Source organism: Solanum dulcamara, chromosome 11 (genome assembly GCF_947179165.1).
Source record: "Solanum dulcamara chromosome 11, daSolDulc1.2, whole genome shotgun sequence".
NCBI classification, from domain to species: Eukaryota; Viridiplantae; Streptophyta; class Magnoliopsida; order Solanales; family Solanaceae; genus Solanum; species Solanum dulcamara.
In genome coordinates this window covers 43,149,182-43,291,852 of record NC_077247.1, presented here as the reverse complement: position 1 = coordinate 43,291,852, position 142,671 = coordinate 43,149,182, and the positions used below count along the sequence as shown (strand labels likewise).

At 33.7% G+C, this 142,671-nt stretch overlaps 13 protein-coding genes and 1 long non-coding RNA gene across 18 annotated transcripts; 6 read left to right on the top strand and 8 right to left on the bottom strand.

Annotated features, from left to right (window-relative positions):
• Positions 1-1,273: 1,273 nt before the first annotated feature.
• On the top strand, positions 1,274-3,052 carry LOC129873506 (photosystem I reaction center subunit III, chloroplastic-like). Its single transcript, XM_055948616.1, has 2 exons — positions 1,274-1,761; positions 2,663-3,052. Exons 1-2 carry the CDS (start codon positions 1,385-1,387, stop codon positions 2,970-2,972), a joined length of 687 nt encoding a protein of 228 aa, XP_055804591.1. The 5' UTR covers positions 1,274-1,384; the 3' UTR covers positions 2,973-3,052.
• A 258-nt stretch (positions 3,053-3,310) lies between these two features.
• LOC129873508 (LOB domain-containing protein 4-like) lies at positions 3,311-7,002 on the bottom strand. The gene is made up of 2 exons (XM_055948618.1): positions 6,567-7,002; positions 3,311-3,939 (listed from the first exon to the last, which is right to left on the bottom strand). Exons 1-2 carry the CDS (start codon positions 6,735-6,737, stop codon positions 3,619-3,621), a joined length of 492 nt encoding a protein of 163 aa, XP_055804593.1. The 5' UTR covers positions 6,738-7,002; the 3' UTR covers positions 3,311-3,618.
• Positions 7,003-17,176: 10,174 nt separating this feature from the next.
• LOC129875244 (probable phospholipid-transporting ATPase 5) lies at positions 17,177-22,803 on the bottom strand. Its single transcript, XM_055950698.1, has 11 exons — positions 22,337-22,803; positions 20,790-22,246; positions 20,593-20,703; positions 20,220-20,496; positions 19,727-19,815; positions 19,508-19,592; positions 19,185-19,400; positions 18,832-18,957; positions 18,619-18,717; positions 18,325-18,516; positions 17,177-18,071 (listed from the first exon to the last, which is right to left on the bottom strand). Exons 1-11 carry the CDS (start codon positions 22,772-22,774, stop codon positions 17,424-17,426), a joined length of 3,738 nt encoding a protein of 1,245 aa, XP_055806673.1. The 5' UTR covers positions 22,775-22,803; the 3' UTR covers positions 17,177-17,423.
• A 6,050-nt stretch (positions 22,804-28,853) lies between these two features.
• Positions 28,854-38,576, top strand: LOC129872295 (CBBY-like protein). The gene is made up of 11 exons (XM_055947229.1): positions 28,854-29,146; positions 29,744-29,793; positions 30,013-30,076; positions 30,290-30,338; positions 30,439-30,507; positions 32,876-32,937; positions 35,364-35,444; positions 36,201-36,355; positions 36,492-36,576; positions 37,641-37,784; positions 38,320-38,576. The coding sequence occupies exons 1-11, from the start codon at positions 28,911-28,913 to the stop codon at positions 38,420-38,422; spliced, it is 1,098 nt and encodes a 365-aa protein (XP_055803204.1). The 5' UTR covers positions 28,854-28,910; the 3' UTR covers positions 38,423-38,576.
• A 9,462-nt stretch (positions 38,577-48,038) lies between these two features.
• On the bottom strand, positions 48,039-51,007 carry LOC129874741 (senescence-associated carboxylesterase 101-like). Its single transcript, XM_055950087.1, has 4 exons — positions 50,902-51,007; positions 50,458-50,824; positions 49,274-49,846; positions 48,039-48,933 (listed from the first exon to the last, which is right to left on the bottom strand). The coding sequence occupies exons 1-4, from the start codon at positions 50,910-50,912 to the stop codon at positions 48,139-48,141; spliced, it is 1,746 nt and encodes a 581-aa protein (XP_055806062.1). The 5' UTR covers positions 50,913-51,007; the 3' UTR covers positions 48,039-48,138.
• A 7,914-nt stretch (positions 51,008-58,921) lies between these two features.
• Positions 58,922-66,824, bottom strand: LOC129874203 (uncharacterized). Its single transcript, XR_008762847.1, has 3 exons — positions 66,564-66,824; positions 65,946-66,124; positions 58,922-60,034 (listed from the first exon to the last, which is right to left on the bottom strand). It is a non-coding gene; the product is annotated as an uncharacterized LOC129874203 (long non-coding RNA).
• A 444-nt stretch (positions 66,825-67,268) lies between these two features.
• Positions 67,269-70,161, top strand: LOC129873613 (trihelix transcription factor ASR3-like). Of its 2 annotated transcripts, none has more exons than XM_055948742.1 (2): positions 67,269-68,444; positions 69,583-70,161. In XM_055948742.1, the coding sequence occupies exons 1-2, from the start codon at positions 67,892-67,894 to the stop codon at positions 69,939-69,941; spliced, it is 912 nt and encodes a 303-aa protein (XP_055804717.1). In that variant the 5' UTR covers positions 67,269-67,891; the 3' UTR covers positions 69,942-70,161. The 2 variants fall into 2 exon arrangements, with proteins under 2 accessions (XP_055804717.1, XP_055804716.1); XM_055948741.1 differs by having other exon boundaries at positions 67,270-68,440; positions 69,567-70,161.
• Positions 70,162-71,911: 1,750 nt separating this feature from the next.
• Positions 71,912-81,097, top strand: LOC129872971 (uncharacterized). The gene is made up of 8 exons (XM_055947940.1): positions 71,912-72,246; positions 74,369-74,470; positions 76,139-76,206; positions 76,981-77,053; positions 77,443-77,552; positions 77,643-77,750; positions 80,228-80,327; positions 80,708-81,097. The coding sequence occupies exons 1-8, from the start codon at positions 72,235-72,237 to the stop codon at positions 80,882-80,884; spliced, it is 750 nt and encodes a 249-aa protein (XP_055803915.1). The 5' UTR covers positions 71,912-72,234; the 3' UTR covers positions 80,885-81,097.
• Positions 81,098-81,841: 744 nt separating this feature from the next.
• LOC129872239 (ras-related protein RABF2a) lies at positions 81,842-89,796 on the top strand. Its single transcript, XM_055947156.1, has 7 exons — positions 81,842-82,078; positions 82,800-82,877; positions 82,985-83,152; positions 83,265-83,313; positions 83,706-83,779; positions 88,725-88,818; positions 89,475-89,796. The coding sequence occupies exons 1-7, from the start codon at positions 82,040-82,042 to the stop codon at positions 89,573-89,575; spliced, it is 603 nt and encodes a 200-aa protein (XP_055803131.1). The 5' UTR covers positions 81,842-82,039; the 3' UTR covers positions 89,576-89,796.
• Positions 89,797-91,313: 1,517 nt separating this feature from the next.
• LOC129872601 (probable aspartyl protease At4g16563) lies at positions 91,314-92,774 on the bottom strand. Its single transcript, XM_055947545.1, has one exon. The coding sequence runs from the start codon at positions 92,772-92,774 to the stop codon at positions 91,314-91,316; it is 1,461 nt and encodes a 486-aa protein (XP_055803520.1).
• A 10,051-nt stretch (positions 92,775-102,825) lies between these two features.
• LOC129873567 (uncharacterized) lies at positions 102,826-112,811 on the bottom strand. 2 transcript variants are annotated; one of them, XM_055948685.1, is made up of 9 exons: positions 112,220-112,811; positions 110,927-111,171; positions 110,537-110,625; positions 110,317-110,455; positions 107,276-107,350; positions 107,070-107,191; positions 106,904-106,979; positions 106,407-106,466; positions 102,826-103,561 (listed from the first exon to the last, which is right to left on the bottom strand). In XM_055948685.1, the coding sequence occupies exons 2-9, from the start codon at positions 111,083-111,085 to the stop codon at positions 103,433-103,435; spliced, it is 849 nt and encodes a 282-aa protein (XP_055804660.1). In that variant the 5' UTR covers positions 111,086-111,171; positions 112,220-112,811; the 3' UTR covers positions 102,826-103,432. The 2 variants fall into 2 exon arrangements, with proteins under 2 accessions (XP_055804660.1, XP_055804659.1); XM_055948684.1 differs by having other exon boundaries at positions 112,232-112,810.
• Positions 112,812-113,729: 918 nt separating this feature from the next.
• On the bottom strand, positions 113,730-118,894 carry LOC129873825 (probable RNA 3'-terminal phosphate cyclase-like protein). Of its 3 annotated transcripts, none has more exons than XM_055949012.1 (8): positions 118,806-118,894; positions 117,464-117,503; positions 117,120-117,381; positions 116,837-116,986; positions 115,242-115,423; positions 114,962-115,137; positions 114,635-114,848; positions 113,730-114,338 (listed from the first exon to the last, which is right to left on the bottom strand). In XM_055949012.1, exons 3-8 carry the CDS (start codon positions 117,322-117,324, stop codon positions 114,129-114,131), a joined length of 1,137 nt encoding a protein of 378 aa, XP_055804987.1. In that variant the 5' UTR covers positions 117,325-117,381; positions 117,464-117,503; positions 118,806-118,894; the 3' UTR covers positions 113,730-114,128. The 3 variants fall into 3 exon arrangements, with proteins under 3 accessions (XP_055804987.1, XP_055804988.1, XP_055804989.1); XM_055949013.1 differs by having other exon boundaries at positions 117,120-117,351; XM_055949014.1 differs by having other exon boundaries at positions 117,120-117,345.
• A 6,724-nt stretch (positions 118,895-125,618) lies between these two features.
• LOC129874503 (transcription termination factor MTEF18, mitochondrial-like) lies at positions 125,619-127,838 on the top strand. The gene has a single exon (XM_055949795.1). The coding sequence runs from the start codon at positions 126,000-126,002 to the stop codon at positions 127,728-127,730; it is 1,731 nt and encodes a 576-aa protein (XP_055805770.1). The 5' UTR covers positions 125,619-125,999; the 3' UTR covers positions 127,731-127,838.
• Positions 127,839-130,355: 2,517 nt separating this feature from the next.
• LOC129872927 (BTB/POZ domain and ankyrin repeat-containing protein NPR1) lies at positions 130,356-136,005 on the bottom strand. The gene is made up of 4 exons (XM_055947883.1): positions 134,813-136,005; positions 133,255-134,005; positions 132,326-132,502; positions 130,356-130,890 (listed from the first exon to the last, which is right to left on the bottom strand). Exons 1-4 carry the CDS (start codon positions 135,365-135,367, stop codon positions 130,628-130,630), a joined length of 1,746 nt encoding a protein of 581 aa, XP_055803858.1. The 5' UTR covers positions 135,368-136,005; the 3' UTR covers positions 130,356-130,627.
• Between the last annotated feature and the right edge of the window lie 6,666 nt (positions 136,006-142,671).

The window sequence follows — 142,671 nt, the reverse complement described above, 5'->3', positions numbered from 1 at the left end:
GTGGCAGCACAACAACACAACACATTACGTTATTCCATGGATAGAGTAAATATGATCTGCTAACATCAATGGGCAAGTTCTCAGTAGCCTCATGAGCATGGGAGCTCATAACACGGAAAAAAGAAGATTCAAGTATGGATACAAAAAAGATATGGCATAAACAAGTATCATTCAAGATGATATTTGTTACATGGAGAGCTTTACATGACAAGGATATCAACTGATGAGAAAGGTCTCAAATTTTGGATGATAATCTTCTGTCAAGGTTCTTCTGTTCATTGCGCTCTAATGTAGTGGATTAGTAATGCTGACTAAGGATGGGAACAACTGGCAGACTATTATTATTGACCAAAATAAATAGGGCATAAGTTATGCTAGGTAGTCAATGACTTTTCAACATGTCATTACTTTAGATACTTAGAGAATGCTTGCAATAAAGGCATGAACATACTATAAAACTCCACTTGGAAGAATACTTGGAGTTGGGAGAAAGGGCTATTGTATGCAAAGAGGCTATTCTTAAAACACAAACCCTTATATATACTTAAGAAGACCTTGACCCTTGTTTCATAATTATTATAAATACTACGCTATGTTATTTATTAGGTATCTTGTTTTGAAATTGAAGATGAGTGAATCTCGAGAGAGAGTTAGGGCTAAGGCCTTTGTTGCTAGGCAAATATTTATTGGATTGTTTGCTTGAGAAAACAATTCTCTTGAGGGAATCATCATAAATTTGGTGCTTGTTTTGGTTTCTTAATAGAAGGTTTTAACTTTTTATACCTATAATTATCAATTAGTTCATTACTCGTATCTTTCTTCTATAGTTTATTTGTCCAGAAGAGTAAAAACAAAAAAATCAGCACAAAATAGGGATGTTGAAGGGGTCATTGCACTTTTGCTCTTATGTTGTATGTTCATTAATTTATGTCTTTGTATAATAATTTATATATTTATATCATAATATTTTATAAATTATGTCTGAATATAACTTTAATTTTTTTAAAAACTTAATATCGCTAAGCATAAGTTCGATCCATACAAAAATAAAAGATATAAATCAAAAAAGGTGTAATTTTATGTTGGTGAAGTGATGATATGGCTCCAAAATAGGTGTATCTATATCTGTTATATCCCTGGTTGTTGTAGATAAAATTTCAGAAAATCCCCAAAACTCAACAAATCCAACTCAATTATCCAATCAAATCCCTCCACCTAAGCTCCGTTTCAACTCCTTATCCTCTCTTTTCATCACCAATCCTTTCTTCCACAAATCCTAGAAAACCATCCTTTCATTCTCCACACTCCAATCTCCTCCTTCTTCCTCTCTTTTTTTCTTGAAAAAACCACCACTAAAAAAAAGAGAGGAAAAAAAAAAAAAACCATGTCTCTCACTATTCCTGCAAATCTTTCAAAACCCATTTCAACATCAAAGCTTAGCTCTCAATTAACCACAAAACCAAGAACTTCAACCATAGTCTGCTCTTCAAACCAAACCCCTGCTTCTACCAAAACAGAGGAAAGTTCTTCTTCTTTAAAGGCATTCTCTGCAGCACTTGCTTTGTCTTCTATTCTGCTGTCAGCACCAGTGCTTCCAGCTTCTGCTGACATCTCTGGCCTCACTCCTTGCAAGGAATCGAAACAGTTTGCTAAGAGGGAGAAACAACAGATCAAGAAGCTTGAGAGTTCTTTGAAGCTTTATGCACCTGATAGCGCCCCTGCACTTGCTATTAATGCCACCATTGAGAAAACCAAGCGCAGGTTTGTATTTGTTTCCTCTTTCTTCAAAATTTTCCGTCTTTCTTATTTGCTAAATTGTCCTTGCGTTATCCGTAGTAATCATTTTCTGTTTAATCCTTTTCTTACACTTATATGGACGTATTTGATTGTGTACAATTTTTCCTTTTTTTGGAAACAAAGAAAGATTAGTATTCTTAGAATTGTGATCGTAGACATATGTACATTTTTAGAGTTACAATGATAGCATGCAGTTAAGATAAGAAGCTTAGAATTAAAATAGGGACAGTGCGCTTTCCCGCATTCTAAGTCAAGTAATGGTGACCCACCGAAGAAATCTGTTGGACAGGCGGATTCACATCCCTTGCAACAAACACAGTCTTGTTTGTGGAACAGAAGCAATTTGTTTAGTCTTATAACTATCCCAAGGTATCATTTCTAATACATAGGTAGGGGAGGCTCGAAAAAGTTCTGAAATATAAAATTTTAGTATTCACTTTTCTTTAAACAAATGAAAAAAGAAAGTGTCAGATGATCACCCAGGGGTATGCGTCCTTGATAGACAGTACTCTAGAACCCGCCAATGCTCATACAAATAGGGGTCGGCTAATGCTTCTCCCTTGAGTCCCTATAGAAGCAGAGGAAGAGCTAAAGCATTCTTTACAAACGAAAGCACCAAGTACATTAACATTTGCTTATGAAAGGAGCAGTTATTCTGTAGCAGATTTTCAGTCTTTCCTTGGGTAAGTCATTGAGATTAGACTAGGAAACATCCAAAAATAGAACATACCCTTTGATACGAACCCCTTGATACTCGAGTACATGTTTGATTCATCAAAAAGTCACTCAACTTTATTTTATAACAGAAAAGGCATTCAACTTTTGTCATTTCACTTACAAAGCCACTCAACTATTATCATTTCAGGTTTGATAACTATGGGAAACAAGGATTGTTGTGTGGATCAGATGGACTGCCACACTTGATAGTGAGTGGAGACCAAAGGCACTGGGGTGAGTTCATCACACCAGGGATCCTCTTCTTATACATTGCTGGTTGGATTGGGTGGGTAGGAAGGAGCTACTTGATTGCAGTAAGAGATGAAAAGAAACCAACAATGAAGGAGATCATCATTGATGTTCCATTGGCTAATAGGCTCGTCTGGAGAGGCTTCATCTGGCCTGTTGCTGCATACAGAGAGTACTTGAATGGAGATCTCATTGACCCTAATGTCTAATTTGATATTCTCGTGTAATTGCGCTTTCACTTGTTTATATTATGAAACAATGAGAATTTTCTATATACTATGTTTAGATTCTTGTGGTGGATGATTGTTAATTAGTTCTATATGTTGGGGTTTTAAGATTAATTTGGATACTTGTTTTCGCTTGTAAGTGTCAATAGATATTGTCGTCTCATCATCAACCAATGTGGAGGGATAGATAAGATTACTGTCTTGATTTGAGTTCTGGAAATAAAGAAATTTTTGAAAGGGAGTTCTTCCCTTTAAATGTGTTTATATGCTACACAATTTCTGGTTAGTTACATTTACATGAATGAATTTCAGATATAAGATGAATAAATAAGAGCTTAAAGTTTTATGGACCATAAGTTGTAAATATATAGGGACTTTCTTCCAACAAGCTTGGAACAAAAGCCCAATGTCCCCTTAAGAAAATTTTCCTATTACATATTTACACAAGAACAAAGATGATAGTATAATCTTTTTGGCCGAAAGGCCTAACACCCCATGAAGGGTTTGATTTCATTTCTAACACACTCACAAACAACCACCTAGTCATCACCTTTGCTCTTATAAGAAAAAGATATAGAGGCAAAAGGACACAAGAAATCTTTTGAAGTTTTAAATAGACAAAACTCATCTAATATGGCCACATGGGCTCACTGAATCCATTGGACTGGTCTACATCCAAATCCATATGGAAATGAGCATATCCTTTGGGCTGGGAGCCCATAATGGGAGACCCACTATTTGGTGGACTATTAGTAATGCTTGTGGATTGTCTTAGCTTCAATTGGACCACCTCAGCTTGGGCCATAGCTAATTGGGTTCTTAGCATATCAATTTGTTGTTGAAGAGATGAAATGGCTCCAACACATCCATAAACTGGATCTCTAACTCTAGCATTAGCTTCATACACCATGCTACTCACTGCATCTCCTCTTTTTTGCTCTGGCAATTCCTGCAATTTTACACCATATAGAATATGATGTATATGAAAAAAATAACGATACAGAAGAAAACAATGCAGGGATTCTATATAAAACGCCGTTGTAGACCAATTGAAATGGGTAAAATTCAATAATAGTCATGTCTTGTACTTGTAATTGTTAAATCGTCATATGTTCAAAAGTCATTGAAAATAAATTAATTTTTCATGACAATATACATGATTTTCACTTATGTTCGAAATCCATGACACTGTCGTGTTTCTGCATATAAAATGGCTACTTTTTACGAATTTCCAAGCACTAATTATTTTTCAAAAATTGATCCAAAAAGTGGTTAGCCTCAGAGGTGGCAAAATCAAACTCAACCCGTCCAATTCAATCCAATACATTTAAGTTTGGGTTGGTTATTGACTAGTCCATTCATTTGCTCAACCCATTAAATTTGGGTTGATATGTAATCCGAATTGACTCATAAGAGATCTTATTAAAATATTTTTTAAAACTTTTTTTTTCAATTTGATGTGTTATATATAGTAGTAAGAAAGAAAGAAATAATTTTATTAGGTATTAAAATAGTTTAAAAGAACAAATAAAATAATAAAACTTAGTAAAAATTGAATTGAGTTGGGTCTTGATCGATTATATAACCCATTACATAACTCATTTTGACCCAAACTAATTTGAATTAGATTGAATTTTGACTCAATGATTGTTCTAATTCATTATGATCCGCCCAAACTTGATCCAACCCGTCCAATTATCACCCTAGTTAGCCTATACAACTTTTATCATACCCATAACGTGCTTTGCTCATTAATGGGCTTGGGTTGTACTTTGAGGACCTAAGAGAGTATTGACTATCAAGCATATGTCATATTGACATCATTTTTGTGTCATAAAAATTTCTGAAAATAACTAAAGGAGTGTTGGTTGAAAAAAAAAACGAAAGGAGAAAAAGGAAAAAGAGAGAGAAATCACCTTTTTTTTTAGGGTCAAATCAGAGATGTCTTTAATTATGGCTAAGAGGTGATATGTTACTATCAAAATGTGTTTTACGTATGTGGTCAAAAGAACAAATGTGTTCATTTTCTTGAAGTAAGTTGATTCTTTTGGCCTTTAATTTTTAAAATAGGAGACCAATTTAACAACTCCAGAATTTTTATGAGAAATGACGATAGAGAAAACATCACGTGTCCACTTGAAAATTCAGTTGTAAAAAGTATATATATTTTTTGTAATAGTGACTAAATTCATATGGAATGAAATAATAAATTGACTTTCAAATATTTGACAAATGAAACGGTTTTTTCTACAACTAACAAACATCTCTTTGTTTCCCTTCTAATGACCCCACAACTTGTGCCATAATAAAGCTCACATAGTTAAGAATTCTGAATAGATTATTTGTACGTGTTAAATAATTTTTTTTAACGTAAATATAGCATTTTGAGTCAAATTAATTATTGGTTAATGTTGAACCCGTAGTTAGTATTGTGGCTTCACTAATGAATCTAAGGTGGAAAAAAATTAACTTTAAAAGAAAGAAATTAGTATGTAGTACATTGTTACGTATGTGAATGTTTGGCACATTTGATTGGTAGCTAGAGGGACAAATATGGTTACAACATTATTTGGTGCCTTTTAAGAAGTTTGTTTTATCAAAGCATAATTGTCTGTTACTTATTTTTACTCCAACTTTTTGGATCGGTTCAACACATAGATAGACCCTTGAACTTGGTTGAATTTTCTTCTAAGGTATCTCAACTATGCTGTCTTCCTATTGAACTCCTTAACCATACATAACTTGTACCTTTTAAACATTTATTATTGACATTGCATAAAACGTTTTATCACGTTTGAAGAGCGCGTGAAAAGGATTTAAAGAGGCTGATGTGGAATTCATTTTGGGATGTAACGGTCTTCCTTTTTACGTGATCTTCAAACGTGATAACGCGTTTAATGGATTCCACATCAGCCCCTTACATCCCAAAATGAATTTCATATCAGCCCTTTAAATTCTTTTCACACGCTTTTCAAACGTGATAAAATATTTTATGCAATGTCAGGGATGAATGTTTAAAAGGTACAAATTATGTATGGTTCAGGTGTTCAATAGGAAGACAACATAGTTGAGGTGTCTGGAAGAAAAAACCCACCAAGTTCAAAGCTCTATCTATGTATTTGGCCTTTCGGATTTTATTGAATGTGACATGTTAAAATACATTATCTCTTCTCTATTATATTTATAGCATGTGCAGACCAAGTGCATGTATAACTTCCTGTCCAATATTTTTATTTAATTAAATAAGCTAATCTTTAGATCCATCTCATGTTGAAAACTTCATATTATTCAAAATTAAAAAAAAAATAGTTCAGTGCACGAAACATCTTAAGTTCATGTAGAGTCTAGGGACCTCAAGGGGGCTGATATAAGCAGTCTATTAGAGTGACGGATTCCACGGTTCGAACTCTATGTCATGAAACACAATTAAGGAAGGTGTTGAATTGAAGAAGATAGTAATATCCTAATTAGAAGTAGAGATGAATATTTGCCATATTTTCTTTTGAAAACAATATAATAATATATTAAAGAAAGTTGGAAAGTAAAATAAAAGAAGAGATATATAGAAAGTGGAACCTGTAACATCTTGCTGACATTACTAGCACCAAAGACCTTATGAACATTAGCAAACTTGTGGGGTTCATCAGCAGGAAAATAAGGTGCAAAGACACAGTCATGACCACATCTTCTTCTCAATAACTTGCAAGCTGCACATGGTGAGCTACTATTCTTCCCACACTCCTTCATTATCTAATTGGACTCCTAGCTAATTGTAGTGTTTATATATATAGTACACTTATTTGACACTTGTTGAAGGAGAGAGGTATGCACTAAGGTAAATTAAATTAAAGAAGTAAGTCAAGTCTTGGTGTGTATATATAGTAGAGAAAGAATAAAAGAGTATCTAACAAGGAAAATATTCCGAGGAGAAAAAAAGAGTCGAAATGGAAAAGGGGAGGCAGGTGGGATAGAAGGTGATGGATTTTTATGCATGCTAAAGGGAACATGCCTAATGGAAGGGATTGGGTTTGTATATATATATATAAATATCATATCATATAATATAATATATACATTGATAGCCATTGTTTAGCCTCATGTTTGATACTCATCTTATATTGTTCATGTTTCAGATGTCCAATTATAATCATATATGTGGTGGGATGTTGAGTTTTACACTAATGGGTTTAGGCTTTTAAGTTAATTTTTGAAGTTGAGTTAGACGCAATGTTCATGTGTTTATCAGATTAAGTCACCCATAACTTACGTGAGTCTTTATTTTCTTAAATTTTATATTAAATTAAAATCAAATTAATAAATTAAAATGGACGGAGGAGGCTGGGCCCCAAATTTGGAAGTGTACAGATTTTGGTCTAACAAATTAAAAGCAATTTCTCCTGATAAGACATCTTTTGGCGCCTTCTTTTTCTTTTTCAAAAATTATTTTACTTTTCATCGTCCCAATTTTAAAATTTCAATAACCTGAACTCATTGCCTTTTCTCATAATTTAAGTGAAAAGAAAAGAAGAAGAAGAAGAATTAAGATTTCTGGTGGGGTTGGGGCTCATCTAGGTGTTACTATGTCACTCTTTCTGCTTAAAAAGAATATTACTACTCCCGCATTTGAGTGATATCTTTTTTTTTTGTCCGTTTTAAAAAAATATCACTTTATTATAATTAAAAATAATTTAATTTTAAAATTCCTTTTTTATTCTTAATAAATTAAATCGCAGTCACAAAAATAGCTAAAGATTGTTTTACACTATAAGATTCAAAAATCTTTCTTTTTTTCTTAAATTAAATACGTACCAAGTCAAAGGATGTCACATAAAATAAAGCAAAGAGTAGTAAGTTTTATATTATTAGGGGTCAATTGAGGGTGAGGTGTCACATAAAATGAAACAAAGAATAGTAAGTTTTATATTATTAGGGGTCAATTGAGGGTGGGGTGGAGTTACGGATGTATATAGGTAGATTTGGTTTGGTGGGGTTAGGGTGTACATAGGTCGATTTGGTTTAGTTTTTCATTAAAAAATAACCAAACCAATTATGTCGGTTTACTAAACTTATAAAAAAATCAAACCAACCTAACGGCGGTTTTTTCGGTTTTGATTTTAATTGGTTCTTTCGGTTTTATCATTTTTTTGATTTTTTTAGTTTTTTTATAATTACATCATGTATAAAAAAAGAGATCAAATTGAAGAGGTATTTCCTTGATCGTGTGATTTAATACCGCATTTTAAATTCTCAAATGAAGGTTGTTCCCTTGATCATATGATTACATTACTTAATGGCATCTCAAAGACACTTGAATAAATAAAATTGAAAAAAAAAATTACAATTGCATCTTCAAGACATTATCTTAGAAAAACATACCAAAAACTCGCAAAAAGACACAACACATGTCAATATTTTTAGTTATATTACAAGCCCAAATATGAAATAATATATGCAAACATTGAAAGTTATCAACTAATTTTGATATATATATATATTATCGGTTTGGTTTGAATTCGCTTTGACTTCTTTTTTATTAATATCAAACTAAACCAATAATGATCAGTTTATTTTTTTCAAAATCAAACTAATCAAACCAAATCACAAATTAATTTTTTTATCAATTTGACTTGATTTATCAATGTGATTTCACTTGACGATTTAAATTGTAGACCGATGAGTTCCTTTGTTTGAGAACTATAGATACAAAGGAAAGAAAAAGGGAGGTTTCAGAAATTTTGCTTTTCTTGTTTGGTTTGCAAAAGAGAAAAGGCAAAGTAACTATAATGTACAAGAAAGTAAATGCTTGGGCCTACTTATTCTTTTGTTAAATGAGAAGAAAAATAACCTCCTTTCACACCTCACTTTCTTTTAAATTTTTCCTTTCTTTTTATTATTATAATAACAATTTATATTCATTAATTAGTCTAATTCAAACTCACATCACACAAGACCCTGTAAAGTTAGTGACAAATAATATCTATTATTATAGGCTTTTTATTTTCATAGCTCGAACATAAAACCTTTAATAAGAGGTTCCTCTGATTAAGAATTGAAGTAGAAGGGCAAAAAGATTTCATTTGATCCCTTTATCAAAAATCACACATTATATATATATAAAATTAAAATTAAATCTTGAAGATGGTGACTTTTCTATTTATAAAATAAAGCGCAAGGTAAAAAAGCGGTCAATTGACTGCCCCCTTCCACTCAACTTTTTTAATTTGTTGTGTGGATAAATTAAAGTCTTAGGTTGTATGAATATTCTGGATAGACCACAATAAGTTATTACTAGAAAGTTTAGATCAATCAAAATTTCTCTCTATCTTGCTCAGCTTTAATTGATGATGGATTGTTATATAAGTGTTGACCTAATTAACTTTAGAAGGGGGCTCAGCTAGAGAATGTCCCAAAATTATTTGTGAGTTGTCTTGTACGACTCTTTTTCTAAATTCATGCTATAAATATTATTATTATTATTTTAAAATTATATATATATATATAACAGATGTTGAACTTCGGTGATGAAATATTTTTGACTTTGCCATTGATCATGTTGATCACTTTAACTCTCTTTTCAATACTTCCTTTGGGCTAATTTACTTTCATTTCTTTCCCGACAAAGTGTGAGTTCAAATATGAAATTGACGTTTCCTTTGGGAAGAAAAATGACTCGAAGTATCATGCATATTTTAGAGGAAGCTGACAAATTAAAGTCAGATAAATACTGCCAAAGATTATTTATAATAATGTATGACGTACTATGTACTACTTATAATTTAGTTGACTCATCCTTCTTTGCATGCTTCTTGCAGATATAACAAGTAGTCCACACGTGTCCTAAATTTGAATTTTGGGTAATAGTAAGAGCATCTTTCTTGAACGTAAATTGGATGACTTTTGATAATAATTTTGGACTCTTTAGTTATAGATCCAATGCAAATGTTTAATAAGTACTCAAAAGAATCAATGCTCCTTTAATTTATGTTTCACGCTTTTATGGTAAGAATGAATAAATCAAAAGTCTATATCAGAAAACAAAATTCAAAAATTTCATATAGTACAAAGGAAAATCTAGTCATTTTCAATAATATTCTTTTGGATTTTTTTTTTATTTACTATTATGTTGATCAAAATTACAAATTGAATTATTCTTTTAAAAACCTACTCTACAATGTATCCTTCTTCTTTCTTTTTTTAAGGAGCAAACAAGTGACGAAGTACATTTTCCTTTATTGACAAGAAATAAAATAAAAATCGACAAAACAAAGAACAAGAGTAGATAAAAGTTGTTTGTTATATCCACTGTTAAAGGTGTTAATTAATAGTTCAATTTGGGTTGATTTTTCTCAAAGAAAAAAAATCAAATCAATTAAATTGATTTTGTAATATTGAAATGAAACTAAATCAATTAAGTAGTTTTTTAATCACTCCAATTTTTGTTAATTTTTTAAAAAAATATATGACAAATATATTTTAGACACGTGTTAGATTAACGACTTTTGGATAGTACGATACGGCCGAAATGCTTTATTGACCATTGAACAAAGATAAGAAGGCATCTTATTCGATCAGCAATTTAAGAACAAACCGAAAAGTGTACCATTTTTTCAAAATTGTAACAGAAAAATTTCTAAAAAAAAATTCAAAGCAGAATTAATGAACTTAATTTTGTGTGTTGTTTTTAGTATCCTATGCACATTTTCATGATGGCATATATATTTAGTATTCCAAGTCTTCCAATATTTATCTGTCCACTACCTAACATTGGGTATCGACTATTATAGTCTATATAATTAAAATACACTAATATGGATTTTGGTGTAGTGGTTAGATTATTTCATTCTTAACTAGAGGTTTCGATTTTGAACTCTGAATATGAAAAAAATTATGTTGAAAGCGTCACCCTCAAATGAGTCCTGCAATGTATTATTCAAATTTAATCGAGGCTTCAATGTGAATTGCAAACGTCGGATCGATAGAAAACCAAAAAAAAAAGTTAAAAGACAATATTTACCATTCATTATGCTAAGACAATTTCTTGAAATTTAGTTGTGTGTGTGTGCAGAAGGTTTACAAAAAGTATTACACACTTAGATTATTTATAAGGTAATTCCAAATAAATATTTATAATAAAACACTAGTAACTCATGACAACATGATAGAAATGGTATCTAACATATTATTACACGTTAAACTACACTATTAATATAAAACAATTTTTACATTGTAAGCCTGGAAGCCAAAAATACTTTTTTATTTATTTTATAAAAGTGTTTATTTTAGAGACTTGAGGTATCTATTCAAGCTTTTTATTAGAAAAAAAAATTGAGGATAGTAATCCAGAGAAGGTGAAATAAATAGATTTTTCCAAAAATATTTTTGAAAAATTGCCCAAATACAAATTAATGCTCTAATATTGACAGAACATGACTATCAAACTAATTTTTTTTAAAATACAAAATACTCTTCAAAAGTACTTTTCAAAAAATTTACTTACAAAAAAATATTTTTTTAAATAAAGAAATTTTGATTTTTTTTTTTTTAATCAAAGACATCGACTCTATTGATCATTTATGTGCAAAAAGTTACATATTTGAATTTAGTATACCGAAGTTTGTACATGATCATCGAAATGAGACTAATCCAGCCTATCCAATCATTTTATATAAAATTTAAGAAGGTTCATAAATTATTTGAGCATGGTATAATTGGCTCTAAAGGATGGTAAAATTCCATCTATCCATATTCATCAGCCCCCTAATGTGTTTTGGAAGCTCAGCAAAAGAGTTGAACACCTGGGTTCCTAAAATACTGTGACCCAAGTTTGCTAATTGATTGATTTCTCTGTAGCTATGATTGATCTCGAACCCATGTTCTTCAACTAAACTTAGAATTTCTTCTATGGAACTGAGAATTCTTTAAGGAATTTTTCATCATCTATTTATGCATTTAGCCAGCAGTAAAGAGTTTGTTTCGCCCAATACAACCCTGAAATCATTATTTGCACACCATTTTAAGTTCAAAAAGCATGCTGGATGCTTCTGCCATGTTACTTGTACCAGGTCCTAGGTGGATAGTATAGGCAAAAATAAATCTCCCATGTTCATTTTTGACTAATCCTCCTCCACCACACGAGCTCTGCTTACAACGGCCATCACTATTGATTTTTACTCTCTGCATAATTCGCCTTAAACATCTGACCATAATAGTAGTTTTTTGTTGTAGTGTTGCTTCACATGTTTGGCAAATTGTCCTCCAGTCATGTCCTATTATAGCATTTTTAAATCTTCTATTAATTATCTACAAAAAAAAAAAAGAAGATAGTATGTTAGTTTTTGCTCTGTAGATGAGGGGTTGATATTATCAAATTTCTTGTTGTATCTGGCCTTCCATAATTGCCAACATATAATCAGTGGTAATATCCTTGTAATGAGTTTACCAATGATGTTAGGGGTCTTATTGTTCCACCAATTTAGGAGGAGCATCTTCAGACTTCTATTCATGTGTTCAATTCCAAGAGGGTCCGCAAAATTTTTCCAGATTCTCCTAGCATGTTGTCCTTTGCTGAAGAGGTGGTCAATGTCTTTCAACTTAGTATTAGTATTGTTCGTATTACAGCAGTGGCATGAAGTATCCACTTGAATTCCAAACCTGGATATTCTCTCTTCAGTAGATAGTCTATCTTTTATCTCTCTCCAAGTCAAAAAGAAAATTTTGAAAGGAATGTCTCTGCGTCAAACAATGTAGTTGACAAAATTATTTGTGGTCCTTTTTTGTCTCAGCATGTTCCAGGAAGAACTGATTGAGAAGAGGCCTGCATTATCCAGGAACAAAATAGCTCTGTCATTCTTGTTTTCATCAATTTTGATATTAAGGTTGATGATCTTAGCCATGGTCTCCTCATTTAATTGAGCCTGCAGAATGTTCCAGTTCCAATTTCCATTAATAAGGACCTCTTTAATAGTAATATGGCTACAATATTGTTGTTAGGAGTTAGTTGACAGAGGTCCCAATCTAGACCAATTGTCAAACAACAAGGAAATGTCTCCATACCAACTTTCCAAATGACATTGCATTCAACCTCTTCCTTGATTTAGTATGTATTTTTCAACTTTGAGCTTGCCCCTTTTTTCATTGAGCAGTGGTTGGCTGATCAGAATTGAAGTACATAACTTTCATGAATTGCTTTCATTAGGAGTTAGTAGTCCTCAAGTTCTACCATTATTTTGCTTGAAAAGCTTGACAAGTGTCTAAAAGACTTTTAAAATTAGCCCCGCCCTCACTGTATGGGTAGCAAAGGTTTTTCCAATGGTACTTTCCTCTAGATTCTTGACCAGATCAAAAGAATGAAATTTGATCAAACAGAATATTAAATCTTATGTTCTCCAAAACAAAAATCAGGAAAGATAAATATCATATTATTTCATTATTTTTGTTGTAAATCGATCATACTCCCTCTGTCCACTTTAGTTGTTCATAGTAAAAAGACATGTTTATTTTTATTTGTCTAGTCTGAAAATTAAAAAAATAATTTATCACTTAATTTCTAGTTTACTCTTATTATTAAGTATAGTCATTTTTTAAAATATTAAATTTATTATATTTAAAAGGTAATATAATAAAATTGACATTTTATTTATTGTTCTTTAAGAAGTTAACAACAAATAAAAATGAATGGAGTGAAAAATATTTGCACACCATTAGGACTTTTGAAACTTTCTTCTTCACATCTTCCCTCTTTTTATTTTTACCATCACTTTATTTTTCTTTTCCCTTTACACGTTACCTAACTAATGGTTTTGAAGAAAAAAATTAAGGAGATGAAATTAAAAAATATTTTGAACTTATAATGGGGACAGAAAAAATTATAATCTTTCAATCATTTCCTTGGTCTTTGTAACATCTCGTGAAGTCCAAATTTTAATTTGTGCTCCAAATTTGGAAGTCAAAAAGTTTGAGGAATTATGTTTGACAATGGCATAATGACTTTGACTTTTGGGGGAAAACATTCTTTAGTTAGTGCTCTCCTCATTTTATCTCATCTTTTTTCTCGTGTTGATTTGTCCTTAAGCAAAGAATAACTAATAATGTGACTAACATTTGCTTTTCGAAGGACCTCATTAATTTAATTATTTTAAAAATATTTCAACTTATTGTATATCAATTATTCCAGATATAGGATTATTTTAAAAAAAAAACTATGCTCAAGTGTTTTTTTAAAAAAACAAATTTGGTGAAAAATTTAAAGTTATGAAACACACTACATCACTAATGATGGTGCAAAATGTCCACTTTAAATATGCGTTACAAATATTAATTAGATAATATTGACCATGGTTCTCTTCCAGAGGCAAAGTCAATGCCTCAAATTATTTGTCGCGTTTCTTTTATTAAGAAAATATTAATTAGAAGAATTTTGACCATTTTATTCTTTCATAATTGATGAGATGTTTGTAATTTTCAAGAACAATTACTATTAAGAATAACAAAAAATTAAAAAAATAATGGATTTTAGTTTTAAAATCTAAAATGATAAATAATTTGAAATTATTATTTTTTAGAAAAATCGAACGAAGAGAACAAATATTCCTATTACTGATACAAGCATATCTTTTGACTAAATTGTTTATATAAAAGAGGGGAGTTTTCAGATATGACAAACTTTTTAAGCATAATTATCTCATATGGTATAGTTTTCCTAATTACTTATAATGGCAAACATAAAATTTGTCATTATACAAATGTTATAGTGAATTATACAAACGTTATACCCACGAATTATTTGTATATCGAAATATACAAACACTAGTATACATATGTATTTGTATATCTGACAAGCAAAATTGAGAGAGAGGAGGAGAGAGGTGAGCGAGATCGAGAGAGTGAGGAGAGAGGCGAACGAGAGTCGAATTGTATATGTATATTTTTTCAAAAAATTATATATATGTGATTTGTATACATATGTATTTGTATATCTGGCAAACGAGATTGAGAGAGAGGAGTAGAGAGGCGAACGAGATCGATAGAGGGAGGAGAGAGGTGAGCGATATCGAGAAAGGGAGGAGAGAGGCGAATTGTATATGTATATTTGTCAGAAAAATTGTACAATGGTAACTGATATACATATATGTTTGTATATCTGGCAAGCGAAATTTGTCATACCGCGTAAATAAATAGCTATGTTTGGTGCGAGCTGTAATTATTTTTAAACTATACCCTAAATGCATAATATAGTAGCAAGTTTTGTAATATCGCGTAATTTTTCCTATAAAATAAGCTCTACCCATCCTCAGCCATTTTGAATCTAACAAATTTACTTTTTAGGATACCATAACTTCATATTTACACTTCAATAGTACAGTTTTTTTCGTTTTCTCAATCAAATGGCGTCATTATAATGTCTAACATGAATAACTAGCTAACCGTGGGTCATCCAGAGTAAGCTTTACATTTTAAATAAGAAGAAGAAGAAGATTTAATATATGGATGTATTGAAGAGATAAAGTAATAATTAATTAAGAAAATAAAAGTATGGTCTAGCTTGAATAACTTAAACTCTTAAATGAGATTGTCACAGGTACACTTCAACAAATGGTATCATATCAAAGTCCAAGATTTGAGTCTTACTACCATTTATTATATAATTATTTTTTTACGTATTTGACCCATGAAAAATAAGCAAGCCGCACATGACGGGCATGCTCATGAAAGACATAATTAAATAAATAAAAGTGTACTCTTTTTAACAATATTACATCATTAATAGTTTCATCTCATGAGCTAGAATATGAGCACTTGTACGTATAATATAATGTTGTCCCACATCATGCGACAATATTAATTGTCCCACATCATTTATGGGATAGACAATTGAACAATTTGTATCTCATGAACTAATATTTGGGGTCAAGTTAGATTGATATTCTTGGATGGTAGAAATCAAACAATTCTCTTGGCCTAACCCAAGTTAACAAGTGAACTATGTAAATGTAGACTTTTGCCTATCCACTTATTTTTCAAGCTAACCACCTCCTTATTTTTTCTATAGAAATAATTAAGAATGAATATTTAAAAGGACCAAAAAAGTGGGAGTATGTCGAACCAAATCTTTTGAGTCCATGAAGGGTCCGTAGTACTCTTTTTTATAAGTAATTTTGTAACAAAAGCAAACAAAAAGATGATTTTATTGTCAGCACTCTAAGAAAGTAGGCAATTGGTGTTGATAATGTTTGATCTTAATTTATTTAAAAACGTTGGGAGAGGATGGACAACCATTTGCTTTTTTGTCTCTTAGGTTGTGTACATTTTGTATGCAAAATTATTACGATAAGCCTGATGTACTCATTTTGTTTACAAGAATTACAAGTTATGACATTCTACACTTTACAAAGTCACTTAGTATGTTCCCGAAAATTTAGTACTTTTGATGAGACCATGTTTACATTTAAGGACAAGTAGCGATATGGTAAAGCTGTGTTGTCTTCTTTTTTGGGGGTGGGGGGGTGGGGGTGGGGGGTAGGGTGAGGGGGGAATTGAATTTGATCCCACACCACAATTAAGGGATATAGGATGCTCAACCATCTGATCAACCCTCACACTCCGCAAAGCCTTTTTCCACGTCTAACCTAAAACCAAAGCAAAAAATAGCACGTAACTTGCATGCACTATATATATTACCTTCTCTTTTCAAAATAGTTATGTTGTCAGGCTTTTTTATAATAATCATTTTCTATAACAACATTTCATTACATGAATTGATTGTTCATGTTACGTTATAATTATACATTCTCTATAACAACATTTTGCTTTAGCTTCAAATTATCCGACTAACGCCACGCGCCCACATACCCTTCCTAATTTAATGCCAATCAAATAGTCAACAAAATACAAATTTGGGGTTCAACCTAACTAGATAGTGGACTAATGTGAAGGGTGCTCTTGGGCTAACATTTTGGTGCTTGAGGCTTATCTTGTTTAGCCTGGCCCTGATTCAGTCCCATTTGTTCGACCATCCTGCAAAGGCTTATCTCAAGAAGTGGTAATAAGGCCCACAATGAATGTTGCTAAGCCCACCATTTCATTCATGTTCCATTTCCATAAACAAAATAAAGACCATTGGCCATCTAGTTTACCAATATGATTGAAATATACACTATTTAATACACTTCAGTTGTATATGTTGTGTATAGATATGTATATTTAGAATAAAGTTTATAACTTGTACTAGACTTTGGGCTATAATTTTCCCAACAAATATTTGGAGTACAAAATTACATGTATAGCAAATCAAACATCTCTAAATTATTGGTAACCACTAAACCCCCTTTCTATCAGTATAGAGCTAGCCAAATAATATGAAGTACTATATTTATGAGTATTCAAAGCTGATTTCTTTTTTACAGTGATTTATAGTTATGACTATTTGAAACAAACTTAAACATTGACTTTTTTCTTCCTGTGCAACTGTTCCTTCAACTGCCTAATCTTGGTATCAACTCTAGCAGAAAATCCAACTTTAGTCTTTTCCTTGGATTTCTGCTGCTCCTTCAACCACATCGGTCCATCGACGATATCCATTCTAAAATGTTCCATTTCTTGGATCAAATGATCATCCATAGGCAAGAATGATCTTTGAATAACAATGTGAATGAAGTATGGAAGTAGTGAAGCTACAACAGCTAGCAATGTAACAATCCAGAATATTGCTGCAGGCCCTATGGCTTCTGTTAAGAGGTGAAATCCTGTTTTCGAGTAGTTTGGTGGGATCATTCCATACAAGAACAAGAATATGTACCAGAAAATGATGCTACCCCAGATGAGTAAATGGCTTATCCAAGTGAAATGGTTTATTATTAGCGCGATTTGGCAGTTCACTGTCCAGATTATGCAAGTGTAAGTAACTGCACCAATGTGTCCAATGTCAGCCACTTCTCCACCTTGTGTGAAAGCAGCTGGGGAAAGTGCACTAATGCTGATTGTAAAGATTACTAGTGATGTAAACGATGCATTTAGTATCCATCCGATGATTCGTTTCCAGCTGAAGCAGATATTCTTAGGTCCTTGCTGATAAAGGGTTGGAAACTTCTCCAGTGACAAACATCAAAAGAGTGATTAGATTTTTTATGAGAAGTCATTGTAAGGAATTCTAGTCCCTACATTATGTGCAGCCTAAGTAGTACAAAAACAAACACATCATGTTGCATGTGAAGTCTTTATTTTGATCTTTATGTTTCCTAAGGGTGAGAACAATTCTAATATAAGATTTCACATTGCATAATGGTATACACTTAGGAGGGGGCTGGGGGTGGATTGGTTTAAGTTCTTGTTTTTTTACCTTAAGACAGACTTCATATGAAACATCCTGTTCTAGCACACCCAAGGAGATCACAGGCAAGGATGTCAAAAAGACATTGAAGATGACAATGTACCAATCATCAAATAGAACCTGCCCTGAGGAAGTTGTGAGGATGTCATAAAAGAATAACGTAAGGCCAAAAGCGACATTCTTGTAGACAAAATATAGAATCTGCAGCATCAGAATGAAGAGCCAAATTGTTATTAGTGCACTGAAATCTAAGGATAGAGAAAATTTACAGTCTTGGGAGGAAAAGAAGGATTTTTCTCTCACCAGCTTGGAGATCCTCTTGTAACACCAGTGACCGTGGACTATAAGTAAGCGCTCCAGGAAACGAAATTGAGGCATTGAGAAGTCACTTGCCATAACAGCCTGTAAATCTCAACAATCAACATCAGAAGTTAGTTTGAAGATTGGGCTTCAATAGCTGTAGAATTTACCAAAAAAGAGAATCCAATCACAAATTTAAGGATAGAAAGCATTTACCTGCATTCCTTCCATGCCACTGATTCCAACACCAATATCTGCTTCTTGGATCATACCTACATCATTTGCACCATCGCCTATAGCCAAGGTTGTTTTGCCAGTGTATTGCTTAACTAATCTCGTGATCTAGAAAAATCCAGTCAGAAATTTACTCACATTAACTTGTATATTGAAACATGAATATGAAACTGTATCAAGTTCTCTAGGAATTATTTATTTTTTTACAAAAATTTAAGTTTCTATGAATTTGAAAAGATCATTTCGTTTATCTGATATCAAGAAGATGAAAAAGGATTTTTCTTTGAATGTGAAACAACATTAGACCATCCTAAGCATAAAATATAATGACACACCAGAGCTTTTTGTTTGGGAGAAACTCTGCAGCAAATGACAGAATCACATCTAACGGCTAATCTCAGAAGCTGATCCTTCATGCCATACTCATTGCTCAAGGCGATTTCAAGAGCTCTTCCATCCACTATCAAGGCGAAAGGTCGATCCTTTGTGTATTCATGAATGACCATTTGATAGTATCTTTCAATCTGACCCAATATATCTTCTCTCATGACCTGAAAAACTAAACAAGAAGTTGACTACCTTAATTCCAATTTTATCTTACTCCTTATTCGATACATCATTCTTTTATCTATTTGAAGCAAATGATATTTGTTTTCACCTTCATGAGATTTTTTGACTCAGCTTCTTTGCTTAGAGTCAAATGAACTTGCTTCATGTCGTGCCGAAGTAAACTGCAAGCATATCTGCAAGATTTGCGAGGAAGTAGATTTAGCTTCTGAGTGACCTTTCTTTGTGCTGACTTTAGATTCTTTGAATAATATATAATATTTCAAAAGCTGCATACTTCTGCTATCTGAAGAAGAAAGCAAGTTCTCACCCAATGTTAACTGCTGTTTCTGTCTTATCTCCAGTTAGCAGCCAGATCTTCAATCCAGCTTGTGCTAGTTTATCTATGCACTCAGGAACCTGAAAGAAGTCGGGGAGAATCATTTCCAATCTAAATAAGTTTACTTTGCGCAAGGGATCCATAATGTCTTTTTGCTTTATAGTGCAGCATACTAGAGTTATGATTTGGCCAACACCTCCTCCTCGCCCCCTCTGTGACACTAGCTTTCTCATTTTTCCTTTTGCCAATATTACTTCCGATATGAGGCTGAAGAAAAATGTTGGTGGAAAATATAGCTTTTCAACTTTTCCCTCTAGACTATCATATGATGCTATATTAGCCTCTTTGTCCAAAATTCTGGACTCTGGTAGGCAAAAGGACAAATTGCACATTGGTGTTTCTTATCAAGAAAACACCAAGAATGATTTGCGAAATTAGCTCGGCAAGTTACTGTGGAAGATTAATAGAAGAACAGAAAGCTTACCCCTTTTTGTAGCTTATCTTCTATTGCTACTGCACCTAGCAGGATCAACTCTGTCTCAATCATTTCAGAGGCATTTTCTAGTAGGTCCTCTCTTTCTGGACCTATAGTGGCCTTGGCTTTTGTAAATTGTGAGTTCCACTTCTCATACTCATCTGCCTTGATTTTCTTGTATGCAAAAAGCATGGTTCTCAAGCCATCTTCTGCATAGTTTGAGAGATGTGTACTTGTCGCTTGCTGGTATGTCCTACCATTATCTGCAAGTCTATCAAGAATAACACTGCGGAACAACGGAGAGACTCAGAAATATACTAGAAAAATCAAATAATAGTTTGATCACTTTACAATTAAAGTAATGTAAGCAATTCCATCATACTTGTCAGCCCCTTTACACAGGAGAAAGATGTCTCCATTTTCATTTCTCACTATCACAGACATCCTCTTTCTAGAGCTGTTGAATTCTAAAAGATTCAGAAGCTTGTACTCCCTAGAAGCAATAGCAAAATGAGATAAGTAATGAGTATAAACGAAGAATTGAAAGAGTGAAATTGATTTAAATTAGTTGAAAATCACCTTTTAACATCCATTCCAGAAGAGGGGTCAAGTTCTTCAACAACCATCATAGATTGAGTTCTATGACAGAATTTGAATCCAAACTCTTGTGCAGCTATCAGAAAGGATACTTCCTCAGGTGACTCTGCCTCATATTTCAGTTTATCACTTTGTCCATCTTCAACAGGAATACCGGTGTGACATAGAGCCATGACACGAAAGAACATCATCATATCTGACACATTAGATCGATTAATCCACATTTTGTCCATTAGTCTATCATCCCTGAAATTGAATCCCTTAATAACTGAGTCTCTTCTTGTGATAGAATTTCTTGGATTTATTGTATTAGGAGCCTCCATTCCTTTCTCCAAACCAAGGGCCATCTTCTCTGTTGCTGGATCAGCCATTGAGAACTCAAACATCTCTAGGCTTCGACCAGTGGGATCATATCCACCTAGACTAAACCGATATCTCTCCACCTCAACATTCATTCTCCTCGATGCTGCAAGATCAATTTCGGTGATCTCACCCCCATATGAAATCCCTTCAATTGAACATTTCCTAAATTCCATTTGGTTACAAGTCAATGTGCCTGTTTTGTCAGTTAGAATCATTTCCACCTGTCCAAGCTCCTCATTTAGATTCGAAGTTCTTGCCTCAACTGATTTATCTGTTACATCATCATACATCTTCTGGTCCTTGTTGATGAGCATAGCTTGCAGAACTTTAACAACTTCAATCGAAACATATAAAGAAATTGGTATCAAGTATCCATACAACACTAAAGCCCTTATGAATTGCAACAACCATGATAAAACTGGCTTTGCTGGATTAAAAGATGAATCAGCACTCATTTTCACGTCAAGGTAATACCACTTTAAAGCATAAGATCTTGTGAGTACAGCTGAACCGATAGAGGATACCATCGATATCAAAATGAGCATGGCAAAAAGGACATAAATTACATGATCCATCTTCCTTTCTACTCGACTACGTTTAGATGGTGACCTTGTGGAGTTCCTCACAGCCTTTGTATCCGGTCCACTAAAGACCACAACCCCATAGATATAATCAGTGTTTCGGAGCTTTGAATCCCTTAGAAGAATTTGAGTTGGAGACAAAGGATGAGATTCATTTTCTAACTCCAAATTTCCTACAAATGTATAAAGGTTTGGATTTGGATCCTCACAACGAACCGTGGCTAAAAAATTACTGAACTGTTCATCCCCATCTAGACTAAGTGTGGCTTCCAAACTTCTCTTTACTTTCAGATTAGTCTCACCATCTAGATTCATAGTCTCAACATAACAAAGACCATCTTCATAGCTTGATGAAAGCAACAAAAGATCACTTGGAAAGTACTCATTCTTGTTAACTTTAATCACATCGCCCACATATACATCTTTCCAGGCTCTCTCTACAAATTCCCCATTTCCTATATGAACCTTAACCTTCCTTGCATTCACCTTCAAGTCCTATAATGTCAAAACAAAAAATGTTTAGTAAAAACAGAACACTCTGTTTAACACTAAAATATTGTCAATAAATCAAAGCATTTTAAGTACCTGCAAGAATCTATTCCAATCCTCCATAGCTTCCTTGAGCATACTAATCCCAACGACGAAAACAAGTGGTGAAATGACACTAACACGAGAAAATGGAGCCAAGGAAGTTACAGATAGCACAGCAGCTAACAAGAAATACAGATTGGCAACACGACGAAACTGCTCGAAAAGTGCTATAGGAAAGAAGGTGACAATGTTGTATTTTGTTGTGGATACATAGTTGTTAGGATACTTGTATTGTTTGTGCTTGTGGAAATGTGATTCATTGCAAAAAACCACCCTTGAATAACCTGGCTGACCAATGAAACTTTGAGGTGATGGTGCACCAGCAGCAAAAGAAAAAGAAGTAGGATCACCTTCATTAGTATGAGGATGCAAACATGAGAATGTGTACAGTTTGCTCCATTTTAGTTTCTGTTTATTTCTTCCTGCTTCCATTTCAGGAAATGGAGAAAAAATGTACTAAGAAATTTGTGTACTCCAATGTTTAATATTCCGCTACAACACATGAACTTTAACTAAAGATTTTAAGGGAAAATTGCCTTGTTGATCCTTCAATATATTTGGAAATTGCCTTATTGATCCTTGAAATATAACTTAATTTCAACTTCATAAAAAAATAATTACATTTAACCATAAGGGTCATTTGGTAGCTAGTTAAAGTTATGCGTGTATATTAGTAATGTAATAATTAGTTATGAGAGAATTTATGTATTATTTTATTCAATTATTAGTTATGTAGGTATTAATTATTCCAACTTCTGTCATTTATAAAATTATACAGAGATTCTCTCATAACTTATATATATTATTAGTTATGAGAGTTTTTAAATTACAAACCAAATACCGTATTAATTAATTTTATACATGAATAATTTATCTCATAACCAACTACCAAATATGATATTACTTATGCAGAATTTAATACATAAATAACTCGCCTCTAAATTAGCTATCAAACAACCCCTAGATGTTCTATGCAAGTAATGTTTTAGAGGATCACTGCCTTATTTTTCGAGTCATTAATCTCAATTGGACAGTTTGTGTTTATCTCAATGTAATCTGATAGTGTAAAAATTATCCGTTTTGGCACAATGCTCCAAGTACTATGCTTTGCGATTACTACAAAGTGCAGGATATGAAACAAAAAGAAAAACCCTAATGTTATGTTTCTTTATTATTAAGTTTTATTATCTATCTTTATTTAGGTTGTTTTTATTTTGTAGACGGCAATCTCAAGAAAGGAAGTTTCTTTAACTTGTCTGTTGCTTAAGGTATTTAGCAAAAGACCACGTTGTTACTTGAGCATTAACCGGCTTCTCACTTAGGAAAAGACATTTGGCAAATGCCAAATATTGACCATAAATTATACTACTAACACTTTATACTATACTTGGGATCAAGCAGAAGCAGGCCTTTTAATATACTACAATTTCCACTGTATATGCAACTTTGGACTCTGATTGATATTTCCTAAGCAAATTTTCTTCTTTTTCTATTCCTATGTATTCTGTTTTAATGCTAGTTTTACGAGGAATTCAGATTCCCATTTCAGGATTAAATTCTGTTAATATAATATTTGATGTTTCATTTTGCTCATCCATTTTAGTAAATCAAGATTAAAAAATTACCTACTACACTTAATATTAAATAACTGCACAAAGTAATATAACTGCACAAAGTAATAGTACTCAAATTTAGAGTTTCAAGTCATTATTAGTAAAGTTAGTTCAGTAAAATACACCTCTAATTAAAATTTTCTTAAAGTATGTGTCAGATTAATAAGGATCAAATAATATAAAACGGAGGGAGCAGCTCCACAATTTTTCCATTTGTAAAATGCTAACAATGTTTTGGTTAGAGGTATACTTCCTCTGGTTCAAAATAAATGAATTTTGGAACATTGTATATATTCGAAAATGAAGGAATTTTTCACAAGTTCAAAGATGTATTAATTATTTTTTTCAAAACTACCCTTCTCTTTAATGAATTTTTCAACTATCTCTAGTTTTAAGAAAAATTGGACAAATTACCTTTGATTATTGTTTTTAACTAACTTTCTTAAACGGTTTGTCACACCCTCAAAAATTTGTTTATTTTTAAATGAAGAGAGTAACAGTTAAATAGAATAAGACACTTTATTGTGGATAAAATAAATACATCCTCTCTCATAATTTAAGCTTTCAGATAAAATGATCTTACATATTAAAATGTTTACTTTGAACCGTCAGAGTATTAACCTCAAACGATAGCTTTTAAAAAAATTGAAACTTCTTATAAATAAAATTTAACTTGATCATATTTTTTCTTTTTCTTTTAAAAGAGATTTCAGTTCAAAATTTAGTACGTACCCCGTATCTATATTCAAGAAGTAGTGAAAGGAAAAAAGTGAATTAGATAATATTAGAGAAGTTGAACCATGATAGAGGGAGTTGCTTGGATGGTAAACACCCTTCACTTCTCATTCTAAGTTTGTGAGTTTGAATCAAAAGAAAAAAAAAGGTGGGAGAAAACTTTATATGCAATTCACTATTTGGATATCCAAATTCAAACAGCCACTTATGTCATTATGCAATATTGAAGTAGCCAGAATTCACGGATCTACAAATCAAACAAATGTTTAGTCTTTTAATCTCAACTGTCAAACTGTCGATGCATATGGATTTGAGAAGTGGATGATCCTTTTAATTACATAAGATTAATAATTCTAGGTTTTTAACTGACCATCTTTTAGAGTTTAAAAAAAAACTAGGCAAACAAAACATACAATTTCTTTGTTTTTTAAAAAAATAAAAATAAAAATCGGGGTTTGATACTCACTTTGAGGCTTGCCTATTCTAGAATTAGTATCACGGAAAAATTTCATTTTAGAGATAAAACGTTTTCTACTAAAGGCAAATTTATTCTCTAGAAAAAGTTTTATTTTAGAGATAAACCGTTTCCTACTAAAGGCAAATTTATTCTTTAGACACGAATATGTGAAACTTCTAACTAAATACGAGAGGATACTTACCACTTTACCACTATTTTACTTTTCAATCAAACCGATTTTTAGTGAAAAACTTACCTAAATATACGATATTTAGAAAATATTTACCATTATAGCTATATAATATGCAGAATTGGTTTACCAAAACAAACCTAATACATTTTAAAACATTTATATATTGCATGCAAAATTACTTTTATACATAGTGTAATACATTTATATTACATGCATAATTCATTTTTAATACATAATGCAGTTTTTTTAACCAAAATAAGTATAATACAGTTCAATACATTTGTAATGCATTATATTATATATATATAATTTTAATGCATAGTACAATTGCTATAGATGATAAATATTTTTTAAATATGATATATCTATATAATAAATTAAAAATAGAAAAAATTACCTAGATACATCTTATTTTACCATAATCTCTAAAATTTCCTACAATTTAAAAAAAATTCAAAACTCCCCCTTGGATATATCACTTCCTTCTCATTAATACATCCATATCCCCCCTCACGGATACATCCCTCCCCTATATACCCGGATGTCTCTATTCCCTCTCTAATACATCTCTCCCCTCTTGGATACATCTCTCCCCTATTTATCCAAAAGTCAAGTGATGTATCCTAAATTCATAAAATTTAAGAGATTTTTGTAATTTGAAAAAGGATAGGAAAATAATGTTATTAATTCTTAGTACTGTGATAATTATGTAAATTACACAAAAAAAATATATTTAAAAACAATAAATATTTTATAAAAGAAACTCAAAAAGATAATTATCTCTTTTATAATCATAAAGAAGACCTCTTTTTCTGGATCAGTCTCGTTCTAATTGGGCTTGAAAGAATTGGACTCTTGTTGTTGGTATATAGGGCCCACGTAGTCTAACAGCGCGAGCAGCCCAAGATTCATAGCTAAAAGGCCTGGATTATTACATACTCGAGAGGAAGTTTATGACAACAGCCAAATACAAAACGAACTTGGTCGTGGGGAGATTTAATTTTGTAACCCTTTATAAATGTGTATTTTAGTTTTATATGATAAATAGTTATTAAAATAAAAATGGAAAAACTATATAATAGAGAAAAAATTAATATATATTTAATTTAAATAACTATAGTTTATTTTTTTAATATTATATGGATACAATTAAATATTAAATAACAAAGTTAATTATACATAAATAATTATTTATTTATTTATATACTAATTATATAATTATTATATTCAAGACAATTAATGCACTCCTAATTGTCCATAAATCTATCTTTTTTCTTCTCTCTTTAAATTAGTGTATAACCCAAAAATTAGTACATTCTACATCTTTCATGGATGATTATTTTTCTTCTTCTTTTCTTTCATAGATGATTCTTTCAAAAAAAAAATAAAAAAAATTCAAACTTAATGACGTTGCGCTTCCTCTCTCTTTCTCCAATAAAGTGTCATTATCATTGGCTCGAGATGGTGTACGAAACTTTATATCTGCCATGAGAGAAAACTTTAAAGCTTAAGTTCAAATTACGAATTTATGAAATTGTTATTAAAATTAACGGGTGATATTTTGAAAGATTAAATATATTACGAGGAGTTCATATCTCGAATTTGAGGGATTTTCTATGCGATTTTGAAGACTTTTCAAGGAATCAAATGCACATATATATGCATTCTATTCATGCATCAATGTACTTATTTGTGCGAGGTATTCATGTATTTTAGTGTATTTATTTTACTATTATTGTATCAAATGTATTGGTTGTATCTGATATTGATTACACGTTTGTATCATTGTATCAAAATGTATATATTCCTTGTTATTCATTCTGTATCAAGGTATTGTGTATATCGCAACTTGTTATACATTTGTATCAATGTATTCAGGTCTATTAGTTCCTGGTTTTACATTTATATCATGTATTTTAGTGTATTATTGTTCACTATTATATATTTGTATCATTGTATTTGAGTATTTCTATAGTGTATTCACCAACAAAGTATATTTATATCAATGTTGTACCAATGTATTAAAACTTTAAAAAGTCTAACAACAAAATAATTATATATCAATGTCGTACACGTAATAGTTGGTGATGCAGCAAAATCAATGAAGAAGAAAATATTTTGTAGTGCAATTTCTTTATTTATTATGAAAAAAATATTGTGAGATTTCATAGTTTCATTGATTATGAAAGGTTGAGATATTATGTTAAGTTTCTTTATTAAAAAGATATTGCCGCACAATTTATGCACTGCTAATGGGAAGTTGAGAGTTTTAAGGACGTAAATATAGGGTTGTCCGTTACACTAACAAATTTATCTTATTTAGTGTGTTATAATTATAGTTGTATTAATGTATAATTTTTTTAAAAAAATAGAATTTATACACACATACAACGAATTATAGATAAAAACTGTAGTTATTTTCAGTAAATAACTATAACTATTCAAATTCAATAACTCTCTATTATAGCTATTTATATAAAAAAAATAAAATCACATACATATTTGTTTTCCCTATTTATTGTTCTCAAATAGTAATTACGACCTCAAAGTCAAATCGTTTTACCACTTGATGCGATAGAATTATAACATATAAAAAACTATTATAAGACTAACGCAAATACAATATAATTAAGTGAGCAAATTAAATCAAACCAAATCTAGGCTAATTTTATTTATTAGTATAATACAATATCTTGATACATGGCTCGAGTCTTAACAATTTATTATTATTTTTATTTCTTATCTTAATTTGACTAGATACAAAATTTTAAGAAATAAAGAAGATTTTTTATATTTGTAATCTTAAACTAAAGAGGTGTATAATGTATTAAAAGGCCTCCAAACTTAATAATTTTAAATATGTCATATAAGATTTTAAATTTAAATATACAAAAAATAAAAAAATATTCTTTTTTAGAAAAACCACACAAAATAGATCGAATTGTGAAACTATTTATTCAAATTGGACCTAACCCAAACTATTTACCCCTGTGGACCCATAACCCAAAATTATTTACTGTCTTACCCCGCTCTCTCTTTCTTATTTCGCGCATGATGTCCGCACGACATCATTATCACTGCTATGAATTAATCTTTTGTGATAATCTTTCGATATATTGATACTATATCGATATCATATAGGCCTAGACTTAATTCTCTTTGATAGTCCATCAATATCATATAAGATTGAACTCATTTTTTAAGAAATAAAAATTAAACAATTAATTTTTTTTATTAAAGTCACAATCTTATTTATTAAATAAAACTCTGAATTAGTAGAAAAAATTTTCTTTATGATATTCCGTCGGTATATTAATACCATATCGGTATGAATTGAACTTAATCTTCTGTGATACTCTATTGATATATTGATAACCTATTGATATCACATAGGAATATATATGTCATTTTAAAATAAAATAGGATATGAAGATAATAAAGTATTTGAAATACTTTTTCTTTTTAAGTATAAGTGTTCTTTTCCCTTTTTTTTCTCTCTCAATTTTCTCGACAGTAAGAAAGGAAAAATCTATTTGAACTGTTGGGTCGATTTTATTAGGAAAAAAAACAATGGCTATGGAAGCAGCTTCATCATGTCTCGTTTTCGACACTTTGCGTTTCTGCACCAAATATTCCAACTTTCCAAGAAAACACCTTCAATTCCCCTCTTTCTTCGCCAAAAACTTCAATTCTAGCATTGGGAAATTGTACAGTCATGGGTTGTTTGTGAATTCGTCAAGTTCATTCTCCAACAGTACCCAAGAAACCCCATCTCAACAGCTCGCTCTTCTTCTCGAAGTTGAAGGGTACAAATTTTTTGTCACACTGATAATCATGAGCTTTTAGTGTTCTGTCGTTTTTTTGCGGATTGCATCGTGTCTATTCATTTTGGTGCTATGTAATGTCCCCTGAATTTCTTGTTCCCTCAAATTGAACACATTTTCTTGTAAATTGAAGCAATCACTTTCATATTGTCAGTCTGTCGTGTGGAGTTGTGTAATTTAATCGTGAAAAGATTGATACTTTGACATTTGGAAGAGTGAAATGCGAGAAGAAAAAGTGAGTGTATGGAAAAGGTGAACTGGGTAGTTGAGTTTCCCAGCATAATTCAGTATTTGAATTAGATAAATTAGCTGAAATTAAACATATGCTTAAACCCCTCTCCTTTCACTCTCCTCCTTTCCCAAAGGGGAAATAGAAAGAACTCAAACTAATATTAAATTGAGATTATGTTAACCTGGAGGATTTTGTATATTATCTAATTTTATGTTCAAGTATGTTAACCTGGAGGTTTTTGTATATGATCTAATTTTATGTTCAAGCTTATTATCTTTGTATTATATTTCCTGCTTTACATTTTCCACTGGTATTTACTTCTTTTTTTACAACTTTTATTTGTTTAGGGTTTTAATGGATGTGGACCGATTGGGCAACCGCCAAGCATTCAATGCAGGTGAGATTTGCTTTTTTACTTTTATCAAGTAAATTTTATGCTTTAAGGGATTTTGTTTTCCTTTCTGAAATGATCTCTTTTTCGAGATGATTACCTAAATCATTCTTAACGACTGAATGCACCAATATGGTGCACAAGCTAATGTATAACAAAAACAAACAAAAGAAAACAAGTCTACCTGGGATAATCTAAATGTCTTTTTTCTTCTACTAATGTCAGCATTCCGGAAGCTTGGATTGGACTGTGCAAATTGGAGCCAACCTGTTTATCAGGATCTTGTAAAGTATGATGTTCATGAGGTCTTGTGATTTAGTTGAGGCATGCATATGATATCTGAATCAGAGAGTATTACATAGTTGGTTTTATTTCTCTTTAATAAATTCTATATTTTTCCTGATTTCATAACTTCCCTAGTTTCAATTTTTACCTCAGTTAACAGCATCTTATATTGTCTTTCTGACTAATTACATAAACATATAATACTTGCTTTCCTTAGGAAGAGCATGGGTGATGAAGAAAGGATGTTGGTCTTGTTTTTTAACAGAGTAAGTTCACATGGAAAAGTTCATAGATATATGTCTTGTATTCATTCTAAAAAGTCTTTTAAGTACCCTTCCAATTTGAATAAGCTTGTTTTTTATTCAGATTGGTTGGCCCACATCCCTGCCCACGAGCGAGAAGGAGACATTTATGAAAAGTGTTTTGCGAGAGAAGGTATGTATTCAAAAGTAAAGCTTAATAGGTTGAAATATGATGGTAAAAGTTCTTGCACTCTGATAGGTATATTTTAAATATCAGTAGAACAACCTTCTATAGCTGCTAATATGTTATCTGCGGAACATAGTCCTGCCCCCACGTCTCTAGTTGTTAATGGCTAACATAGAGCTTCAAATTGATGTAAGAACTCAAAATAACATTCCTGATAAGGTAATCTCATAGAGCTGTTGACATGCTTAGCTCTCCTCCATCGACTAAAATCGAATTGCAATTCTGTCTTCAAGTACATGTTTGGACTGTTATATCCAATATCATAGTTCTTGTTTCCTGCACCTTTCTTTTGTTTTTGTTTGCACTGGTTTAATAGTTGAGCTTTTACTAAAGTCAGTTTGCTATTATGTTTTCTCGTACTTGTACTCACTCTTATATGCAGTGTGATAATTGTTGTTTTCCTGTTCCTTTTTATACTCCGTCCATCCCAAAAAGATTGTCTTAGTTACTATTTGGACACAGACAAAATATTTTCTTTGACCATAATTTTTTCAAATACTTTCTAAATATTTTGAACTAGCCAACTCGCTCGCGCTTCACGCGATCTTAAATAATAACAAAGTATATAAGAAATATTTGTTCTTTATTTAATTTTGGTTGGCCTACATGCTTCAATAATAATATTATCCACGATGATATAATTATATTCACAAATATTATTTATTATATGCTCCCTTTCTTTAAGTGTAGACTTTTCACTTTCTCAAAAATTTCATCGGGCAAAGTATGAAGGCCCATGGCAAATATTTTTTATCTGTGAAAATGAAATTGAATTTTTAATTAGTAAATTGCTTTAATGAGCATTAACTATTGACATTAGGTACGTTCTTTTACCATTTTCCATAATTTGATACATCCTATCGGACAATAAACTTTTGAAAACAAAAGAACGATAAAAGAAATATTATATTGCTTTTAAGATATTGTAATTTAAAAATCAACACATCAAACAATTGTTATTTCGTTAGCAGTAAAAGTTTTATGATACTGTATTGATTTCAAGTGTAATAAATGTTTAAAAATTCAGCAAGTTTTACATGCTTATCTAACTTTCCGTACTTTCTTAAAAGATCATTATTTGTTTCACTTGCTATCCCAATATCTCCCAAAAGCACAAAAAATCCAACTTTTTTTTAAAAAAATTCTACAGAGTTAGAAAGCAAATCATAAATTTTGCTAATTTCGTAAAAACATTTTCAAAAGAAAATGGAAGTAGATGTAAGCACCATAATTGGTCTGAGACCATTTTGCTGGGAACAGAAGAAGAGTTGTCGACTGTATTCGATCGACGAAGCACACTCAGTAAGAATCCTCCATTCTGCTCTGGCAGAAGGTGTATAAATTTTGACAGAGTCAAAGAATTCAACGGGAGTTATAAATTTGTAAATTTGTTGATTTCGGAGGCTAATGACTTCAATCATGTTGGATTCGATGGAACAGGCGGGAGGTCGCCACCAGGATGAGGAGGCCAACCATTGCTGTCTGTGGCAATAACCCTCCGGCAGATCTAGGATTCCTATAGAGAGAGAGAGAGAGAGAGAGAGGAGGAGAGCAATGATCATATATATAGTCCAATCACAAAAATACAATCAAAAACAAAGATATAGAGTTGAATTTTGGGAATACTTACAGGAGTGAAAGGCAGATAGAGATGAATGGATAGTTGAAGATGACGATGCTACTATGAGAAAAACATTAGAAGCTGCCTCGAATCTAAAGCAGATAGAGATGAATGGATAGTCCATTTTTTTGTTCTAGCAATGATAGTCATGCATCTGAATCGTTGCTTTTCAGTTGTTTTTAAGGAAATCTTAAGAGAAAGAAGAGGAAGAGATGGAGGGGAATAAGTCAGTAACTTTTCAATTTTAAGCTATTTTTAATTAGATGTCATTATGTTTTTGAATTCCTTTCCGAAGCGCTGCTTTTGATTTGAAAAAATATGGATTATGGCCAAATAATTGAAAATTTTTAAAAAATTGTATACCAGTCTTTAGAGAGCGCCACATCACCGAATTGAGGTTCTCCTTTATATATATATAAGATTGCTAACTATTGTGACTTATAGTTTTTTATGCAGTTTCTAAATATGTTAATTTTATTCAAAAAAATTGAAGATTTTATGTCCGAATTCACACCAAACATTAGTTAGCTTGACCCTCATATTTTGAATCAAGACAATTTTTTTGGGACGGAGGGAGTACTTTATTTGGGCTTGTTTTGGAATGGTTTCATATTCTTTTTCTAACTAAAGATAACATTGCTTACATGATCTTGGGTGAAGTTTTAATCTGAATAATGGGTTCATTGCTTGCAGAGAATTGCATTGGATGAACTTGTCATGTCAAAAACCTTACCTTTAAGACCTGGTGTTGAAGAGTAAGTACTTTTACTTGGTTCAAGTCATTTGTTCATGTGTTACATGTATTTAGTTTTCTCCACAAATGATCATCTATTTCATGATGAAGTAATATCCTTGTCTGAACTTCAATGATTTTTGAGCCATGCGGATGATTTCTCCTTTAACCTTGCATCAGAGTGAGGTCTCATATGGTTACTCCATTCTTTTATTTGGGTAATGCTGTAATGCTGAGCACTGAGTGTAAAAAGAGGAGAAAGATTTTCTTTCACAAGGTTGAAGCTCTGAATCATGTTTCCATAGATTATCTTTCACAAGGTTGAAGCTCTGAATCATGTTTCCATTGTTTGTTTAAAGATTTATGTGTTGATTTTACTTTTTAGTATTATATGCTGCTGTCAGGTTTTAGGGTTTTTTTAATTAATAATTGAGGCTATTCAGATTTTTCTCCTATTATTTCAGCAAATCTTAGAGTGAGCCCATTCAAAAGCCTAGGTTATTCAATGTTTTCCAATTTGAGTTGGTATCAGACTAATCTTGAGATCCAAGTCTTAGTCCTCATTGTTTGGTGATAGTCTGTATCAGAGTGGAGTTAAATATGCAATAGGTTCATGAAGTAGTTGAAGCAATAGGTTCCTTTGGGGTTAATCCTTGTTTGCTTTACCATATGGGTTATGACCTCTCTTGTCCCTTCCTATAGAAATTCGGGGACAAACTCAACCAGAGGAAATCTACAACTTTTCTGTATGTATAGAAGTAATGGTTCCTTGTCAGTTTCATTGAGCTATATCTTTCCACACCCAGAAGTTCTGAGACCCGATTGTAGTTCAGATATTGTGACTTTTGCCATGTAACAATCTTCGGATCCTCGACACTTTTGAGTGTTTAGGTTGTGTTCTAAGCTAATGGTTTACAATAACAACTACTTCAATCCCAAACTAGTTGGGATCGGCTGTATGAATCCTCACTGACCATGCTACTCCACTTAAATTCATATCATGATAATATTAAGCAAAATAAAAAAAATAATTACTTGAAGTTCCTTATATTTTCTAGTGGCATATAAATCCAACTTCTAAAAAGCATAGAATGTAGAGTAAAAGTGCTAACATGGCGAAACATATCCTCAACTAATAAGTATTAGGTATATAGATAATTTTCTCTCGTTGTGTCTAATCTTTCGCCAAGTCTACATGGATTCCAAGATATTGTAGATCCTTCAAGCAACTTTCGTATAAGTGATTTTAGCTCTACCTCGGTCCCTTAACACCTTCACCTACCATGATCTCACATATGTGCACTTATGCATCTGCCGGTCGGCACTGGACATGATCATACCATCTCAAGCGACCTTCTCTTATTTTATCCTCGATATTTGCTACATGAACCTTCTCGCGGATGCCATCATTTTCTTTTATATAAGATAGGTTAAAATTGATTGAAAAGGTACCAAGAATGTAATGAACTCAAATCTAATGTAGCAACAACCAACTTCTCAACTATATTAGTAAGTCTAAAGTTCAATTACAACTCCAGAAAGTAAATGCAACAACTCAAATGGTAAAAGCACCAGACAAACATACAGAAATATCGAAAGTAAGATTAGGGATTGATAGCGGAAGAAGGGAGATGATAAGCTCAGACTAAGAGTGGAGATAAGAGGAATTAGACTCTTCACTCAACAATTTACAGCAGCCTATTTTTCCTGGAATGTGCTATTTATCAACTTGGATCCCACACATAACCGCTTAATGTGGTATTGGGCTGTTTTGCTATAACTGGTCTCCGCCCATGCATACCAGTGGTACAGAAAAGTACAAGCTAAGAGATCTGGGATAGCTGTTACACCAAAAATTTGAATTCTGCAGACATCACCTACTACATAGGGTGAATCCCTTATCTGAAGCATATCTTGAGTGAGGCAAGCATTCCTAGCTGCTACCCGGCCAAAACAAGCCACTTTTGGAGGAGCTTTATTCTTCCACAACATCTTCCCAGGCCAGCTTACCTCCCATGATTCAGCCCGTCTCTACGATCATTTCTAATCTTATAGAGTCTTGTACGACCGCATATCCATCTAGCATTTGCATCTCTACGACACTCATCTTGTGGATGTATTGGATTTTAGCGGCCCAACATTCACTCCCAAGTTCCACATAACATTGCTAAGCTCAATGGTTTTTAGAATCTAAATTTTTATGTGTTGAGCAATTTATCACGTCACTGATCTTTAGATTTAGTTCTAACAATTTCAACAATAATTCTCATAATTTCCTAAGAAGTTTACAGGTTAGAATATTTAGCATGTCAGGCTAACTCTTCAGCATCTCGATAACCGGTGTACAGTTGGTTTGATTCCTTGGTCTTTGTATTTATTAATTCAGTTGGTTGATTTTCCTTAGTTTTGTCATATTTCTCTTAATAAATTCTAGTATGAAATTTGCAGATTTATTGATGAAGCATGTGAAGAAGGTGTCCCAGTAGTGATGCTGACAGCCTACTGTAAAAGTGGGGAGAAACAAGTCAGGTTTACTGCTAATTTCAACTCTTTGCATTTCAAATATGAATTTGTAAGATTTTTTTTTTCTCGAACAGTAAGTTCTTTTATATAGCTTTAGGGTGAGGTAGGGTTGAATGAAACTGAATAAGTTGGTCTAACATCTAAAGACTGAAATTGCTGATGCCGAACACTTGAAACTGTTGAATTTGGGAATCTTTCAGTGTTAAATTGCCGTTTGTTAAAGCACCGAAGGGTGTGTCATAGTGGTTGACGAAGTGGGTGAAAACGATGAGAGACAAAACACACTAGGTGATTTTTCCATCTGCCTATGCCTTGGTGGACAAAGTTACCTTGTACTACCTATTCTGTGGGGGGTAGTAGGCAGCCAGTAGAATTGTCAATGTGTGTGCAAAATGGCCCGAACATCATTTTTATTAAAAAAACAATCTGTTTCTTGGATCTAGATTATATACTAGGCGGCTTTTTTATGGTCTTTGTTGCTAGAACGTCGTCATATAAACTAAATGATTCTGCAGGTTAATTCATAGAAGGAAATAATTAAAATCTCTAAAGTAAGTAGCAACATTAGTTATTCAAAGGACTGTTAGTTGTCGTGTGCAGTGATTCCCATTTTATCCAACTTTAATGATACTTCTCACTTGCCTGGCAAAAAACTCGTTTGGGTTTCCATCCGTATGAAATTGGGTTTGGATGTGAAAGAGTTCTGACTGCATACTTTCTGCCAATCAATGGAAAAGTAACCAGTTCTTTGATTCACTACAGATCTATCATTGAGAAGCTTGGAAATGATAAAATGGAAAAGATAAAAATAATTGGAATTGAGGAGGTAAAACGAAGTTCCTATGGACAACTTGTATTTGGCGAAGGGGTGGCATTTGACCTAGGTGAGAAACTGGCTAAAGAAGCAAGAAAAGCAGGTAAATTGCCTCAGACAATCTGGTTCAATTTCGTTGCACAATCTGCTAAAATTTCATGGCACAAGCTGGTTGCCTCTCTTTGTACCATATTAAAACATAAGAAACTGCACACCTCCTCTATATTATTTTCACCCAGTTTCCGCTGAGGAGCAAAGAATTGCTAAGGAGGTTGCTTCCATACTAAAGTTGACTGTCAACATTGATACTACTTCAAGTGAAGGGTTAGTTCTATCATTCTCTTCGTTGTTGTATTTTTAATTTATTTTGTTGTTGTTTTGATGGTTTATCTTCAGTTTTACACCACAACATTATATTGCCTGGATGAAGATGCTTGATTAAGCTTGTCAAAATCAATAATCAACTACACTTCAATCCCGACATGGTTGGGTATCTTATCAACAATTAACTAGAATTGAGATGCTTGATGGAGGGTGCTAATATGTTGTTTACCACATTCTTTGAAGCTGGAGATCTCATGTATCTAGTGGTACTTTGAGATATGCTCAAGGGAAAAAGGAATTTATTTGCTGTGAATTAATTCTGGTCCAATGAGATTTTCCAAAAAAAAAAAAGAGGAAGACGAACTCTGGTCCATAAAGAAATTACTTCTCCATTTCTGGTGGATCATACTAAACACATCAGCTTCTTATTGATCTCATTTGTGCTATTTCAGACCATGTTACATGCACAAAGGTATAAAATATTGGCTGAAGGTTTTTATCTGGTAGAAGTAAGATCAATTTTGTGCAAGTTTTTACAGTGTATTTTGAAGGATCCATGCAAATCCTTCACTCATTACTCTTATTTGGCATGGTCATGTTTGAATGAATTCCTTGATTCTTGAAATCACATTGATCAAACTAGTAAGTGACTAGTCTATTTGTTACAGAGATCTTTGAATCTTAGGAACAACTGCCAAATCAATATCAGTGGTGCTACACGGAATTGGGTGCAAATACTAGATATTATTATGGATTAATATAGAGACCTTGAATGTTCAGTGTATTTTGAAGAATATGTTGTGAAATAGCCATATACCAATATATTACAGGCTGGACAGCAGTATGTCAAAGGTGCAATAAGAGTCCATGTGACGTACTGGATCATATAGCTCACTTTTGGAGCTTTGATTTGTAGTTGAAGACAAAATATTCAGAAGCATTTGGGGATTATCTGAAATTTATGTATTTGTATTGAGTGCATAGTGCAATTTGGCACACAGTAGGTCTGTTGTTCAACTATTTAAATGTGGTCAAGTCTTATACTTTAGTTTCTTCCAATATAGATTGCAGAATGTTTTGGCTGCACTGAGGGCTGGGGCAGAATATGCCAATGTACCTGTGCACAATTGTGTGCTTGTTTCCGGAAGTCTATCTGGGGTTGCTGGAGCAGAGCAAATTGGCATGCCTTGCGTTGTGGTCCGGAGCAGGTTGATTTTTCAAAATCACGTTTAAATACCAAAATCTTGAATGCAATAGAAATACTTTTTATCTTTAACAGTAGGCATATATCAATCAATTAGCTATACCCTATCGAAGGGGAGCCTTGGAGTAACTGGTAAAGTTGCTGCCATATGACCAGGAGGTCACGGGTTCAAGCCTTGGAAACAGCCTCTGGCAGAAATGCAAGGTAAGACTGCATACAATAGACCCTTGTGGTTGGGTCCTTCTCCGGACCCTGCTCATAGCGAGAGTTTTAGTGCACCGGACTGCCCTTTTTAGCTATTCCCTATCTATCCCACATTAGCTGGGATGGGTTGTATAAATCTTATGTTATATGTGGGTGAAAATATATCACTTGATTCCACGGTAAGACTAGTACCACATCCATCCTGCTAAATTAGTGTTTGACTAATTTATTTTCTGTTAATTTGTTTTATACATACGATGTTGAATATGTTATTAGTATAAACATTGCTGGATATCTTTTTTAAATAATAATATTCTTTTTTTTATGTGTGAAAGTTCGACGGCCAGAGCTGAGTTTCCTGGAGCTAAAGCAATAATGGATGGATTTGGTGGTGCAGATCTGACAATTTCTAGGCTGCGACAAATACAGGGGTCCTGATATTTGATTCAAAAGCGAAATCCTGTAAAAAATTCAAACTTATAAGCGAGTGTAATTGCGATTCTGTAAAATTATTGTTCTGTGAAATATGCAGCATAAGTTAAAATGCAGTACCATCTAACGGTCATTGACCATTTGTGGATTTACTTCTCAATTTTGGCCTTCATTTCACCTCTTTATAAAAAATTTGTACATTCTGCTGCCTCTTTTTTTCTTTTTGTTTATGGGTTTTCCGCTTGGTGTTCAGTACCTTGTGGCTTAACTAATCTGGTGTAATGACCTTGAGGGTGATTTTCGAAAATTTGTACAAAACACGCGTGAACAGTAACACGCGTGAACAGTAACTTTTTGGGCAGAAAATGCCCCTTTCTTCCCATTTCAATATTTTTCATCATTTGTTTGAGTTCTTGAACTCCTTGAGGTGATTTGAGAAGAGATTTTTGAGGCAAAGTGTTGGGTAAGTGATTTTTGACCTAAAACCTTCCTTTTTCATTAAGTTTTTGACGATTTTAACTCTTAAATTTTAGTTTCAAACCCCAAAAATCTTTGTTTCTTCCCTAATCCGAATTTAAGGAAAATTGTGATTTCCAACTCGTTTTGAGCTCTATTTTTATGGGTTTTTCAACCATGAGTTCCTTATTACCAATAGAATGGGATTGTTCAATAAATTTCCAGATTTGACCCTTTTCGAAAATAGTTAATTTTTGGACCATTTTACCCCCGGTTCCGAAACCTATCAATATGGGTGTCATTGGACTCCTTGTGACGTGTATGTTTCATTGTTGATAGTGGGTTGTCATTCCGGGCGCTGAATTCGAGAGTTGCTTGTCCGGTGGAGGTATTCGAGTGCGGCTTCGGCAATTGAGGTAGGTTTGGCTATCTTTCTTTGAGATTGAGATGGGGTAATTAGTCATTCATATGTTATAGACTTTGGGATGGGGTTGTAGTATGAGTTGAGAATGTTATATATATTGTGATGTCCGTGTGGAGGCTTATTTATTAATGTGTTGCCGTGACGGGGTTTATTTGTATTACATAGCCCGTGTGGGGGCCTTATTTGTTATCTTATTTGCTTTGAGAGCATGTGAATTATGATTTGCCTAAGAGAGAGGCTTGAGTATATTATTTGACTTGTGATGCTGCCTGAGAGATTGAGTTGGGGGTTTTAAGCATACTTGAGTATTGAAATATTGTTGAGAAAAGGGTGAATATTTAAATGAAAGTGTGTTCTCCCCGTTACTATTTATTGAGGGTGAATAGCATGTGTAGGTTAAGTTTTGAGAACTTTGAACCTTATACCACATGTGAGTTGATTATTACTTCCATGCATATGTGTTTTGATGCATTCATCCTCATTCATCATATCATGAAACATGGGAAGTTGAGAAATATGGAAATTCTTTTTGAGAAAGAAAATGAAACACCTTTAAACCTTTGTATCTTGAGTCCCTGACCGAGGCAGTTTTCCGGCAGGGTAGTGGATGCATTGTGATCCCAACCTTTGTATCTTGAGTCCCTGACCGAGGCAGTTTTCCGGCAGGGTAGTGGATACATTTTGATCCCAACCTTTGTATCTTGAGTCCCTGACCGAGGCAGTTTTCCGGCAGGGTAGTGGATGCATTGTGATCCTAACCTTTGTATCTTGAGTCCCTGACCGAGGCAGTTTTCCGGCAGGGTAGTGGATGCATTGTGATCCCTTGACCACGAGGAGGTGGCAAGGATAATGAGATATTGTGATTGAGGTATATGGTCTGCGAGACCCCCATGGGTCCTGCTTGGTAGCACAGCTCGGCAGGTGTATACGACAGGCTGTGCGATAGTCTTGATTCCACCGTACCACCACATCATTGCATCATCATATTGCATTGCATTGCATTGATATCTGTGCTGCTTGAATTATCTGATTAATTGTGATTATGAGCTGTTATTATGGGTTTACTTTACTCGCGCCAATATATATATAAACTGGCAGCACCGATGCCGAAGTGGGACTTTTCTGTATGCAGGTGGAAGCGTTCCTTAGTTTATTTCATAGGTTTGATTAATTCCTTATACTCAGTCAGCTAAAACCTACTGAGTACATGTGAATTGTACTCACCCCTACTTCTGTGTCCCTTTTTGATGCAGATACTAGTCGGGGTACCCCACGTGGCAGTTAATATTCTAGCGGATTGTGTATTCTCAGATTAGTGGTGAGGTCCTAGAATTCGGATCGTCACTAGTCTATCTTTATTTTTCAGTCTTTTGTATCATTCAGAGACTTATGTTGTATCTTCAGATTCGAACCTTGTATTAGATGCTCTTTATACTTATGACACCAGGTTTTGGGATAATTTCTTTATTTTTTTTTTCTTTTTATTTAAATCGTGGCATCACTTTCCCCTTTGGGAGTCTTGTATGAGTTTTATTTTTAGGGTTACACATCAGATTGGGTTTTGAGATGTGTGCCATCATGACCTCAGTTTTTGGGTCGTGACAATTGGTATCAGAGCACTAGGTTCACCGGTCTTATAAGTTAAAGAGCAGGGTGTCTAGTAGAGTCTTGCGGATCGGTACGTAGACGTCCGTACTTATCTTCGAGAGGCTACAAGATACTTAATAGGAGAATTTCTTTCTTTTTACTCCCTTCGTGCGATTTATTCATATCAAGTGTTATTTACCTCTGATCTAATCCTTCCGCATTAAAAGTAACTGTCGGGTTCGAAATATCGGCTCTTGCTTAAGGATGATTTAGTGATGCCTATTCGAGCCTGATTATGAGTATGAAGATGTGGAGCAACAAAAAAAAGTATGGAAGATGGTCGGTTAGACTTTGATAGTTAGATTTCAAATTTTAGATATCTAATTAGCCCACTTTGGATTCCTTTGAGATCTGTGGTTCCACCTATGTCTTCTAGCGTTGCTATGTTTACTTAGGAGCAAAAGAGATTTGGAGAGATTCGTCAGGGTATTGTCTCCCAAGTTTGAGGTTATCACTGTTGAGAAGGCTTATATCTTTTTGACCAAGTGTCAGGACAGGTTGTTCAAAATTGGGTATCTTGAAGGCACATGGAATGTCTTATTTCTTTTTATAATTGCGGGAATGGCTAAGAAGTGATAGAGGTCTGTTCTTGCTCATAGACCTGTCGGTCCTCTTATGATGAGTTGGGAGTAGTTTACTTAGGTTGTTTTGTGATGGTGAGTTTGAATAAGGGGCAAATATGTGATTCTTCTTCTATTTAGCCAGGGTCACAAGTTGTCTGCAATACACCAGTTTTAGTTGTTTGAGGTGTTTTATGGAGTACTCGAGGTGGTGGTTGTAGTAGTTCACAAGCTAAGGGTGACCATTAATTATGCTATGCTATACTAGGTAAATTTGAGGCAGAGGTCTCTGATGTGGTTATTACATGTATTGTTCTGGTTTGCCATCATTTTACGTCAGTATTATTTGACCCAGGGTCTACCTATTCTTATGTGTAGATTTATTTCGATGTGGGTATTGATTATGTGAGTGAGTCCCTTATTGTGCCTATTACTATTTCTACCCCAATAGGTGAATCTTTAGTAGTGGATCGGGTATACAAGGGATGTTTGGTGATATTTTCGGGTAGAGAGACCCGTGCAGACTTGATTTTACTAGACATGCTTGATTTTGATGTGATATTGGGTATGGACTGGTTATCTCCTTATCATGCTATATTAGATTGTTATGCAAAGACCGTGACCTTAGCTTATCCCGATTTACCTAGCTTAGTATGGAAGGGTAATCCGAGTTCGTATCCTAAGGGGGTGATATCTTATATTCGTGCTCGTCGCTTGATGGATAAGGGTTGTTTGTCTTATTTGGCTCATGTACGTGATCTCACCACGGAGTCATCTCATATAGAGACTACGAGGATGGTGAGAGAGTTTATGGATGTATTTCCTACAGAATTGCCGGGAGTTCCTCCTGACCGTGATATCGATTTTGTGATTGATTTGGAGCATGACACTAAACCCATCTCTATTTCTTCTTATCGGATGGCTCCGGCAGAATTGAAAGAGTTGAAAGAACAATTGGAAGATTTGTTGAATAAAGGGTTTATTAGACCTAGTGTATCACCATGGGGTGCACCGGTTTTATTTGTGAAGAAGAAAGATGGTACTATGAGGATGTGTATTGACTATCGACAGTTGAACAAAGTCACTATCAAGAACAAGTATCCTCTCCCTCACATTGATGATTTATTTGACCAGCTTCAAGGTGCATCGGTTTTCTCAAAGATTGATTTGAGGTCGGGTTACCATCAGTTGAGAGTTCGGGAATCTGATATCCCGAAGACTGCATTCAGGACTCGTTATGGGCATTATGAGTTTGTGGTTATGTCCTTCGGATTGACTAATGCCCCGATTGCTTTTATGGAGTTGATGAATCGGGTATTTCGACCTTATTTGGACTCGTTTGTGATCGTGTTTATTGATGACATCTTGGTTTATTCCAAGAATGAGGCGGATCATGTTAGGCACCTGAGGACAGTCCTTCAGAGATTGAGAGAGGAGAAGTTGTATGCAAAATTCTCCAAATGTGAGTTTTGGCTTGAGTGCGTGACATTCTTGGGTCATATAGTGACCAAGGATGGTATTATGGTTGATCCAGCCAAAGTTGCAGCGGTTCGTGATTGGGTTAAGCCTACTTCGGTTACCGAGATTCGGAGTTTTATTGGGTTGGCAGGCTACTATCGTCGGTTTGTTCAAGGATTCTCTTCTATTGCAGCCCCCATTGACTAGGCTAACTCAAAAGACCGTGGCATTTCAGTGGACTGATGAGTGTGAGGCGAGCTTTCAAAAGCTCAAGGAATTATTGACTTCAGCACCTATTCTAGCCTTACCCGAGGAGGGCGTGGCATTTATTGTGTTTTGTGATGCTTCGGGAGTCGGTTTGGGTGGTGTATTGATGCAAAAAGGTAGAGTTATAGCTTATGCTTCTCGACAGTTGAAGGTACATGAGAAGAACTATCCTACCCACGACTTAGAGTTAGCAGCAGTGGTGTTTGTTCTGAAGTTGTGGAGGCATTATCTCTATGGAGTGCATTGCGAGGTCTATACTGACCACCGTAGCCTTAAGTATATCTTTTCTCAGCCGAATCTGAACATGCGGCAGCGTAGGTGGTTAGAGTTATTGAAAGACTATGACATTACCATACTTTATCATCCGGGCAAAGCTAATGTGGTAGCGGATGCCCTGAGTCGCAAAGCATCTAGCATGGGTAGTTTGGCATTTCTTAAGGCTGTGGAGAGGCCTTTGGCGTTGGAGGTTCAGTCATTGGCTAGACAGTTGGTCCGACTGGATATTTCTACACATCATGGTATTTTGGCATTTGTGGAGGCTAGGTCTACTTTGATGGACCAGATTCGTACACACCAGTTTGAAGATGAAAAGTTGAGGGCCATTCGAGACAAAGTGTTGAGTGGTGAAGCAAAATCAGCCTCTCTTGATCAGGAAGGAGTTTTGAGGATTAATGATCGCATTTGTGTGCCCAAGGTTAGTGAATGGGTACGTATGATATTAGAGGAGGCTCATTGTTCCAAGTATTCGATTCACCCGGGAGTGGCAAAGATGTTTCATGACTTGAAACAACATTATTGGTGGTGTGGCATGAAGAGAGACATTATTGATTTTGTGGCTAAGTGTCTAAATTGCCAACAAGTGAAGTATGAGCATCAGAAACCGGGTGGTCCTATGCAAAGGATGCCCATTCCTGAGTGGAAATGGGAGCGTATCACTATGGACTTCGTGTCTGGATTACCCATGGCATTGGGTAAGTATGACTCTGTCTGGGTGATTGTGGATCGATTGACCAAATCAGCCCATTTCCTTCCGGTGAAGACTAGCTACAATGCGGATCAGTTAGCTAGGATCTATCTTCGTGAGATTGCATGGGGTGCCTATCTCTATTGTATCGGATCGGGGTTCAGTGTTCACCTCTCACTTTTGGAAGGCATTACAGCGTGGTTTGGGTACGCGACTAGAGATGAGTTCAGCATTTCATCCCCAAACCGATGGTCAGTCTGAACGGACTATTCAGGTGTTGGAGGATATGCTTAGGGCCTGTGTGATTGATTTTGGTGCCCGATGGGACCAACACTTGCCCTTAACAGAGTTTGCCTATAATAACAGTTATCACTCCAGCATTCAAATGGCACCATTTGAGGCATTGTATGGTCGTAGGTGTCGATCACCCATTGGATGGTTTGATTCTATTGCGGTTGATGCATTGGATACTGACTTACTTAGGGATGCTGTGGAGCGGGTACGTTTGATTCAGGGTCGACTATTGACAGCTCAGAGTCGTCAGAAGAGTTATGCTGATAGGAGGGTTCGTCCCTTAGAGTTCATGGTGGGTGATTGCGTGTGGCTTAAAATATCGCCCATGAAGGGTGTGATGAGGTTCGGAAAGAAGGGCAAGCTTAGCCCAAGGTTTGTTGGCCCGTTTGAAATCCTGAGGAGAGTAGGTGGAGTGGCGTATAAGTTGGCCTTACCCCCTAAATTGTCAGCTGTTCATCCGGTGTTTCATGTTTCCATGCTTCGCAAGTACATACCGGATGAGTCTCATGTGATTTCTTATGATGCGCTAGAGTTGAGTCCGAATTTGACTTATGAGGAGGAGCCGACAGTTATTCTAGATAGGCGGCTTCGTAGACTCAGGACCAAGGAGGTCGCTTTGGTCAAGGTGTAGTGGCAGCATCGGCCTGCTGAGGAGGCGACTTGGGAGTTAAAGTCTGATATGCAGGCTCGGTACCCTCAGCTTTTTGAGACCCCAGGTACTTTATTTTATCTTATGTTCGAGGACGAACATCCTTTTTAGTGGTGGATAATGTAATGACCTTGAGGGTGATTTTCGAAAATTTGTACAAAACACGCGTGAACAGTAACACGCGTGAACAGTAACTTTTTGGGCAGAAAATGCCCCTTTCTTCCCATTTCAATATTTTTCATCATTTGTTTGAGTTCTTGAACTCCTTGAGGTGATTTGAGAAGAGATTTTTGAGGCAAAGTGTTGGGTAAGTGATTTTTGACCTAAAACCTTCCTTTTTCATTAAGTTTTTGACGATTTTAACTCTTAAATTTTAGTTTCAAACCCCAAAAATCTTTGTTTCTTCCCTAATCCGAATTTAAGGAAAATTGTGATTTCCAACTCGTTTTGAGCTCTATTTTTATGGGTTTTTCAACCATGAGTTCCTTATTACCAATAGAATGGGATTGTTCAATAAATTTCCAGATTTGACCCTTTTCGAAAATAGTTAATTTTTGGACCATTTTACCCCCGGTTCCGAAACCTATCAATATGGGTGTCATTGGACTCCTTGTGACGTGTATGTTTCATTGTTGATAGTGGGTTGTCATTCCGGGCGCTGAATTCGAGAGTTGCTTGTCCGGTGGAGGTATTCGAGTGCGGCTTCGGCAATTGAGGTAGGTTTGGCTATCTTTCTTTGAGATTGAGATGGGGTAATTAGTCATTCATATGTTATAGACTTTGGGATGGGGTTGTAGTATGAGTTGAGAATGTTATATATATTGTGATGTCCGTGTGGAGGCTTATTTATTAATGTGTTGCCGTGACGGGGTTTATTTGTATTACATAGCCCGTGTGGGGGCCTTATTTGTTATCTTATTTGCTTTGAGAGCATGTGAATTATGATTTGCCTAAGAGAGAGGCTTGAGTATATTATTTGACTTGTGATGCTGCCTGAGAGATTGAGTTGGGGGTTTTAAGCATACTTGAGTATTGAAATATTGTTGAGAAAAGGGTGAATATTTAAATGAAAGTGTGTTCTCCCCGTTACTATTTATTGAGGGTGAATAGCATGTGTAGGTTAAGTTTTGAGAACTTTGAACCTTATACCACATGTGAGTTGATTATTACTTCCATGCATATGTGTTTTGATGCATTCATCCTCATTCATCATATCATGAAACATGGGAAGTTGAGAAATATGGAAATTCTTTTTGAGAAAGAAAATGAAACACCTTTAAACCTTTGTATCTTGAGTCCCTGACCGAGGCAGTTTTCCGGCAGGGTAGTGGATGCATTGTGATCCCAACCTTTGTATCTTGAGTCCCTGACCGAGGCAGTTTTCCGGCAGGGTAGTGGATACATTTTGATCCCAACCTTTGTATCTTGAGTCCCTGACCGAGGCAGTTTTCCGGCAGGGTAGTGGATGCATTGTGATCCTAACCTTTGTATCTTGAGTCCCTGACCGAGGCAGTTTTCCGGCAGGGTAGTGGATGCATTGTGATCCCTTGACCACGAGGAGGTGGCAAGGATAATGAGATATTGTGATTGAGGTATATGGTCTGCGAGACCCCCATGGGTCCTGCTTGGTAGCACAGCTCGGCAGGTGTATACGACAGGCTGTGCGATAGTCTTGATTCCACCGTACCACCACATCATTGCATCATCATATTGCATTGCATTGCATTGATATCTGTGCTGCTTGAATTATCTGATTAATTGTGATTATGAGCTGTTATTATGGGTTTACTTTACTCGCGCCAATATATATATAAACTGGCAGCACCGATGCCGAAGTGGGACTTTTCTGTATGCAGGTGGAAGCGTTCCTTAGTTTATTTCATAGGTTTGATTAATTCCTTATACTCAGTCAGCTAAAACCTACTGAGTACATGTGAATTGTACTCACCCCTACTTCTGTGTCCCTTTTTGATGCAGATACTAGTCGGGGTACCCCACGTGGCAGTTAATATTCTAGCGGATTGTGTATTCTCAGATTAGTGGTGAGGTCCTAGAATTCGGATCGTCACTAGTCTATCTTTATTTTTCAGTCTTTTGTATCATTCAGAGACTTATGTTGTATCTTCAGATTCGAACCTTGTATTAGATGCTCTTTATACTTATGACACCAGGTTTTGGGATAATTTCTTTATTTTTTTTTCTTTTTATTTAAATCGTGGCATCACTTTCCCCTTTGGGAGTCTTGTATGAGTTTTATTTTTAGGGTTACACATCAGATTGGGTTTTGAGATGTGTGCCATCATGACCTCAGTTTTTGGGTCGTGACATCTGGAACTTCGGAAAGTCCAACTTTGGGGGTAAAATGCTCCCTACCAAATGCGACTTAATTCTGAGTTTGAACTTGAAACCTCTGATAAAAATGGAGTACTTACCATCAATCCAATTGCTTATGCTGGCAGCTGTGTATATGAATGAGAATTTTTTAAGACTGTTAATATTAACTATTAAGTACGTAGAATGTAATTTCATAGATGAGTTCCAAAATGCTTGTGAAGTGCTAAAATCAAACAATCGAGTGGTAAATCATGTCAAAAACGTAGCATTAAAGGTAAGTGTGTTAATTTTGATCTACCCAGGTATGTTGTGCTAATTTTGATCTGTAAAAAGAGATCTGTTTAATTAGTTGTTTGAGAGATTTACTTACGAGTTAAAATGGTTGCAATTCAGATAAACCCATGGAAAAGGTTGGTTGGTGAATTGTTGGCTCAAATCAATATATAGCTATAAGAAACCTTTGTCAATAACCAAAAGGAAGAAAAACCAAAGCCCCCCCCCCCCCCCCCCCCACCCCCACACACATAATTTTACTGCATTGTGCAGTTAATCATGTTTGGCAACTCAAATTATAAAGTTATAGGTTACATTAAAGAGAGAGAATGGAAAAGTAGTTTTAAGTTGGGCATATAAGCTATAAATTACATTCTCCTATACAGATATAATTTGCTAAGCATATCTACGAAAGCCATCCTCCATAAAATTAGTCAAGGGTGAGGTATATGAATTTCCTACAACTCTGGAATATTCCCTCCACCACAGCATGAAGCTGCTTTGAGACAAGAAAATCTCAGGAGACACCAAGAAGTTATTAATCATATCCATTACATACTGCTCAAATTTGATAAGGTTTTCTCTAGCTGATTCTTGGTCTTGTGGGGTCCTACTTTGTCCATCCTTTAACACTTCACAAGAGATCAAAGCTTCCTCAACATAAGCCCAGAAGCAAGAATCAACTGTAAGACTAGAGGCTTGGCTTCTCTGGTATGTGTGAGTATTTTCACCAGTTAACCATTTCTCCAATAGTTTATAGTGTTCAGCTCTTCCGTGACTTACATAATCTTTCTTTCCCCTACCATAATACTCAGCTATGTCGAGTGGTTCAACCATCCTTCGATAGTTTGTTGCAGCATAAAGCAAACGTTTTCGGCGAGTTCTCCCCTCCTTCCAGGGCAAATTTTCCACTTCAGTTACTGTTTTTTTCCAGAAGAGCTTCAAAGTTCTGTGATGATTGATTAGGTTTTCTGTGCTTTCAATCTCGTCTCTGCTTCTGGAACGTCTAGTTTTATATTTGTCATAATACCCTGCCTCTTCCAAAGAGTTTTTCATGTACCATTCAAGGTAAGACATAGACTTTTTAGTTATACTTATTTTGGAGGGATCAAAAACCTTCTGCTTGTGTTTGGCATGAACCTCTGCCCTTTTTGCAATATTCATTGCAAGACAGCTCAAGTTAACATTTTCCTGTGGCAGTTAAGAGGCAAATATCTGAAATTTGCTGACAGAAAAAAAAAAGAACACTAAGAGAAAAAGAAAGAAGTATTCTGCTGTATGGCGTGTCATAGCCCATTTAACCAAGACTTTTTTGCCTCAAGTTAATTTCATGTTCTACGCTTTCCTATCTCACCAACAAACATAGCCTTGTGCGTTCTTCAATGCTTCAACATAAATTACTTTACAACTTGTATATGCATCTGAATGACTCAAATTTTATCTTTCATCAAAATTTCCGTTGTGTTTCAGTAGATGAACCGTCAAAGTGGGAACATCACAATTTGATCAAGTAGCAAGGAAGTGTATTTACCTGTAACTTTCCAACTCCAGTTGCTTCTAGCAGTAGATAGGTACCTGCTTGAAGTGGATTACTTATTGAGTCAGGCAGCTCTGAGATTCCCCTGCAAATGGCTTTGTTCTTTAGCTGTTCCAAGCTATGTCCATAATCAATGGCCTGAGAGCAGTTATTTAGATTTTCACTTTCAGCACATCTTGAGCTCATTATCATCATCAACTCCAGAATCGATTGTGGTTCCTCGAAGCAAGAGAAACCTGATTCTGAGCTGAAGAGATAGGTACCAAATGGCATGTAATAGGTTGTAGTAGTCAATGTAGCATCAGAGGCATTATGGTCTGAGATGAGAAATCTTGGAACTGGATCTTTATCTGAGACCACGTGCAAGAAGCACGAGCTCCATGTCGGATTCTCTGATATGGCTTTCTGAAAGCCATTGTTACCAAGAAGTGGAGACCCAAAAGTAATGCAGAGAATATGCTGCACACCATATCTGGGAAGGCTATCAAGCAGCCACAAGGTGAAGAGAGATGCAACTGATCCTCCCAGAGAATGTCCAGTAACAATTAGAGGTTGGTTGCTGGTGAACTGCATCAAAGAAGACATAGCCACAACACCAAAATCAGTTCCACATATAAGAGATAATCCAGCCGACAGTTTTACACTTCATTTGCATATTATAAGCTGGAGAGCAACCATTAGTATCTTTCTTCCATTATTCTGGTGTTTGGTTACTACTTACTACTATTAATTGTCCTCCCTGCTAAAGAAGGATTAATTTAAACTTTAGTTTAGTTGTCTAATGTAGATATTAGCAATCCCTCTGCAAGCACAGGCCCCATGCTTATGGATTATTTCAAGACCTTGTCCAGTCTCCATGAATCCTTCCCTGGTCATCCCCAACTATCATTTCTTTTCAGTTGTGTTTTTCATTACTCATTTCGTATTCCAACTAATTAAAGAATATGTGTATACGACCCCTAATTAATCCATCCAGTTCTAATCTCATGAATTATCTTCTCGTAACCTCCTCATACAAAATCATACATTTTAAATGATACCTTAATAAATGATCAACTCAAGATTACATCTCAAAGTTAAGTATCCTCTACATAATATATTTGTAAAATTACAAGAACACCAAGGTCAATGTACATATTAAAAAGGGGGGAAATTCAACAATTTTAAGGGCACTGTACCTGGTGTTTGAGAAGAGAGAGCTCATTCTCAAGAGAAGCAAAAAGGGTAACAGCAGCTTTATGAATGGAGATGGAACAAGTATTACTTTTGGTGCAAAGAAAGTCAAAGGACGTAATTTCATTTGAAGAAATCAGCTCTCTAAACTCTCCTCGCAAATGATTGACAGCACAATTGGGTGAAGATACGAAAGCGATAATAGAACCCTTTGATGGGTTTTCATAAACATGGTATTTAAGAGAGAAAGGAAGTGATGGGTCCTCCAAAAGAGAGACATTCTGTTTTTGAAGCTTTGAAATTGCATCCCATGACTGATTCAATAGGTCTGATCCTAACAATAGATTTGCCAATTCCAGTCCAGTGTTGTACCTGAAATACAAGATCTAACGATTAGAATTCACCGAGTGAAGACGATAAACTGACAAGTAATAGCGTTGATCTCTTACAAGGACACCATTGGACAGCAAGCTTCACACCCAAGTTAACGAATGCTAAACTGGGTTTCTAATTCCAGATTTTGTCAAACATTGCGTGGGAAAAGCGAAACTAATTTATACTTTAGATTGACTAAATCATGCTCGAATTATAAATTTTAAATTAATTTATTTTATCTGGAAGATGGATAAAATGATTTTAAGTTTTTTTTATTAGATAAGATGTCATATCATTATTATTAATAATTCAAACATAAAATTTTCAAGTATTTCAATAGTTATTAATAATTTAAAATATTTAAGTTATATCTAAGAAAAGTGATGGTTAGAAAAATATCTCGATCTAATCTTCCAAATTAGAGCAATGTTGCATAAAATGGAACAAGTACAAATGATTAAGAAGGTGCAAGGAATACTTTTTTTTTAATAGTAATAAACTATAAATATATTACCTTAACAATTAAAAAAAAATAACAAACTACAGAGCACACTAAATCCTACCCCCTTCCAGGAAGGTTATTCGATTACTAGTGCCTCAGTAAGTAACTATACTATTCTCCAGTTGTTATAAAATAAATTAACAAGAAAGAGAAAAAGAGAGAGAATTGAGTATCTATATTTTTATTTACACAAGATACATGGTTATTTATAACTAAGTATATCAGAAGATAAGGGAGAGAGCAAAAAAGTAATTTGCTATTAGTAGGTCTCAGTCTCTTAAATGGAGCATCCACTATAAAATTTTATAATACTCTCCCTTGGGTGTCTATGTAAAATAATTTTTTTAGTGAAAGAACAAATATACATAGTTATCCTGAACAACCATAGATGGTGTGACTCGTTAAAAGCCTTACTAGGAAAAATCAGTGGGAAAAAGCCTAGTGAAGAAAAAAGAATACACACATCTGGTAATACGCCTTGAGTCCTGTCTCATTAAAAACCTTACTAGGAAAATTCAATGGGACAAAATCTTGGTTAAGGGAAAAAGAGTACGGTGCGTATTTTACTCTCCCTGGTGAAAACTTCATTTGATATTTTGGAGACGACGTATTCCAATCTTATACCTTAGCTTCTCAAAAGTTGATGTTGGTAATTCCTTTGTGAATAAATCTGCAAGATTATCACTGGAACGAACTTGTTATACATCAATATCACAATTCTTCTGGAGATCATGTGTGACGAATAATTTTGGTGTGTTCTGTCTCTTTTTATGAAGCCACTTTTCAATTGAACTATGCACGCGACATTGTCTTCGAATATAACTGTGGGTATTTTGACATCATTTTTCAAGCTGCATCTTTCTTTGATGAACTGTATCATTGATCTCAACTACATACATTCTCTACTTGCTTCATGAATTGCTATTATTTCAGCATGATTTGAAGAAGTAGCAACAATAGACTGCTTTGTAGATCGCCATGATATAACAATTCCTCCGTATGTAAATAGATAGTCTGTTTGAGATCGAGCTTTATGTGGGTCTGATGAATAACCTGCATCTCTATAACCAATAAGGTCTGCACAACATTTGTTAGTATAAAACAAACTCATATCAATGGTAACCTTTAGGTATCGCAAAATATGCTTGATACTTTTTTAATGTATTCGCGTTGGGGATGAACTATACATTGCCAGCAAATTAACAACAAATGTTATATCAGGCTTGATTACGTTAGCAAGATACATAAGTGCACCAATAGCATTGAGATATGGTACTTCAGGATCAAGAATTTGTTCATTCTCTTTTGGAGGTCGAAATGGATCTTTATCCACTTCAAGTGATCGAACAATCATTGGAGTACTTAATGGATGTGCTTTGTCCATGTAAAATCATTTAAAGATTTTTTCACTGTAGGCAGATTGGTAGACAAAGACCCCATCTGCTAAATGTTCAATTTGCAGACCCAGACAAAGTTTTGTCTTTCCAAGATCTTTCATCTCAAATTTTTTCTTTAGATATTCAATTGCATTTTGAACCTCTTCAGGGGTTCTAATGAGATTTATGTCATCAACATAAACGGGGAGTATAATAAACTCTGATTTTGTTTTCTTAATAAAAACACATGAACAAATGACATTATTTATATAACCTTCATTTATCAAGTACTCACTAAGGCGATTATACCACTACACCCTGATTGTTTCAGACCATATAATGATCTTTGCAATTTGATTGAGTACATCTCCCGAGACTTAGTACATGCTTCAGGCAATTTTAATCCTTTTGGAATTTTTATGTAAATTTCATTATCAAGTGAACCATAAAGGTAAGCTGTAACTATATCCATTAGATATATTTCAAGATTTTTATGTACAGCTAAACTGATGAGATATCAAAAAGTTATTTCATCTATAACAGGTGAGTATGTTTCTTCATAGTTGACCCCGGGTCTTTGAGAGAATCCTTGTGCAACAAGGTGTGCCTTGTATAACAAGGTGTGCCTTGTATCTTATAATTTCATTTCTCTCATTTCGTTTTCGCACAAAAACTCATTTATAGCCAACTGGTTTTACACCTTCAGAGGTTTGGACTACAAGTCCAAAAACCTCACGATTAGCAAGTGAGTCTAATTTTGATTGAATTGCATTTTGCCATTCTGACCAATCACATCTACGTCGATATTCTACGACAGATTTAGGCTTAAGACTTTCACTATCTTACATGAGGTTAAGGCAACATTATATGCAAAAACATTATCCATCATAATTTTTGACCGATCTAAATTTATCTCATTACCGATAGAACTTATTGAAAGTTCTTCATTCACTTGAGTCTCAGATTCCCTGATTTCTTCAGGAATATCAGAATTACTCAAATCTTGACCTTCTTCAGGAGGTTCTTTTGTAGTATCATCTTTATTATTTCTCATGCTTCTCTTTCTAGAATTTATCCTTTGAACCCAATTGTCTACCACGCTTTAGGCGTGTTTGAAATTCAGAAGCTATGATACTAGTAGATGGTCCTTTTGGGACCCTAATCTGGATAGGGACATTCACTGTATGGATATGTGACTTAGTTATCCGTTTTAAATCAGTAAATGCATCTGGCATTTGATTTTCTATTTTCTGTAAGTGGATGATATTCTGAACCTCCTACTCATAAGTAAGATCCCGTAAGTTGGAAAGATGGAACTAAAATGAAAAGTCTCAAAATTTTGAACCCATCCATGTGAACGAGTCCCTCTATGGCTTGTAAGGTTGGATCGTAGAGTGGCCCTTCGAGCACAGTTTGATTTGCCCTCTAGAGAGGTTCTACGACTTGTCAGGTCGTTCTTAAGATGTAGGGTCATAAAAATCCCTCATAAACCAAGTTCATAGGCTTCAAGCATCCCTCAGGCCAAGATGACTACTTGATAAGACGGTTGGTAGAAGTAAGGACGGGTCGTAAAGACCACCCGTCACAAAACTTCAGTGATTTGAATTTGCAGGTTTTTGGGACCTGCAGGACTAGCCCAAAAAATGGGTCATTTCCTTGACGACGGGTCATAAACCCTGCTCGTTCTCAAACTTCAGAGACTTTATTTTTAGACCTTTTCTCAAACCTGCAGGACGAGTCGTGACAACTCATCATTGCCAAGACGACCTATATAATAGGGTCCGTAGGGTTAATTTTTCAGAATTAATGAAGGACAATTGTGTCTTTTCCAAATCTTAGTTCGATGAACCTACACACTTTTATGGCCAAGTTTAAAGTATATAATACTTTATTCTTCAAAATTCCCTCCTATTCAATTCATTCTCTTAAAATTTCCAAGGCAAGAACTCACAAGGTCTCTCAAGGTTTCTCTCCAATCTCCAAGCTAGGATTTTCAGGTTTCTTCAAGGTTCTTCTTCAATCCCTAGTGAATTCAAGCAAGGTATGTGAGAATTGATTCATGAGCTCTTTTCACCCATGAAGTCCTACAGATTTCTCAAGATTTCATTGAATTTATAATTGTTTATGAACCCTAATTTTGATGAATTGCATTGGGCTTAGTTGATTTCGTTTTTAGATGTTATCAATGATCTTTATATACATGTTTTCATATAAATTGCATGATTTCAAGTTGAATCATAGATGCCCATGCATAAGAGTTATTTTCAAGCTATGGTCATGAGTTAAAGATGATTTTCATGAGTTAATCATGAGTTAAATGATATATAAGGATAGTTTTCAATGAGTTACAGCTGAGATTATGATTTTTGAAGTTAAAGTTGAGATAATGATCAGAGTTAAGATCATTAGATGTTTAAAGATGGTAATAAAGAAAATTCTCACTGAAGTTATAGATTTTTATGAACCACCAAGTTAGATGAGCTATTCTAAATGTTTTAAAGATGGATTTATAGGCAGTTACTATCTTTCCCTACTATGTTATAAGTATGTTTTACGAGTTTTCATTGGGATATTGACTAAGAACCGAGAAGACTTCTAGGTGGGGTTTGGTCGGATAACGCAGTTGGTTATCCAAGGGAATCCTAGTAGCAACCTAAAGTCCCAAACTACGTTACCCACGTAGGTTGCCTTCATGACCTAACTAGTAGATCCATATAGCCTAGTTGAGTTTAGTTATATTTGGAGTATGCCCTGGCAAGGTAGCCTCCCCTGTTTCGATGTAGGAGTCATTGAATTCCATGTAGTAGCTTGCATGGTCTCAGTTGTCAGTTAAAGGTCTTATCCCACTAAATTTCAAGTTAAGCTTTAAGATATCAAATTATGAGTTGAAAGTTGATGTTTTATGATATGCATTGACCAAGAATTTTTTATGTTAAAATGTTTTTAAGCTATACTTATGATCATTATGATTGGCCATGTATCTTATGACATATTGATTATGTTCTCTTACTTGTCATGCATACCTCACATACTTAGTACATTCAAACATACTAACACATATTTTGCCTATATTGTCTCATAATATAGGGACGGAAGACATTCACGGCTACCCCGCCAGTGGCTAGAGTTTTCTTTATATCTCTAAGGAGTTGGTGAGTCCTCATTCTACCGAGGACAAGATATTATTTCATGTTTCTATTGCTTAGACATTACTTCTATTGCTAGTGTGAGCTAGGAGCTTAACCTAAGCACCCGTCGAGGGTTAAACTAGAGGCATATTTAGACGATGTATTGGTGTAGTCCGATTTGGACGTTTATAGAGTTGGGTTTTCCTAAGCCCCTTACCCCACTTATGATTACTTCCGCTTATCTTTATATTGTTTTTTTACCTTATGTATGTAATGAATGCTAAGATGACTTATGGTTGGGGTCCCTCGCATTTCGCTCGCCGTGTTACGACTAGGCCCTAGGTCGGATCGTGACATCATCTATACGGCTACGTGGATCAAAATGAGATAGTGATGGAATTTCCACGCAATTTCTCTTTCTCTTTTGGGTTTCGTTTTCTCTCTCAGCAATTTTCTTTTGGGTTCTGTTTTCTCTTCCCTTAATTGTGGGAAAATTGTTTGATCAAACCAATAATTTTCAAGTCGAGCAGTAAATAAGTTTTCTGTCAACAGTTCAAGGTAATGAATTATGAAGGGTGAGTCAAACCCAACATATATGTCCAACCTTCATTGAGGGTCCATCTTTATCGTTGTGGTGGTGATACAGACACGTATACCGTATAACCAAAAATTCGTAGATGGGCTATATTTGGATCATGACCAAATACTAATTATGATGGAGAGTATTTATTATAATTTGTCGGTCTGAGACGTACAAGTGCTGTTGTATGTAAGATAGCATGATCCTAAACAGTAATCGATAATTTTATTTTCATAAGTAGATGTCTTGCTATCAATTGTAGGTGTTAATAAATGACTCTACAAGTATGAACATGAGCAATTGAATGTTCACTTTTTATCCCAATTGATAAGCAATAATCATCAAAAGCTTGGGATGTAAATTCTCCAGCATTATCAATAGTTTTAATTGGATAATCTGAGAATTGCGTCCTTAATTTTTTTATTTATGCTAATAACTTCGCAAACGCTATGTAACTATCTTGATGATGCATCTATTAGGACTATAAAATATCTAGATAATTCACTAGGTGAATGAATAGGTCCATATATATCCCCATGTATATGCTCTAAAAGGCCAGGAGATTCGATGCCAACCTTCAGGGTTGATGGTCTGGCAATTAATTTGCCTTGATAACAAACATCACATGAAAATTCATCATTCGTAAGAATCTTTAGGTTCTTTAACGGATGTCCAGTTGAATTTTCAAGAATTCATCTCATCATTATTGATCTAGGATGACCTATTCGATCATGCCATAACACAAATGTATTTAGATCAGTAAACTTCTAATTTACGATCAAATGTGCTTCAATTGCACTAATTTCTGCATAACATAGGGCAGACGATAAAGTTGGTAATTTTTTCAAAATATATTTATGGCTTGAGACACTTTTTGTTATACCAAGATATTCAATATTCATTTCTTTTAGTGTCTCAACATGATATCCATTTTTGCGGATATCTTTAAAACTTAACAAGTTTTTTTGGAATTTAGAAGAGAACAGTGCGCCTTCTATAACAATCTTTGTCTCTTTAGACAGAAATATAGTAGCTCTTTCAGTGCCTTTACTCATTTTTGAATTACCAGAAATTGTAGTAACATTTGCTTTTCTTCTAAACAAGTAGAAAAAATATTTCTCGTCTTTAAAAATGGCATGAGTCGATCTACTATCAATTACACAAATATCTTCGTGATTGATCAATGATCCAAACAAAATTTGAGGCATATCCATATTTTTCTTCAAAAAAAAATAAAGTAAATATTATAATTAAAACATGGTTCATTATACAAATTTTATTTATTTACATGGATTAGAAAAATATAAGCATATGATTTAGTACATACAAAAGAAAAATAAAATTATTTAAATATTATCAGGGTTATCAATATTCATATTTTCTTCTAGAAAATTGAAGAAATCAGCTACATCCAAATGCATAGGCTCAATATTATCTTCAGAGATAAAGTTTGTCTCTGGATTATTTTTTGCTCTCTTCAAGATTGCATGATATAACTGAACCAGACGTTTGATGACCGATAGGTCCGTGATCAATTCCCCATACCTCTATATCTATGACATATAATTTCTGAATTTTTCTATGGTATAGCTTCTTGCATTTCACTCTTCTTTTTATATTGCTGATCATTTTTTGGTGCCAGACGAGCATCATAATTATAATTTCTTCTTCGACCACGACCACAATCACGACTGAGTCCATGACCTCTTTCTCATTGATTATAGTTTGCCTGATTCACTTCAGGGAGTGGCAAAGAACAACGGGTCGACTATCATGATTTTTCACAACTCGTTATGTCATTCAGTAATAAGAAGGTGAGAAAGTAATTTAGAATATTTTTTTAAACTCTTTTCGCGATATTGTTGCTGGAGAAGCATATTCGTGGGTGGAAATGTGGAGTATGTTTTGTCAAGTTTGTCTTGCTCAATGATTTCTTCACCGCATAAATTTAACTGTGCTATAATTCTAAACAATCATGACGTGCCTGTGGAAGGATGACCAACTTCATGTTGTCATATTTTTCTTTTAGATTCTTCTACAATTTAAGGGGATCTTTTAATGTGAGGTACTCTAATTTTAACCCCTCATCAAGATGGTGGCGGAGAAATATCATGGTTTTGACACGATCTTGACTAGATGCCTTATTGTCATCTTTGATGGTATCTGCCAGACCCATTAATTCTAGGTGTATTTCGGCATCTAGTACCCATGATGAGTAGCATTTTTCAAATATACTAAGAGCAACAAATTCAAGTTTAGAGATATTAGACATTTTAAATAAATAAAATTCTTACTCTTTTGTTACCTTTTTAAAATAGCTCAAAGTGATGGAGGCTGATAACGTGTTATAAAATAAATTAACTTAGCAAATTAACAAGAAAAAAAGATGGTAAAAGAAAGAGAGAGAATTGAAAGAATTGAGTATCTATATTTTCATTTACACAAGATACACTATTATTTATAGCCAAGTGTATCAGAAGGTTCATTTACACAAGATACACTATTATTTATAGCCAAGTGTATCAGAAGGGAGAGAGCAAAAAGGCAATTTGCCAATAGGTCCCCTTCTTTTAAATAGAGCATCCACTATAGGATTTTATAATATCAGTCTAATTGTCCTTCTAATTGTTGTATTAAATTCCTACAATTATATGCTTTTTTGATACTTTTATAATATACTATTATTTTCTTCACCTCCTTTTGTATTTGGTTGATCACCTCTACAGCTTGGATCATCACATTCTTGAACTGTTTCCAATTTCTAGCTTTCCAAGTATGATAGATCAATGCTCCCAAAATTGCAGATGTCATCTCCTTGTGAAACTTTTTCCATTTCCTTCTTTTTAGCCATCAAAGAGTATGTTGGACTGTTTGATGTCTGAATGAAATTCCTGACCATTTGAACAGAGTATTTTGTACTTCTCTGGTCCATGCATATTCGACAAATAGGTGTTGCTGCGTCTCCACCTTGTTATCCACACATAAGTTACACTTCTCATCTCCAGTTAGGATATTCGGCCTTTGGAGTCTTCCCTTGGTGAGTAGTCTGTTCTGGTAGGCCAACCGAACTATGAATTTGTGTTTAAGCATCGTAAGAGGCTTCCAAAATAGCTCCGCCTCTTGCATTCTTTCCTGTCTTCCTATCAACGACTTGTAGCTTTTAGTGACTGAATATTCTCCATTCGCAGTCAATGAGTATACTACATTGGAGAACTAATGGTTGATGTCTTCTTTGAGGGAGTTTATCTTCCTCCAATACCAACTACAATCTGCAGGAGCCTGATGCTCCAAAAAGTCTTTATCCTCATTTTTCATATATATGCCATGCACCCATTTGATCTATAAAGTGTCCTTTTACCTAGCAATCTGCCAGATAAGCTTGGCCACAGAAGGTAATATTCCATTCTTTGCTGTTCTTAATGCTCAGACCCCTATACTTGTTAGGTGTACACACTGTGTCCCAAAAAATCAAAGCAATCTTCCTTTTATTGATTAAGCATCTCTATAAGAAATCTCTACAAATCTTGTCCACCTTCTGAAGTATATTTTGTGGTAGTATAAACACTGCTCACCAGTAATTATAAATGAAGAATAGGTCTGGTATAATGATTTGAAGTCTTCCTGTATAAGAAAGTGATTTAAAATAATCCAAGGTTACTTTATTGGTTATCTTCTCCACATTCCACAAGTACCTAACAATCTATTTTTCTTCACTTCTTTGTCAAGGAATACTTGGTGTTATTATGATTGTTGACTTTGTCAACGTTGGTCGAAAATATTTTACGAGGAATATCAAAATACGAAAAAAATAAACACCTAATTATTTTTTTTAAAATTAAATATGACATGTACAGTTAAATCTCATTATAGTAATTATTCATTGTAATAATATTTTAATTTTCTCGAGATGGATTTTTCATATTATATTTTACTTTTCTATATAATAAATATTCTACATGCAATAGTAGTGATACTCATTATAGCGGTCTACTCTTTGTAGAATGGAAAAAGTACCTAAATACACAATTAATTTTATCATATTCTCTAAAATTCTCTATCATTTGAAAAAATTTCAAAAATCACTACTCTCTCTTATTCTCGGATACATCACTTTATGCCATGTATTAGTTGGATACATCACTTTACGCCATGTATTGGTTGGATACATCACTTTACGTGATGTATCAGGACATACGTGATGTATCGGGATGTTGAGTAATGTATCTGGAATCAAAACGCGATGTATTGAGATGTTGAAGGATGTATTCGAAATCGAGATGCGATGTATCAGGACATTTTGAGATGTATTCAGATAACACCATATTTAAGAAATTTTTTTAATTTGAAAAAAAATAGGAATATGATGTAATAAACTATGAGATTTGTGTAATCCTTAGTTGTAAAATTATACTTCTATAAAAATTATACTTAAATATTGTAACAATATTTTATAAGAAATATAGTATATAAAAAATAAAATATTAAAATATTTATGATAATCATCATTAATTTCATGTATTCAAAAAAATTCTCCTCTAAACACCATTACATTAAAATCACCATTAAAATTAGGCTTACGTCATATACATCTTCTTAAAGTTATCCACATATTTTATTTGGACACTTTAATTTAGACTTGTATCTATTGAGCACTTTAACCTTAGAAAATTTCTATCTATTTGACATAAAATGACAATCAGTTGAAAAATATAACTGCATGTATCTCAAACGCAAAATGTATACTAAATGTACCAATGAAATAATGACACGTGACGATTGAATTCAATTTTTTAAAAAATATCATTTAAATAATCCAATTTTTTTTTAAGAAAACAAAACTTATTTTTTTAACGGAAAAGGGCCAAAATTACCCCTGAACTTTGAAAAATAGTTTATTTATGCCCTTCGTTATACTTTAGGGCCAATTATACCCTTACCGTTTTACTTTGGGCCAAATATGCCCTTAAGTATAATGGAGTGCCACGTGTCGGTCTCTCAGTGGCCAACTTATTTCCGTTTTTAAATCTTTTTTTTATCTATTTTTAAAATCTTTTTTAATCTTTTTTTTTAATCTTTTTTTTAAAATCTGTTTTTTTTTAAAAAAAATATATGTTTTTTAAATCTTTTTTTAAAATTAAAGATTAAAAAAATAGATTTTAAAAATATATAATATTTTTTTAAAAAAAAACAGATTTAAAAAAATATTTTTAAAGATTAAAAAAAATAGATTTAAAAAGCATATAATTTTTTTTAAAAGAAAAACAGATTTAAAAAATATTTTTAAAGATTAAACAAAATAGATTTAAAAAACATATAATTTTTTTTTTTAAAAAAACAGATTTAAAAAAAAAAATTTTAAAAAAAGATTTTAAAAACAGATAAAAAAAAGATTTAAAAACGAAAATAAGTTGGCCACTGAAAGATCGACACGTGGCACTCCATTATACTCAAGGGCATTTTTGGCCCAAAGTAAAATAGTAAGGGTATAATTGACCCTAAAGTATAACGAAGGGCATAAATAAACTATTTTTCAAAATTCAGGGATAATTTTGACCCTTTTCCTTTTTTTAATTAACCCCGCCCCTCCCCTCTTCTTCTTCCTCGTCGTCAACCGTATTTTTGCTTCCATCGGCACCGGCGCCGGCGACTCCAGTAAACTCGTCCCACCCCTTTCTTCTTCTCCATCGAACCTTCTTTCCACCCAAGCTAAATATTTCTAAATCTGTCCAATCCTAGTTCCCCCAATGTCCTCAGGCAATCGATTCTGAGGTTGGTAGTTTGTTGAAATGTGTTTAGTTGCCGTTTGTTTGAAATTTTGGAGTTTGAGTTTGCAAACTTAGTTTTTGAATTGATACAAAATAATGTTTGTTTGAACTTAATCTTGAAAAACTAGATTTCCAAATCTTCAAAAACACAATTACAAAAAACATTTACAAACTAATGCCGGAAAGAAAAATCAATTCATATTTTTAAAAATAAATAGAGCTTCGCCGGAATATGAGACTTAGATCTACATAAGAAAAAAGAAGGAAAAAAAAAAGCGGAAGAAGAAATGGAGAGGGAGAAAAGAGAGAGATGGAGGGCGTGTGTAAAGAGATGACTAAAATGGTGGATGGAATAGTTGCTGGGAAGGGAATATTGGGATGAGGAAGAAGATGACATTCTTTTTTAAAAAAAATTAGTAACTAGTAAATTTCATCGTGCTTTGTGCGGTAATAAACAATCTCATTGTGTTGTAGTACTTGAGTATTACAATCATTTTACGATAGTGACATCATAAAATTTGATAAAAATTTCATGCAAATCTAACATACAACTTCGTATAAAAAGAGTGACGTGAGACAAATAATTTAAGAGTTTAGAGAGAAATGTTAAGCTTTGGTCTCTTTGAGAAATAATGGACTCTACAATGAAAATAGAAAAATATAAGTTATGAACGAGCTATATTTGTGAATAATGTGTAATCCAAAAGTTAATAATGAATTAACCCGCACTTTAGATTCTCATGACAAAGAATTAAAATATAGACTTCGAGCTTATAATTGCTAACATATATCACTGCTCAACATCATCATGAATAAGAGTAGGTTTTTTGCTGGATAAATACTCGAAAATGAGCGAAAAATACGAATATTTTTGTCCGATGGTTTAGCCTACATCTTCTTTTTCCAGCTTATATGACATCCATCTTTTAGATATTTAAGGTTTAATTATACATAAGTCAAAATCTCATCTTTAAGCACTTGAAAATAAAAGCCAAACACTTCAAATATAAATTAAAAGCTCTAACTTTATCTAACTGAAATGGCTCCTCCATCTTACTATCAAAAATATCATCATGTTGGACACTGACTTTTAACAATAGGAAACAAATAAAATTATCTATGAAGGGAATATAACATCATTGAATTTCAAAATTGATTTTTTACAAAATATCGTATACACTTTATTCAAAAGGGAAGTGTTGAAACTTAGACTTAACAAAACTATTTTTAAAAAACAAATAGGTATACTACACTAATGAAAGCTTTGAGGTCTGCTTCAACCACTATTTCATTCTCTTTCACCATTTTAAGTGCTGTATTTTTTTTTACTTCAATCAAACCTCTCATCTTCTCAACTAAATCTTTGAACACAACTTGCATAACCTACATGTCCTTTGTACAAAATCAATGTTCACATATTGATTTGCTTTCAGAAGTTTGAATTATGGAAATAAATTTTAGTGAACAATTAAAATACAAACAAATATAACTTTTCTTGTCTAATTTATAATCTCTAACTTCTTACAAGTCATGGTACGTAATTCAATATTTAGTAGTTCATAAGCGGCTTTGAATATTCTGAATCAAGTTAATTAGTTACAAATTATCAGGAAAACAGGAAAGAATTAAGTTGATTGAGTTGAAGGAAAATCAATCAAAGGTTAAAGTACTAATATTTTATGTTTTTTTCATAAAGAATTTTATCTAAGGTATTTTTTTTCTTGTTTTCTGTTAGTTCAAACAAATTTTAACATTCAAATGTTAATTTGTTAATAAGTCATAAGTATCTAATTCGTAAGTGCAGTGAACAAATAAAGATATACACAAACCATCAGATTGAATCATTAAAACTATGCTTGGATTAACAAAGCAAGCATGTATAATTTTGATAACATCTAAGTGTAGTCTAACATTGACGTAGACACAAGGTTATATACAAGAGGTGAAAATCTAAGTTGAATGCTATCTAGGACTATTTTCGCATTAATAATTGAATTGACAATGACTATTACTTGATTCATGTAGTAGAAACTGCATTGAAGTAATGATTTATCAGCATCTTATCACATGGTTATGATGAACTAATAAAGTAGTGTAGCCAATAGTATCCGGGTCATGTGTACTAACCTGACAGTCCGTTCTTTTGCAAAGTTACTTCTAATACTATCCAATAAATTTGCTCCTCCAGTTGAACCTCATGATCTGTGGTGATTTAAAAATATTAATAAAACACATTGTTAATTTGATATAAAATCTATAGAAAATGTTATTCATAGTTAAAAGAATATGGACTACAATTCTCAGTCACTATAAACTATATCCGCATTCTTTCATTTGCTATTTCATAAAAATTTATATAATATGCATCCAAATTGAGATGTCACATCACTAACATATAATGCTCATACGAACTGAAATTACAATCAGAAAATAGTAATACTGCATTGATAAAGCTTGGAGAAGCAAAAGAAACAGAGTATGAGCTGGAAGAACTTTGAAAAATTAAAATGACAAATGCTACAATTAAATGGCAAAGAGTTAAGAAAAGAATATTAAAATTGTGCATGGCTATCTATCTAAAATAAGCTTATATTAAAGCAACTGAAATAAAATACAATGACAGAGTTCTAGTCCCTAATATTCTATCTAAGCTAATCAATTTTCTTTTTTTTTCGTTGTATAATAGAGTTTCACGACCGTTAGATTCTTATTTTGAAATGCATCATGCTTATTACTATTCAATCATAATATTTTAAACTGTAACATAATTATATTAAACAATAGAAAATTACTTGAAATTGAGTAATTGGAATGCATTCAAATTCTTGGTAAACTCAGTGGTATATTATCTTTTCTTAGTAATTGAGAAAATCCCTCACAATTTTTATTGGAAAAGATTAATATTGAATATCACTAAATTGAGTATGCAATAGCCAGACACTTAACATGATTGGTAAGATATTTTTAGGGTTAATTTTTGAGATGGTCTCTCAACTAATAATTAATGTTTCATAAAGTCATCTTTCTTCGTAAAAGTGACTTTTGTGACATAATAACAATTAGTTGACTAACTATCCAAGAAATTAACTTGGTGATTTTACCAAAGATAATATTTAGAAGTCAAGCTTCCTGTAAACTTTCTCTTAGCAATTAGATGTTCGAGAAAGTAATATTTTCAAATATAATGGTTGTATTAATTATTTGATTGGAAAAGATTAATATTGAATATCACTAAATTGAGTAAGCAATGGCCAGATACTTAACATGATTGGTAAGATATTTTTAGGGTTAATTTTTGAGATGGTCTCTCAACTAATAATTAATGTCTCATAAAGTGATTTTTCTTCATAAAAGTGATTTTTCCGATATAATAATAATTAGTTGACTAACTATCTAAGAAATTAACTTGATGATTTTACCAAAGATAAAATTTAGAAGTCAAGCTTCCGATAAAATTCCTCTTAGCAATTAGATGTTCGAGAAAGTAATATTTTCAAATATAATGGCTGTACTAATTATTTGTATCCAATTTTTTTTGTAAATTACCATGGACATCAAATCTAAACCGATCGTAACTACAGTAATAATCAATATTAAGAGTAAACAAACCAATGATACCTATTCTTGATTCTTGATCAATATACAACTAAACGTATTTATCTTTTTTTCTAAAAAAAATGACATGAGAAATCAATTCAAAGTTTTTCCCCTTCCTTTTGTTCTTATTGAACGAAATTCATGAAAGGTCGAAGAAAAAGAAAAAATACCTTACTTTACCAACCATGAGACTAATAGGGACGTGTTGAATGCCAAAGCATCTACAACAAGACATAAGCATTGTTTGCGCCAATGGCGATTCCTCAAAAGCCGGGAAAATTGTCTATAACACCTTCAATGCCCACCTTGTGTTATACCAATATATTCTCTTAAATAAAAATAAAAAATCCTGCAAAAAAATTATCAACAAAAATAATGAGAATTAGAAAAGCACCATAGCCACCATCTTCAAAGGCATCTCAATTTCATTAATTAGGAGTCTTCTCCAATGAAAAATTTTCATTATGCATCCTATCGATTAGAATAGAACAGTGTGTGGTGTGAACTGTGAAAGCAGGCTTGTTCAACTAAAAATAACTATTTCACAAGTGAAAAAAAATCAAGAAAAGCCCATAAACGGTACATGCCTTTTAAAAAATCTATTTTTATGTTTAAAAATTTCAATTCCTTAAAAAGGGCTTTGTATGTCACAGAATACATGTCTATTATTCGATATATGAATCCTCTTCATACGCTTTGAAAAATTTATAATATCAAAATAAACATTTAGTTTAATATCGACATGCATGGAAGCAGGCACCAATCAAAAATAAATTAAAGTTGTGCACCTTTTAGATATTACACACAGTTTGTAAACTTCCTTCTCTATTGATTTCTTCTTTATCTTGGCTGCATTCTACTCCTCTATTGATTAACTTTTATTGTTTGTGAAATGTTTAGACTATGATTTGTTTGAAGATTTAGAAGAGAGCGGTGACAGGAAAAGAAAAGTGAAAGCAAGAGTTGGGTTTGAAACGATGAATTAATTTTTGCAGCGAGGATTTTGGAAAAGTAAAAGGTTTGTTGCTCCCGAAAGGATGATTCTTCTATGAGGCGTAGATTTACTTTTTATATTGTGACTGTTTAAAAAAATATTTTTAATATTTGAGGAAAAAATCAGAAAAAAGGAGAAAATAGATAAATATAATTTTTGAGTTATGGTTGCACCATGTAACTGGGCTGAGGATTTTCTTATATATATATATATAGATAAAATTATTTTTCTTCTTTATAAATTTAGGTGTGTAAGTTAGATAAAAAAATATTATTTTTAATTATTTTACTCGCTCAAAGGGGGCGAAACACACGTTTTTTGTCATATCAACATTTTATATTTGATAGAAATGATTTTTGAATTAATAAGGTGTTCAATCGATACAAAAAATAAGTTAAAATATCTAAGTGAAATATACGGATAATTTTAAATGACAACATATAATTTAAGCCTTAAAATTATTCTTCTATTAACACTTTTACCTCACTATAACAATCATCATGAAATGTCTACGTTGTCACAATACATATGTGTTTATGCTCAACAAATACCTATTTAGCCCATGTAATCAATCCTCTTTCCCTCCAGCCCAACCAAGCAAACCAAACTGAACCCCTCTAATACCCCACTCCACAGTACACCCCTCACTCGCTGCGTGAGATTTTTTTTGGGTGTAGTGGATATGCCAGTTTGAATGAATTTCTATTTGGCCTTTACTTATAATGGAACTCTTAATTTCTTCATTGGTTATTACAGTATTTCTCTTCTATTCTTCTCCTCTCTGTTTCTTCTACCTTTCCCCATAACTTAAACCCCTCTCCAATTTTGTCCAACTTTAATTTTTGGATTTATAGTCTTTGATTTGAACTTTAAGCTTTTCAAGATTTGTTTTTGATGATTTTGAGGGGAAGATACTATATGGTGATTATTTCCGTGGGTTCCTCTTCACTGCTTCTCATATTTTCCATTTCCAAATTTCAATACCACAAATAAACCCCAAAAGTCCATACTTAGCTGCTTCTTTTTTCTTGACATTTTTATCTCAACTTTGCAAAACAAGCCAAGAAAAGAACACCCTTTTCTTATTTTTGCATAAAGACAATATCTTTATTGTTATTTTGCATGGATAATAGGTTGGTAGGTGATCAAGGTGGGAGTAGTAGTAACATGTTTAGGGACTATAGAAAAGGGAATTGGACAATAAAAGAAACAATGGTTTTAATTGAAGCAAAAAAGATGGATGATGAAAGGAGAATGAGAAGGCAAGAGGGAAAACCAACAGAGTTAAGATGGAAATGGGTAGAGGACTATTGTTGGAGAAATGGTTGTTTGAGGAGCCAAAATCAGTGTAATGACAAATGGGATAATCTCATGAGAGATTTCAAGAAAGTAAGAGAATATGAAAGAAGAGTTGTTGAGGCTGGAGGAGAAGAAAATATAACATCTTATTGGAAGATTGAGAAGAATGAAAGGAAAGAAAAGAACTTGCCTACTAATATGTTGCCTGAGATTTATGAGGCATTAGTTCAAGTTGTGGACAGAAAAAGTCAAAGAATGTTGTTACCTTCTTTACCTCCCACATTGCAACAACAATCTACTCCTTTGCCACTTCCACCAATTACAACAACAGTAGCACAAACACATTATACTACTAACATTCCTTTTCCCACAGTAGGTACTTTTATCTCCAATCCTTTTTTTATTCATTACTACAAATTAAACACTGTGAATGATCACTATTTAACTAGTAGCTAGAGTACCATTTTAAAGTCCACTCTCATTTGCTTTTAGAGAGAAACCCCACTTGGATATAAACTCTACTTTGGAAAAGCTTAATACTTGACATAATTGGTTGAGAGAAAGTTCTTTGCCCTGTCTTTGTGTTGCATTTTGAATATTCTTGATTTAATTTGCTTGATATTTTTCTAGGTTTGTCCATGATTATTTGAACCTTATCTTTTCTTTTTTCCTACACTGGCAACATATTTTCATGCTGCATTCTTAATACTTTCCAAAGGCAAGCATTCTGTTTTGTTTCTTGAAATAATATACTTATTCATCTTAGGAATTTATTTTTTTAATCAAGTGATCAATTTTAAATATTCAGTAGGCGTTTGGCTATAGAAATCAAATATTTTTCACTTTATTTGAAATTTTTTAGTTGGAGTTGAAGAGGAGTTGTGTTTGGTTATTGCAAATAATATTTAATTGTTTGAAAGTGAAAAAAATGAAAATAAGATTTAGGTGTTTTTCAAATTGAATCTTCATATCAAACACTGATTTTCAAATAAAGTGGAAAAAAAATTCGGAAAAAAGTTAATGACTCTCGTGGTCATATAGGTCCTCAATCTTCTGTTTCTGCTTTTCTTTCACTGCCTGTAAACCATTCTTGAATGCCTTTTTTCTCCTTTTCTCTCTCTATTTTCTTCTTTGTATGTTTCCGTTTTGGTATCTAGGAGTGGGGGAGGATATATAGGGGTGTGTTCGCAGGTTTAGATAAGCAAGGATATACAATGGGTTAAGATATTCTATGAGATTATTTTATCCCACATTCTATATGGGATTAGCTAATAACTCAAATCAAACATGAAATAAAGTTAATCCTAAATTTTATCCCGAGATTTCTATCTGATTGGAAATGGATCTTATTTCAATCTAACACATTAATCTAGACAGACATTGACAGTTTGAACTGATTCATTCACTCAACTTTCTTATAGCTAATGACATTTTATCATGACCATTAGTATTAGTGGAATTTCCTTAATGATATACTTCATCTGTTTATGTTTTGGAGATGTGTGATAGCTCAGATCCTGATCATAGCAGTGAGCGTTCAGATTCACCAGCAAAGAAAAGAAGAATGAGTGGAGGAGGTGAAGGAACTAGTGGCACATCAAAAGGTAACATTAACAATTCATCACAAGAAGTTGGCACTGCCATCTCCAAGAGTGCTGCCATCATAGCAGAAACAATTCAGTCTTGTGAAGACAGAGAAGATAGAAGGCACAGAGAACTCTTAAGCTTGCATCAGAGAAGGCTACAAATTGAAGAGTCAAAGGTTAAGATCAATAAAGAAGGCATCAATGAACTTGTTGATTCTATCAATAAATTTGCTAATTCCATCCTTGCTTTGGCTGGTAACAAGAACCAATCAACTGATCCTAAATAGCTAGTATTTAATTCTTCTTACTCATTTGGTGAAAAAGTAGAAAAATTTAAAGGCTGTAATTGGAGACATAAGTATTATTTCCAATTTCAATTGCTTGTACAGTGCTAGCTGCTGATGAATATTTGAATATCATCATCATGTGTCTTTGTCAATCTTGAATAGTATAATTATGTTGTGGTTTCATGCTATATCCTCTCATATAATACCAAGTTAATGAGCTAAGATTGTAACATTATTGATTCATTGATTAATGCAATTTAAGTCATTTCCCTTGGTTAAATTGAAATTCTCACATTGATCCAACTTTTGGCAATACAGAGTACTACTTTTCATTTAAACTTGACTTAATAAGCACGCAAGAATGTGACTTAGCTATCAATAAAGTGGTACGAAAATTACAGGAGACAATGATCCATTTAGCAGTAGAAGTAAAATATATTTTCTTCCCAAGTCTTAATGGACATAGTGATATGTCTAATATTTACCAAAATTTGTACATAACTTTAATTATTTTAATTCTATAATCCTGCATACATAAGTTTAAAATGTAGTGGTATGAAAATCATAATAGGTTATAGTTTCAAATTGCTATAGAGGTAAAGATTGTTACTTCATGATATCTTCTCATCTCAGAGTGAATCAAAAAAACAATTGGTTCATTGAAGGCAGGACATGACAAAGCAGCAACTGTCCCAATACACTATTGTGTTTACTGATTTTGCACACATGTTGTGTTATTTTCTACTATATCTACATATATAGTTTTCATTTTTCAGAAATGTGATAAGAAATAGAGCAGTAATGGGCAACACTGAGTAAAAAAAGTTGTAAGCAGCATGTGTAGGACATGGCAAAAGGACTAGTCAAAGGTACCTTCCAGTCAATGATCTGTGGGATGGCCTTGACTAGCATTGCAAAATGACCATTTATGTGCTATTATTGATGTCAGTTTTGTGATGGGTTGTAGTGATGGAAAGTTGGGCTTTCCCTTTCCCATTATTATTGGCAGGATGTGTATGTTTTGTTCAGTTTTACTGACACAAATTGGCCACACTTCATTTTATTTTTTTCTTCCCTTTAGGGAGACATGGAAAGAGTTGCAATGCAAATTCAGCTTTCTTTACCCATCTCTAGTTTTTACTTGTACTCACTCTCACTCTCTTTTTATAAGAACTTGATGAAGTTTACTAGAAGAAAAAATAAAACTTGTGATGGAAAGTTTATTTAAAAGAAAAATTAAATAACCATATAAATAGTCCTGGCATATTTAAAGTCACAAGTTTTAATTTGATATATAATGATATAGTATCTTTAAATATTGAAATTATTGAACTAAATTTTTGAATATGAAATCATAAAATCGTTTGGATATGTGATGTAAAATCATGATTCAAAATCACAATAAGAAATCAAATTGTATGAAGTTAACATATTGTTTGGACATATAATTTGATTTTTTTTAAGTAATATCTTTTTTCATAAATTTGAAAAGCCACAAGTTGCGTAAACTATCCATTTTTCTCTAATTCTTACACAATCTTATCAAATGAATTAACCTTAGTTCATAAACAAGACATGGGAATATCATAAATCACAACATTGATAAATCACAAATGTTTATGTTTTTTTTAAATAATCATTTCTAAATACAAATATACCTAACTTTATAAAGATCCACTAATCAATAATAATAGTAACTAATTATTACTTCACGCGACCATGAGTATTTTTTCTTTTGTAATATTAAAATGATGAGCGTTTTATTTACAAAAAATAAAATATTAAATTATGTGTCGATTTTTTTTTTTTTAAAAAAACATATTTTTTTGATGAATTTAATTTAAATAATGACTTAATTCAAACAAAAATTAGGAAATAGCGAGTCACAAAACAAGGCAGCAACGAGACGGATTCAACGTTGAGCAAATCTGTTTACAACAATTGAAGAATCATTAACTGGTAATCTCCGTATAACGAATTCATGAGTTCTTTTGATAATTTTGTACTACTCGAGATAGGTGTTAGGGTTGAAGTTCATGAGAAGAAAATCTCTCCATCCTACTTTTAAATTCTACAAGCATGAGATTCCTTACAAGCAGGAACCTTGAAAGTTTGATCTGTTAGCCAAGAGTTGGATTGGGTGAAATTAAACTTTCTTCAGATTAAGATAAGTATTGATCATATTATTTGATGTAGATTGGGTTGTTGATTGTTCTTTCCTTAAGGTGACTGGAGACTTGTTCTTACTAAAGTTCTTTCCTTACGAAATCATGTCCATAAAGTGTTTGATTAAATGTTTCTTAAGGTTAGTGTGAGTTTTAATTTTAACGAGATAGCTCACATTTTCTTATTGTTAGTCTATCCAGTGCACTATTTTTATTTCCTTGTGCTTACCCATGTGACCAAGCCATGATGTACTCTCTGCTCTAGACTAATACAATACTTGATTTTGGATGCCTACTGTCAACTAGATAAATGCTAAATAAGTGCTTCTGTGATTCTAAAATGCTGAAGTGTTGGAATGTAATTGTACAAAATGTGTGGCTGCTATGCCTATAAAGGGTTACAAGTAACCGTACAAAGGGTTACTAACTTTGTCATAATGAGACACAATATGAATGGTGGCCGTATAAAGGCTCACGAGCATCTGTACAAAGGTTGCTAATATTGCCATAATGAGGCACAAAATATTTGGTGGTTGCATACAGTGTTATCAAAGGCAAAAAGTGCAAAAAAGCTCTAAGGTCCATTGGGGCTTTAAGCGCAAAGCGCAAATAAAGTGTGAGCTTTAATGAAAAAAGGCACAAAGGGAGAAAAAGATACAAATATATATGTTTAGTCCAAGATCAATAATTATAAACACGAATGACAAATATATGACTAAAGAAATTGAAAAAAAAGTATGATAAAGTGAAATATTAATTGTTTAGTGTCACTTCTTTAAAAGAGGCTCATTGGCAAGGAAAAGTATGACTTAGAACCTTGATGTCCACACTGAAGCGCACATGAAGCGACGCGAAGCGCTCAACACATTTTGAGCCTCGCTTCAGGGCTTAAGCGTGCTTAAAGCGCGCCTTTGACATCACTGGATGCATAAAGGGCCACGAGTAACCATATAAAGGGTTACTAATTGCCACAACTGGGCATAAGAAGAATTCAATAGACGAAAACAACTTAAAGAAAGTGAAAAGAAGAAATTAATGAACTAAGCTATAAGTTTTAGTGATTGTTTTCTTGCTTCACTCTTGTAAGATACTTTATGATAAATTGTGATTTGTTTCTTCTCTTATCCCTTCATTACCCACATGTTTTTATTCAAGGTCTCGTTCTGTCTTTAGTGAGAAAAATGTTGAGACTCACCTAGTACCACTACTGGTGTACTGATGCTCTCTTTGTGGAACCTACATTAACATAGGTCAATGTAGATGCAGGTTTTATAGACGAGTAGACTGCGAGCTAGGTTGGTTTACCAGAAGTTGATCTAGTAAGCTCTGTCCTTGACCGTAGAGGTTTTTCTCTTTCAGTTAAGACAATTTCATTTCATTTTTCCAACATTTGTTTTGGGGATTAGCCAGGAAATCTATGTCCTGTGCATTCCTCTTAGCACTTTAGTAGAGGCTTCATAGACGTGTTTTTAGTTGGGTTATGGTTGATCACGTTACTTGGGATTATTTTAAGTACATTTCAGTACTTATAGATTTCGATCTTCATTTGGATTATTTTAAGAATTGTAATTTCTAACAAAGATATTAGTTGTTAATTTTATATGCATGCTATAAGAAGGTACAAGTTAGAATAGTCATGCCGGTTCACTCGGTCAAGTAAGGCAATGGGTGCCAGTCACAACTTTGTTTAGAGAATGGGTCGTGACCGGGGGGGGGGGGGGGTGAGGACTGTCTTTGTTTGTTATGCTATCTTATTAGTTTTCATGCTGCTTTAGAGAGATGCATAAGTCAACATATGTGACTTCAACTATTTCTTTTTCGATCTGCTTTGATATGTTTTTCCTTGAGCCTAGAGTTTATCAGAAACAACCTCTCTACCTTCCAAGGTAGGGGTAAGGTCTGCGTACACTCTACCCTCCGTGTACCCACTTGTGGAATTACACTGGGTATGTTGTAGTACAAAGATTTTTTTTTTTTGAGAAATGGTAGCTTTTCCCGCTATATATCCAATGGTACACTACATCAAAGTGTAGTCCCCCTTTCCAAAACGTTTAAACTAGGACTATGTACACTTCGTTAGTTCGTAATTGTAAAATGTGAAGAATATGCTAAAAGTGCATGATAGAGCTAAACTAAAATTCTATAATAAAGAAGAAACATAATCTGATGTGATGAGTAGAAAATTTGCATATTGTTGTACATTTTTTGCTAGATTACAGACGGGTTCGGAAAGATTTGATTTTCTTGATCATTTATTGACAGAGTTCCTTGGAGGGTGTCATGGGGTTGAGCAAAACTGAAGTGAACTTGAAGAGGTTACTTGTAACTGCACCACAACAGCAAAATCAAGCAAAGCTTATACATGTATGCACAGGTCATTCAAGTTCAACTCTTTATAGAGAATTGATTGCGTTTTGCTTATTTTTCTTTTAATTCTTCCCTATGGCTTGGGTTTGCATTTATGTGAGACTTGTCGTGAACACGGTGAATTTATCAGCTCATTGATTAGATTGTGCTGTTTTTTTTTGATAGATATAAATTAAGATAATATATTCTTGAATGGATGATTCTAATCCTTAAAGGCTTAAACTTTCTGTTACTGAAACATGCCTACACTCTAATATTGGTTTTTGAAATTTACCTTCATTTTTCAGTCTTTGAGTGTGGGTATATTTGGATTGTAATTTAATTTCATTTTTCGTTCTTTGAGTGTGGGTATATCTGGTTATCTAATTTGGAAAAGTTGCGCTCGACCTAAATCACATGTTATAGTTATACAAAACAAGACATCTGGTAGTCGTGATTTCCTGGGGTATTTAGAGGGTAATTTCTTTGGCTTTCATGATATGCTTTGAGAAGCTGACTTTGAAACACTAGGCCTGTGTAAATGAAACTAATAGGTTTCTTTGACTAACAGTGGTTTGATGGCTATTTGTTTTTCGATATCCTTTTGTTTTCTCTTCCTCTTGCCTATTATTTTGCTTGAGGTTTTGAACAACTTATGAATTGTGCTATTTAATGGAGCTCATATAGTCTGTGTGGACCATGAGCATTTAAGAAAACATCTTCTTAGTATTTTGGTAGCTTTAAATATTTGCGCAGCTTCAAGTGAACTAGTACCTCTGTTGATTCACCAACTGAATGAAGGGTACCGATTTCCATTTCCGATCCCCGTATGAGTTCATCCTTAAAGAAGGCTATGCATCTTAATCTTACTTGGCTTTAATATCAAACAAAGCTACTGATTAAGTAGCTCTTTCGAGAAGTAATTTTATATGGACTGTTTGGAAATAGATGGACCATTGTGCCTTTGATGGAAAGAGAGGCTAATGGTCAACTCTGTCCCTTGTTAAATATTCTCTCCTATTTTAGTTTATTATTGAGTAAAACTGTAATGGAATGATAGTGTTCTATGGGTTTAGTATTAGGACTTTAGTTCATATAGAGTACTTGTGTTCCCTAAGGATACATCTTGTTGGGCTTTGCAATACAAAATTTGTATACAATGTTGTGCCCCACTTGCATGCCTTCAACACATTTACCTGTCAATATATTTTTTGGAGCAAAAGTACTTTTTGATCTCGACAAGGTGATTAAGATTAGTAGTACTGCAATATCACCATATCTCGGATGAACAGGGCTCAGGATGGCTCGTCCAACTACTGAATTTTTTTCATCAGATGTGGGATGAGAACTTGATAGTCATAGTAATACCCCTTCAGTCTTCCCTAATCTTCTGAACAAACATGTCAACTGGGTTTTTGATGTCTCTGGGTGGAGCCTCTATTTATTTCTGGAAGCTGATCTTTCCTTTTCCGTTGTATGTCTCTGACGTAGTTGTTATTTGTGAAAGTTGATAATTGTCTGTGCACACAGCTGGAAATTGCGGCATAGGTTGTTTCTATGGGAAGCTTTTCAGAAAATCATGATAGGCAATTGCTTGTGTAGGGAATTGTACAATTTTTGTCATCTGAAATTTTTCTTTCAATGGGCATATGCATTTACTATTTCCTTTTATTACGTCTTTCACAGTATGCTGCCACTTTGCGGGAACTACTGGAGCAGTTGGCTGAAGAGAGGAATCCTGATGGATTAGCAAGGTTTATATGCTTTGTTCTTTTCCAATTAGATAATTTGAAGAAAAGTACACGCTGCTACAAGAATTTCCAAACTGCTGGCTACCTTACCATCGTGACTGTTTCTTATCAAGTCCCTGCCTTCTGTTTGTTTAGTTGGAATTATTGTTTAAATATAAATGTATGCTTCCTAGCCATTTCACTCTACCTAAGCAATAAAGTGAAAACCCCTTATCATGATTGATAAGATGGAAACTCACCCTCCTTTGATCTCAACTCCGCCTCCTCCAAATTGGACATATTTTAGTTATATTTTTATAGAGTAGACTAATATACTGCCTATAATGAAAATACTCATCCTGACAGTATGACTAGTCTATTTTGTGTCCTTATATGGAGGAAGTCATGATGCTAGTATTAGTAATCTCTATGCAGACCGTTTGGTGGTGTGTGGAATTAGTTATTTTCTGCATTTTTTTGTATGTTTTTGTTATCAGTGAAATGACCAGGGATGACATAAAAGGAATTATTGTCTTCCTGTGTTTAGAATAGAACTTCAGCCATATACTTCTAATAACTCTAATTTTTTTTATTTACTGTATGAGGAAAATATTTTAAACTTCTATAAACTAATCATGAGTTTTTCCTGTATTAAGAAAGCTAATTTAGATTGATTAATGCTTGAAGCACTTTGCTTGAAGGTGTATGTTCTTAATGGATCTCTTTCTTTTAGAAAATAATTTACTAGATGCTTTCTTCCTGATGTGTGTTCAATTTTCATGTTGTCTCCCAATATAGGGTTTCAAAAGCCAAGGTGAATGAATATGCTGAGAACATTGAAGCTGTTGCTGCCAAGTTAGCTGTGCCCATGGTATGCGTGTGCTAGTGTCATTTCTTTTGATTTACCATTCAGATTCACCTTGCTTTCTTATACAAAAACATACATATTGAGGTATTTTACTGATTTTGATGGAATATGAAAGAGCTGGCATTTTTTATCAATAGACTGTACTTGAAGTTTAGCGCCTTATTGTTTGCTTTTAGTCCATAGTGCTCAGCATTTCGGACTTTATTATTCCTTTGGGCTTACTATTACTTCTGTTGTCATACCTCTGTTCTTTCGGTGTTTTTGAACGTGGTTCAATCTTCTCTTCTGATGTCGCCTTTCAACTTATTATAGACATATGCTAGTAGTTTTTCGAAAATGTTCTTGCTTCTATTTATATGATTAACAAATGAATTATCTTCAACCACATCCAGTTTGACGTGCATACACCCGAGGAACCTGTGGCTGAGACTTCCAGCAGTGGAACTCCTAAAGCAGAAGAAAGTGTGAATTCTGCTTCTGAAGGATTGAGAAGAAGATTTGGGTACCAGCATGGGTCTTTTGTCATTTATATCCATTGCAATGTGTCACCTTATAATTCTCTCTCTTGACCGTTGTTCTTTGAGTGAAACAGGGTCCATTCAAACAATGAGGAGAGATCTCGTGATACCATTGATTTTGATCAATCATCAGCTGCAGTCAAACTGGATGATGCTGCACGAACAGATATTGAGAAGCACAGGTGCTCTATCTGTACTTCTTTCTGTATTAATATTTAGACAAATTTTTGTTTGTTGACTTCTGTTCTACCAAAGGCTTTCCTAATGTGTATTTATTCCTGAGAAGGTAGTAGATATGCTGCATCTAAAAAAAGGTATATTAGATACTGCTCTTATGTTCTCCTATTTGACCGTCGGTGGGCCCCCCAAGGTAGTCGATTTGGCTTTTAAAGTTGTTTCAGGTTTGAGTATAAACCTAAGCAATGTATGATGTATCCTATTAGTAATATGGATGATAAGCTAACACTTGCAAATATATCTGGATGCAAAAGTACGAGAATTCAATGTATTCGGCTCCATTTAGGAGATAAGCATAATTCTATTGAAGTTTTGCAAGTATAGGAAAAGTTTGATAAAGGTTAGCAACTTGAAAGAAAAATTATTTGTCAATGTGGGGAAGATTAACTCATAAACAGTTGATTAGACATCATTCCACCCTACTTTATGTCTTTATTTCTTGTGCCTGATAAATTTTTGAACTATTTGGACAAAAGAAGAAAGAACATTTTGTGGGAAGGAAACCACAATACAAAAAGTTGTGTTAATACTGAAAAAAAGGAAGAGGTGTGTGTGTGAAATGTGGGAGTTCTCTATAGATGTTTGCTATGGTAATGGTTATGAAGATAGAACCAAGAAGATCAAGCTTTGTCGGAAAGGTTGGTAATGCAAATTATGGTATATAGATGAACATTGGTGCACAAAGGCTGATGTTTCCTCCTATAGCTTAGACTTTCATCTGTAGAATTCAATATTAAGGTCTGCTTTAATTTTAGAGATGGTAAGATAAATCCTAGACTGACTCATGGCTGGGGCATACTCTTTTAAGGGAAACAATTTCTTCAGGTATGCACTATTGTAACTATGTAGGAAGAATGGAGGATGGGATCTTAAACTCAAACTGCATTGCTTGGATTGGGGAATTAAAATAAGTCTTGTTAGGGATGCTGGAAAGGTAGAGTATATCACAGTGAAAGCTGGGTAGCAACCACTACATGAGTAGGTCAAGAGACTCTTAGTTAAGGGTGTGAAGGGGCCGCAATAAGTCGATACTTGACTCGGACGGTAGCACAATTGCACTTGATCATTGCTACTTTTGAATTGCCAAATAAACCAAAATAAAAATAAACTAATAATTAAGAGAACTAATAAATGTTGCTAGCACTTTAAGAGAGATATAAGAGAATGAGATGAAAGTGAAAGATTAGAGAGAGAGTTGTCGGAAACTATGAAAGTGTGTGTGTGTATATATTTATAGATTTTGTAAAGGGAAATGGGTAAACTAGGAGGAGGTTTCCTTTTTTGAAAAAACACAAAAAATAGGCTAAAATTGCGAAAACGGCCGTTTGGGGGCCCCACCAACTGTCAAATTGGAACTGATTTTTTTTTTAAAATGTTACCGTTAAATCAGGCCGGCCCAGTTCCTTGTTACTGTAGCTGATTTGACGCTACCGGTTGTACCGGTTCCCGGTGGACCTACACAACCTGTGCGGGTATGGGTATATGCCCAACCCAAAACCCCTTTAAGTGGCCCGGCCCGTCGATAGGTTTAACTCTCAAGTAGTCTCTAATAATGAACAAAATGTAAAGTACCCCCGTTTGAGTTTATTCTTTTGGCTGGGTTTTCTTCATGAGTCATGTGTTAAAGAAATGAAAGATACCAATCATTTGTAGGTGGGACATATCTTTGAGCTTCTTTAGGATGTTCAACACCCTAAAGTTTAGGAAAAGCCACTAAGAAGATCTGAAACACCATCCCTTACCATATTGTGTGGAATTTGTGGAGGGAGAGAAATCAGAGATGTTTTGAGTCAATAAAACCTGAAGTCTAATTGTTTGCTGTCTTTGTTTTTTGGCATAGGATGAAACACGGAAACTTTTAATAGTGCAGATGAAATAATGAATCCTGTAAGCAACCTTCATCTTTTACAAGAACGCAAGTAGGGATCTATTTTGTTAAATAGGATGTGTTGAAGCATTTACTTGGTGATGATCCAAGTAAAATTGCTTATCTACACTTACGTGGCCTAATTTTATCACTGAGCTGAGGCACTTCATGGAAGCAAGGAATTGTACATCATCTCTGCAATATGTGGATACAGAGTCTTTGGAAGCACATATTAGGAAATGAAAGATGAGAGATTGGATATACTCTCTGAAATCAGGGATAGTAATTTGGGGCTCTTAGGAAGCCTAGGCTTCCATCGATGGAGTGATGTATATATTATGTGCCTCAGCTAGATGTATGTTCCCCACTGTTCTACTACATGATCCATAGTGCATCTTTGCCACTGCCATATTTTTGTCCCGTCTTTTTCATTGTAGGAGAAAAGTAACCAGAGAACCTAATCACTTATTTGCGCAATATTTATTTTTCTCAAGAGAGGGGTGAGGTTAGGTAGAGTCTACTTGAGAAACTATCAAATGTTCTCATCTTTTGCAGGAAACTTCAGGAGGATTTGACGGATGAAATGGTTGTTTTGGCACGGCAGCTCAAAGAGAGCAGTCTCATGATGAATCAATCCATCAAAAATACTGAGAAAGTAAGTTTTTTTTGTTTCATTTCACTTTGCTTAAATTGTTGGGAACTTTCTCTGACAATTTTTGCTGTGAGAATGATTTTGCCGTCTCCAATCTAAACTAATTTGCCTGTTAGGAGGCCATTGAAGCCATTGGTAGCCCAAACTATCTTTTCTGACACAACAATATTTTATCAGTCCATCTCTGATATTACTACATGTTTGAGGATTCTTTACTAATTCAGTGCGAAAAAGAAACAAAAAAATGTAGTAATCAATTTATTCAGTTTCACTGGATATCTGATTCATCTTGTCTAGTTACAAACTTCTTCCTTCAGTCTCTGGTTTTACTAGTCACTTTGTTTATATTATCCTCATAGTTGTCATATATAATGTGGATGCAGATACTTGACTCAACTGAGAAAGCAGTTGAGCATAGCCTGGCAAGTACAGGGCATGCAACTTCCAGAGCTATGGACGTCTATTCTCGGAGTTTCAAGACTACATGCTTCCAGTGGCTTTTGATCTTTGTCATGACATTAGTCTTTGTCATGGTTGTATTACTTATTCGAGTGACTTAGCAGCCAACCTCTTTGTTACTGGAGATATAACAGAACTCTTGCCTTTTCTCTATCTTTTGTATAGTACCAGATGATACCTCATTAGTAGGGACATGTTCAGAGGATAAACAATTCTTTAGATGCTGAAAGAGAAATTCAAAACCACCTGCATTACTCTCCTTTTCTTATTACTTTTTAAATTAATTTTACTCAAGTGTTATGCTTTATGTTGGATATATTATTGATTGTTTCTATTACACTTTTTAGTGTGTTTTTTTCCTTCATAATTACTGCTTGAATAATTGTTGGTCAATTGCCGACACTAAGCTGGGAAGATTAATACAAGTCAAAGTGGTAGGTAAGCGGTGGCGTAAATTACGTGCAACTCCCGCAAGTATGTAATTTTAATTCTGCCCCCATTTATCAAGTTTTATATCAAACAAAATCTCATTTTCAACCTTTATGGGTATAGATAGACTATTACCAGTAAAATCCTCATCATACAATGACATATTATCAAAATTACCAAAACAAGTTAGAAAGCAAAATAACAAAATGGCTAAATAAACGCAATTAATGAAACAAAACAAGTTAGAAAGCAAAATGATGAGATAAACACACCTAATAAAGCAACAAGTAACAAAAGAAAACAAAGTAAAAAAATACTATACAAGTATTAAATAATAATATAATATAGTAATAATACTACTAATAAGAAGGAAAAGCAAAAAACTTTCATGTCTCTGTCACATACAAACGTTACGTCAATCACACGACTATTTACTAAACTTCCAACTTTAATTTTCACGTTCAAATCTTCTTATACTTTTTTTTTATTTATTTTGATGAGAAAAAGAGGAAAGGTGGAAAAATACCTAGCAAATTTGCATTATTTTCTTGTATTTATAGAAAAGTTCAAACGAATAGAAAAAAATAAATAATTAGGAAATTTCCACATTAAATAAAAGGAATCTTTTCATAATCGTCATCAAACAAGAGAGAGAGAGAGGGGAACTTTGGTTGAGTGTCCTTTTTTTTGCAATTTCTTGACGTCAACCCCTCTTCTTCTTCTCCCGTCCATGTAAAGTCTAAATTCTAAATCAGAACCCTTATCGAAACAATCGCAAAATCTCCAATTAATCACTTCCGTTTTCCGAATTTCGATCAATCACAGCTATGGCAACCAGTGGAAACAAGAATATGAACGCCAAATTGGTGTGCTTCCTTCTCATCTTTGATTTATCAATTCTGCTTATGGGTTCAGCTTAAATTCTATCAAGATTCTTTATTTTTTCCATATCTGATCTGGGTCCTCTTTAATTCTTCAGAATCATAACTCATGACCTATAGTATTTTATTTATTTTGGGTTTTGGGTTTGGGTTTGATCACAAAAAGTTCCTCAATTTGAATGATTTATTCCGCTTTCTTTTTTATATGTAAAAATTAGATATGGTTTTTTTTTCTTTCTCAAAATTTTTCCTTATTGATAAATTTTATTTATTTGTACTATAATATGCTAAATTTGATCTTTCACTTGGTTATTAGTTGCTGATGCTATGTTGTTGAAGTGTCGCTTGTTTGGAATATATTATACTTATACTTTTGCCATGCCCATGACTTGGAGTTCTCTTTTATTTATTCAAGAGCGTACTTGTTGTTCATGTTATTCCATATTATTCGTACAATGATTAGTACTTCCAATCTTGTATTTCATTTTCCTGTGCTCCTTCTCCCCTTTACTGCTCCCATCTTTTAATGTTTGGTATTCTGTTTCGATAAATACACGAGGAGACCATTGTTTCAATTATTCTTATGATGTAGTTCCTGATAAAAAGAAATTATTCTAATAATGTAATTATTTCTGAACTGTAAGTTTATGAACTTGATGTGTTGACACTGACATTGATAAGCTAATGAAGTGTCTTTTGGTTTTAGGTGCTCCTTGGAGATGTTGGAGCTGGAAAATCTAGTCTAGTTCTGCGTTTTGTTAAAGGACAATTTATTGAATTTCAAGTAGGTGCTTAGTTTGCCATTTGATATTTGAAGCTAAATGGTTTCTGCACTTACATTTTCTCTTTGGGACCTTGAGACTTGACATAACTTGCTTATGTTGTATGTAGGAATCAACCATAGGTGCTGCATTTTTTTCCCAAACAGTAGCAGTAAATGATGCAACTGTAAAATTTGAAATATGGGATACAGCAGGCCAAGAGAGATACCACAGTCTAGCTCCAATGTATTACAGAGGAGCTGCAGCTGCTATAATTGTTTATGATATAACAAATCAAGTAGTTTCCTTACCTGATTCTATCAAATCCTTATAATTCACTCGATACTGCTTCCAGAATATCTGCTAGCATGTTAGCTTGCTAACTGAGTTTCTCAATTCGTTATTTATAGGCATCATTTGATAGAGCAAAAAAGTGGGTTCAGGAGCTTCAAGCACAAGGTACCTTTGACATCTTAAGTTCCATCCTTGACTGTCTTTATTTCTGTAAGGCTATATCTGAATGTTCCTAACTTCAATTAATGTACGAAATACTGTGGCGATGTATGATTAGGGAGGATTTAAGCTGCTTAGAATTACAATAACTAAAAAAATGCAAAAAGTTCTAATTTTGGCTCTCAGTTGATGGGTAATAGGAGGGATGGGTTGGAATTAGTGCTTCCAATGAACGTTGTAAAGTTCAAACTTGAACGTTGTAACACAATGATGCTTGACCAGATCAAAGGAACTAAGCACTGTTTCCTTTTCACATTTGGTGCATACAGCAGTGTTCTTTCAATGAAACATACTGCCTATTCATCTCTCTTACTTTTTTCAACCTATTCTGGCTCCAGGTAATTCAAATATGGTGATGGCACTTGCTGGAAATAAGGCAGATTTGTTAGATGCAAGAAAAGTTGCTGCTGAGGTTAGTGTATTTTATTCCTTCAACCAATCCCAGATTTCCATGCTATAGTGATGTGCGGAAGCACCACAAAAAGCCTAGTCGGCTGTCAATTTAGGCATATGATGTTGTAACCTGCCCAAGTATCTAAGATTGGGTGAGTGAGCTTAAACTGCAAGCCTGAGATAACCAGTTGAATCTAATAGTAATATTCAGGGTTTAGAAGGTGGGGGTTAAGGTATCCAACTGTGCTATTTTCTCCTTCTCGTGTTACTGCTCATACTGGAAAAGTAAACCAATCATTGAAATTAACAAGACGCATGCGTTGTTGGTCTGCTCTTTTATGTTTCTTTTTTTCCTTTCTCACTTCCCTTTTTCTTTTTGGGGGTTGCTTTTTGAGAAAACTGGGTATTGAGCCCCCAAATCATTCTCTCTGTCAGTTAGAGTTGATGAAAAAAATTGATGTGCAATTGTTAATTGCACCACGGGATAAAGAATGAGGACCTAATATTAATATTTTGATTGATTTGATCACTTTTCAAGGTAGAAGTGTAATACATCCCACAAACAGTGCCTTTTCATTTCAGGATCAATTGATCTTTGTTTTAAAGCAGTATAGATTAACTTCAATTTCGAAGATAAAACATTGATATCCTCATTTGACACGCATAGTGTGGATAACAATCAAATTGCATTTCATACTTCATCTCTTAAGGCTATAAGAGCTTAGGTTCTTCATGGTTTATCATTGTAGTGGCAGAGATGTCATGTATAGCAATGATCTGAAGCTCATTCACTGAGCATGAAAATAGAGTGCTACATGGTTCTCATCTGTCCAATCGGCTAGGATACCAGATACAGTTGCAGTTTAAGTGTGCTAATTGTGCCTAAGTGCTTGAATAAGAATTCTAATTATGCATAAGTGCCTCAATGAGCATTCCCTGATCTGGATTCAAAGGGAGCAATTTAATTCATCCTTAAATTCTAGTCTAGATTGAAATGCCAGTATTTCTTGATTGTTGATTCTAAATTTCTAATTTTGAAGTAAACACAAATTATACTTGCAGTTTCTTGTGGTAATTTTATTTCTTTCTTGTATTGAACTGTGCGTCTTTCATAGATTCAACCACCTACTGTCAGAAATCTCACCAAAAAAGTACTATATTCCGTATGAATGAGCGGAAAAATGTTTTGGAAACGCAATCTGAAATTTAAGTATAGAATAGAAATTAAATGATAAGAAAAAGACCAAGCAAAGCTAAGATAAAATAAAGAAAAAACCCAGAAAACTCGGGGAAGGAAGGTAGAGATGAGGGTGAGGAGAGACGTGTCTATTTCAGAGAACCAGTTTGGATTTATGCCGGGACGCTCAACTACAGAAGCCATCCATCTTATGAGGAGACTGGTGGAGCAGCATAGGGAGAGGAAGAGGGACTTGCATATGGTATTCATCGACCTAGAAAAGGCTTATGATAAAGTCCCAAGAGAAATACTATGGACATGTTTGGAGGCTAAAGGTGTACCTGTGGCATACATTAGGGTGATCAAGGACATGTACGAGGGAGCCAAAACTAGGGTAAGGACAGTAGGAGGGGACTCAGAGCACTTTCCAGTGGTGATGGAGCTGCATCAAGGATCAGCTCTTAGTCCTTTTTTATTTGCCTTAGTGATAGATGGATTGACGCGACAAATTCAAGATGCGGTGCCATGGTGTATGCTTTTCGCGGATGACATAGTCCTGATCGATGAGACTCGCCGCGGAGTTAACGCTAAGCTGGAGGATTGGAGACATACCTTGGAGTCTAAAGGGTTTAAGTTGAGTAGGACAAAGACAGAGTACTTAGAGTGCAAGTTCAGTGAGACACCTCAGGAGGTTGGCGTTGAAGTTAGGCTTGGTGCTCAGGCCATCCAAAAGAGAAGTAGTTGCAAGTATCTTGGGTCTATCATGCAAGGCAGCGGGGAGATTGACGATGATGTCACACATCGTATTGGGGTAGGGTGGATGAAATGGAGGCTCGCTTCCGGAGTGCTGTGTGACAAGAATGTGCCACCAAAACTTAAGGGCAAGTTCTATAAAGTGGTGGTTAGACCGGCTATGCTGTATGGGGCGGAGTGTTGGCCAGTTAAGACTTCTCACATTCAAAAGATGAAAGTTGCTGAGATGAGAATGCTGAGATGGATGTGTGGGCACACCAGGAGCGACAGGATTAGAAATGAGGCTATTCGGGACAAGGTAGGAGTGGCCTCGGTGGAAGACAAGATGCGGGAAATGCGACTGAGATGGTATGGACATGTGAAGAGGAGAGACACAGATGCCCCAGTGCGGAGGTGTGAGAGGCTGGCCATGGATGGTTACAGAAGAGGTAGGGGTAGGCCGAAAAAGTATTGGGGAGAGGTGATTAGACAGGACATGGCACAGTTACAGCTTACGGAGGACATGACCTTAGATAGGAGGGTGTGGAGGACCCACATTAGGGTAGAATGCTAGTTCATAGTCTTGTTTTTCTTCTCTATTCATAGGCGTAGTAGTGCATTACGATCTCTTGCGCTGTGAATTCTGATTTATGTTATTTATGTTATTATTTATTACTTTCTATGCTTTGATTACTCTATTGAACCTGTGACGCTATCATTATTTATTTAATCGTTATTTGTTATTTGTATTTATTTATTTGTATTTATTTGTTATCTATTCGTTATTTGTTTGTTGTTTTTCTCATAAAGCTTTTAATTTCCTATTCTAATGCATTTATGCATTTATGCTTTTACTGAGCCGAGGGTCTCTAGGAAACAGCCGTCCTACCTTGGTAGGAGTAAGGTCTGCGTACATTCTACCCTCCCCAGACCCCATGTTGTGGGATTTCACTGGGTTGTTGTTGTTGTTGTTGTTGTTGTTTCAATCCTTAAATTAGAAGGTAAATAAGTAGAGCAAAACAGAGAAAAAAACAGAGCAGAACATAGAAAATAATTGCAGTAAGTGGAAGAACTGAAAAAAAATAAAAAAGAGTAACCCAACCTCAATAGTGCAATCGAGTAGCAGCAGAGGAAACAGAGAAAAGAAGAAGAGGAGAAAAAATAAATTAAAAAGAGGATCAGAGAAGAAGAAAAGAATTAGAGAAGAGAACTTACCTTGAAGAGAAGTCCCAGTAGTCGAAGAGCAGCGGAAAAAAGTCGCTGCTGTCGTAAGTATGTGTTTACAAGTTGTTTTTTAAAGACCGATATCTCACTAAAGCACATGCCTCTCGCTTTTCTCACCTTTCTCAGAAGCGCACACTTTTTCTCCATGGTCATGCTTCATGGAAGAAAAGCCGTATGTGCACTTTGCTTCTGCTTCTCGCTTAAAGCGCTGATGCAAGCACTTTTGATAACACTGGGACAACAAAGGGGAAAGGAAGGGAATATTGGGCAACCTTTTGTTGTGAGATAGTGTGTTTAGTAGCGGCAAAGGGGGCTTTTGTTGTTGATGAATAGGTTATTCATCTGTGTGGATCCTTTTCCAACTTCTCTCTCCAACTCACAAGAAGAGAACAAGGCTCTTATTGGCCGGAAGTTGCCAATAATCACAAGACTTAATTTGAGTAATTCAGATACATTGAGAATGTTAAGTAAACGCAAGGAGATTTTAAGGTATAATTTGCAATGTGGTTTGTACAACAACATATCCATTAATTCTCTTTATTTTGAAAAGTGGAGACCCTTCTTATCTAATAGTGGAACATCCTTTTTATCCTTCCCCTCCCCCCCCCCTCCCCCCACAAACCCCCGAACTGCCAAAAGGAAAAAAATGGTGCACCCTAATTTTGGTCTAGTGGTAAGTACGCAACACGTGATGAATGGGTTAGGCGCATGTCGCGGATTCGATCTCTGTTGCAGACAAAAGTCTAGTATTTGAGTGGAGAAAAGTGTGTGTGGGGGGGTATTATCCATCGACTTCCGAATCGTGTGACCTCTAACCGTCGGAGATTTCTCAGTTATCAAAAAAGAAAAACATATAGGGTGAAAGTGGGTAAATCTAGGTACACAGATCATTATATAAACATGCATTAGAATTTTTGGATGTGCATCCGCCTCCCGTCTAATTCTGTGTTGTATGTATCATTAGAATTTTTCCTCCCGTTTCATTTATTTTACTGTAGTTTGGCATATTTTTGTGATCTTTAATTTGTATCATGACAAAATGACGGTTTTGGATACACTTATTGAAATCTGAATACAATGGTGAGATTTGTATGTCAATAGAAAAATTAGGAGAATTTCGACTGTTAGAGAACCTACATTATTGGTTATTGGAATGAAATGTGTTCAAATGGAACATGTATAATGAGCATTCAAATAGTCAATCCCAACTAGATTGGGATTGAGGTGGATGTTGTTGATAACGGTGGTCTGGGGAGAATTGTGTACCTCGACTAAATAATTCGGTATCTATGCTTCCCACCAGTATGGGTACTGAGTAACTATACCAACTAAAATTTAGGTATATGAGCAGAAGTCTCGCGGTGTTCTTTCAACTGGGATTGGTTTCCAAGATTGTCCTCCAACACTTCAACTGTTAGGCCATGCCCTTGGAGACTAAAACTCAGTTGCAGATCCTCTAACCTAGCTATGTCAAAAGTCGTTACAGGAAAGAAAAACAGTGAGTTTGTTAAACTGGCATTTTGGATGTATCTGTAGAAGAAAACATTAAACAATTATTGGATTTTTTTCTTTAAAATGGTTGGATAGTTAAAAATAACATCATGTTCTAAAATTCAGTTGGTTAGTGAGTCAATTTTTGATGTCTGTGACCCCTTTTACAAATATAGACTTGTGTCTACGAGATTTGGTGTTATCTATTCAGTGACTTAAATGTGCATCCAGAAGATCTCAAAGTTCTTGCTCAATTAGCATTATGTCAGAACTGGTATTCTGAATAACAGCTTTTCCACTGAGATGCACTATTTCTGATATGATATTACTGCTTTTTCAGGAAGCAGAAACTTATGCGCAGGAGAATGGTCTTTTCTTCATGGAAACATCTGCAAAGACTGCATCTAATGTCAATGACGTTTTCTCTGAAATAGGTAATACTTACATTCATTTTGTTGTGTTATGGGATGCCAGCTTGCTTTTGTGGTAGGTCAGTCATGTTTATGCTCTTATTGGCTAGAAATTATTAAACTAGTTATTGAGGATAGTTTTTGATGAGTAGGTCACTGGATGATGGTTTTAAAATGTGGTGTTTCTATTCTGTTTTTTGGATCTTTAGATTGGTAAGATGTGTTACTTGGAAATAGTACTAGTACTCGACATATATAATATAATTTCTGGTTGGCATTTTCAATCCACTAATTAATAAACCATGTATTATCTATGCTGCAATTGACATTATCTTAAACGGAATTTGATGTGGATAATAATCGATGGTATAAGCGATACATGTATTTGATCATAGAAATGATAAGAATGCCTTCGAAATTATTACTTATCACTTATCAGGCTTTGGATATATTTATAAACACGTTTGACTGCAAAACTCAAGAATAAACATCTCGCCATATAAAGAATAACTGGTTACTTTGGGACTTCCAAATGTTGTGTGTGATTAATCTTACCTATTTTATTTCTCTGCAATAGAGTCCCTGCAAGTTGGATTTTGTTTGACTAATTGCTGTATATAGCTGGAAATCTAGCATTTTTATGAACCTGAATATCTCTTGAACTGTTTATTCACTTGCAGCGAAGAGACTGCCTCGGCTTCAGCCAGCACAAAATCCATCTGGGATGGTTCTTACGGATAGGCCTGCTCAAACACCAGCTACTGCTTCTTGTTGCTCTTAAATCTCTGTTGGTGCTTCTCATCTCAATGTTGTTTTTGCTTAATTGGTTTGTGCTGATTGTTAGAGTTTGCTGTGCCATTTGTCCATCACTGTACAGAGATTTCATGAAAATTCTTCAATGTGCTGGACTCTTTTCTATGGGTCGTCCTAATGTAATGAGATTCTGTGACATGCTTCAGTATGCTATTAAACAATATATGCTTCATATGACTATTTAGTATTCGTTGGAGGCTTTCAGTAGTCTGAGATTGATGTGTAATAGTAGTAGTATCGGAGCGACTTATCAGTCAGCAATCAGCTATTCTATATAATCAAACGTTTGGATATTTTTTACTACTATAGTTTGATTGTTATAGAGCATATAGAATTATGTCAGTTCCAAAAGAAACCTGGCTGTTATAGAGAGGCGTGATTGTAGGTGAGTTGATCAATCTGAATTCTATGGTAGATAAACACTAGTACTTGTTTTAGATTATGTCTATGCTTTCTAAAGATATAGATATATGATCTTTAGTGCTATATGATTAATTACTAAATATCCATCACTTTCATTGGGATACATCCTCATCTCTTTGTCAATTAATTTAGTCGAAATGATAATAAGATGCTAAACTGAACTAATCAAAGATTTAAGAACAAACAATATAGTATGAGAATGAAGCAGTAAAGGGCAATTCGGTGCACAAAGTATTTTGTGTCCGGAGAAGGGGTACATCTCAAGGGGGTATATCTATCATAATGCAAGTATTAGTGGTTGTTTTCACGACTTAAATTCATGATCTATAGGTCACACAGAGACAATTTTATCGTTGTTCTACGATGTCTGCCTACTTCCAACGAGTACTTTTTGCAATTTCATCCGTTTTTTTCAACCTCGGAGAGAACAAAAGCATTTGAAACTCTAAAAAGATATCTGAGCAAGACCTCAAAATCGACCCAAAGGAAGTTCCAATTATAACATGAAACAGAAAAATTACACTGAACTCCCTTTTAGTTACTCTAATCATAATATCATTGCGTCTTTCTATCTTTTCTATTCCTTATTAACTTGAAAACATATTTTTTTTCTCCATCTTCACAGGGAAAAGACTATCAGAGATCCACGTTTTATAGTTTTCCTTTTAATTACCGTTCGAAGCTAAAACAAGATTATTATTTTTTTGTATTAATTACATGAGCTATATATAGTAGCACATACATTACAGTAATAAGATTGTACGATTTTCATCCCAATTCTTTCTAGCACTACAAGAATATGCATCTATTCCTACGTAAAATCTTAAAAATATGTTTCTGAACCGCTTACAGATTAATTGCTTATCAATTTCTCAAGACTTCACTTGTGGAATTACACTGAGAATGTACATTGTTGTATCAATAATCCGTATTATGTAATGCACATGCATGTCGATACTGTTTTCTCTATATTTTTAAAAAAATGAGCAACAAGAAAAAAGAAAAAAAGAAAGAGAGGATAGATATGTCATATTGTTGAAGGTACTGCAGGCTACAAATCAAAATGATTCTTTATTTACCAGCAACTAGAATACATCCACGAAATTCATCTTTGTTTTTTTTAGAAGTAACATTAGAAACTATCTTCAACAATACACAAAAGCATCATAAAACAAAAGAAGCAAATTTAAAATCACAACTCCAAGCTGAGGTCCATATATATATATATATATAGTCTTTATTAATTGGACACAAAAGCAGCTAGCAGAATCCAATTACTTGCATTAATATTTATTTATGTCTTGAGAAGTTGCGGCTGAGGCACAATCAGTAGTTTGAAACCCAATCCTTTCTTTCTCCAAGTCATACACAACTTCCACGTTTTGTTGTTGGAAGTTTCCGAAAATCCCAGCTGGCCCTTCTTTGGAATCTTCCATGCTTTGGAGCAACAAGCATTTCACCACTGTTGAGTTTCGTGGTGCACCCATGGCATAGAAATCGTTCCCATTAGGCAAAACAAGGCTCACATTGTTCAAGAAATGGAATGTAATTGAAGGGAAATCATCGGTAACTAGACTATTAATGTTGTTATTAGGGCATGGGAGCCTATAACATAGGTCAAACCCTGTCCGTGCCTCGATTTCCTCAGCACGTGGGTAATTTATGGATGATCGAAGGGCGGTGAGGAGATCGGAGTAGAGCGGTTCGGTTAGGTGAGTGTAAGTGGTTCCGGAATCAATCAACATTCCTCCATTGCCTAAAGAATCAAATTCTCTCAAGGTTAAGGGAGCTTGTGTAGTGGCACCATTCCCAACAGTTATAGCCTCTAGGCCAATGTAATAGAAATTAGGGTACATAGGACTTTTCAACATTGGTGTAAATTGGAAATTTTCTTTGGAGGAAATGGCTTGGTCCCCTACAACTAGAGGGCTAGATATATTAGGGTTATTTGCAAACTTAAAAGGCAAGAAGCAATGTGAAAAACCCTTTTGAAGAAACCCTAATTGAGAAGGCAAAGAAAGTGAACCTTTTCCAAATCCTACAATCCCAATAGGCTCTCTATAAGTTGTTCCAACACATCCAAAGACAAACTTTGGGACTTCCCTAATGGAATTAGGGTTTGAAGTGGTCCCATGGACTCGGAGGGTATCCCTAGTTAGGGTTCCCGATACAATACCTTCACCATATGTGTATGCAAAAGAAGGACATGGCCTTGAGCAAGTTCCCTTAAGTAGGCTATTCAATGAGCACCCAGCAATAGTGCATTGATCAAAAGGGTTATCGGAGCTATGGATATCGATACAAGAGGGACTAGCACATAAATCCCTATAGGAAGAAGATGAAAATGAAGGAGAAAAGCTTGACATTACCTTGTAATTCTTATAGTCATCACAATCTATACAATCAAATGATAGGTTCCCACAAGGTACCCAAGTAAGGTCACTTCCTGTGTCCATATACACTTGTATAATTTGTGGGGGTGTCCCTATATTCAAAGATATCAAATAACCATCTCTCACTTCTCTCAATGGCTCCCTTATGTCCAATGTTTCCGAGGTTTTTTTCACTAAATTATACGAAGATTTAGGTATAGAAAGGCTGGTTTTCGTACGAGTTAAACTTAACACCAAGGAAGAAGAAGAAGGTTTTTTTTCCTTTGCATAGCATTGGTTGAAATGAAGCAATGCACTAGAAAGAAAGAAGGAGATGAAGAAGTAATTTGAGAGGCTAAAAGCTGTTGTCATTTTCCTTAATGTTTAAATTCTTCACATGAAATAAGGCAAGGGGAAGCTGGTATTTATAGCAATTTCTAGTGTTAATGGTGGGAATTTTAGGGTTTCTTCAACTTCAACTTAGGGTTTTCTGTGCTTACAGATGTTGCATGGTGAAGAATGATTAATTAATTAAGTTTTCCCTTTCTTTGTTGTTTTTTTGGTTAGTAGGTATTTCAATAAATAAATATAAAATGTATAGAAAAGAAATAAGAAAGTGTACCAAGGATACGTGGCCTAGTGATCAATAAATTGATAATCATAAGATATTAAGCTCAAATCGAGACAAAATATATTATAAGTAATTTTTTTCATCTAGAATTACTAATATCTATTATTGATAAGAAATGACAAATATTCCATAAAATCAATCGAGGAATGTACAAGCCGATCTGAATACCATAATTATGAAAAGAAATAAGAAAGGTGTACAAAAAGGAATCTTATTGAATAAGTGGAATATGATGACAACTTTGTTTGAAGATGTTTGCGGTAGTGAAAATGAGTTTGCATGGCTTTAAATTAATTAATACTTATACTCATTCTAGAAACTTATAGTAGGCTGCATTAGCTGAATAGATCGATTCCGTACGTGCCAATCAATTGAAAAATTACTACTTACTTAGGCGTGCTGTTAGTTTAATTATTTGAGTATATATTAATTTTAACTAGTATCATTATAATTAAGGAGTGTTTAACTGTTAATTATGATTGTTAATTAATTAAAGAGGGTGTCATGTTTGAGTTTAAAGGCTGCCTTGTGGAAGTGGTTTGCACGTGGAAATGCACACAAGAAAAATAAAATGCTACACCTATACTATATATGTATGAACAAATTAAATTAAATCGTTTAGCTAATTAATTCATATTAATTAGATGATGACACGAGAAGCGGCGCATCTGACAACGGATTTGGACCACTCTTTATATATAGGAAAGGTTTATAATTGGTTCGCTCGACGAGTTAATTAGGCTCGTGGCCCTCGACTTTGAATCGTGACATATTCCTTTTTGATTGATCATATAATATTAAAAAATGAGTAAACGCTTGAATCAAAAGAATTTCAATGTAATTTCCTCACTATCCATGTATATTATTAGAGGTCATTTTTGATGATAGAGTATATAAGAATAGTATTGAATAAAGTGTATTAGTAATATTGAGATTAGTTAAATTGGAATTTTAATATATTAAAAATAATATGCATTTTTATATTTCTAAAAAAAAATGTTTGTTTATAAAATACCGTCTACATTCTATATCTCTGTGTACTTTGTTTGCAAAGCTTTATTATTCATTCTTTTAAAAATATATGATAACAAGAAAAAAGTTTGGAATTCTCACTTAAATTATTTACGGGGAAATTTCATATATCTTGATAAATTGAATACTGATCCATATATACTATAAAAAATAGAGCATGAAAATAAAAAATAAAAATAAGATGAAAAAAGAAAGAAATACTCAAAGAAATTTGGTTCATAAAGAGAGAGCAGCGCCGTTACTACAATTTTTCTAAAAAAAAGACTTGGAAAGTATTAACAAAAGGTTTGAACCACTTTGAAGGGACTTTAACATATTTTTTGTGTGTAAGTATCATACTTATTCCATGTATTAAAACCCTAGTATTACTAATATCATAAGTTGGTATATATGTATTAATTATACACAGGCGAGTAATCTTATCGAACAAAAGGTTAAAGATAATACCACATCTATATATGTATTATTTTTTCTAATTATTGCTCTTTGTTTTGGTAGTATTCATTTCAAAATGAAAGACAAATTAATGCCCTCGATAAATAGATCAACAACAACATATTTAGTGAAATCCACAAGTGAGGTCTGGAGAGAATAGAACGTACGCAAACCTTACCTCTAAAGATAAATCATATACTAAGACTCGTCTCTGTTAATCGATTTTTTTTTCCTCCAATGACGTCAAAAATCGAGATGTATAAGATTAGGATAATAACAATCTAAATAATTCGACCAACTAATTTATAAAATATATAGATTATATATGTTTAGTAATTATACAATTGTATATATTTCAGCCATTTTAACAATAAACTAGTTAGCCAAATATATCCATAACTTTTTTTTATAAGCTAATGCAAACCAAATTAAACGATCTTAACTGTTTTAACACGAGGCATCCATCAAACTCTATCTAGGACAAAACAAACATGGAATAAACAAAACATGTATTATGAAGAAATTTAAAAAGTAGAAGCATCATGATTCACAAATGATCATTAATTGAGATAGTGGCCACCATGCCACTAACAAGAACCGGTGCTTACCGGTCTTATTTTTTTCTTTAAATTTATAATTACTTAATTTTTAAAATTTATCGATCTGATTAATTTGAATTTGTGTTATTTATAATAGCACATTAAATTAAAGGGGGGAAAACGTTTCTTCTCATGTATGACTCATTAAAAGAAAAATACGTTTAAATTAAGATTTCTTTGTTGACGAAACTCAAATTATTATTCTAATGAAAAAGAAATCTTATTTATTCCGCCATCACTAAATCGGGAGGGCAGCAGTGTAGGGACAGATCATAATGCAGCAAGTTTGATCTGATGTGGACATGACGCTATATTCCTTAAGCTACGCCATCTTGTCATAATCTCATCTTTAATTTTTCTTTTTCAAGTTTTTGTCCTTTTACCCCTTTGTTTTTATGCTTTTACACTTCACACTACTACAATCAGAATAAAGCACTTAACACACCCAGTAGTTTGCCATTGAGACCTTATTTGAGTTGAATGTCGAGATGATCTCAAGTTTCTAGAGATCTTTTGAGTTCTAATTAATCTCCTTAATAATAATGTAACATTGTCCAGTAGTTTGCCATTGAGACCTTATTTGAGTTGAATGTCGAGATGATCTCAAGTTTCTAGAGATCTTTTGAGTTCTAATTAATCTCCTTAATAATAATGTAACATTGTTCCAAAATTTAGTTCTTTATGCCAAATTAGTGTGTATAATGTTTGAAGGAGGAAGCACCACTACTAAAGTTTGATATGATAATAAATAATGAAAATAAATTGGACACGAGAATTTTACGTGAAAATCCCTCAAACATATAGAGGGAAAAAACCACGGGGTAGAAGGATTTTACTATTCAAATATGGGAGTACACTGCTTTCAAATACAAGGAGAAAACAACAATTAACACTCCTCTCTTGTAAAAAGAACAGCTCACTAAAGAGAACATTCAAGACTACAATATTTATCTTGGTGTATAACTCTCTTTGTATTTTTTCTCTCACTTTTTGGGATGAATCAAATGAGGGCACGAGGCCCTCTATTTATAGGAGGATGAAAATGCGTAAAAATATTTACGCGTTAATTTCCTTTCTGCCAAAAAGGGGCAACAACTTTTGAAAAAGTTGCTGCCAAATTGTCTTGGATGGTGCATTCTTGCCAACTTTTTCGGTGCAGCATTCTTTGACTTTCTTGCATTCTCCCATTTGAAGATTTAATTGAGAATTAATTAAGTTTTCACACCATCCTTTCTACCCAATTACTGCAATATTACGTTTCTGCTAGGCCAATAGAAGATCGACACCATATAAACTTGTTACTATTGATTGACTTTGTAAACATATCTGCTAGGTTGTCATTCGTGTGAATTTTCTGAATATCCACACTGTCTTCTTTCACCTTCTCACGAACAAAGTGATACTGAACTCGTATGTGCTTTGTCCTTGAATGAAATGTCGGATTCTTTGCAAGATGCAAAGTACTCTGACTATCACAAAACAGAGCAACCTTTTCTTGTTTGTATCCGAGCCCCTCCAGTAACATCTGCATCCATATTGCTTCTTTGCTAGCTTGTGTAGCTACTACATATTCTGCTTCCATCATAGATGTAGCCACGATAGATTGCAGTTTTGAAACCCAGATTACAGCTCCTCCAACAAGAGTAAACAGATAACCTGTGGTGGACTTGCTTTTATCAAGATCACCTGCATAATCTAAATCAGCATAACCTTTAACAATAAAGTCTGATCCTCTATAACACATTGCAACATCTAAGGTACCCTTGATATATCTCAGGATCCTCTTAACAGTATTCCAATGCTCTCTACCAGGATTAGCCATGTATCGACTAACCACTCCCACTGCTTGTGCAATGTCAGGTCTTGTACATACCATGGCGAACATTAAACTTCTCACTGCTAATGCATATGGTACTCGAGACATCTCCATCCTCTCTACTTTATTGCTAGGACTCATACTTGAAGATAACTTGAAATTAATAGGAAGTGGGGTAGAAATTGACTTATAGTCTTGCATCTTGAAGCGTCGCAAGATTTTCTTCAAGTAGTTCTTTTGAGAAAGCCAAATCTTTCTATTATTTCTGTCTCAGTGAATTTGTATCCCTAGAATCTTGTTTGCTGATCCCAAGTCCTTCATTTCAAACTCCCTAGCCAACTGTGCCTTTAAATTTGTGAGACGATCTTTGTTGGGGCCTACTACCAACATGTCATCAACATACAACAGCAAAATAATAAAATCTTCATCACCAAATCTCTTGTAATAAATACAAGGATCTGAACTATGTCTGTTGTATCCAAAGCTTATAATGAAGGAATCAAATCTCTTATACCAACATCTCGGCGCCTGTTTGAGACCATATAGAGATTTGTTCAATCCAAGTTCTCTTTTCCCTGTTCTTCAAAACCTTCTGGTTGGAGCATGTAAATTTCTTCTTCAAGTTCTCCATGAAGAAATGCAGTTTTGACATCTAACTACTTCAAGTACAAGTCAAATGTAGCACACATCGCCAGGACCACTCAAATTGTTGTAAGTCGAACCATCGGAGAAAATATCTCATTGAAGTCTATACCTTCTTTCTGAGCGAATCTTTTCACCACCAATCTTGCACGATACTTCTCCACTTGATCATTGTCATTGCGTTTGATCTTGTAGACCCATTTATTTCCAATGGCCTTCCTTCCTTGTGGTAATTGAACAAGATCCCATGTTTTATTTTTATGAAGAGCTTCAATTTCTTCTTGCATTACTGCCATCCAAAGAGATGATTCTTGGCCTTTCATAGCCTCGTGAAAAAATTAAAGGCTCTCCATCTTCTGTTACTAGATAGTATGCAACATTGCTCTCCATAGAATAATCTGAGTGCCAAGATGGTTCTCTTTTCTCCCTAGTTGACCTTCGAACTTATGGAGTTTCGATCTCAGCTTGCTCTTGTTCTTCGTGCTCTGGTGCTGCTTCAGAAGAACCTGAAACTTCTTCTATTTCTTCTACTTCAACTGTAGTAGTCTCTAATTTTTTTTTTGAAGTGCTATCTTCTTTTGCTTGTATCTTATTTTTAATAAATACAACATCCCTGTTGATTACCACCTTGCGGGCAGTGGGATTCCAAAAGCGATACCTCTTGACTCCATTAGCATACCCTAAGAAAATGCATTCCCTGGATTTTGGATCCAACTTCGATTTTTCTTGGGTGTTGTACATAACATAAGAAGGACTTCCAAATATATGTAAGCGAGAATAATCAACTGATTTTCCTATCCACATCTCCATTAGCGTTGTCAGATCAATTACAGTTAATGGTGACCGATTGATCACATAACATGCGATTTTGACTACTTCTGCCCAAAATTATTTTTTTAACCCTGCAATTGCTAACATAGCTCTTGTTCGTTCCAACAAGGTTCTGTTCATCCGCTCTGCTACTCTATTTTATTGTGGAGTATATGCCACCGTGAACTGTCTTTTAATACCTTCTTGTTTACAGAAATTATCAAATTCATCACCAGTGTATTCTCCTCCATTATCTGTCCTCAAACACTTGATCTTTTTTTCAGATTCAAGTTCCACCCGCGCTTTGAACTGTTTGAAAACTGGAGAAACATCTTCCTCCTCGTGATTGGATACACCCAGCTTCTCCTGGAGTAATTGTCAATAAATGACACAAAATATTTCGCTCCTCCTAGGGACTCCACCGGTGCTTGCCAGACATCAGAGTGGATCAGATCTAATATTTTTTTTCTTTTAGCAGAGGAAGTGCTAAACTTCAGTCTATTTTACTTACTGGTAACACAATGCTCACAAAAGGATAGTGAAACCTTTTTGAGCCCTGGAAGAAGCTTTTGCTCAGCAAGAATCTTCAAACCTCATTCTGATATATGACCAAGTTTATAATGTCATATCATCATTGATTCTTCAAATGAACTTGCTGACGTGGTTGATGTTTCTCCTTCTTTGTGTGTTTCACCTTTAAGCACATATAGATTTGCAGCAAGTTTTTCCGCTTTCATCACTACAAGCGCTCCTTTGGATATTTTCATGACTCCACCATGAATCTTATATGAACATCCATTATCATCTAATTGTCCCAAAGACAATAGATTCTTCCTCAAGTCTTTTACATGTCGTACCTCCTGAATAGTGCGTATCGTGCCATCATATATTTTTATTTTAATAGACCCAATACCAATAACATCCAAAGCATGATCATCTCCCATGAACACAGACCCTCCTGAGATAGGATTATATTGATGGAACCATTCTCTTCGGGAAATTATGTGTCATGTTGTTCCTGTGTCCATGATCCAGACATCAGTGACACATTTTCTGCCTTCATTATTTGATATTGCTTCACTACATAAAATATCGCCATCATCCGAGGTACATGCAATATTCCCTTGAGCATTTGATGGCTCAGGGTGTTCACTCTTCTTCTTGAACCGATAATCTTTTTTGAAGTGCCTTTTTTTGCCATAGTTGTAGCACTTGATATTCTTATTACTTCTTGATTGAGATCTGCCATGATTGTGACTCCCATTGGGGCCACGTTCCGTTGGTCTTCCTCTCACCATCATCAAAGCTTCAGCTTGCTACGAATTTGTTTGTATGTCTTCCTTATTTTTGCGTCGATTTTCTTCTTCTAAGACAGCGGTTGCAATTTCATCAAAAACTAGATTGTCTATATTTTTCGTCAGGTTGATGATGAGTTGATCATACGAGTCAGATAGACTTTGAAGTAGAAGCTCCGCACGTTCAGTCTCCTCTATTTTGCAACCCATTGTTGTAAGTTGCGAAAATAGAGTATTCAAAGTATTGATGTGTTCAGTAACTGACATGGACTCTGCCATTCGAAGAGTATACAACCTTCTTTTTAAGAAGATTTTATTATGCAAAAACTTGACCTCATACAACCCTGTAAGAGTATCCCATATTTCCTTCGCCGTCAGTTTTTCAGTCACACTAGACAACACTTGATCAGCTAGTGTCAAGTGTAGATCAACAACTGCGTTGCTGTTTATGTCATTCCACTTGCTGTTATCAGTAAAATCTGTGGGCCTACCTTCAATTGTAGCTAAGCAATTGTCTTTTCTCAATATCGCTTTTATTTTCATTTTTCACAAGGAGAAATTAGTTTCATTGAATTTTTCAACGTCAAACTTTGTTGTACTCGACATTGTTATTTGTTTTACACCCTTCTAGATTATTTTTGAATATTTTTGCGAACAATCGTGACAAACTGTACCGTCGCCGAAATTTACTATTTACGTGAATAGTACTATTCACCGAATTTACTATTCACGAATAGTACCTTCGCATAAAACAGACAGAATAACTGAAGGCTCTGATACCACTATTGGGGGGAGGAAGTACTACAACTAAAGTTTGATATGATAATAAATAATGAAAATAAATTGGACACGAGAATTTTACGTGAAAACCCCTCAAACAGATAGAGAGGAAAAACTACGGGGTAGAAGGATTTTACTATTCAAATATGGGAGTACACTGCTCTCAAATACAAGAAAAAAACAACAATTAACACTCCTCTCTTGTAAAAGGAACAACTCACTAAAGAGGACATTCAAGACTACAATATTTATCTTGGTGTATAACTCTCTTTGTATTCTTTCTCTCACTTTTTGGGATGAATCAAATGAGGGCACGAGGCCCTCTATTTATAGGAGGATGAAAATGCGTAAAAATATTTACGCGTTAATTTCCTTTCTGTCAAAAAGGGGCAACAACTTTTGAAAAAGTTGCTGCCAAATTTTCTTGAACGGTGCTTTCTTGCCAACTTTTTCGGTGCAGCATTCTTTGACTTTCTTGCATATAATTGGTTGTTTGAAAACTAATTAAGTCATAATCTCTAAAATAATATATATATATATATATATATATATATATATATATATATATACTTTCATCTCTCTAATACTCTTAAAAGAAATGAGCATTTTAGTCTGAAATGTCATGTTTAATTTGAAGGATTCATTCTAGTTGATATTGAAAGTACATTTTCCTCTTCTCGGTGTGAAACGATATACAAAAAAGAAAATTACATTACAACGTCCTATAAGTAGTGAATCTGTCAACATCATAAATCTATTTTTTCTCAAAAAATCTTTAAAATTCTAACTACTTGTCCTATCGCTTGGTCTTTGACCATCAAACGAAATGTGAATAACGTCCCATCTTTTTTTAAATGAAAGGGTAATCACGATTCTAAAACCTTTAGAATAACATGTGGGTTAAATGTCCAAGACATGATATAGCTAGGGGGCAAATACGAAAAACTTGAAAACGTAGATAGCACTTCCCAAATATATTTTTTTGCACAAAAAAGAGAAGAAAAAAAAAGAATCAAAAGGAAATAACATAAACTATGCAACATACCTTTTTCTATTTGTAGGAAAATGTCAGTGATTTGACTGCTTTATACTAATTTGGTTTAAATAATGAGTTAGTCACTTTCAATTATATGGTTTAATACAACCCATGAATTGTACTTGCTAATATTTGTTAATTAAAAAAGGTGCGCTTCTTATCGTAAACTTGGGATATTGGAAAATGACATGAAACTATTGGAAATTGAAGAATCAAAATAGTATAAGGTATGTAACTGCCTGCCTGCACTTGTTTTTGTCTAACTACATATATAAAATACTATTACATTTTTGTCTCTTTATTACTACTGATGATATTTTATGCCATCTGTAACAACCTTTTTTTGTTTTGATCTACAAATTATAATATTATTAAAGCATTAAAGATTCGGCGGATTTTAGCTACCTCAATTGTATTTAAGGTTGTGTTTGGTACGAAATAATATATTTTTCTGAAAATAAGTGTTATTTTAAAATTATTTTTTAATGTTCGATATGTAAGCGATTTTATTTTATCCGAAAAGCATTTATATGAAATCTTGAAGGAAAAAATAAGTTTGGAGTATCATTTGTAAAACTTATTTTCTCTACTTCCTTTGGAAAGTCATTCGTTATTCATTATTTTTAAGTAATTTTATTTCACAAACAAAATATTTTTCAAAATATTTTGACCAACTAAATATGAGAAAATACTTTCCTCCATACTCAAACATACCCTAAATTGGCGCAAATTCTCATAAATCTATTTTTGCAAGGGTGAAATAGTTCCTTTATCTTCTATTTTTCTATCTCCATCTATCTATTTTCTTCAACTATTTACCAGATCAATTATGATTCAATTATAGAGGCTTGATTCGATCAAGCCACTGAGTAATGGACACAGGCTACAGCGTTTATGTAATTTAAATTAACAAAGCTTAATTTTTTCGTTTGCATAACTAATTAAATTTAGATTTGAGAATTAACACTTCTTTTTCATAGAGAAATGGTCTAATTCTTATTTTGGGAAGAGAAATTGTGTGCTCAAATAAATAAAGATGCACCTTCCTTCTTCACTTAACATGCCATACCACGGAATGTTAGTTATTCACTTGGTTGGCTACCTAAATTTGGTTCGATTCTCCATCATGTAATCTCCTCTCCCATCTCCACACCCCAATTTTAAAATTTCTTTTTAAAAAATAAAATAATATATGTATGCCATACCAGAAAAGAGTAAAATTTACAGCTTTTTTTCCTTTACTGTGGCTATCCTTATCAATGAATGCTTCAAATAATTGGGAACATTTCAATAATCTGCATATTCTTCATAAACGATTATCTAGCTAAAACACATTTAACTGCAATCTTCTCCATCAGAATATAATTCATTTATCATTTCTTATCTGTATACTAACTTTGATGCAATATTAAATATGGCAAGAGAATACAAAGTTGATATTTCTCCACATTTGAACACTTACATCTTTACAAGAAAATGAAAAACCTGATAGTACATCAAAAACTATACACGCCTTCAAGGCGTGACACCAAACAAAGATTAAAAGCAAAATAAGATGGCTCGTACATGAGTAAACTAAAGTTGAAGGAAACAACAAAATTTTATGAACACGCTAACATGCAAGTGGAATTACTGGCTCTGAGATGTTTATCGCATGGAAATAACTGTATCATTTGAACGGATCACATATACAGGGCTCGTATTACTTACCGTTGGGCTTCTCATTGAATTGCTCCACTTTCCTTCTCACAATAGATATAGAATATGTGAGCTTCTTGAACATGCTTTGCCAGTATCCAGTTACATGTATTGGTTTCTGTTGATTTTACAATCTATTCTTCCGACGTCTTTAACCATTCTCTCTTCCCCTTTTCAGCTAGCTACCTTACAACCCATTTGTACACTATAGAGGAGTTCATGGGAAAAATGCATTAAACTGAGAACTGACATCTTGTCACAGCCTTTTTGAAAGATTCTTTTTCAATCCCTTAATAATTTTGCCAAACCACATTAAGTTCATTACACCAAGAGCTGACGGTACTCCAAAAACCAAAAGAATACCGAAAATGTGCATGTGAATGACCTGCAATCAGTTAATGTTTCAAAAACAAAAGTAAGTAATTGGTAGAAATCATTTGATACTAGCACATCTTGAATGAGAAGATAAATAGATTGCACTTATTGGAGAGAAAGGAAATGAAGCACCCTAAAACTCCTTGAAGTATGCAAAAGGAAAAGAAAGAGGAGGGGAAAAGAAAAAGAATATTAAAAAAAAGAACCTCTTATACTATTTCCAAATCCCCTCTTCTATTTCCAAACCTCATATACTGTTGCAGAGATATTCATGTTGATCCATGTCACATATTTAATAGAGAAATAAAAACCATTGATCACTTTCAAGAACAACATTACTCACCAGCCAATAATTAACTTTTTTGCAGCAAGAAGAAACTTTTACCAGAAAATTTTCTCTCATATGCTGTCTAATCTATAAAATACGTGAAGAAAATGGCTTGCACCGTGCCAAAAGTTCAACAGGGGAGACGGACAATCTTAAACTTGCAAGGTTAAACTTAATGTTAATTCCTTCATGTGAATTTACTATAGATCCATATAGGTCTCTTTACTAGTATATCAACTGCTTAAAAGGTATCTTTACTTAAAATTTTCTCTGTCAATAAAGATTAGATAGCCTATTGCTACTTTTGGTTGATCTCCATTTGTAAATATGCATATATTATTTTCTATTAATGCTGAATAATGTCAATTTTAAAACTTAGGTGTTATACAAACTTGCATTATAATGTATTTTTTATTTATAGTTGGTGCAACTGCAGCCCCGTGTTTACTTTGTTCAAAACTAAACAACAAATAAAATAAGGAGAGCATGTATTCTGAAAGAGAAGTAATATAACAAATAGGGCATTGAAGGATCGGAAGCATTCTAAATTCAACAATATGCATTCCTAATTATACTTTAGTTAAGAGCATAACCTTTAAACTATTCATATTTCCAGGCACTTCGCCTGTACAGCGTGCAGACCTTAAAATTTGTAAGCTTCTAAGAGCCAACTTTGTTGGTTTTACTAGAACTGGTAAGGTATGTTTAAAAAAAAAAAGAATAATGCAATCCATCAACATTTAAATCACAGTTTAGAGTTCAAGGCTTATGATGCACCCATTTCATCATTCTGTAGCTCAGGTAGGGAACACACAAAGGTGGCTTCACAGTTTTTCTGACAAAAATAAAATAGAGAGGCTAATTTACCTTGTGATCCCAATAAGTCCACTTTATGACCACAAGATGCATATATGTCTTAATAGTAGAAATTGGTCCTTGGGACAATCAGAAAAGCATATCAACAATTCTGCGCTGGGTTTTGACTTCTTGTATCTCACTGGGAGGAATTTTCCCTTGCTCAAATTTCATGGCCTTTTGCATATTGACAGTCTACATGAATTTTTTCGTACTCTGGGTACTATGCACAGGAAGTAATGAATTTCGAGCTATGTGTTTCTGCATTTTGCAGAATGGAGTTTTTGTTGAGGCATGTACTACTCCTTGAAGTTCAATAACTTTGTTATCACAACATCTGTGGCTTTTGGAGGGTAAAGAAGGCTCTAGCAATACAAGATAAAATTTCCAACAACGGTGAGAGACTTTTAATTAGTGCCGCATATGGCTAGAGTATAGCATCAGGTTATTTCAAGATCAGTGTGTCTCTTCTGGAATCTATTTGATAAAGTAGTACCAAGGTTATCTGTATTTCCTGATTAGAGTTGTTTTTTCTTTTCTTTGTAAGCAGAAGTGAATACATTCTTTTCTGTTGTAATTTGCATCAATAAGCTTCTTTTTTCATTAATTAAGTCTAAGTTCAAAAACCTAATTGCTCAAAATAATAGACTTTCTGGTGAAAGCTATGATGTTAACATGTTGTAAGATGGGAAAGAGGCTTTACTCATAATAAAATCCATATCAATGAGTTGGTAGTTAGTTATATGGCAAATCACTGCACAAGAGAATTCTTTTAAAGAATATAATTTGTTTTTGAACATTTTCTTCAAAATCCTATACTGAAAATAACAGGCCATTCAAATTCAAACTAACAATAATTCCACCTCAATTTCGATCTAATTGACATCAGTTTGGACCCATTTCATTCAAATATTCAATGATTTGAGTTTTGTCTAACCTAACAAGTTCTCTACATTACTACAGACACACAAATATGTAAAAGGATTAAAAGAAACCTACCAAAAAGAAGACTTGACATAAGCATACCACCATATCTAAGTCTTCCTCCCAACTAATGGCCATAGCTTGTATGGATCTTTTGCTTCCATTATGTTCTACTTTTCCCCAAGTTTGCATGGATTCCAAGAGATTATCTTATAAGACAATATACAACTTCCTTCCATGGGATTTTAGTCTACCCTGTCCACTTATAACACCTTTCTTCGTCATGGTTCCACATCTGCAGACAAAGCTTTTGGAGGTCTACTTAAGACACGGCCAGCTCAAGCGATCTCTCAGTTTATCGTCTATCTATGTTTCTTGCATCTCCTGTTGAATGTTTCTAATCTTGCATTATCACACACCATTCTTAACATTTGCATTTCTGCGACACTCATTCTATGGATGTGTTGTCCTAAACTCACTCTCATATAATATTGTCAGTCTTACAATTTAGGCCATAACATTCTTAAGATCACGACTTTGATATGTTTTTGTGTCTAATGAAGTCAACAAATAAAATAGTTGGACTTTAACAAGTGTAAATAATTATCGTAATTTCTTTGGGCATTTTTCGGAGTGTTAGTAAAACATATTCCAGAATAGACTAATCCCTCAGAAGAAAAGGTTGAAGAGCTTGGCGAGCAGAGAGAGAGAGAGAGAGAGAGAGAGTTGGCAATAAACGAAGATTCACCTGATCATAGTGCAAATAGACATGGTAAAACATGTAAATGAACAGCAATATTCTTGCAACCTGCAATCAGTAAAGAGAACTCAGTTTAGCAAATACTAATAGGAATCAATCAAATGGTTAGCTGTCTCAAAGACAATGGAATCAAGCCATATATCAATTCTAAGGAGCAATCATTACAATTCAGCACAAATCACCTCTATTCCTCACCTGACTCCCCCACTCTGCCAAGAATTAGAAAATTTAGATGAGAGGAGTAACCAATGCACTACAAAGTGTAACGGTCCTTTCTATATGACATGCAACTTATGTTAAATGGACTCTTCATTTGCTTTGAATATTCCTGTTAAACAGGTATGACATGATTAAGGGTACATCATTCAGATTCTTCAGCATATAAAGAAACTTGCTAAAATCGAGGGTACCCAGGATAATCTCCATTCCTACATCCATGTAACAAGCCATGCAACAAGTTCGTTCATATTGAAGACATCACTTACCAACCATGCAAAAAATATCACCACGCCATTAATCAGATATGCGCTAGATCTTTTCAATCCAGCTGTATCAAGAAACCTGAAAGAAAGCCATAAAGAGATAAGTTCATAGGGTGCTACAACATGAATGCTGCTGAACTTTCAACCAACGGGTCCTCTTAGCACCTACCATCTCATGTTGATCTCGGGTGTTGTCACCTCAGATATGAGTACCATGAATGTATAAAGTTGCCCTTCTCCAGTGTACATGGAGTATGCTACAGCGATTGCTGAAAGAGAATGATGGACAACCTGAAATTCAAAAGTTAAAATTTGACATACTACATATAAATCTATGCTAAATGAAGTTTCTTCCACTTGAGAATATATACTTACATACTCTAATCCACCCAAAGAAGGATAAAACCAGCAAATCATTCCAAGGTCTGACAGAAAGTACCCAGCTGACACCTGACAAAGTCACAAGGTGAGAGGATTAAAATGGCCCATTTAGCAAGAGAATTTGACATCTGAGTTATTTACTGGCATATGAAAATAAGAGAGGTAAATCAAGTTCAAAGCAAATTAGGTTAGTAAGTCCTGACCAGCATATCTGCTATATCGACTCTATTACATTCAAACAAGTTAATGCACCACGACCACATGGCCCAATCCACTAACCAAATGATAAAGTGCAAATACAACAGAATAAAGCTAATGAGACACATAATGGAACTCTAAGACATATAATACCAGCTTAAAGGAATAAAAACTTTCTGAACCGACTTTTTCTGAAGCTACATATTTTCCAGGATACTGTTGCAGTGTGTTTTTTTGTTTTTTTTGAGATTGATACTGTTGCAGTGTTATAGCAAAGAAACAAAAGAAACAATACATTTTTGTAGTTTGTATTTACAGAAAACACGTAAGCAAAGTAAAAATGACAAGTTCTTGGCTATTTTAATATTTCATGGTTCTTTTTTTTTGGTTGTATATAGAAAAGAGCATTCATTGACACCCAAGCTGGTGTGAACAATATGTACAAAAGCAAGAGTGACTCAACCAAAGCTCATTTGTGCTATCTCATTATAATACTGATATTTCCTAGTCCCACCAAATAGTACATGAAACAAACAAGATCTTTTGCTCCTACTTATACCCCTTGCACTACTAAAGTACTTAAGGCAAAAGAGATCATCTTATACAACTTCGGTTCCTTCACTACTGTAGAAAAATCTCCCGTCTCTTTCATTTCACATTAGCTTAAAAAATATACGAAGATATAGTCAGCAGCTTCCTTTGAAGATAAGGCATTTACATAAACTCTGAAACTGTACCCAGGTAGCTTACATCAGGAAACTCCCAAGCTTGCCGAGGAAGGAACCAAAGAAAGAAAGAACTGTCTCTTTCTCTCTGTTGACATTTTGATACCTCCGGTTCATGATGGTTTCTTTAGCTATCATTGGTGCTTACCAAGTAACATTGCCAAAGAACTAGGGAAATTCCACAACTGTGTGGTGAATATAAAATGTAACAGGAATTAGTTGGTGTTTTCACCAATTTCCTGACACAAGGAGCATTAAGTCACTACAATTCTTCTCCTCCTCTTCCTTGAGCTCTCCACCATCAAAAATGCATTTTCCACCAGGTTAAAATAACAACCTTCCTAGGTGCTTCGATGCCTTACACATTCTTCCTCACCTCCCTCCTCTCCCACTCTCGAGATAACACCCAATTATAAGATTTCACTGACATCTTCCTTCCTTTCCCCATCAGACTTCAATACCATCACATCCTCATTGGTATTCCCTCTCTAGGCTAGGCAGAGGTGGATTAAGAGTATCAGTACCAAGTTAATCTGAACTCTGTAGTTTCGAGTCGGAGCATAAATTTATGTGTAAAAATTACAAATTTTATAACAAATAGTATATATGAACCCATAACATTAAGAATACAATAAGTTCAATGCTAAAATATTAAAGGTTGAACCCATAAAGCTTAAATCTTGGATCTTCCTTGAGGCTAGCTAGAGCTTCCAAAATAGTTCCTCTATTTACTCCTTTTCTCAATCTTCATTAACCTCCTAAAAGTGATATCCCATATGATTCTTCAACTATTCCATCTGAAATAGACAGAGACCATAGACTCCTTATCATCCACAACCCTAAACCTCCTTTGGGAATCCCTCCTCACATTGCTCTATATGACGCAATCAAACCATGAATAAATCAACTATGTCTCATCCCAAATTATATAGAGTTCATCATACGAATCATCTATATCCATTTTTCTCTATCTTGTCCATTCTATTCCAATTCTGCAACAGTGCATATCCTTTTAAACTCCAAAAACCGGTTTTTATTTTCATTATTCCTTCCAATCAATCCTGTGAGTCTAATGTATCCCTGTATGAGACCAACATTTTTCATGTACTTTATGAATCTTTCAGTATTATCATATAACCAATTTATTCATGTATTATTTCACTCTAACAAGTCGCTGGTCGACCCAGAAAAGAATAGTAATAGACAATTCGGAATGGGTTAATAATAGACTGTATTAAGTTTATTGTGAAAGCTAATTAGTTAGTCTCAAATATCTTCCCCCATGTTCCAACTATAAGTGTCCATATATAAATGTGTGTGTGCGCGCACATGGGAGTGTTCTGTTCTGGAAGGTCAGGCCACAGGGATGGGGAATAAATATGAGACCCAGTAAATGTATATAAAACAATGTGGTTATTTATTTTTTTTGGTCATTAATGTGGGTTCTTCAAATGTGAAATACTGCTATCTTTTTAATGGTCAACTCAAAAGGTGATCTTAGTATGCATAATTGGTTTTTTCTTTGGTTAAGATTTTAGTATCAAACACTTGGTTCAAGGAAAGTTATTTGAGTTGAAATCAGAGAACGGCTTTAAAAGAAATGTCACCATATTACCGTTCTCAGCACCCTCCCCACCTGGTTTGCACATAAAAAAAGAAGCAAAGGGGGACAAAACATAAAAGACACACAATCAAATAAACCTTAGCTTAGCTAGGCTAGCTGGAACCAATGGGATTCTAGCCCATGCTAAGTCTAAATTTGTATCCCTTTGACCCCCTCAAAAATCAATTGCCTTTCCTCTAAAGAGAAACAAGTTCATATAGGAAACAACAATCAATAACCTTTTGCAAAAGAAAAGTTGAGCCTAAAATTTCTAGTAAAGAAGCAGAAATAAATACGAATCCAGAGTACATACTTAATAAATAATTTCTAATTGAAGTTCCACCTACACTAGCATTACAAGTATCAATACCAGAGCCATCTTTATTCGACAGCCAGAGAGATATGTCACTGGATCTCAAATTCCTAAATATCAAAACCTTTCAAGGAAACCCAAAACGGAAGGGATATAGCAAGACACTACCCAGCATATACAGTAGAAGATTACTTACCCCTAATGTAAACGTTGATAGTGGTGAACTTCTGGTTATTAAAAGGCCATCAGGATTTTGATCAGAGAAAAGATTGGACCAGAATGCAAAATACGTGGACACAGCAGATATGAAAATGGCATGAACTGTTGACATGCCACTGCAGAAAAATAGGTCTCACAAACATGAGAAGTGAATTATTAAATCCTTGGGAAAGATAAGGATAGAGCTGAATAATTACCGGTTGTTCCACTCAATTCTTTGAATTTTTGTCAGGGTAGTGTACGTCCTAAAGTAAAAACTGCTGATCAGTTGACATAGATCATACACCTGTGAAGAGACAAAAGAATTTTAAAAGGAACAGTAGTACAGGAAAAAAAATTGTGCAGCCATGAAAGTATGTTATGTAGGATATGATCTATAATTTTCTGTGAAACCAGTTAGATATTTTATTAATTTCCCCAAATGTTTACATTTGTTTCTTTTCTTCACTACCATGAAGAAAGAATACCAAGAACATGTAAAATTTCTTCATCAAATATACTCAGCTTTTAATCAAAAAAGGGAAGTCCTTTCTCCAATAGTCACAAGAATGAAAAGGATAAAAGGATTTATAATCAATAAACCTTACCATTTTGCAAGCAAATATGCCAGCAAAGACAGAAGTGTAAGGTATAAAAGGATCTGCTAACAAATAAGTTTTAACCAGAGTCTCAGCCCGGCTCTGATAAGATCTAAATGCCACTATATTCCGTGCAGGAGCTGCCTTTCTACCGATTGCAGTTGTCATGTCTTTAGCTCTCTTCTTAAAAACTATCTATGTTTATACAATGAAGATCACCTATACATGTACACTGCAATATATCCCAGAGCTTCCTGAAATGGAAAATTCAGAAATATATCTATTAGCATGAAGCAGTTTCTTAATATAGTATGAGCATAATAAATGCTTGTTTAATAAGGACTATGAGCATAATAAATCTATTTGATGCACGTTGTGCAAAGACTTGGAAGGATAATTTTGAAACCTAAGGACTATGAGCATAATAAATCTATTTGATGCACATTGTGCAAAGACTTGGAAGGATAATTTTGAAACCTTTCAAGATGAAAATGAGTATCTGCAAGAATCCTAAAGATCAAATCACATACAGGCAGCTATGACAAGAAAATCATCTGCATCCCAAATATATTTCAATTAACTATGAATAGCTCAAAATATAAGCCACAAACATCATTTAATACACTTGAATGCCTTATATTCCCTCCTCTGTCTTCCTCCTAAATCATTGAAGGGTCCGATCCTCCAAAATCACAATGACACAATCACGATCCAACTTGAACTCACTCTTGGAGTCAATCTTCTTGATTGCTGCCTTCCTAGGATATCCAGTCAATGAACCCTTACTGGAGGTAAAAGAGCTCGCATTAAGATCATGTACAACTTAAAACTACTTATCCCCAACGATTCCTTAGCCCCTTTGTTAATATGAACTCAAAAACAAACTGCAAACTATCATACCACTAAAATGAACTAGAAGTTCAAGCTCAACAAACCTTAAGATAATCAGAGAACAAATTGTACCCAAAAAAAAAAAACTAAAATCACAGCATTATAACATATGCAAAGTGAATCAGCACAGTAATTTCACCTTCCTTCCACACAACACCCCCACCCCCAAACCGCCGGAAACAACCGCAAACTAGTTTCTATTCACCAACCCATTTCAAGACTTTATTTTTATGACCACTTAGATGCCTGCCAAATCAAAGGTCAAACAACCCAAATATAGAACAATGCAAGAGATCAGGTCCATAAAAGTAACCAAAGTCACAATACTCTAATCAAATACCCAGAAAAGGAATAAAGAAAAGATACATAAACAATGCATACGAAAGCTTGCAGATCAAAAAAAAAACATACATTGCTTCTTACCCCCAAAAAAATATGCAGATTTCAGAAAATCAACAGCATGCACCTTCCTAGGATGCAACCCTCCACAATACACAAAACCCAGAAACAAAAACCGATAAGAATGCCAAAAGAGAATATATTTTTTAATGTAAAATGGGTATTAAAGGAATGTGAAGAAGTAATCAAAAGCGAAATCAAGAAAAGGCAAAGAACCCGTGAAAGGGGAGCCAAAACATGAGATACAATCAATTTGGATGAACAAAAAATGTAGATTTCGTGATGTTATATTTTTAGTTTTTTTGTATTATTTTTTTTGTTGTTGTTGTTGTTGGAACTGTAATGGAATCTCCAACCGAAGCAATGAAGGAGAAAGAAGGGCGAATATGAAAATGTAAAAAAATTGGGTGTGGTGGGAAATGGTGAAATATACAATCAATTAAAGTACACTGATTTTTCTTAGTTGTCTTTTTGGGTGTTAGCTGCTACGTGTGGGCTCGTTCTTGGTTGTTGTTTCATTATTTTTGAGTGAATGCAATTCCATCTTTTATTTCTTCTTGATAATATTCCGTCCTATAAAACTTTTCTACTCCGTTTATCTTAATTTTATAAATTGATAAATACTTTTAATAATGTAAAATGGGACAGGAAGGAGTATTTTTCAAAAGATGTGAAGGATTAAAAAAAAAATCCAAAAATAGAAAGAAAGAAAGAAAAGCTAATGAAAGAAGTAAGTACTACATCAGGATTAAAAGTTTCAAAGGATTTAGAAGGAAAAAAAAGAAGATGAAGACAAATATTAACACCCATTTCCACCCTTTTTCTTTCAATTTATTTCGGTTACAAATAGAAAGGGTCTCTAGAAGGAGCAATTTTAATCAAAGGGTTGATTAATGGTCTAGATTCAATATTCACAAAATCACAAATAGTCAAAACAATCATCCTAAGTTTGAAAAAATTGTGACCTTACTTGTCGATTGGTAAAATTTTATTGACAATTCGACGGTAAAAAAAATAGATTTAAAAGTAAAATAATCAATTCTAGAGTTTATGGTCTATATTGATTTTGAAGACGATTGAACAAAAGAAATTTGTTTAACTAAAAATGACCTGTCATGTTTGAAAATGGGAGGTAGGACTGCAAACCTTTTCAATGTTACCTAATTGTACTAATTAAAAATGATTTCCAATTTGAAAGAACCTTCTAAAGGGAATAAACAAGTTTTTTTTCCTGGTAATAAACAATATTAGTAGTTACTAAACCTACTGAGAAATTAAACTTACAAAAAATAATTGGCTGATTCCGATAATTATTAGAAATTAGTACATGATTTCCGCTTGTACATTTTCAATTTAGAAACTAACTAAGTTGATCGTTAAAAATCAGAAAGTGAGACCAAGTGATCAAACAACTTGTAAGTTTATTTCTGGAGGTAAATTATTTATGTTCCTTAGTTTCAAAAGGCTGCGAAGGTAAATTAGTTATAATTTCAAGTAGGGAACTCGTCCACGAAGCAAATGATTAATCAACCAAAAGAAAAATTAGATTAACGACAACATACCTCCACAAATGGGTTTGGAGATGATGGTGTACATGCAGACCTTACCTTAATTTTACAAGGTAAAGAGATTGTTGGAAACCAGAAAAGGAAGTATTATCAAAACATCTATGAACTAGAACTCTTAACACCAAATATTTCAACCCCAAAGGGAGATGAACGCATGTGATTCTATGTTTGTTTCCTACAGTACTCTCATTACAACTAGCGACCACATCAAATCCTCCAGCCTGTGACACTCCTGTGATTGATTTTCACTCTAAACCACCTCATTGATGAATGTCAAGCCATTCAGAAGATGTTGATACAGAAGCGTCACACGTTTCTGTATATGAAATCACCACATGATGCCCATTACTTTATCATGATACTTTTCTGGATAAATTCTGAAATCCAGAGCCAAGACACATGAGATTGACGGTTCCTGTGGAGGCATCAGGTTTCATGACAAACTTAACACCCAAAAAGTCTCTAATGTGCCTTAATGCTTCTATTCCGTAGGGTGACAGCTTCCCAACGCAAACTTCTGAAACATCTTTCGGACACAGGGCGCATAGAAGAAACAGCAGTCCCTGTTATAATAGACAAACAAGAGAATGGTGAGCACTAGAACCAAGAACTCATGGCACGGGAGAGAGCACCAGACCATCTTAAAGTAGATATCCTTGCCACTTTCAGCCCTAAATGGTGCTAGGCAACGTTTATGAATGGGAACTGGGAGAAGTGTACTCATCAGCACATCAAAATATCACATTGACTCGGCGGATATTTCATGTGGAGATGCAAAGGTAAAAGACAGAAAATTGAAAGAACCTGATATGATCAGCTAGAATTCATGAAGGGTAACGTTGTCAGAAACTATACACACCTGATGTGTTGAATCAACTACTCCCCCCTGTTTAATTTCCCCAAGTAGTGCAGAAGCAATTTGCTCGCCAACTTCCTCAGCAGGGATCAGATCTTTCCTATCATCCTCTAGATCAGCATCATCTTCTCCCCTTGAATAAGAAACTGCAGTATCAGCAGATATAACACATCCAGATGTAGTCTCCGCAACTAAAGAAATTCCATAGCCAGGTGACCTGCAATCAAAGTTAATCTTCAGATATAATCAGCAACTCCAACTTAAAACATGACCTGGATTGTTACTACATAAAAACACAGCAAGTGCGAGATATCCACAAAATAATCATACATTCCGGCTTGTGCTCCAGCTTTATGATCTGTAAAGATGTGAACATCTGAAAGCAAAGGATTCAAGATTCCACGAGCTGCGTGTATCATCGTATTCTCAAACTGAACAGAGACCCTAGTTGAAAAGGAAACACCTCTAATTCTCTTCACCAGACCTTCGTCAACCCATTTAATAGCCTGTATAATAGCACTCACCAAAACAATTGATCAAAAAAATCACTTATGGTTTTCTGAGCTGCCTCAGAACAGAAAACAATGAAGTCTATGAGAAATAAACTCACCTTTAAACTATTCGGGACCATAGGTACTGAAAGAACTACTTCACCACCACCTTTAGGAGCGACTCCCCGACTCTCAATTTTCAGTTCCAATCCTTCTGCAGGGACTCCGAACTGCTTCAGTATAGGCAAAGTAGTTGATCGAAAAGTATCAATAGATGGGTCCTTCGAATCATTTGTGATCCCTGAAAAAGTTATTTCAAGCCTTACAAAAATAACCAAATTCATAAAATAACTGCAGCATTTTCAGACTCACATTTGGTTAAAAGGAAATCAATGGTTTTAACGTCCAAAAGCTGTAAAATTCAAAGCGAGAGCCAGTTTCAGTACTTTTGGGGATTTATCTTTGGACTTCACAAATTTTTAGGGGAGTGATACTAAAGCTCCAGTGAGCTTCTTGAGCTACTAAACCCAAGCAATTTACTTGATAACAAACTTATCTCCCCTTTTTATGTCCTCAACTTGCATTGAACCACCAGCCAAAGGAATCGAAATTAGGACTAATAACAGCTACCAAAAGGAATACAGACTTTCTATTTCCTCGACCACCTCACAGGGCTGTGTAACTATCAGGCTGCCAATCTCTTACATGTAGTTCCCTAGAAATCTATTAAGCTTTCTCATCTTATTCTCTTAATTCGTATAATTTCAGAATTTGTCATTGCTATTGCATTTTTCTGTTTTCACTAAAAAATTGTATGCAAAAACTCAAAAGGATCGAATTGCAATGGTGTATGTGGTCATCTAATCCTGGATGAAATTGATTGGTCCAGACAATTGAAGACTGGCAACATGTGAGGAAGTGGAACTAGAAGCTAATGTGGTTCGGAGAAGGAACTGATTTCTTTGATCATGCTTCTACTTTAGGTGAAGCTGGAATATCCACAAGGCATGTTGCCAATCACCAGAACTACTCTGGTCCCAAATTAGGCTTAAGGATATGGAAGAGATGATAGATGTCCTGAAACAAAAGAGAAAAAAGAAGCAGAGACAGTTGAAAGACGCTTTCAGCAGCAGATTGTGAGAGAATTGATAAAACCAGGCAAAGGTTGGGGAGGAGCTAAGATGAGGAAAAATGGTTCAAGGATGTTTTAGGAATACGACTAGGGGATTGGAGTGAAAACTGTGAAAACATATGATAAGATGTCATACTGGACATTCCAGACGGTTAATCCAATTAAGTTGTTTGGACAAATCTTAGCTATAAAAAGACACCTCAGTTCAAGCGCCCGCTTAGTATTTAGGAGCCGTTTGGCCATGAATAAGATTTGGCATATTTGAACTAATATCCATTTCAAATATGTGTTTGTTATCAAATTGTCCCATTATTTCAACTTCAAACTTGAAATATAGAATTTGAAGTTTGCAAGTGGGTTTTACGATTTTTTTCAACTTTTCACTAACAGAACTTCAACCTTGTTATCATGTCCAAGCACCACTTCAGCTTCGCTGTACCTTTTTTCAAATCTCAATCAAATCATGCCCAAACGCCTAATGCAACAAGTTGAAAGTACAGCTAAAGGGTAAAATAAACACCAAACCACCTTTAAGATAAATCAAAGAAGTTAAAGTGGATCAAAAGGAGAGTAAATGCATGCCTTTAAGCCTAATGGTGATTGGTTTCTTTCCAAACAAACCGAGCACAATCAATGGTTCCAAGAAGAAGCTAATGGAGCGACTAACACCACAATCATGAACTAAATGTCTTCCTCCCATAATAATTCCTGGTTTGTACTTCAATTTTGTGCCTGCCAAAAAATAGCATAACAGATTTATGGCCATAACCAGCTACTAAACTCTAACTCCAATATCCACAAAGAACAAAATAACCAATTTTAGCATAGAATACATCAATCACGGGATGGTGGAGCAGAAGTTTACCAGTTTCATTGATTTCAACAACACAATCATCAGAGACTTTTTCAAGGAGGCGGAGGAAAGAGACTTCATGCGGACGAAGTCCAGGCCAAGTAGCATCAGCACGTATATCCTCAATGATAATTGATTTGGATGAAAGGGTCGCCAGTAAAAGACGTAGTCTCAAGTTTTGGCTACCTTTCAGCTTCATGTAAGATACTTTCCCCATCTTGTTTCTTGCCTTTCGCCTCTGTCTCTTCACATATAAAAATGTATAATATATCCTCTGAAAGTGTTGTTGTCTACTCAGCATAGAAATTAAAGGGAAGTATGTACAAAGAAAGACAGAGAAGATAGAGGAAACATACCTTTGATTCTGTCAGATAAACCAAAAAATGGAGTGTTTAGCTGCAGGAAGAAATGGAAAAAGAGCGAGTTAGCAGCAGGAATGATGGCAAGAATTTCAGGGCTAAAAGCGGTTGCCACTAAACGGGTTCAATTTTTCGAGCCTGCTTTAATTAGCAGAATTTAAGTAGCTTTTAAGCAGCAAGTGTCGAATCTGATTTTATAAATAAGAAGTAACGCACTTGGATAAAAGATACTTTTATAAATAAGTTACATTTCAATTCACTTTAATTTAAATTAATCACATAAGATAATTATAAAGTAATAAATTTCATTAAACAAAGGGCAAAAGCTTGCCCGTATACAAAAAGTATACCCAAAGTAGAAAACCTTACAAGAGGACATGGTTTTCTACAAAAAAAACACCCACTCATCAATACATGTAGCAATCCTATGGATGCAACAAAAAGAAATAAGCGAAAATAGGTTATTTCCCAAGTGTACAAAGTCTTTCTTTGATCCCTAAAAAGCTCTTCTATTCCTCTCAAGTAGCATAAGTGCTAGAGGAGCAACATCCCATGTCCTGCATCTTCTCTTCATTCTTCTAAATGCACAACTAAACATTGTCTCTTTCACAGTGCTCAACATCACTCACTAAAGTCTGAACCATCACAAAATTGCCCACCATAAACAAGAAGCTATCCGACAATGTGGAAGAAGATTCACCACATCTTCACCTGATTCTTTGCACATGAAACACCAACTAACACAATTATCTTTCTCTTCCCCAAATTCTCCGTGACACCCACTCAAGTCTCAAAATTGTATAGAATGGTATACAAGATGTTTGTTGAAGTCGTGGCTTTTAGTTTCTAAATTTACACAAAGAGAACTTCACGCTCCCAAAGTCGAAGGTTCTCCAAAGCTTCTTATATCTCATTGTAACAAAATTTATACTGTAGCATTTGCTTTCAAAGGCTCGTGCTCGAACTGTTCAGGTGAGAGGGTTGATGTAATTCAGTTCAAACGAAGTGAAAGAGGGAGGAGAAAATTTTCCGTTGATATTTTATTTTCACTTCTTTCCTTTGAGGTGAGTGCAAAACACCAACTATCCTAATCACATCTACATATGCAATCACGTTTGAGTTGGATTTGTGCGAAGTGATTCCTATATTTAAATTTATTGTATGATTCAAATTCCTCTCTTTATCAGTGGTACTCAACGGCCAAAGAACCAAAAATCCCCTAAATTCAGTTCGCTCAAATACGAAAACATAACGAAGATGCACAAAAAGGAAATAAATTCGACCGATTAAACGAAGAACCAAAAGAACTGAGCAGACAAAACATGAAGGAGATACATACCTACATACATAAAAGAGACAACCAGGTCTGATGAAGGCGATGTAAAATGTTAATATTAATTCTGAGAATCACGCAATAGCACACTTGGAAGAAACCCTAAGTAGAATATAAAAAAATTATTTATTTATTGTTGCAGTTAATTTTTAGGAAAAAATTACTTAATTGAGTTTTTTTAAAAAATTAATTACTGATTTTAGCGATATTTTTTATTTATTACAATTTATAGCAATATTATGATAAATCTACACTTGTATTAAAAGTGAATTATGCATACAATATAAATGTATTATAAGTGTTTTAAAATATATATTATGTTTGTGTAGTAAGAAATTGACATAATATATTATAAATCTATTAAAGTATGTGATAAATGTATTATCTATCTATAAAACTTGTATTATATATGTTTTATAAATAGTTCTCGGCAATATGTATTAAAAATGTATTATAAGTGTTCAGTAAATTTCTTTTTTTATTGCTATAGATCTTAAATATTTTCTTAATATTGTATATTTATGTAAGTTTTTTCTAATTTTTATCTCTGAATTTTTCTAATTCAGTTTAATTTAAATCAATCATATTTTAATATTGGCTTTGTAAAATTGTCTTCGATTATTTGAGATGTTTACGCCTTGTTTGGATGGTTGTTACCTGTTGTATTGTATTGTTAGTTTAAATATAATATTTATTTTGATTGTTACTTAAATTCTATTGTATTGTATTATTTAAATCTATCATTAGGTAACAAGAAAAAGACTCATTTTATATAATGACTGATTTAGTGTGATCGCGTCGTTACTTTAATTATTTCTTCTCATTTTGTCTATATTTATTATTTAATAATTATATTTTATTTTTTACCCTACATTTTCATAGTAGCTCCACCTCGTACCCTACTTTTCCTGTAAGTTTATCATTCAAACTATGGATATGTGATATTATGTAATAACGGAGAACGATACAATCTATCCAAATATTGTATTCATTAACACAATATAGTACGATATAATACGACACAATACAATATAATACGATACATTATAAAATAATACGTAACAATCAACCAAACAAAGTGTTAATTAAACACTTCAAGCTCAAACTAAATCGATTATCAAATAATTAAATTTAAATATTTTAACTGTAAATGTCTTCTAAAGGAAACAATCACTATAATATTAATTTTTTGTAATTTAAAATATTACGAACTATTATATAAGAAAAAAAACAATACTTTAATTGGCATATTCAATGAAGTGAAGTATTAATTTTATTTTTAAATATTTTTAGAATAATTTTGATAGTTCATGTAATAATTGATTATATTAAAAAAAAAATTAAAACTATAATCAATAAGAGAGATTTAAACATTTGCATTCTTATGTAACATACAATAATTTATATATATTTATTTTTGTCTTACAAAATATTACAAAAAACGGTTATACTGTCAATTGAAAAAGAAAAATTAATTATTAAATTACGATCTATCACAACATTTTTTTTAGAATTTATGAAAATAAAATATATAAAAAAATAAAATAAGAGTAACTCTTTTTTCTAAATTTTTAAAGAGTAACTCTTTATTTAATTTTTTATATATTTTATTTTCATAAATTCTAAAAAACATATTGTGCAGAGAGGGAGGAAAGGAAGAGGAGTAGAGAAGCGAAGAAACGAGGAGTAGAAAGAAAAATAGGTCAACCGATTTTGTTTTAAGGGTAATGAGTTATAAGATATATATATATATATATATATATATATATATATATATATATATATATATATAAGAATAATCAATGGCTTTTATTTTTACGTGACAAATTACTCGAGATATATACGTATCTTATTTGACAAAATGTGTGACGGCGTGAGATACATGTATTCTAATTAATAATCAATAGCCTTTGTTTTTAGATGACAAATAATATGAGATATACACGTATCTTACATGATAAATTGCGTAAGATACATGTATTTTAATTAATTTTATTAAGATGAATATAAATAAAAAACGACTCAGGTTATTTAACACGAAAAAGCCACTACAACTAAATAACATAATATGCACCAAATACGCCTCCAAATATAAATTAACGCTAAATTTATTCTTTTTACAATTTTCATTAAATTCAATAATCAGAATTTGATTGTGACCAAATATATTCATGTGATGAAAATTGCTTATGAGCCCCAAGATAAGGGATCATTTTGTTATTTTCATAGTGCTTCGATGCAGATTCAAGTTATTTTAATAGTGTAATGCAACACAAGTTATCGCTTTACCTTAATTTGCTTATTGATCTTTTTTTCAAGATATAATACTGAACCTTTCTCAGTGATTGCAGGGATCATTTTGATGCAAGATAAATTGGACTGTAAAAATGAATTTGGGCATAGAATTTGTTTGGTTTTGGGAATTTTTTTTTGGCAAAAAATTCAAAATCCTAAAATCAAAAAAAAAATTGTAATATTTGGGCTAAAATATAGTTGTTGTTCTTTTAAAATTTTAAAATTTACCCCAAATTTTTATATTATAAAAAAAAGTCTATATATTTATGATCCTAACTAATTCTATCTACACTTTCCCCTCATTAAACACACTTGATCTGAAAATGCATGTCTGTGAAGAGATGATTCATAGAATGTAGAAAGATTACATTAAAGAATAACTAGTTATTACGTGCCGTTGTTGTATTTATTTATTTATTTTTGCACCGATGAATCTTTTTAATTAATTATAATTTGACGAATTGTAGAAGCTAGTAATTGTGTTATTGGTTATTTTTATTAAAGTATCATGTTATGATTTTTGAATAATGTATTATCTAGTTCATCATAAAATGAAAAATTTTGTGCCAAACTTATGGATAATTTTTGATAGTTCTTAAAAAATAATGGGTAAAAATTATGTTTAATGTATTTTTTTTAATTAAAAAGTAAATAAGTTTTCAAAAAATATGATCTAACACATGTTGAAACTTCAATCCAAATATGAATTTAAAAAAAGTATTTGAAAATCTATCATCAAATGCTAGCTTATGACGGTGTGAACTCTTAAGTGATAGTAACGACATTAATTATTTTTCAGAATTTACCCTTTTTATCTTTAATTTTGATTTTATTACTCAAAGGCATTTTTATAACACATATTATACTTAAAAAAATTATACTCGTTTATATGGAATACATACGCATTGCATGTCTCAAGAGTCTTGTAAATGTGAAATGCAAAAAATAATAGGATGATTCTAACCACCAATTTAATGCCAAAACAAACGTTTTCATAAATTTAGTCATGAATAATTAATGATGTTAAATCTAGTCATCATAAAGTAGATTATGTATGATTCTGTCCTGTATATAAATATTTGATCTCTTTATGATAGATTTGATCTTATTTTCAAAGAAAAAAAGGTAAAATTCTTCGAGAACTTCTACAATTGAAGAGCCAAAAAAAAAAAAAATTGAAACGAAAAATGCTTCTTCTAATTATTTTCTTCCATATCCTTCACACATCATCAGCAGATGTTATAGATACTGTATGTAAATCAACTCAAAATTACAAACTTTGTACTGAATCTCTCAGATCAAATCCTCGTAGCGCAAACGAAGAAGCTAAAGGTCTTGCAGATATAATGTTACATTTGGCATTGTATAAGACCACACATGAAATTGCTTATATCAAGCGAATGATGGTTGAGAAAAATTCTGAAAATGATCCTTCAAATTCCAACCAATGCCTTCAAGTTTGCTATAAAAACTACAACTTTATTTTGCGTAATTTCATCCTAAATGCTATTAAATATTTGTACTTGAACAAGTATCAAGATGCAACTTTTTCCATCGGACTATCAGGTCGGAATGTTTCAAGTTGTGCATATGCTTGTGTGAAGTCCCCTTCCTTTAACTTAATAAATAGGAGCAATGAATATGCATATTTTGTTCAAGTAGTTGGAGATGTAATAGACTTCTTGCATTAATAAAAGTTTATAGTATTTGTTTTTTAAGCTATGTGTACACACTATTATTTTCAAACCCTATTTATGAGGATTATACTATACATGATATTGTTAGTTTAATTTTAAAAAATTAGAGAAAGAGGGGTTTTATGTTTGTGACTAATATAATAATGATTAAGAAATAAAAAATTATTTACAAATTAAAACACAGCATATGCAGGAGTGGCAAACGGGTATATCGAGTTGGATATGGACGGATCAAAAATAAGTCAGATATAAACAGATAAATCATTCGACTTCTAAACACTATTTTACAGATATAAAATAAGGAATTGCTCTTATCACGTAAGGAGATGAGCTCTCTGTTTTAGATCATAGCACATGAAGTTTTCTGATAAGGTAGTATTTATTTGGTATTAGCTCTTTGAATATTGTCATTTCTAATCTAATAAAATTTTGTTTGTGTTATTTAAGGTGGGGATAAGTATGAAGAAAACTAGAAAAGTGCTGCTTTAAACGCTTTAATATTGTAATAAAAGGGTCAACTTTTTTTTTTTTGTTAGAACTCTTTATGTTCTACAAGTTTGTGTGCAGTCGCCTAGAATTCTCCATACTAATTTTAGATTGAGTTGGCCACCTCGAATTCACCGCATTATTTTTCAACGGAATAAATTTTGAATCGGTCATTTCAAATTTTCTACACTATTTTTTTCGACTAAATCGGCTATCTCAACATTTCTACATTATTTTTTGACTGAATAAATACTGAGTCGATCGCCTTGCATTTTCTGCACTATTTTTGACTAAATAAATACTGAGTTGATCGTTTTGAATTTTCTGCACTATTTTTTAACTGACTCGGTCCACCTCAAATTCTCTGCATGTACTATTTTCTGACTAAGATGGTCCACTTCAAATTTTCTGCATATACTATTTTTCAACTGAGTCGGCCTACCTCAAATTCTCCCAATGTATTATTTTTTGAAGGAATCTGGTTAAAATTTGGTCCACATTCATTTGGATAAAATAATATTAATATATTCATTACAATTTGATGAATGAGATTTAGAGGCAATAAAATATATGCAGATTATATATTCTTCATAATGAATAATGGATAAAACTTTTTTATTTGAGCATTGGGAATTTTTTTAATTCGCATATAGTAGCTTTGCTGCCTAGATTAGTTTGCTATATAATATTAATGAATTCTACCACTTAATTAACAGTAATTATAAACTTAAATAATATCCAATTATCCATCACAGTAAATCCAAATATAGATTTTTCATACAGTTACGTCGCTAAATAAGAAAAAATAATTTCAAACTACATGAAATCCCTGATGGTTGGTAGTCACAATCAATTCCTATCATGTAACATTTTATTTTAGCCAAAGTATTTGAAGAACAAAACTTCTGCAAACTTTATGTCTAAGTGCTCTCATCAAGTTTTTCTGTATGCATGGTACAAAGAACAAAAATAATCTGTCATGAATAAGAACACTAAGGACGGCTCAAGCATATTAATGACCTAAAGCGAAAATCAAATGGAGGTCTTAATTATAAAAATAAATTAATACAATATATTTTTTCTTATGAAATTTATTATTCTACCTCTTTGAGATGTACAATTGTTAATTTTTTTTATAACTGATTCTTTTAATAATTCATTTTCAATCGATCATATAATCGATAAATTTGATCTTTAATTCAACTGTGTCAAACTTCTTCTAATAATTCTCTCTTTATATATATATATATAATCTTTTTTATAAATAGTCTCAATATTTTTTCTAAAAAAATGTATAACTTATTATTGGTTAAAAAAAAATGTGGCCCCTCAAGTTTTAGGGGCATAAGACGCTTGCCTTTTTTCTTTATCCTATTGAGCCATCCTTGAGAACACTATATATGAAGAAGTACGATCACAATAACAAATGAAGAGTTAACAGATTTGTAGGGTGTTTAGATGATTAGTGAAAAAAAATGCAAATCGATCAAAACAATTGAGAATATCATCATCAGTTTAATATAAATTACAATAAATATATATCCTTAAATATAATATGACTTGATTGCTAAATATACCTATTTTATAATCAAACACTTACATTTTTAATCATCACAAACTTTATGGTATTATCATATTTTTGAAAAAAAAATACTTAAATCTTTATATAATGAAGATCTTACACAAAAGGAAGGTGTATCTAAAAAAAGAAACTCAAAATAATACAAAGCAGAAGAATCAGAAACCAAACTTAAATAAAAAAAGGAAAATTCTTGTACATTAAATGTTATAATTTTTTTAAAAAATAAAATTCACGCATGTTCAAAATGCAATAAATGGCTAGTAGTATTCGATATGTCTTATAAGTACTATATATGGTTATTTCCGATTTAAAAGTTCAAAATATGCAGTCTTATAAAATGTCAAAAATAATTTAAATGTGTGAATAAATTTCAACAAAAAATGTTTGTTTTATTACTTAAATTTCTCATAATTAAATATATATGAAATTTGTATTTTAATTATTCTATTACTTATATCCTTTTGACTTTTAAAATTAAATACTTTAACACTCTTAAAAAATAACATATTATTCAGTCTTTCAAAATGACTCAATTGATTTAGAGGGTGGTCATCCACACGAATGATACGGAATAATCCTCCCTCAATGCCAACCAAGTGCTCACCTGAAGTTTACAAAAAAACAACAACAATATTATTCATCAAATTAAAATATTTGTGGAGGACTTGCATTGTTAAAGGGAGTTAAGTGTATAATTTTAAAAATATAAGGGGACACGTCCAACTGAGTAATAATACATGGGTTTTAGTGCAACATAAAATAAGATATGAGTGAACAGAAGATTTTGGGGTGAATTCCTCCTCCTTCTAGGGTTTTAGAATTTTAAAGTACCTCTTTGAATCTAAGCTAAAATTTCTAAGCATTGTGGATGAAGGCACAGAGAAGCACCAAGTAATATCAGAGGTATCAAATTCCACAATTTTCTCTCTGGGGTTTCTGTATTACTTCAATTCTACTCTGTTGAGTTGTAAAAATCACCAAAAATAAACCATCTTTTGCTGAACAGTTGTTCATTAATGTGACATTTCTAATGTATTTGTGTAGAAAATGAATCACCCATGAAAGTTTCTTAGAAGATTTGCATAAGCTAGAATTATATTTTGTATTTGGTTCAGAATCTTTTGTTGTTGCTAACTTGAGATGCTAGTAATTCGGAAAGTTCGAAAAAGTGCATCTTGGAAAATGATATCTCAGCTCAATCATCTGTTTATTACTCCAATTTCTGAAAAGAGTTCCACTTCTCATAGTCCACAGAAATTTTCATCATTGAATATTCGATGCTTTCGTAGTGTTTCAGTCCCTGAATTGACAACTCAGACACCCATTTCCCCTGCTATGAATAAAATATCGCGGGTTGCAAGAACTGATGGACAAGCAGTACTCTTTGATTACTTGCATTGTACAAGAGGTTTTAATTATGTAGATGCTGATCACATTAGCAAGAACTCACCTTGTTTCCTTCAAAGCTTGCTGTCTAAGGTTGATAATGATCAAGATGTAACAAGGGCATTGACCCGTTACTTCAGGTACCATCCGATTAATGAGTTTGAGCCGTTTTTCGAGAGCTTGGGGTTGAAACAATCTGAGGTTACATCTATGCTTCCACGAGATTTGATATTTTTGAGTGATGATCATGTCTTGATTGATAATTATCATGTTCTTTGTTATTATGGAATCCCTCGCACTAAAATTGGGAAGATATATAAGGAAGCGACTGAGATATTTGGATATGACCATGGAGTATTAGATATGAAATTGAGGGCTCACGAGAACCTTGGTTTGAGCAGATCAACAGTTATAAAGTTGGTGACTTGTTCCCCTACTCTTTTGCTTGGTGAGATGAACAGTGAACTTATTCAGGTTCTTGAAAAACTGAAAATTATAGGGTTTGAAAATGATTGGATGGGAAGATATTTATCCAACAAGCACTCCTACAATTGGGGTAGAATGCTTAGCACATTGCGTTTTCTCAATGAAGTAGGATATAGTGATGAAAAGATGGTGACTTTGTTTCAGATGAACCCTGCATTCTTATTTGAAGGCTCTGGAAAACAGATTTATGTATTGGTTGGGCAATTACTGAAGTTGGGTGTTAAAATGAATGACATATACTCACTATTCTGTCAAAATCCTAATATTCTATCTCTGAACTGTACTAAAAATCTTTGGCATGCATTGTACTTTTTATTGGAGATAGGATTAGAGATCGAAAGAATTGCAAATATTGTATCTACACATATACAACTTCTGGGTTCACATTCTCTGAAGGGACCAAAGACTGTTTTGAGGGGCTTCAAGGGTGACAAGTGTCGTTTATGTCAGACTATAAAAGATGACCCTTTGAATTTGTTCAGATTAGCTTCAAAATCAAAATCTAACGTGGAGAAAATGACTTCCCAGGACCCAGGAAAAGTATTTCAGAAAACTACTTTTTTATTGAGATTAGGTTACTTAGAAAATTCAGATGAGATGGCAAAAGCTTTGAAGCAGTTCCGCGGACGAGGAGACCAGTTACAAGAGAGGTTTGATTGCCTAGTAAACGCTGGTTTGGACTGCAATGTTGTAATTAATATGATTAAACAGGCTCCCACGACACTGAACCAGGGCAAAGATGTGCTTGAGAAGAAAATTGTTCTACTGAAAACATATTATCCAGTGGAATCTATTGTGTCATTTCCATCTTACCTCTGCTATGATGTGGACAGAGTCCATATTCGGTTTTCAATGTATGCATGGCTGAAGCAAAAGGGTGCTGCAAAACCAACATTATCAGTGAGCACTCTTCTTGCTTGTTCAGATGCTCGCTTTGTAAAATATTTTGTTGACATACATCCAGAAGGTCCAGCAATGTGGGAAAGTTTAAAAAGTTAACTTCAATCCAGCTGATTGATTTCAATATCATTTCTGATGAATAAAGTTGTCATTTTTCCCTCAAGCTGTTTTTTCAAATCTAGTTCTAATTGATTATTCAATTTTGCACCTTATGTTGTTGCTGGTTTGTCTAGGTCTTTTTTTTAAATCTTTAATACGTCTCTTGTTAGGAGATACACCTCACTCAATGATATTTTGAAGTGTCAGAAGGGGATTGCTTGGTTTTTCTCTCCTTTGATTCTGTCACAGGACTTCTCATCCCAGTTGCTAGTTGCTACTCCTGCCACAGCCCCTTCTCTTCATGCTGTAGTTGAGGGGACTCTGGATATTTGTTAGGGTCTTTCTGAGAGGACAAGAAGGTATCATGTACTGATTTCATATGAAGAAGCTTGTGGTAAAATCTGTCTGTTACATATCTTTAAACTTGTAAAATAATAGATCTGACCTAATACCCTAGCCATCCTTCTCATAAGCCTTGGTGGATAGAGTTGGCTGGTATCAATGCCAGTGGGAGGTAGTGGGTGCCCAATGGATTAGTCGACATGCGACCTAGTTGGTTTGGACACCAAAGTTACGAAAAAAGTCCAAGCCACCACCCTTGAAGAAAACTGTTACTAATGATTTTGGGTGCAATCCCTTGTTATCCATAAGAGGTTTGTTGATTCTCTCAAATCTATTTTTCTTTCCTGGTGAAGTTTCTTATCCTTAAAAAGGCTCAAGAATCTCTTTCCCAAGTGGGGATGGGGATACTCTTTAAGAATAAAGAAGACTGTCTATTCTGTTACTATCAGTAAGTACACTTTTTTTTAGGTGTGTATCTCATCATTCGTCAGTGTTCCTTTTCCTTGTTTCTTTATGATGGTACATTTTCTGTTCAGCTTCTGTCGCTTCTCTTTCTGCTAGTATGCCCCTGGTTTCGTAACGATAAATTGGGGCATTGACTGTTAGATATCCTTTTTTTTCTTGGAACAAACAAATTGTGTTGATACCAAGTCAGATGGTTACTAATCCAGCTAGGAGTAGACCTCCAAGGTTTCAAAGGAAAACAAGACAGTTGTACTATTCAAGCTTACAACAACAGGCTATAGTAGCTGTCTAATCCTGGAAAACAATGCTTAATCAGAGCTACAGTCTATAATTAAAGACAAGAAGCTAGTGTTGTCCCCCATTTTGGCAGCTACCAATCAAGGGGGGCTTGGTAGAGAAGTTAGTGTTGTTCCCCATTTTGGCAGTTCTTGGCCTTTGATGTGTATTTGCAAAGCCACCGCTCTGCATACTCTATCAATGCTGTAGTGGCCTGCTTTGAATCTCAAGTCATTCCTCTCTCTCCATATGATAGCCACAACCATAGCAAACATACTGCACAGGGTTGCTCCTTTACCAGATTTGGACATAGCCCACCTATTGGCCTCATTCCAGTCGCCTACAGGTCTGATTATGCCCAGCCAGTTGAGCAGCCTAGTCCATAACCACCTTGTCACTATGCACCTAAAGAATAAATGATCAAAAGACTCCACTGCTGTTGTGCAGAAGATGCAATCCTATGAACCTGAATGCCAAACTTCTGAGGCCTCTCAACTGTGGCCAGTCTCCTCCAAGCAGCTAGCCAGAGTGAAATTTCCTGTTAGATATCAAATTTCTTATTCTATGTACGTGTTTCTTTCCCCTAATGTTGACACGAAATAATGAACTGTTCATGATGTATTGCTATGTAATTACGAAACAATATTGTTTTGGCCCCCAAACTCCTTTGTCCTGAACAGGCCATGATTGTGTGCCTACGCTTTCTTTTCCTCTCCTCTATGGACACAGCTCGACATATTATGTGTACTTGTTTCCTTATGAGGATGTTATATGCTATTTCATACTAAAGCCTATTGGAGTATATTGTTGAAATTACTTCTTTATATGCAATTTTAGAGCATAATTATCTTTCTCCTTAAATTTATTAATATTCTAGGAAGAAATTCCAGAGAACACTTATATCAAGTTGTGCTGGTGGAATGATTTTTGTAAACAAAATGCTAGATCATTTCTTCTCATATGTAAGTCTTAGTGGACAGAGCTACTTAGTAACATGTACAAGTGGGAGGTGGGAGGTATCGGTTGGATTGATCGAGGTGCACACAAACTTGCTCAGACACCACTGTTGTAAAAATAGTTCCTTATTGTCTTTTTAAATGAAAGGTAAATTTCATTTCTATGCATCAAGTTGGTGCCAAATGTTCTAGAGCAAAATAAGATTTCTATCCTCCCACGTCTGAAGGGAGTTGGAAAAAATCCACAAAAATGTTTGCATCCTGGGCTACTTTCAAATTACACAAAGAATACCAAAGTTGTAATGCTTTGAATTTTACACATGGTTAGGGCTGAGATCATATTTAACATCTGTTGAGGAGCTTGTGACTTGTGAGATCATATTTAACTTGAACTTGTGTTCTAGTTCGAGAAGAATAGAACAGAAGATAAAGTAGTGTCGAGATGAGGCAAAATAAGTACCACAATTTTTCTTTTTCAAAAATGGGTCCCCGTCATCATGAAAATGATCTGCAACTCAACATAAACACCATCTTCTGCGACAAGAGATGACCATTATTCTAAAAAGTTCATCTGGCATGCACAAAGTGATGATCCAAATATCTCTACGCAGTAAAAAAATATGATAAATTCTCCATACACGCGAATCATTTCTACAGCATTAATATTTCCGCAAGCTTGTTCTTATGCAACTTTATTTCTACTATAAACAAGCAAGCTTAACAAGATGAACTATGAAAATGGTCAACGATAGAGCAGGCATTATAATGAAAGTTTTACAAGATAGTGTTTTGGAGACTATTTATCTTACATACAAAACTGAGTTTAAGAACAACTTGAAGGATAAAACCTAGTTACTATCATAAGTTCCTAACTTTGACACTTGCACCGTCTTTAAAAGAGGTGGAAGATGAGGAGGAAGACAAGCCAGAGCAATGAAGTCCTGCCTTGTCTTTGTTAAATGCCCTTTGAACATCATCTTTGAGCTCCTTAAATCGCCTCCTCTTGATCTTTTGTTCCTCTGGAGTGCCCTTCTCAAGGAAAAATAAGTCGGGTAAGTCATCCTCCATAAACTTATCCAGAACTTGGGAGCAATGAGGAAAATAGCGTTTGCCCAGCTCAACTGCAACCATGAAATCAAAATCAATTTAGAATAATGAGGAGCGTAACTTGAAAATACAATTCTGAAATTGTCAATTCATAATAGAACCTATGTGCAAACAAGAAAAAGTTGAGGAAAATGTAAACCTGCTGAAGGAACAGTTAGCAGTAAAGAAGGGGAAAAGCTCAACTCAATTGTAAGCCAACTTTCCAGCAACATTCAGTAGTAAGCTGGAAAGTTGGGGAAATCAGTGATATGACAGGCTTAAATGACACAGGGACTCGAAGCTCAAAGACATGATGTCATGTATAAAAGACAGCAAAGTAGTGAGCTGCACTTGAAAACTGAGGCATAGCATAGTTCATGGGACCCTCAACCTCTAACCAGCGATGTTGGGGGTTTAAGACACCATGGGAGCACCACCATTGACTCCTGGACAGAGAGTGTCTAAGGGGTGGGGTGGGGTTTACCATATAAAGAAAATAATAATGAGCTGCTAACTTGTTTTCTTGTTGATTCTTCTTTACGGAAGACCATGTACCTATTTCACTTTTTTTCTTTCTTTCTTCACACTATGTCTAGAAACTAGGGAAGGAAAGGGAAGAGATACGAGAAAAGAACATGTTTGGGAATAAGAGAACAGTTGGTCCAAACAAAAACTTTTATCCATCTCTTTTCACTTTCTGTCCTAAAACAAACAAACAGAAGGGGAAATTTTTGCACCTTTCCCCTCATTTTCTTCCTTCTCCAATTTGTGAACAACATTAGGTGTTTGCCAATCTTCTTTTGGAAGGGGCAGACTTCAATATACTAGAGGCTAAAGAGGACCAAACTGGTGATCACCTATACAGAGAACTACAAACCCGGTGTTTCCCTTCTTGCTTCTTCTTAACCGTCAATGTTCAAGGGAGGGAAAGGACCAACAGTAAGAGATGGACAATTTTGCTAGACTACGGAAGATATGACTTGAAAGAAGGATAAGATGTCTTTACTTGCCATCTTTTTCTCTCAGACATCACAGTTTGAAGTCTGAACTTCTACTTTATATAGTCATACTTATGGGCATGATATATACATGCTGCCAGTTATATATATAGTCATTCTTTTAAGTCAGAAGGGTATTTGATGAAAAAGAAAATTGCACATAAAGTGACGTACTATAGTCATGTAGGAGGTTGGCAAAACCCTACACACACATGCACATATTTATTATGTTATTATCCTGGATATTTCGGGGATTTAACATCAATTGTTAATGCTACAGAATGGACCAAAAGTAATTTACATTCTTTGTTTTTCTTTCTTTTCCTCGTTTGGGAGAAAAGGATGGAGGAAGCAGAAAATGGGTTGTCTAGATGCTCTTCAAGTCGAGTAAATGATGATGAAATTGGAAATAAATAGGAAATTTGGTGCATGTAAGATGATCTTAATCAATAGACTGGTTATCAGTGGATACCTGTCTTCGAGAGTCTTTCTTTCTGCATTATGGGTGTCTCATTCAGATCAACCTCCCTCAAGTTTCCAGATGAACCTTTAGATGCCAAATGGTCTGCGAATTCAGCTGTCGTCTCAGCATTTGCAATTTCCATGGCTAGTTTGGCTTCAAGAGGGAACAATAATCGTGCGAATGCCACTGTAACACAAAAGCCATCACGAAGTAACTTGCTCAGTGGACAAATTTAATTCATGTGAGGACCACATCAGATTCATCAGAATTGAATGAAGAAACTAAGCCGATATTGACAGAATAGATATAGTACAAAACAAAAACAAACACTGGTAAATCATGGCTGCATTCCAAGTCATCATATAATGCAGAAGTTACTCAGGTGTGTGTGTTATGTTTGTTTATTCTTCTTCTTTTTTCTTTTTGCTTTCAACTAGATTAGTCAGTATACATTAAATCCCCTCATATTCTCAGTGTGGCATCAACAGGTATTATGACCAGCATGATTGTCCAAACACTGATAGAACTGTAGTTCATGTACCAAAACTTGGCCCCACAGAGATCTTCACGTAAAATTTAGAGAAATAATGAGCTAATATAAATGACTATTAACAGGAGATGAGTGTCTAATGATCAACAGCATATCCTGGTGTAAATAGGCCAGCACTTTACCATGCTTCCAACATTAACAGTCAAGGTTGCCCTACAAATTCAAAGGATACTCTCGTTGGAGTTATCCAGATCTAAGATCAGGATCTAATGATATGAAATGCTTATTACGTAACTACTATAAATGAACAAAATCCAGTAGGACCACTAATTCTTGCTTAGTATGAACTTTCAACCAGAGAAGCCTAGCTTCCAGAACTGGAAGACTAGAAGTTGCTTGGGCCTTGATTGGTAAAAGGAGGAAAACCCAAGCATATTATAAAAGGTACCTCTGTTTTCCAGGTAGAGTAGTTTCATGGGCAGATCATCAGCCAACATGGGGGAAGAAAATAATGCATCTCCGGCCATTGGGTTGCGACGCATCTCTCTCTCCAAAACATCAATACATACCCGATCTTTGTTTGCTTCCTGGCATTGTTCTGTTTTTGCATGGTACTCCTTAGGCCTAGTCAGCCTCCTACAGATACTAACAGCACTCTGCCCATCCAATGTAATTTCTGATGCATGAGCTCCCTTAGTCAAAAGTGATACAATAATTGATGGTTCCTTACGCATGGCAGCAATGTGAAGCACAGTGTAACCACGTGTATTCCGAAGGTTGACATTAGCAACACCCAGTCCAAGAACCTCACTAACAACCTTGGGGTCACAATATGCAACAGCATAATGAAGTGCGTAGGCTCCATCTAAACTTATGTCAGACTCATTAAGTAGAAGCTTGACAAGTTCAACATCATCCGAATCCAATGCCTTGTATATCCTATTTTTTCTCTTTTCATGCAAGGGATCCACGGGCAGAACCTTACTTTCATCAATCTGATATTTCATCCGTGATAACTTAATACTCTCTGCAACTTTAAAGGGAACCTCCTTGTCAATACAGGTGCTTTCAAGATCTGATCGTACTACTCTATCAACGCAATGATTGAGAAGCTCGCTCAATTGGCAATGGAATGCAACTCCAAGTATTGGGATTACATCTTCCACAAGAGCCTTCCCGACAAAATTGATAAGGCGTCGCTGCAATTATACGAGCTAGTGTTAGCAGACTGTTCTCTTGGTTGTTGCTAAAAATTCTCTCTATATTTTTAACAAATGCAGCCAACTTTTATGAAACTGGAAGAAGCCATAGATTATGTGTGTCCAATATTCATTGTGTTTGTTACCATTAGGCAGATTTAAAAAGGTTAGCGCAGAGACTACTACCCTCAAAACTTAAACAGCCAATGATGTCCGACTGTCTAAAACAAAATCATTAGATATGCATTCTAAACTCAAACATATCAATAAACTCCATCATAGACAAATCAAATTTATTTTGCATAATAACATCAGTGAGTTTCCAAAGATTATGTCCATCGATGAGTAGGACATATTCCATGTCAACTTGACAAGGTCCAATTGCAATGAGTAACTATTTGTGTTTAGAACAAACTTAGAACTAGTTTTCTCCTAGCAACCAATATTTACTGAAAAGAATGCCATGATGTACGCAGTACATAGCGGCTAATGTATGAGCAAATGAATGAATTTGGGTTCACATCACAATGATATTGCAGTGTATGACAGTGCAGAATATTCATTATCTGGATGCCACTTTCATATGATTAATGTATTGAATTTTTCTTTCTTTGACAATTTAACAGAAGTTTAGAAGAAAACCATCTCACACCAAAAACTCACATAGAGGTTTCATACTATAATCTAATTTTCAGTTATTGAGATACACGAATAACCTTTTGCATTTGTCCTTGTTAGCTTGAATCACAATGAACACTACAAACCCACTTGAAATGTAAATTAATCAGCAGAAAGCATGTTACTTACCAGAAAAAGTGACACTAGCTCCGGAACCTGAAACACGAAAGAGGCATACATCAACTCGACATGAAAATTGATTGCTGGTCTGCAAGAGTCATGGGAACATAAAGTGTCCACACATGTTGATGCCTCTGAAGGAAAATGCTTCAACTTTCCCGAGTACAAATAGCTTAAGAAAGTACGGAAAGCCTCATATCCAACCTTACCACAAGGCAAAATATCAATCATAGAATAACTTGGCTTACCTTCCTTTCCACAATTCCCTTTTTCTTTCCTAAATAGATCCCGAAAAAAACTACTCCGGGCAGCTAATATACAACGATGAACACCAAGTGAAACACCCTCAACAACAATCTCAGCATCACTAAATTCAGAGCTGGAATCTAACAAGAGTTGCTCTAAATTATTACTGAGTTTACTCAAGCTGATGATTTCATAACTAGTCCCTGTCTCAAATCCACCACAGCCACATGTGTTTTGGCCAACGCCAATGGACCCATTCGACGTGTTGGAAGTTGAAGTAAAGCTTATAGAAGATGAAGGTTCAGCAGAACTTCCCATTTCACAATTGTATAGGCTAAAAAATACACAAATTTTATCTACATCTAAGATAGTCAAACTCCAGAAAATCAGAAGTACAATACTCTCCACACAGGCTCTATGCAGAAAAAGAACCTCTCCAAAACCTTAATCAATCAACAATACAAGAAATTCTTCTCAGACAACAAAAGTTTGACCAAACCTTTCCATAAGCTTTCTTATAACATTCAACAATAAAGATCAAGAAAAGAACCGAATTCCAAACTACAACTCAAATTCTCCCAATTTCAGGTACAACCAAATCAACCCTTTTAAAACTTCAGCAGAAACTAACAATTGGACCCTATCTACAATCAGCTAAACCGCAATTTCAGAGTAAAAATAGTATCTTTTTCAAGAATACAACATGCAAATTTTCAACTGCTTGATCACACTTACCCAAATGAAATTCCTGCCAACTAATAACCTTCAACTGCTTGATCACAACTTACCCAAATGGAATAACATTCACTCCAGTCAATACAACAACAAAAAAAATCCAATTGCAGAGCAAAAAATACTGTTTTTTTTCTTCTCAAGCTAGATCCGATGAAGAACCACAATAGATTGAAGGGTCAGAAATCAAGAAAATTTGTCCCTGGTTACTTTAAGGAGACAAGGAAGTGGACCCACGTGTCTCAAGGAAGTTTCCTACTCCATCCGTTTCTCGAATATATATATATATACATATTTATTAATATTTGTCATTTTATAAAATCAATATACAAAGTACTGACGAATTTTAAAAAAACCAAATAATTAACTCATGTTTTGATTAATTTTATTAATTAAAATAAATTAATTTATATTTATTTATTTAAAATTAACTTTAAGAAAATAATAAATAAAAATATAATAGTAAACTTACCTAATTTCTTATAAAACATGAAATTTAAAATAGTGATATATAAATGGAGTAAAAGGCGGAAGAGTATAGAATTGAAATACATTGAGCCCGTTTGGATTGGCTTTAAGTTGGTCAAAATTAACTTAAAGCCCCTTTTCAGCTTTTGGACGTGTTTGCCTAATGCTAACTTTAAGCCAGAAAGTTCTTAAAGTCAGTCAAAAATGAAAAGTTAGGATTCCTAACTTTTTTTTTTCTAAGTGCTTAAAGTCATTTTCTTTAAAGTCATTTTCTTTGACTATGAAAATTACTTTTATATCCCTTATATTTTAACTAAATTCCCAAACTATCCTTTTTATTCTTTTAACCCTAAAATTCACATAATTTTCCTCATTTAAGCACTTTTATCCAAACACTCAACTGTTTATTTATAAAAATAACTTTCAGCACTTTAAAATTCTAAAAGCACTTCATACATAAAAGTTACTTTTTTTTAGCCCATCCAAACAGACTCATAGTTAAGTCTAAAGGAAAATAGAGGTAAGTTTCTTCATATTATAGCAAATAGTTTAATAGTGTACTTTTTTGGTTTAAAATTTTATCATATTTCTTACCCTTTTGGTCGAGTCAAACTAGATAAATTGAAATACAGAAATTATAATATATGTCGATATACATTATATTTATAAGCTATTATATTTTAGAGTGGGTTGTTATTTAAGTTAATTTCTCAAAAAAAAAAGATCTAATGGAAATGAACTATTTGGATCGATTTGATCCGAGCCGATTCGAATTAGTATGGAGAAAAGGTCCTGATATATCTATTAATTTTGTTATTTAGAGTTGATTTACCCTTGTTATAAAAGTGACTCATATATATCCTTGTCGTTACACAAATGACTGACATATACCACCACCGTTATAAATATTGCTCACATATACCTCCACTGTTACAAAAATAGTTCACATATACCTTTTTCATCTTAAGGAAGTGAAAAAAAAATATTTTTTTGCTTTTTAATTTTTTTATGTATGCCCATATATTTTTTTTTCGAAAAAGTAAAAAATAATAAAAAATATATATACGCATACATATGATTTTTTAAAGCAAAGTTTACAGGTATATATAATCTTTTTCACACATGAATTATTTTTTGACTTCTTTGATTATCATTATTTGAGTTTCTAATTCCTATTTTTTTTTTCATTCTTTGGTGTAAATATAAGAGAAATAAAAAAAGTGTGAATGGAAAAAAAGAAAAAAATAAGAAAAAAATTTTAAACTATTTTTTTGTTGCTATATTGTAATTTAGTTTTTGTATTTATAAAAAAATTGAGGCATATATAATAAATTTTACTATAAAATTAGTGAGAAAAATAAATAAATTCAAATTAACCATTGAATCAAAAAAATCAAAAAAATAAATTATGTACGAGAATGATCAAATATTTTCCTATATGTATTACTTTTTTTAGTAAAAAATTTAAAATTAATTTTTCACTTCTATAAAAAGAAAAAATAAATATAATTCATTTATGTAATAACAAAAATATATATGAATCACTTTTATAACGAGGGTTATATCGGTATTCGATCCTTTTTCCATTAGTATATATGATAGTCGACCCTGGTGTTAAATGTGACTTGTGAGGTGTCGGTAAAAGGGTGAAGTAGTTAAGCTGACGAAGCAAATGCTGTCACCACCCTTTGTTGGGTCCTGAACACGTCATTGATTCCGTAATCTTCTTTACGTTTTATTTATTTGTTATTCATTTAAAACTTTTAGAAAAAGAAAAGAAACTATAGTGGAATTAAGAATCTTGACTTTTATAATGAGATTTTTAATGATTTTCTTTCTTTATGCCTACCTTTTTTTAATTACATTTTTGACTTTCTTAGCAAATATAGGTGGATAGAAATTTTATAATAATTACTTTTAAGTGTTACTTCCTACATTTAAAAAACTTAATTTAATTTGATACAATAAAAAAAATAAAAAAGATTTTTTAATTTTATGATCTTAAATTAAAATTATATTAAATATATCAAAATATTGTTTAGTATATGATCTTAAATATGTCATATGAAAAATTAAAATTAAAGTGTTGTCGAACAAGAAAATAGATCATTTTTTTTCTTTTTAAAACGAAAGGTAATAATTAAATTTTAAAAGATGATTTAAGATAAATAGATTAAATGTAACCGTTCTTTAAGCTCTACCCGGAGTAGTTGTTTGCTGTCTTTACAAAAATGATGACATCTTCTCTTTAGCCATCAAATTGAGGTCTTTATCACGACGATATAACAAAAATGGCATGCCAAAAAGAAGAATAAGAAAAAAAGCAAAATCTCTATGGTCGTAAAAAATTTTGGCCTTGAAATTTTTGTGAATACAAGTTTTTACCTATTTTTGTTAGGTACCAAATTCTGTTATAATTCTTTTCATCTCATAGTGTTATAATATTAACATTTTTACTTATGGTATTTTCTTAATATCAATGTTTTATGTTACAAACTTAATATTATATGTTATAAAATGTTTCGTAATATTGTTTTTTAATGTTTACATAATATCAAGTAAAGCTCATGATAGTAGATACTTATTTAATAGTTTTTCAAGACACGAAATTATATTGAATATTATATAGAATAAAGGGTTGAACTTGTTTCTGAAATGGAACAAATTTACTCTCCAATTAAACCTTTCTTATATAATAAGTGAGGAAACAATTTGACCCTTCTTCATAGTTATCTCTCCCCCACCACCATATTTTAATTTTAAGTAAACTATAAATATATATACCACAAACAAGATGCGTGTTTTACGCAAAGAGGTAGTGAAACGTGCAATATGAAGAAGAAAAACAAATATAAGCCACTACTCTTAATTAATACAAATATTTTCATTCCGCGGTGGAAAAATCAACAAGAAAAGAGAAAAATAATGCAAGCCATATATTTCAAACATCATTCGAAACATACTCCTATATATATACTTGTAACCTCTCTATCATTTCAAACTTAACCCAGAGAAGACCATCATCTCCAATAGACAAAAGTGACAACAAAATACAAAAGTGAATATAGAAAAGAAAAAAATGGCTAATAGAAATGAGGTCGCTTTCTCATTGGTCTCTCTGGCCCTAAGTTTCCTTTTATTTGTATCAACCCAAACAAATGCACAAGTTGATCCAGCAGCACGCAAAGTGAGCCCATATTGTGTAAAAGCTATAGACAAGCCATTTTGCTCTGAAGTTGTAAAGGTAGCTGATACATGGCAAGAAGCCATCACAGAAGTGTTATCAGAGACAATTGTGCAAACAAAATTGGCAGAGCCAATAATGGCTAGTTTATTACAAAATTTGTCACCTACGGATGCAAAATTAAAAGATGACATTGGGACTGGGTGCAAAAAATCATATAATGATGCACTTAAGGCATTGAAAGAGGTAAAAGAGTTATTAAAAACAGGTGACAAGACTAAAAGTGCAAACATTAAAATATCATCAGCAATGTCAAGATTGAATGATTGTGAGGATGAATTCAAAAAAGTACAAATGCCAATTGAATTTGCAACTTTTTATCAGGGTAGTAAGAAATTGCTTAGCACTTGCTTGGCTGTTGAAAGGACCAGGCCTGATCTTCTTAGTTAATTCAATAATATCTAACCATTTATTTAAATGGTGAAATGGAGATTTATGTATTGGAAATTTTGTTTGATGAAATCTAATTTCATCACTCCATAAAAAAATGCTTTCTTTCAATTTTTAACCTTTATCATAATTAGTTATAATAAAGGTCAAAGATATATCTACCACAATTGGTATGTATCAATCGTGTCGTAATGTACATCTATTTGAGTTATTTTCGACGGGAAGCTCTAAAATCTTGTACTATATATGTAATTCACGATACAAATCTGAATTAATCAACCAATAAAGTTTTGATTAAATCATTGAGTTAATTTCACAATTTCATTGTTATAAATAGTATGTTGGCCCTTCTGTTTGAGATTTTCCTTAAAATAAGTCTCTCGTACGGATTGAGGTAAAACTAACACTTAATACACAAAATTTAATTAAGGGAGTACAATATTGTTAAGAAAATGCTATTACCCTGCATGCAGCATGTATAATATATTAATCTAGTACATGAAATGTTAAAGAAGTACTCCCTCTATTTCATAAAGGACGAAATTTGAATCATATTTTCTTCTATTATTCTTTGGTTAATCAAACTTATAAAGATGATTAAATGTGAAATCATAAATACAAATAGTCCCTTATTAGAGTATAACTTTGTAAGTAGTATACTTTAACTCCTAAAAAATTACAAAACTTCATTAATGGAAAGGGTAAACATGGGAAAAAATTTAAATATTTCTCTTGAACTTTGAACAATTCAACTATTTTGAACAAGTTTTAGAAATTCAGTTAATATAGTTCTTTAATTTAGAGATTTTGTTGGTTGTGTTGTGAATTTTGGAGACAGGAAAAATTTGGATACGCTCAAAAGCAGGATAAACTCTGTCCGATTTTCCGTAGAATTCTGATAAGGCTTGCTTTGGGACTCTCCCCTTTAGTGCCCGATCATGGTCTTAAATTGGGTCCTTGGGAAGAACCCTTGAATGTCTTCAATTGAATATCTCTTGGATTTTCTTAAGTAGAGATTATAGAGTTCAAACTTTTTTCCTTCGATTCAATTCTTTTAATTGATAGCTAATTAGTATGTTTAATTTTTATCGCTTTCAGCAATAACATACAACTATGACTAAATAAGGAGTGCTTTTATTGATCTCCAATTCTATGTCATTTTCAGTTGAAGTTGTTAATAAATTAATGACGTTTATGTTTATGTGAAATTCATAGCTAAAATTTTAACACGAAAATACATATACATATCGAGTTTCTACTTTACTTGTTGTCTTTCATTTTCTACTTAAACTCCCATATGCATCTCGAGTTTAAGGGTTGTTTTCTTTGTTACTAAATATTCAAAAGCAAAATGGAAAAACTGAAATAAGAGAGGTTTTTTTTAACATACAACAAAACAACAACATGCCCACTATAGTCTTACAAAGTCTTACAGAGTGTATGTAGTACTTACTTCTATCTTAGAGGTAAAAAGATTATTTTCGATAGACCCCATCTCAAGAAAACAGTCCAAAGCAGTCTCTGAAAAAGGGAAGTATATGAAACAAACAAACAGTGACAAAAATATATAGCAGATAATATCAGAATGGATACTACAACAAAACAATACAATAATCGAGGTACAAAAAACTACAGAAGCTAGCAATATATACTATGACTACTAATATGAATGAACAAAAAGGCAACACATTGCCACCTACTAATTTTCTATCCTAATTCATGTCCTACACACCCTCTTATCTAAGGCCATGTCCACGATAAACTGAAACTGCATCATGCTCTGCCTAATCACCTCCATCCAATAGTTTTCTTTTCTAAAACCATCCTTTTAAATATCTTTTGACGAAACTCAGACGACAATTTAGAACCAATTTAACTGACATAATTTTGTGTTTTTGACTTTGCGATCCATACGATTTTTCATTTATGAAAGTTGTGACCATAGTGTCAATTATTAATTTGTATTTGATTCGTATGAGTAAGCATTATTGAAAAGGATGAGAATGAAAGATAAAAGACAGTGGACCAAAACAACAAGATGTCAAATAAGGCACATGAACATTAACATCAGTGGAGGAGAAGAGTTTCACATTCTTTCTTTTATTTTGACACCTCATATTTAATTGGTTGCTTCTTCTTTTTTTCCTTCACTTGTACATTGCTCTCAAAATGGGCCAAACCACAACTTTGGTTTCTACTAACTTTGATCTTTTGTTGAATGAACAATTGATCAATTTACACGACCTATGTCCTTATATCCTTTCAATCTATGTATTCATTGTTATTACTACCATTGGTTCAATATTACTCCCTCCATTTCATATTAGTTGAATTTCTAAGAGATTTTTCATTGTTCAAAATAATTGAATTGTTCAATATTTAAGATAGATGTTTGAAACTTTTTCCATATTTTCCCTTTCATTTATTAAGTTTTATATTTTCTAGGAGATAAATCACACTACTTGAAAAATTATATTTATGATTTTACAAAGGGCAACAGTGGAAGGTATAGTTCAAATTTTGTCTTTGAATATTTTTCTTAATATGTGCATTACCTTATAAAATTCAACTAATATGGAATAGAGGAAGTATTCACTACTAAAAAATTACTATTTTCCCGCTGAAATAATTTTAGTGGCTATAAATAAAAAATTAATTAATTCTATCTTGATTTAGTAAATGATCAAGTAATATGAGACAAACATTGTTAGTAAGATGACCATTTAATATGGAACGGAGGTAGTATTTCTCTATCACATTTTTCAAGACATTATATATATTATGTTTA

What these genes read in the sequence shown, in the direction of transcription:
- LOC129873506 (XM_055948616.1), top strand. Translation starts at nt 1,385, where the DNA reads ATGTCTCTCACTATTCCTGCAAATCTTTCAAAACCCATTTCAACATCA. An exon ending in ATTGAGAAAACCAAGCGCAG is followed by an intron (nt 1,762 to 2,662) that starts GTTTGTATTTGT and finishes TTATCATTTCAG; the next exon opens with GTTTGATAACTATGGGAAAC.
- LOC129873508 (XM_055948618.1), bottom strand. Translation starts at nt 6,737, where the DNA reads ATGAAGGAGTGTGGGAAGAATAGTAGCTCACCATGTGCAGCTTGCAAG. An exon ending in ATGTCAGCAAGATGTTACAG is followed by an intron (nt 3,940 to 6,566) that starts GTTCCACTTTCT and finishes GTAAAATTGCAG; the next exon opens with GAATTGCCAGAGCAAAAAAG.
- LOC129875244 (XM_055950698.1), bottom strand. Translation starts at nt 22,774, where the DNA reads ATGGAAGCAGGAAGAAATAAACAGAAACTAAAATGGAGCAAACTGTAC. An exon ending in CTGTGTAAAGGGGCTGACAA is followed by an intron (nt 20,497 to 20,592) that starts GTATGATGGAAT and finishes GTTGTTCCGCAG; the next exon opens with TGTTATTCTTGATAGACTTG. An exon ending in GAAACAGCAGTTAACATTGG is followed by an intron (nt 19,593 to 19,726) that starts GTGAGAACTTGC and finishes CAAATCTTGCAG; the next exon opens with ATATGCTTGCAGTTTACTTC.
- LOC129872295 (XM_055947229.1), top strand. Translation starts at nt 28,911, where the DNA reads ATGGCTATGGAAGCAGCTTCATCATGTCTCGTTTTCGACACTTTGCGT. An exon ending in CTTCTTCTCGAAGTTGAAGG is followed by an intron (nt 29,147 to 29,743) that starts GTACAAATTTTT and finishes TTATTTGTTTAG; the next exon opens with GGTTTTAATGGATGTGGACC. An exon ending in AGTGGGGAGAAACAAGTCAG is followed by an intron (nt 35,445 to 36,200) that starts GTTTACTGCTAA and finishes GATTCACTACAG; the next exon opens with ATCTATCATTGAGAAGCTTG.
- LOC129874741 (XM_055950087.1), bottom strand. An exon ending in TCTCTCTTCTCAAACACCAG is followed by an intron (nt 49,847 to 50,457) that starts GTACAGTGCCCT and finishes TCTTTGATGCAG; the next exon opens with TTCACCAGCAACCAACCTCT. An exon ending in CTGGAGTTGGAAAGTTACAG is followed by an intron (nt 48,934 to 49,273) that starts GTAAATACACTT and finishes TAACTGCCACAG; the next exon opens with GAAAATGTTAACTTGAGCTG.
- LOC129873613 (XM_055948741.1), top strand. Translation starts at nt 67,892, where the DNA reads ATGGATAATAGGTTGGTAGGTGATCAAGGTGGGAGTAGTAGTAACATG. An exon ending in CTAACATTCCTTTTCCCACA is followed by an intron (nt 68,441 to 69,566) that starts GTAGGTACTTTT and finishes TATGTTTTGGAG; the next exon opens with ATGTGTGATAGCTCAGATCC.
- LOC129872971 (XM_055947940.1), top strand. An exon ending in AATCCTGATGGATTAGCAAG is followed by an intron (nt 76,207 to 76,980) that starts GTTTATATGCTT and finishes CTCCCAATATAG; the next exon opens with GGTTTCAAAAGCCAAGGTGA. An exon ending in CCAAGTTAGCTGTGCCCATG is followed by an intron (nt 77,054 to 77,442) that starts GTATGCGTGTGC and finishes AACCACATCCAG; the next exon opens with TTTGACGTGCATACACCCGA.
- LOC129872239 (XM_055947156.1), top strand. Translation starts at nt 82,040, where the DNA reads ATGGCAACCAGTGGAAACAAGAATATGAACGCCAAATTG. An exon ending in TCAGGAGCTTCAAGCACAAG is followed by an intron (nt 83,314 to 83,705) that starts GTACCTTTGACA and finishes TTCTGGCTCCAG; the next exon opens with GTAATTCAAATATGGTGATG. An exon ending in CAAGAAAAGTTGCTGCTGAG is followed by an intron (nt 83,780 to 88,724) that starts GTTAGTGTATTT and finishes CTGCTTTTTCAG; the next exon opens with GAAGCAGAAACTTATGCGCA.
- LOC129872601 (XM_055947545.1), bottom strand. Translation starts at nt 92,774, where the DNA reads ATGACAACAGCTTTTAGCCTCTCAAATTACTTCTTCATCTCCTTCTTT.
- LOC129873567 (XM_055948685.1), bottom strand. Translation starts at nt 111,085, where the DNA reads ATGACAACTGCAATCGGTAGAAAGGCAGCTCCTGCACGGAATATAGTG. An exon ending in TATCAACGTTTACATTAGGG is followed by an intron (nt 107,351 to 110,316) that starts GTAAGTAATCTT and finishes TGACTTTGTCAG; the next exon opens with GTGTCAGCTGGGTACTTTCT. An exon ending in CTTTGGGTGGATTAGAGTAT is followed by an intron (nt 107,192 to 107,275) that starts GTAAGTATATAT and finishes TTTGAATTTCAG; the next exon opens with GTTGTCCATCATTCTCTTTC.
- LOC129873825 (XM_055949012.1), bottom strand. Translation starts at nt 117,324, where the DNA reads ATGGGGAAAGTATCTTACATGAAGCTGAAAGGTAGCCAAAACTTGAGA. An exon ending in AATCACCATTAGGCTTAAAG is followed by an intron (nt 115,424 to 116,836) that starts GCATGCATTTAC and finishes TAACTTTTTCAG; the next exon opens with GGATCACAAATGATTCGAAG. An exon ending in GCTGGAGCACAAGCCGGAAT is followed by an intron (nt 114,849 to 114,961) that starts GTATGATTATTT and finishes CTTTGATTGCAG; the next exon opens with GTCACCTGGCTATGGAATTT.
- LOC129874503 (XM_055949795.1), top strand. Translation starts at nt 126,000, where the DNA reads ATGCTAGTAATTCGGAAAGTTCGAAAAAGTGCATCTTGGAAAATGATA.
- LOC129872927 (XM_055947883.1), bottom strand. Translation starts at nt 135,367, where the DNA reads ATGGGAAGTTCTGCTGAACCTTCATCTTCTATAAGCTTTACTTCAACT. An exon ending in AGCTAGTGTCACTTTTTCTG is followed by an intron (nt 134,006 to 134,812) that starts GTAAGTAACATG and finishes GTATAATTGCAG; the next exon opens with CGACGCCTTATCAATTTTGT. An exon ending in AGAAAGACTCTCGAAGACAG is followed by an intron (nt 130,891 to 132,325) that starts GTATCCACTGAT and finishes TCATGGTTGCAG; the next exon opens with TTGAGCTGGGCAAACGCTAT.